The 125,383-nt window shown below is 41.4% G+C and overlaps 2 protein-coding genes and 1 long non-coding RNA gene across 4 annotated transcripts; 1 reads left to right on the top strand and 2 right to left on the bottom strand.

Annotated features, from left to right (window-relative positions):
• Positions 1-22,979: 22,979 nt before the first annotated feature.
• SERPINB6 (serpin family B member 6) lies at positions 22,980-52,776 on the bottom strand. Of its 2 annotated transcripts, XM_090269896.1 has the most exons (7): positions 52,522-52,776; positions 39,820-39,994; positions 37,389-37,538; positions 27,431-27,548; positions 24,687-24,829; positions 23,618-23,773; positions 22,980-23,393 (listed from the first exon to the last, which is right to left on the bottom strand). In XM_090269896.1, the coding sequence occupies exons 2-7, from the start codon at positions 39,982-39,984 to the stop codon at positions 22,989-22,991; spliced, it is 1,137 nt and encodes a 378-aa protein (XP_090126022.1). In that variant the 5' UTR covers positions 39,985-39,994; positions 52,522-52,776; the 3' UTR covers positions 22,980-22,988. The 2 variants fall into 2 exon arrangements, with proteins under 2 accessions (XP_090126022.1, XP_090126023.1); XM_090269897.1 differs by lacking the exons at positions 37,389-37,538; positions 52,522-52,776.
• Positions 51,933-122,508, top strand: LOC150015542 (uncharacterized). The gene is made up of 2 exons (XM_090268301.1): positions 51,933-52,608; positions 121,998-122,508. The coding sequence occupies exons 1-2, from the start codon at positions 51,933-51,935 to the stop codon at positions 122,045-122,047; spliced, it is 726 nt and encodes a 241-aa protein (XP_090124427.1). The 3' UTR covers positions 122,048-122,508.
• LOC150015543 (uncharacterized) lies at positions 96,818-103,119 on the bottom strand. Its single transcript, XR_016510010.1, has 3 exons — positions 102,991-103,119; positions 97,466-97,532; positions 96,818-97,393 (listed from the first exon to the last, which is right to left on the bottom strand). It is a non-coding gene; the product is annotated as an uncharacterized LOC150015543 (long non-coding RNA).
• Positions 122,509-125,383: the final 2,875 nt, after the last annotated feature.

The following is a 125,383-nucleotide window of genomic DNA, read 5'->3' as shown; positions in this document are numbered from 1 at the left end:
GCAATGAGTAAGTGCAATAACTATCAATAATTACCTTAAATGTGGATGGATTAAATGCTCCAATCAAAATACATAGTATAACATTAGGGGAAAAAAATGGATGTGAAGAATCAACACCATTAAAATGTCCATACCATCCAAAGCAATTTATAGATTCAATGCAATTCTTAAGAAAATACCAATGGCATATTTTGCACACCTAGAACAAATAGTTCAAACATTTATATGGAACCAAAAAAGACCCCGAATATCCTTAGCAATCTTGAGAAAGAGGAACAAAGTAGGAGGAATCACAATACCTGATATCAAACTACACTACAAGTCCATTGTAATCAAAACAGTCTGGTACTTGCATAAGAAGAGACACATATATCAGTGAAATAGAATAGACAGACCAGAATAAACCCAGGTCTCTATGGTCAATTAATATTTGACAAAGGGGGAAGAGGCATAAAATGGAGTAAAAATAGCCTACTCAACAAAAGTTGTTGGGAGAACTGGACAGGGACATGCCAAAACAAAAAACAAACAAACAAACAAAAAAAAACTAGACCCCAACTTACACCACACACCGGAATAAACTCAAGATGAATAAAAGACTTAAACGCAAGCCATGCCACCATAAAAGTCCTAGAGGAAAACATAGGCAGGAAAATTTTAGATATCCCATGCAGCAATGTTTTCACCGATGTATCTCCTAGGGCAAGAGACATAGAGGAAAAAATAAAGAAATTGGACTATATCAAACTGAAAAGTTTCTGCTCAGTGAAAGGAAACATCAGCAAGATGAAAAGGGAACCAACCATATGGGGAAATATATTTGCCAATGATACCTCAGACAAGGGTTTAATCTCCAAAATATACAAAGAACTTATATGACTCAACACCAAGAAGACAGACAACCCAATTAAAAAATGGGCAAAGAACCTGAAAAGACAATTCTCCAAGAACATACAGAGGGCCCATAGGCATATGAAAGGATGCTCAAAATCACTAGCCATCAGAGAGATGCATATAAAAACCACAATGAGTTACCACCTCACACCAGTCAGAATGGTCATCATCAACAAATCAACAAACAACAAGTGTTGGCAAGGATGTGGAGAAAAGGGAACCCTACTACACTGTTGGGAATGCAGACTGGTGCAGCCACTGTGGAAAACAGTATGGAATTTCCTCAAAAAACTAAAAATGGAACTGCCTTTTGATCCAGTGATTCCATTGCTAGGATTATACCAGAAGAATACTGAAACACCAATTCAAAAAAACCTATGCATCCCTATGTTTATAGCAGCGCTATTTATAATAGCTAAATGCTGGAAACACCCTAACTGGCCATCAGTGGATGAATGGATCAAAAAATTGTGGTATATTTATAAGGCTGTCCACCTCCAATGTCCCAGCTCAGTTGGAAACTCCCTGTCCAGCAGAAGTTTCAGGATCGTGGCTGAGAGAACAAATTTATCCAGGACACTGTATTTTGTCTGGAGGGATGGAAGGTGGCAAATCTCTCTAGTGGAGAAGTGCACTGAACTTCCATCTCCCATGCCTTTTATTTAGGAGGGGATTCAGGAGATACAAGGTCAATACTTATGAATCATCAATAAGCTTGTAGATGCTTGGGTTACAGTTGACATTGATTACAGATATCAATATAGAGAACACAGTGACCTGTCTGTGTCAGGATCTATTAAACATCTTGACGCCACACTGGCCTTAGGTGCAAGGATTTGTACATTTTTATTTACAGATTGTTTATAGTTAACTAAGAGATAAGAAAACAAAATCAAGCTCCAAGACATAATATGCATTATTTAAGTTCAATTCCCATGGGAACCCTCTGAGTGGCCTTCGGTCCTGTCTGCCCCTTAGCCTTCCAGTTTTCCATTGAGTCTTAGAGGCCTCTCATGGGGGCCTGACTCACAGCTTGGGCCATAATTCCTGAAACCACAAGGAGCAGTCCCCTACATCTCCCCCTTTTTTGTTTTCTAAGACACTTATAGTAGAAAGTCATATGAAGCTTGCTACTTGCTTTTCTCAAATACAATAATGGGAAAACAGTTTGCAGACACATTGGAGGACACAAAGTATAACCATGACCAATAAGCATTTAGCTGTCCCTATTATCCATATATGTAAATTTAGTCCTTAGAACCAATTTTTGGGATTAAGCTATTGAAGATTATTACTTAGGGTTTGAAACACCTTTTGTTCAGAAAGCTGCTTAATGTCCATTAGCTCTTGATGTAGTTTAAATTGTAGCCAATCAATTTGGCCTTTCAGGTTGCTGGAAAAGGCATCTCATAGATGATGTTGTTTGTCAGTCCAAGAATTCTGACTAGAGCTCCATTTTGATGGGGTGATACATCGTCTTGATAACCCAGGATTGCAGGTAAGCTGTTGTCAGGTGATTGGGGCATTTTGTCTTTTTCCAAGCCACAGCATAGCTAATTCCACGGCTAAGAGTCAGGCCAGGATTTCCTGATCAATACAGGTCTGTAACAGGATGTCATAGGGACCAGTCTATTGTTTAGCCAGCAGCTGTTCAGGGCCTCAAGTCTTCCAGGTCTTCAGTAAGACTTGGTCCCCTCATTGGAGTGGGTGTAGGGGCTCATTAGGCAGATAGATAAACCTGAAATGACCAACTTTTGCAAAATGGTTAATTTACATAATAACTTATAAACCAGACTTTGAGTCTGTAAGACTGTGGAGACACCCAGTCACAGGGCCTTTGCTAGAATGATAACATTTTTGATGATGTTACTAACCTAGGACTTCCTGCGTGTAAAGCAGAGACAAGCCCACTCTGTAAAGTATCAGGGAAGAATTAAGGGATTAAGCAGTAGGAGCTATTCACTGGGAGGGATTTGGGAGTGTAGAGTACCCCTCATTTCTGCTTTGAGGCTAGAGAAAGAGAAACAGTTTTATTTTTGGTGATTACTGCATTCCTTTAATGTGCTTAAAAGTGGGCAGTTTTCATTATCCAGTGCCCTTGAAACTTTCACAGAGACTAGAGAAGGCAGGGGAGATAGCAAGCTTGCCATGGCTTGTTCCTGGGACTGCAGCTTCTAGGGTAAAACTTACAATGTCTTAAAGACTTATATGCTTACTTTCCCTTCTTATTTCTTTTTCACTTCCATTTCACTTTTTGAGTTACCCACTTCAATGTCCTTTTTTCCCATGCCATGCACAATCTCTTTCCTTTATTCCTTCTTACCCTTCTCCTTCACAATTATTCACCTTAATTCCTTCTTTTTCCTTCACTTTATTTTTTCCTTTCTTCCCACTACACAATCCTTCTTCAGCTATCACAGACCATCTACAACTTACTGGGACTTTCTGCAACATACATACTCCTTTTGACCCAACATTCCAAAAGAAACATAATAAATTCTTTAAAACGCAAGCCTAATTATGTTGCTAAATTAGATTCTTTGGGGAGGACTCCATACTTCCCCTTTTTTGTTTTTTAAGAAGATTTTTAAAGGTATGGTGGGCTATGTTGCAGCTACAGAGGTGAGACTGAACACTCTGAGACAGTGAATACAGCAAACAAGAGGGGTTTTATTGCCGGCAGCCAGGCCGAGACCAGTGTCTCAAAAATAGGCACCGACCCCGAATGGGGTTTAGGGCAGGGTTTATACAGGGGGCTAGAGGCTTTGTCTCTTCTTCAGAGGGAAGAAGCCTTTGGGAGCAGGGGGCCAGGATAGTGCTACAGGAGCGTTGTAAAAGGAACAAAAGTTTGCAGGGCCATAAAGTTACCTCTGGTTGCAACAGATGCAGCTCTTCAGTCAGGGTCGAATTCTTTGTAAAGCAATTATCTTCAAAAGGCTAAATATCCTGTAAAATATAACTTTACAAGGGTTATAAACAAGTCATAACCAAATAGAAGGAGGTAGGGGCCATGGGAAGGAGCTGAGCTGGGGTCTCCCAGCTTGTAAATCACTGAGCAGCTGTAACATTCCGCCCTCTAGTCCCTAGATAAGACCTTTCAGCAGCCCTTTGCAACTTCTTACAGAGAATAGCTGAAACTTCTTACAGAGAATAGCTGAAGCCCCTATAGTTCATTATTAGTTTTTATTTGCTGCAATCAGCCTAAGAAATTGAATGCCTCGAATGTGCCTGAATATGCTTGGCTGATTTTTTCCCATAAGAGCAGAGGCATGCAACACTCTAGAGTAAATATTTATTGATATATATATATGGAGGTATTTAAATGAGTGACATCTGTTTGCTAAATTACTTGGGGGACCAATCCTGGAGGGTTGGTCCCATTGCTGGGTGGTACCTCACCCAGTGCCTGGAAGTCTGTGCATTCCCGGACAATTTGCTTAGCTTGAGAATGGGGAATGCCAAATTTTTGGCAAAGTGCTTGAAAATATTGGTGGTAGACTTCCGGCCAAGTTGAAGGCTTAGTCTGACATGCTCGGTCTCCCTCTACAACTAAGAAGGAATACAACTACCTCAAAACAAAAAATAACTAGAAATTCCAGAAAATAAAACTACGTGGAAGTCCAACGTATGAAGTTATAAACCAGCGGTGCTCGTCTGGACGGGCAGGAGGGGCGAGATCAGAATTGGGATGGAAGGGTCGAGCTGAGCTGTCCGCGGTAGCCTTGGGAATAGTGGTGGGACTGCGAGAAATGCCAGGGGAGCAATCCCGGCTGTAGTCAAAACCAGGAAGCTTGTGATTTCAACGCTGGGGAAGGCAGATCTCCCATTGCCTTGAATGGTGAGGCTGTGGGGAAGGAGCCTCCTGATCTCTTGGTGGAGAGTAACAGCAGGAATCCATCTTGGACCCCCGCCCCCACGCACAGCACCGAAGAGCGGCGATAAAGGTTGCTGATTGCCACTGGCCGCCGATCGCTGCTGGTCGCCAGGCAGTGACGAGTGCATGGGGTTCTGCCTCCTATAGCCTGCCCAGAAAGAAAGCTAAACACAAATCTGTTAGAATGAAGCAGACAACGATTGAAATCCCGGTGACACAGCTCACCAAGAAGCAGGTGAGAGACCTGACGGAGGAACAAATAAAAAACCTTTCGGAGACCCAGTTCAGAGCTATAGTCATAAGGTGACTTACAGAATTAACAAAAGATTCGGAACAAGACAGGGAAGGAACAAAAGCTACTCATACTGAAACGAACGAAAACACATACGAGACAAGTGGTGAGGAAATAAAATCCAGAGATCAAATCAATGAACCAGAACACAGGAAAGGAACGAACAGTCAACCAGTGCAGAAAGAGGAAACAAAAAGTAAGTAAAGTGATGAGAAGATCAGAAACCTCTGGGACAGCTATACGCGACTGAACATTCGGGTAATAGGATTGCCAGAGGACGAAGAAGAACTAGAAATTGAAAAATTATGTGAAAAAATAATGAAGCAGAACTTCCCAGACTTGGGGAAGGAAATAGACTTACAGGTTCAGGAAGCACATAGAGTTCCAAAACAATTGGACCCAGGGAGAACCACTCCAAGACACATTATAATCAAATTGTCAAAAATTAAAGATAAAGAGAGAATCTTAAAAACCGCAAGAGAAGAAAAGAAGCATGTGCAAAGGGGTCCCAATTAGACTATCAGCGGATTTCTCAAAAGAGATCCTACAGGCAAGAAGGGACTGGCAAGAAATATTCAAAATAATGAAAATCAAAAAACTACAGGCACGGATACTCTATCCAGCGAAACTGTCATTTAGATTAGAAGGGCAGAGAAAGTGCTTCCAGGACAAAGTAAAACTGAAAGAGTTCATTAGATCTAAACCACTATTATATGAGATGTTAAAGGGACTGATTTAGATGAAGGAGGATCAAAACTATGAACATTAAAATGAAAACTGTATCAAAACAACGAACAACAGAAGCTAGAAAATTGAAACAAAGGCAAACTAAGTAGGCAACAAGAGTGGAAAAAGAACTATAGGTATGGGGAACATATTGGGGCGAGGTTAGCAGGGAGGGGGAAGTGGGTAAGAGAGGGAGGAATTAAGAAGCATAGTAGGAGGGAATGGAGTAGACAGGAAGAGGTTGGGAAGAACTATATGCACAACCAATGGACATGGACTAAAAGTGGGGGACAACTGGAAGGAGGGGAGTCACTGGGTGGAGGGGAGCAGAGGGAAAAGAAATTGGGACAACTGTAATAGCATAATCAATAAAACATTTAAAAAATAAATAAAAATAAAAATTAATTTCTCAAAAAAATATATATATATTGGTGGTAAAATTGATGAGAGGCAACAGCCTTTTGGAAGGTAGTTAATACACCAACTAAGGCAGCAGCACATTTGTCTTTTGCCATAGGGCCTGGAAGGCCTGAATGAGAGCAAATATGGATGACAAATGTGGGATGTGTTTTTTTGTCAATTAACTTTGCAAGGTTGGAAATAGACTAATTGGGAGTCTATAGACTCCTCAAGTAGAACTTGATCTGTGTGGGGTATAGTATACACTGTATAACCAGAATTACAGACTAGATTCAGAAGTACATTTGGCCATTGTTGGAGGGCCATAATGGCCCCAGAGAGTTCAACTCCTTGAGTGAATGAGTGATTGTGGGTCACACAATCTTTTCAACTCAGTTTTTTTCTTTATGTGATGGCTGCTTTTTCATTTTTTTTCTGATTTATTTATAAAGATAGTTTTTGCCCCAGATATTGGGGTAGGACTAATTTTGTTTTTAGTATGTAGATTTAATTGAGGAATATTCTGTAAAATTTTATTTGAAGGAAAATTGATTTTTGAGTTTTCCTATATAATCAGCTATTGCACATTGAAAATCCAGGGATTGACTAAAATGCTGTTGTAAAGACACTTGAGTTAAGGGTAAGTGAATAACCTCTAGGTCATAGCTAAATAATTACTGAGCTCTATCTCGCTCTTTGATTATTAGCTGGCAAAGGGCAGAGACATAAGTAGTTAGTTTTTTGAGATTAATAGGAAAGAAATAACCATTCAATCACAGTGAGCTGTGACTGTAGCTGTTCAAGAAGTCCCATAGGGGAGCATAACATAGGGAAGCAAAAAAGTCTGATTGGGTAAGAAGGATTAATTTTTTCTATTTGTCTAGTTTTAATATGCTGGTTTACAATATTTATTTTCTTTAGACCTTGAGCAGATAAAGTATGAGATGAATTTAAATCTGGGTCTCCCTTAAGGGTGTTGAAAAGATGAATAAACTAATGGGTAGTTATACTGAGGCTAGGCCTTAGCCAATTGATAACACCTAACAATTGTTGGAGATTATTGAGAGTTAAAGGCTTCAGAAAGTTAATTTGGAGCACTTGAGGTTGCCAAGGCTCCTATTGTTGTACTTCCTTAGGAGCTACTTGTAAGCCTGTCTGTGCTATAGATTACTATAAATGAGCAAAGGTATTAGCCAATTGTTTTTAGGTTTAGAATTTAGTTATTACTTTAAAGACTTATAGGATTAGATGTTTTGTAATATTTGTAATTTTGTAATACAACATTCTAAAATAATTATTAGAATTATAAATAATCAGAACTTTGTAGACTTCTGGAGATTTTTGTAAAATTTTCTTTTTTTTCAAAGTATATTTTATTGATTATGTTGTTACAGTAGTTCCAATTTGTTTCCCCTTTGCTCCCCTCTGTCCAGTACCACCGTTCCCTCCAACAATCCCACCCCCCCTTAGTTCATATCCATGGGCCGTGCATATAAGTTCTTTGGCTTCAATCTTTCCTATAGTATTCTTAACTTCCCCTGTCTATTTTCTACCAAACTGATAATGCTTCTTAATCCCTGCACCATATCCCCATTTCTCCCCCTCCCCCCTCCCAGTTGATAACCCTCCAAATGATTCCCATACCTATGATTCTGTTCCTATTCTGATTTGCTTAGTTGAATTTTGTTTTTATTTTTTAGATTCAGTTGTTGATACTTGTGGGTTTGTTGTCATTTTAGTGTTCATAGTTTTGATCTTCTTTTTCTTAAGTAAGTCCCTTTGACATTTCATATAATAATGGCTTGGTGATGATGAACTCCTTTACCTTCACCTTGTCTGGGAAGCACTTCATCTGTCTTTCCATTCTAAATGATAGCCTTGCTGGACAGAGTAATCCTGGTTGCAGGTTGCCTTTCATTACATTGACTACTCCTTGCGAGTCCCTTCCTGCCTACAAAGTATCCTCTGAGAAATCAGCTGATAGTCCTATAAGCATCTCCCTGTAAGCAACTCTCCGCCTCTCTCTTGCTGCTCCCAGGACTCTCACTTTATCTTTCACCTTTGGCATCTCAATTATGATGCATCCTGATGTGGTCCCCTCCGGGTCCAGCTTGCCCGGGACCCTCTGTGCTTCCCAGACCTGTATGTCCATCTCCTTTGCAAAATTTGGGTAATTTTCCTCATTATTTTCAATTCTTTCTTCCTCATTCTGCACTGGTTGACTGTTTTTTTCTTCCTTAGGTTCCAAATCATTGATTTGAACCCCGGTTTCCTTCCCTTCACCATTGGTTTTGTGTGGATTTTCCTTTGTTTCACTTAACATAGCTTTCACTTTTTCCTTTATGCGTTTGCCGTACTCAAGCATATCTGTCAAGCTTGTGAGCATCTTTATCACCAGTGTTTTGAATTCTGCATCTGTTAGGTTGTCTATCTCCTCATCTGTTAGGTTGACTATCTCCTCGTGGCTTAGTTCTCTCACTGGAACCTTGACCCATTTCCCCTTTTGGGCCATACTTCTCTGTCTCCTCATTCTGACAGGCTCCTTTGTTTGTTTGCCTCCGAGTCCCATGTAGAGCTGTCGCTCCTGTTACATTGTAAGGGGTGGAGCCTTAGGAATTCGTCAGTGCAGGGTGAACTGTTTCACCATGTTGTGGCGCTGTATGTGAGGGAGGGGTGCGAGAGGGAACAATGCTGCCTACCCAGCACTCACCCCTTTTCCAGGCACCTCTCCCACTTCCTCACCAGATTGGCGCCCCTCTAGCTGCTTCCCTGGCCATTGTTCCAAGAGTGGGTTGGTCTGCGGATGTTCTAGGACCGTGGGGGCCCTTTAAACAAGCAGACTCTGCTGAGACCAGCAGTTTCTGCCTCCACCCCAACCCCCACTGGTCTGCACAGTCAGAAGCATTGAGGCTTGATTTTCCCCATTGCTGGAACTGTGGGCTGCAAGGTCTGGTGAGGAACTGGGAGCGCTCCCCAGGTGTACCTTCTGACTTTTTAAAACATGTGACTGTGCTTTCTGTCAGCCTGCCGCTGCGGCCGCCACCACACCACGTCCTCTCCGCCATGGCTCCGCCCCTCCTACCTGTCTGGATGAGTATTTCTTCTTTATATCTTTGTTTGCTGGACTTCTATGTAGTTTGGTTTTTTGGAACTTCTGGTTGTTTCTAGTTTTGAGGTAGTTGTAGTCCTTCTTAGTTGTGGAGGGAGACGCACTGTGTCTGTCTATGCCTCCATCTTGTCTGGAAGTCAAAAAATTTTCTTATTTGACAAAGCTTTTCAAGTATTTCAAAATGTATTAAGCCTAATTGGTCTAGAGTTTTATTCTTTTTGGTAAGAAGAAAATAATAAATCCTTGAGATATTTCAAGGGCCCTTTGAAATAACTCAAGGCTATAAGGAAGTTTTCTAAATTTTAAATTTTGGTAATTTTGTCAACTAAGGAATATATTTATTAAATGGTATTTTACTTTTTACTTAAAGTGATAATAAAAGGTATATGACATTAATATAAGCTGACAAAAATTCCATTTTTAGCATTGAAAGACATGAATTTTTATACATTAGTTTAAAATTTGAGTAATATACCACAATATATAATTATTTTACTAAACAGAACCTTAGTTTTTAGGCAATTACAGGAAAAAAATTTTTACAGTCTTTCTGTCAAGGTTTTGGTCAGGCAAGAAGAGTAGGCAGACCTGTGTCAGCCGGTGGAAGTGACGAGAGTCATTGTGGCTTTCCAGGATCCCAGGGGGGAAAGGGTCAGCGGAGCTGATTATTTGGCAGCACTCCACATATTTCTCTCTCCCTCTCTCTCTCCTATTTTTATCGCGGCTGCGGTGCCTTTTAAGCCTGAGTTGTTTTCCTTACTTTCCCTTTGTTTTTCTGAGACTGCAGTGCTTTGAGCCACGGTAGTATGCAGTAAATTAATCAGATGCCTTTCCTTAATCTGGTATCCAGTTCCTTTTTTAGTTGCTGCAGCAATCAAAAGTAAAGCTCCTGTTCCTTAGATAACCCTGTTCCCATTCTTTCATAGGTTGTGGGTCCCTTTTTATTGGTTCAGTTTCTCCCTACTCCTCTGCCTTTCGTTTAAAATGAACTGGTAACTTTTCCTGATTCTAAACTAGGGATTAATTGGTATAGTGGGTTGGAGTGTGCTGCTTGTGAGGAGGGCTTCCAAGGCCGTCACCCCTTTGTCATCCTTACCTCTCTTCCATTCCTTGGTTTCTCTCCAAAGTCATCTAAAACAACTGGAAGTGCTCAGAGTTCTGAGTGACCAATTCTAATTTTGCATGGCCTGAGACGAGCCAAGAATTATATTACTCTGAATGGAATTCCCCGAGTCCCCTACACATCCTGGGGATTGACCCCAGACACCTCTGCTAGGTCCCAACTCATGTAGTGACACCAGAGAATTCAGACCAGAGGGAGGAAGTGCCTCTTATCTTCAGAGCTTGGTCATCATCGGAGCCCTCATATAAATCCTATTCCTGGCTTAAAGCTTCTCTCACTCCCATAAAATCCTATTTGGGGGGAGATGCCACAGGGGTTGGGCAGTGAGTGCTTGTGACTGTGTTCCTGATGTTGAACAGACTTTGACTTGCAGCTGGCAGGAATCTAGTGCTCTAACCCAGTCTGTGACCAACTTATCCTTCACAGGAGACTTTCAGCGGCAAGCACCCTATTAACTATTAAGTGCTTGACCCATGCCTACAAAATTGTAGCAATTTACAGAACAAGAGAAGCCAAAATGGTCCTTTAGTGAGTGAGAGGAGACAAAGGCAAAACCAAAACCCCTGCCAAAAAGCATGGTGGAAAAAAGAAAGATCCTCCCTCCCCTGTCTTAACCACACTGGCAGCCTTTACCAGAAAGAGCCTGGGTGCTGTTATTCCTTTCCTTGGGCTGAGGCGCACCGAAATTCCCATCCATTTCAGTGTGGTTGTCCATGATCATGGCTCATGCCCCATAACTGGCTCAGGCGTTACTTCTCTTAAGTGCCCCGCATTCAGGCACCAGATAAGGCTGTCCTCCTCCAATACCCTGGCTCAGTTGGAAACTCCCTGTCCAGCAGAAGTTTCAAGATTATGGCTGAGAGAACAAATTTATCCAGGACACTATTTTGTGTGGAGGGATGGAAGGTGGCAAATCTCTCTAGGGGAGAAGTGTGCCAAACTTCCATCTCCCGTGCCTTTTATTTAGGAGGGGATTTGGGAGATACAAGGTCAAGACTTATGAATCATCAATAAGCTTGTAGATGCTTGAGTTACAATTGACAGTTACTGATTACAGATATCAATATAGAGAACACAGTGACCTGTCTGTGTCAGGGTCTATTAAACATCTTGATGCCACACTGGCATTAGGTGCAAGGCTTCATACATTTTAAGCTACAGATTGTTTATAGCTGAGAGATAAGAAAAGCAGAGCAAGCTCTAAAGCATAATGTGCATTCTTTAAATCCAATTCCCATGGGAACCCTCTGAGTGGCCTTTGGTCCTGTCTCCCTCTTTGCTTCCAGTTTTCCGTTGAGTGTTAGAGGCCTCCTGCAGGGGCCTGGCTCACAGCTTGGGCTACAATTCCTGAAATCACAAGGAGCAGTCCCCTACACATTTACAAAATAGAATACTACCATTTGATCTCACCTAATACAAACAAATGAGCAAAATAGAACCAAAGTCATGGAAATAAGGAACAGACTGACAGTGGCCAGAGGGTAGGGAGGAGGGGGAGAAGGAGGAAAAGAAGAGGAAGGGTTTAATCAAGTAACTAGTATAAATGACCCATGGACAGGGACAACAGAGTGGGGACTGACTGTTGGAGAAAGGATGGGATGGGTGGGGCAGAGGAGAGCCACAGGGAGAAAATGGGACAACTGTAATAGAATAGCAATACATTAATAAGAAAATTTTTTATTCCTTAAGATGAAAAATAATCAGTTGTATATATACACCACTTTGTGTTCATCCATTCATCTACTGATGGACACTAAATTGCTTCTACCTTTTTGTCTATTGTAAATAATGTTGCTATTAACATGAGTGTTCAGGTATCTGAGTCACCGATTTTAATTATTTTGGGTAAATACACAAGGGTGTAATTGCTGAATAATTCAATCCTTCTATATTTAATTTTTTAGCAACTGACATACTGTAACAGATTCATTTTTATAAACATGTGGATCATCATCTGATCTTTCTGTGGACTGCCTAGTGCCTTGCTTTGTGGTTTTGAAACTGCACTCCATTAATCCTTAGGAAGGGTCTTCTGAGTCTAGCAAGACAAAATGGAAGGAAAGCAGAGCTGAGTGAGTTACACTGAGAAGCTAGGGACAACTATTTCAACTAGAACTTCTCCATTGTCCAGTCTTTTATTTAGGTTTCCTCCTAAAATATTTCATGTAGGAGTATCTGACATTTTTTTTTAAAGTTTGATGACCTGTATCTAAATATAAAATAACACCTCAACAAGTGCATGAGGTGGAGATGCCTCACACATCCTAGGATCGGTTGGAAACTGCTCTGTCCAGCAGACTCTTCATGACCATGGCAGAACAAACTCTTACCTAGGACACTTTATTATGTCTGATGAAATAACTTTTACCCAGGACACTTTATTCTGTCTGGAGAAAGGAAGGTCTCTGCTCTCTCTAGTGGAGAACAGCAGCTAGACCCTCATCCCTCATGCTTTTTATTGAGGATGTGCATGAGAGATACAGGATCAACATTCATAAATCATCAATAGCTTTAAGGTACTTAGGTTACAATTGACAATAACTGATTACAAATTCTAGTACAGTGGGTACAATGAAGAGTCTGTGCCAGGGTCTATTAAATATCTTGACCCCACACTGGCACTAGGTACAAGGTTTCAAATACTCCTTGCTAGAGATTGTTTATATTTAATTATAAGATAAAGAAAGCAGAGCAAGTTCTAAAGCATATTAATATTCTTTAAATCCAGCCCCCATGGAAACCCTCTGAATGGTTTTCGGGTATATCTCCCATGCAGCCTTATGTTGATACTTAAAGACAAACACAGCCAGAGTGCCGGCAGCAGGTCATGCTCAGGCCAGGGCTACAATTCCCTAAACCACAAGGAGTGGTTCCCCACAAGTGAAAATTCTTTGAAGTTTCAAACAACATGCTAAAATGTCAATCAAGAAAGTACAATGATTGCATGGTGTGCACAACAGTACTCTACACATAATAGTTCATGTTAAGTATTGAATATTAATGTTCCTCAACTGACTTCAAATCACAGTGTCTTAGAGTCTTCAGCTGTGCAGCTTGGACCCAAGGGCTGTAGCTGCTGGAAGGAGGCATGTTGGCCATGGGCAAGCCTCTAACAGAGCTGGGTCCCTGAATGTCTCCTCTTTTTTCTTCTCTGCATATTTGGAATAACATTGAAATGATTTATGCTTTGAATGCCACATATAGTTATCCACTGCCAGGCATTTGAACCCAGGTTCCACCTAGCTGCAAAGCTTGCTCTGCTCACCCAACTTAAACAATCTCGGTGAATGAATGACAACATGGCTTCAGTACATTCACAGTGTAGTTGGGCCTTCACTGATGGTTCCATTCTCCTTTCCTCACATTATGCAATAAAGCTTCAGAAACAATAATATGAAGTAATGTACTTTATTGACAATAAAGCTGCTGAAGTGCATCCAGGCCAGGCATCTTACCCTGAGCTCTGGTCACCACCTGCTTGACCTCTGTTGACCACCTGTAGGAGTTTAAACAGGACCATCCAGATCAAAACTGTGTTTGAAGGCTAAGTAGTTTCAAAGAAGAATGAACTGATGTAAGAACGTGGGGGGGGGGGGAATAAGATGAGGGAAATTTGAGACAGAAAAAAACATGTGCTGATATTTATAATGACTAAAATAAAAGAACATCCACAACAAAAGATTAGCAAACTGAATTCAACAATAGATTAAAAGGATCATTCTCCACAATCAAGTGAAATTTATTCCAGGAATTAAGTATCTGCAAATCAGTCAACATTATACAACACATTCATGAATAAAAAATAAAAATCACATAATAATCTCAGATGCAGAAAAAGCACTTGACAAAATTCAACATCCATTCATGATAAAAAATGTTCAACAAAGTAATTATGAAGGGAACTTACCTCAACATAATAAAGACCATATATGACAAGCCCACATCTAACATCATACTCGATTTTGGAACTAATAGCTTTTTTCCTAATATCAAGAACATGGCAAGGACATCCACTCTCAACCCTTTTCTTCAAAATAGTACAGGAAGCCCTAGCCAAACTGAAAAGAAATAAAAATTGTCTTATTTTCAGAAAACCCTAAAGACTTCTCCAAAAACTGTTAGAACTAATTAACAAATTCAGCAGTTACAAGATCAATATAAAAAAATCTGTTGCATTTCTACATATTAATTACAAATGATCATAAAGAAAAACTAAGAAGACAACCTCATTAACAATTGCATCGAAAAGAATAAAATACCTAGGGATAAATTTAACCAAGGTGAAAGACCTGTACACTGAAAACTATTAAGACATTGGTGAAAAAATGAATAATATACATAAGTGAAAATACAAGGGGGGGGGCCCCAAAACACCAAAATTATCTTGGCTTGAGGGTGAGTCACTTGTAGTATGGCATTCCCCACTAGATGAGTGTTCTAGGAACCCATCTATATCAATGTACCAGCTGGCATCATTGTGAGAGGCTTCATTCAGCTTCAGTGAATTTTTTTTGAAGACTCTTTCAACATGTTTGCCTATTTCATGATGGGTGATTTACAAGCACTGAGTGTTCAGCAGTTTTTGACCATATATGGTATGGCCCCCATGCCCCATCCTCCTTATTCACCCAATCTTGCCATGAGTGACTTTTTTTGCATTTCCCTAGATGAAAAAATTCCTCAAAGGGAAATGTTTTGCTGACGTGAAGAAGTGAAACAAAAAAATTGGAAGCACTAAAAAACATCAAAATCAGAGTTCATAAACTATTCTTGGCAGTGGGAAAAAAATCTCAATAGGTGTATTGCATCAAATGGAGAGTACTCTGAAGTTTAAACATGTAAGAATAAAAACAATTTTAAAAATAAACACAGGTTTTGGGGGATACCCCCTCATATATATGAATGGATTAGAGAATTAATATTGTTAAAATATCCATACTACCTAAAGCAATCTAGATTTAATGCTAATCCTATGAAAATCCCACTGTCATTTTTTACAGAAATAGAACAAACAATCCTAAAATTTGTATGGAACCACAAAAGACCACAAATAGTCAAAGCAATATTCAGAAAAAAACAGAGCTATCTGATTTCAGACTCTATCACAAAGCTATAATAATCAAAACAGTAAGATACTTGGCATTAAAACACATATAGATCAGTGAATAAGAATAGAGAGCCCACAAATAAACCCATGTATACATGGTTAATTTATTTACAACAAAGGCACCAAAAACATATAATGGGGAAAGGACAGCCTCTTCATTAAATAGTATTCAGAAACTCGACAGCCACATGGAAAAGAATGAATCTGTATTATTATTTTACACCATATGCAAAAATGACTCTAAATCGATTAAAGACTTAAATAGTATAAGATCTGAAGCAATAAAACTCCTGGAAGAAAACAAAGGTGGTAAGCTCCTTGACATCAGTCTTGGCAATGATTTTTTGGATTTCACACCGAACGCAAATGCAACAAAAGCAAAAGTAAACAAGTGCAAATGCATCAAACTAAAAAGTTTCCACACAGCAAAATGAAAAAGCAAACAAAGGAATGAGAAAATATCTACTAATCCTATATCTGATAAGTGTTAATGTTCTAAATAAAAACTCATAAAACTCAATAACAAAAAACCCAATTAAAAAATGGGCACAGGATATGAATAGACATTTTTCTAACAAAGAAATACAAATGGACAACGGGTACATGGAAAGATGCTGAAACCTCCTACCATCCAGGAAATGCAAATCAAAATCACAATGAGCACTGGCTGGTGTGGTTCAGTGGATTGCGCTCTGGCCTGTGAACCAGAAGTTTGCCCTTTTGATTTCCGGTCAGGGCATATGCAAGGATTACCAGCCAGGTCCCCCAGTTGTGGGCATGTGAGAGGTGCAAGGCAACCATTTTCTCTCACACACCGATGTTTCTTTCCCTTTCTTTCTCTCTCCCATCCCCTCTCTCTAAAAATAAATAAAATCTTTTTTAAAAAGTCACAATAAGGTATTACCTCATACCTCTTAGAATGGCTATTATTTAAAAAAGTAAGAAAACACTTATTAGTGTTGGTGAGGATGTAAAGAAAGGGGAAACCTGCACTATCGGTAGGATTGTAAATTGGTGCAGTCATTATGGAAAACAGTATGGAGATTCTTCAATAAGTTAAAAATAGAAAAAACATATGATCCAGCAATTTCACTTCTGGGTATTTATTTGAAGAAAATGAAATTACTATCTTGAAAAGATATCTGACTCCCATGTTCACTGTAGCATTATTTACAATAGCCAAGACATGGGAGTAACATAAGTGCCCATTGTAGGGGCACCAGATATTCCCTGTGAAATGTAGCAAAGACCTGCTAAAAAGCCTTAAAAGGGAGAAATATTACAGCCACTCAGTGATTTACAAGCTAAAAGACCCCAGCTCAGCTCCTTCCCGTGGTAGCCCTATCTCCTTCCATTTGCTTGTGACTTGTTTATAACTCTTGTAAAGTTATGTCTTACAGAATGTCCAGCCTTTGTGCAAAATTAATTGGTTTACAAAGAATTCGATCTAACTAAGAGCCTGCAGCTGCAGGCTAAAGACAACCTTATAGCCTTGTGAATTTCTATTCCTGTTACTGCCAAGACATTCCTTCAGTGCTGCCCAGCCCCCGCTTCCCAGGGCTGCTTCCTGCCAAAAGAGAAACAAAGAAGCAAACCCCCTATATAAGCCCTGCCCTAAAACCCATTCAAGGATGGAGCTTTGTTAGAGACCTGCTCAGGGTCTCTGCCCAACCGCCAGCAATTAAAATCTTTGCTTGCTTTGTACACTGCTTCAGAGTGTTCAATCTCGTCTATGTAGCCGCAACACCACATGGATTAATGGATAAAGAGGATGTGATACACACACACACACACACACACACACACACATTCATATATATTCTCATGTATATATAATATGTAATGGAATATTATTCAGCCATAAAAAATGAAATCCTGCCATTTGCAACAGCATGGATAGATTTTGAGAGTATTATGCTAAGTGAATTAAGTTAGACAAAGGCCAATGACCTCACTTCTATGTGGAATCTAAAAAAAACAAACACAACAAAAACCAAATACATAGAAACAGAACAGATAGGTTAGAATGGTTGGATGACTGAAATGGGTGAAGAAGGTCAAACTTCCAGTTACAGTATAAGATAAATAATTCCTGGGGATATAATGTACAGACTGATGGCTATATATTTTTTAAAAATAGAAAAGAACAGAACCTACCCAATATATTTAAAAATAAAAGAAAGCCTTTATTTCCTGTAGTTTTAAAATAATATTTCTGATTATACCAGAATACATGTTGATCGTGAAAAAATTTTTAAATATTACATTTATCAAAATAATTAAGCAAAACCACTCCAATATTGGAAACTTCTTTAAACTTATTAGTGTTTAAATTTCTTTCACCTCTTCTATAAACTGGGGACCAATGAGATTTTGGATCACTGCTCAAGATGCTCCCTGAGCTAGATCCTGAGTCCTGTCCACTGTGAAATAAGCCTTTAGAAATGCGGTAAAACCCCAACTAGGAAGAGAGCCCAGCTGGGCTCAGACTCAGGAGGCCTCTGGACACGCATTGCCTACCAGCTACTGGTCCCATCCCCACCTAGCAGGGACATGCAGAGGCAATTCCTAGGATCCTGACTCCATGCTACCCATCAATTGGTCTATAAGAGCATGAGCTTGTGCTCAAGCTCCCTGCACCCCACCCTCTTCCTCCAGGGCTCTGCTGATCGATCACTGCCCTTGGCCTCCCCACATCCAGACACCAGCCTGCCTCTGTGGCCACCACCTTATTGCCCTTCCTCTGGGTGCCACAACAGAATCAAAGATTGGGCTCACAGCATCTCCCCCTGACACTCACCTGCTGGTGAGGTTCCTAAGAGCTGCTGCACCCACCCCTAGATCCATACACAAGGCCCCCCTTCTGTTCTGGGTCCAATTTCTGAGACCCAACTTTCAGATGGGAAGACAACAGAGAAATGAGACGTCCTGTTAGATACAGGTAGGTACCTTTCCTGCTGTCTTGTGCTGCTTTGATGACAGGTCTTACCAGTGGGAGGTGCGGTTTCTACTCAGCCCCTTATACATGTCTCTAGGGTGGGGCACGGCCCCTCTGAAAGAAGATGATATTCAGACTCATGAGTACTGACCTTAGACCCTGGATATACCCCTTTGCTAGCTTTGATAAGTTTAAGTTATGTATTTAACCTTCCTGGGCCTCAGATCCCTCCTGGGTTTATTCATTGCTGAAGATTAAAGAAAATTATCTATATAAAACACCTAATACAATGCAGGTGATCAGGAAACATTTGTGAATGGTAGAGACCAACTTTTTCCCTGAATTAAATCCCGGGAGGATTTTATTTTGTAGACCCTTACAAGAAATACTGCACAACACAACCAACATGTATTCTTATGCAATTTCATAAAAGATGTGGAAGCATTATTCAGGAGACTATGCCTTTCACTAAAACCACATATTGAGTGATAACTTTTCAAAGGCACTGTAACAGACAGTGAAAGTGAAATAGCTCAGTGAGACCCAAAGAGCATCTTAGAGACTTCTGTTCAAGATGCCGGCATAGGTAAGCATGGTACTTGCCTCCTCCTCCAACCACATCAAAATTACAACTACAGAACCACCACCATTCAGAAACTACCTGAAACCTAGCTGAACAGAAAGTCTACAACTAAGGATATAAAGAAGAAACCACATAAAGACTGGTAGAAGGGGCAGAGATTTGGAATGGGTTGGTCTCACACCCAGGTGTGGGGGATATGGTTGCAGGGATATCTCAGTTGCAGAGGTCCCCCCTCACCAGGTTCCCCAGCTCAGGGTTCTAATGCCAAGAAAATAAGTCCCCATAACTTCTGGCTGTAAAACCAGCAGGGACTGAGGCTGAGGAAAACAGAGGGCTGCTGGAGTTCCAGTCAGTTCATGGGCTTACTTGGACTCACTTCCTCTGAGCTCCATCACAGGGGCAGCAGCTTGAAAAGCACAAGAGACATAGGGGGAAGAGCTGCATTTTTTGACATCAAAGCAAGAGCTGGAGGGGCAGCTTTCTCCCAGACAGAAGTGCTGGCAGAGGCCATTGTTTCTTTAATAAGCCCTCCCCACACAGAGCAGAGCCAGCAGGCGAGGACCATATGAGACTCCATCAACCTGGCTCACACTGTTTGCCCCACCCTGGTGATTCCCAGAGGCCCTGCCCCACCCAACTTTCAGACCCACACAAACTGTTTCATGTGGCTTTTCCATATGAATAGCATATTTTGGCCCATGTTTCAGATTTTCTTACATTCTCTCAAACAAGCAGCATCTGACCTCAGTGAGCCCCATGCCTCTCACTAAGTGGCCTTAGGCCTGACACTAGCAGCAGCCAGCCTTGGTTCAGAGCTTGACTTCACCTGGGCACCTCTAAGCCCAGCACAAGTAGCAGCCATATTAGCTACAAAGCTGCTAGTGCTGGTTGGCCCCAGGCAAAACACAGGTGGTGGCTGACCTCAGCCTTCACCTTCTGGCAGGCCCCAGAGTCAGCAAACCTGGTGGGTAGCTTCATATCTTTTCGAAGCACCACTACCCAATCACCTCCACAAGCAACACACTCAAGGGATGGACTCAGCAGGCATTAGCACCTCACTGAAGTTAAGTCTTGTTTTGTGGAGTGGGCCCCTGAACTGCTGACCCTCCACTGGGGTCAGAGGTCAGCAGGCAGTGTACACAGCCAGTTCTTGAAGCTGATCAGTCTGGGTAAATCTCTCCCATTGACGTGCCAATAACAAGGCTCAACTACAAGAGTGTATAGCCCAGAAGGGGGGTGCACCTTGAGTGTCCAGCTTAAGTAACTGAGGAGGCTGTGCCACTGGACCCTACAGAACACTTACTACATTAGGCCACTCTACCAAGCCTGGGAGATGTAGCATTTCTACCTAATCCATAAAAACAAACACAGGGAGGCTGCCAAAATGAGGAGACAAAGAAACATGGCCCAAATGAAAAAAACAGAATAAAACTCCAGAAGAAAAACTAAACAAAATAGAGACAAGCAATCCACTAGATGCAGAGCTCAAAACACTGGTTATAAGGATGCTCAAGGAACTTAGTGAGGACCTCAACAGTATACAAAAAACTTAGTCAGAAGCAAAGGATATACTAATTGAAATGAAAAATAATTTACACAGAATCAACAGTAGAGGGGATGAAGTTGAGAATCAAATTAGTGATTTGACATGTAAAGAAGTAAAAACCCAATCAGAACAGAAAAAAAAAAAAAGAAAAGAAAGAAAGAAAAATAAGGATAGTATAAGGAGCCTCTGGGACAACTTCAGGCATACCAACATTGCATCATGGGGGTGCCAGAGGGAGAAGAGAGAGAGCAAGAAATTGAAAGCCTATTTGAAAAAAATGACAGAAAATATCCCTAACTTGGTGAAGGAAAAAGACATACAAGTCCAAGAAGCACAGAGAGTCTCAAACAAGATGAACCCAGAGAGGCCCACATCAGGACACATCAAAATTAAAATAGCAAAGGTTAAAGATAAAATCATAAAAGCAATAAGAAAAAAGCAGTTAGTTTCCTACCTGGGAGCTCCCATAAATGTGTCAGTTGTTTTCTCAAAAAGAAACTTTGCAAGCCAGAAGGGATTGTCAAGAAATATTCAAAGTGACAAAAAGCAAGTACCTACAACCAAGATTACTCTACCCAGCAAAGCCATCATTTAGACTCGAAAGACAAATGAAGACCTTCCCACACAACAAAAAGCTAAAGGAGTTCATCACCACCAAACCAGTATTATATAAAACGTTGAAGGGTCTTCTTTAAGAATATTAAAAATATGAACAATAAAATAGCAATAAATGTGTACTATCAACAATTGAATCTAAAAAACAAAATAAGTGAAGAAGCAGAACAGGAATAGCTCATAGATACAGAGAAAATTTTTGACAGTTGCCAGATTGGTGTGGGGGGGGGGATGGGCAAAAGGTGAAGAGGATTGTAGTACAAATTAGTTGTTATAGAATAGTCATGGGGATGTAAAGTACAGTATAGGTAATACACTTAATAGTCTAATGACAATGTATGGTGTCAGATGGGTGAGAGATATATCAGGATGATCACTTATTAAGTTACACAATGTCTAATCACTGGGGTGTACACCTGAACTAATATGATAATGTACATCAACTGTAATTAAAAATAAAAAGTCATTAAAAAAAAGAGCCCCTTAGAGCAGAATGCACGTTATTTATTCTATATACATTATAACTTTTCACAGAGAAGTTCTTAACTGGCATTCATTTTCACAGCTTCCTCCTGATATGCCTGAAGGTTCTCATCCAAGGAAAGGGAAGAAAGACACCTTGAGACCTGAAGGGTTACAGACTTATGCACTACATGTGGCAAATCCACTTAGTGCTGAGCAGAGGGTGGTGACAAAACCAGCCACCCCTCATAACACTTTCCTCTTCTCATCACACTCACAGTACCAGTGTTTCCTCAGTCCCAGTCACTCCCCACAGCTAAGTTGCGCACTTGGCTACAACTGGGAAAGGGCACCAGTGACAGAATGGAAATATCCATCACAGCAGTTTAGTTACAGAAACAATCCAGGCTCTGGGTGACTGTAAATAGGTCAGCGGTCCTTGCAGCTGTCCCCAAGAACACAACACAGCTCTGCCACTTAAAATTCACGTAATTTAGTTCTTGTATCACTGAGCAGTGATCACATTTCCAGCAAGTAACACAAGTGGTTGCAGAAACCTTAGCTGCCTCTTTTTTTCTAATACTTGCAGTAAAATAGAAAACCATCTGGTGTATACTCATGAAGTTGTCTTAAATTACGTTATTGTGAACAGACCTCTCTCTGGCTCCTGGTAGCAATTACATTTTCAGGGAAAGGGATGACTGTGCATTTGCACAGGTATGTGACCACAGATCACAAATGCAAGCTACGATAAAAGCAAGAAGACACGTGGGAAATGGGACTGATTTCTCACTGCTCTCCCTGCTCCTGTGCTGGTTTCTGGAAAGCTTACAACAAGTTTTAGAATAGAGCTCCCTGCTGCTGAGGGTCTCTGAGACCTTCTTCCCACAGTTCCTCATAGTCCCTGTTTCACACTATTATCACTAATAGTGCCAATGTGTAGAAGAGAGAGGAGGACCACTGATCCCTTGACCCTGGAGAAAAGCAGCACAGCCCTCTGCTCCAGGTGAAGGCCCGAGGCCTTGCATGGGTGTGAGGATGGAGGGGACCCCTTCACAGCAGGGTACATTATTTGCTGTGCAGCCAGTGCTGCCTTGCCAATGTGACCACAGACCCTCCTGAATGGCAATTTCAGACCCTAGAAAACATTGACAAGTGAACACATAAATACACAGAGTTCTAAATATGGAACTTCAAAATTAAGCCTTTTATTTCTGAATTGTCACCAAAGGTCACTTTGGGTTCAGGCACATTGTAAAGTGTCAGAGGAAAAGTGCGTCAGTAGGAGACAGAAGTAGGGCTACAGTGCTCACCATTTCCTTAAGGGGAGGAGAATCGGCCACAGAACAGAATACTGTTGGTTTTGCTGTGCTGAATAAAGAAAAGGAAGGGGTGGTCAGCACAGAACCTGGGAGTGATTCTTGCACATCGAAGCATCATGATAGCGGCAGTGGCAGCTGCAGCCTCCGTGCCTTCCTCATTGACTTCCACAAAGGACCTGTGCATGACCTTGGACAGAAACAGGTCTCTCGCGGATGACATTCCCGAAAAGTCTGCTCTGGCCTGCTCAAAGGCATCAGTCATGCCCAGAGAGCGAAGCACATCCTCCATGTCGTAATTCTCCTCCAGTTTAAATCTAGGCAGGAACACTTCCACCTCCTCTTCATCCATCATATCTGGCCTGGTCCATTCTACAAATTTCTCATAGGTAAGGTTTTTTTCCACCTGGAAGAGGAGGATTGAAGATTTTATGATCTAGAACAGGGCTGCCCAGTAGAACCTGTGCTATGGTATGAATGCTCTATGCTGTGTGGTATGAGATTGCGGTAATGGGAATTTATGCTACTTAAGAAATATTCACTGGAAAATGAGAAGAACTTCTAAGCAGAAATGCAAGTGTGACTGACTCCCTTGCCATCACAGCACAATTATTTCTTAGCACTTATTACCGTTTCCAGGTCTATGTTTTCATCAGGAAGCATGATGATCATATTCAGCTCTTTGCCAACATAAGGCAGCACTAGAATTTTGGTGAATATTTCTCCTATGTAGGTCATATTAAATGTAGATTTCTTAAACATCATTTGCACAGGCTTCTTCTCATTCTACAAAAAAAAAAAAAAAGGATAAATATTAAGTTGAAACAAGACCCAGTTTATACATTGAATGAATCAACAAAGCTGGCTATTCAGGTCCCCTAAAAATACTTCCTTGGCTTCCACAACACATCAGCCCCATCTTTTGCTGGCATGAATTCACTGCCTCAACCTCTGGACACTGGGGTACAGAGGGCTCATTCCTTATACTGCCTTTCCCTTGATGATGTCATTCAGTCCTGTGACTTTAAGTAGCATTCCCAAATTTATATTTCTAGCTGGGACCTTTCCCCAGTACTCAAAACTCATACTGCCTACTTGACACCTGCATTTGGACATAAAAGAAAACTCTAATGTCACATGTCACACTGGGCTCCTCATAGTCCCTTCCAAATCTACAATTTTCCCCATTTCAGTTGATGCTGACGCCATTCATCCCATTGTCAAAATTCCTGCAGTATTTCTGGCTATTGTCATTCACAACTCACATCTGAATCACTGGCAAATCTTCTTGGCTCTGAGTTTAAAATGTAACAAAAATCTGACTTGTTCTTTCTACCTCCACTGCTATCAGCCTAGGCCTGATCACTAGGATGACTGCCTAAGTGACTCCTTCAGTGTCATCCCCCCTTGTGATTTCCTCACCCAGTGGCCAGAGGAATCTGATAAATCACAGAATAAATCAGACCACATCACTCTTTCACTAAATACCTTTCTGTGACTCCTCCTCCACTCCAAGGGAGTGAAAACGGAAGTACTAAAAGCAACCTGTAATTGTGAACCTGAAAGCCACAGAAGTCCCTTGAGGTGCTTCAGGTAAACCAGGCCCAGCAAACTCACTCCTCCCCAAGACCTGAGAGCACATGCCTTTGAACACAGGGACTGTTTCCCAGAATCTCCGTTGTTATTGCAAAATATTCACCTTGCTGACTTTAAATGGTCTTTCCTTGGTGTGCTCTTTCTTAAACTGACTAACCCAGTTTCCCTTGAAGTAGATGGCATTCACGAGAACCAGACGCGTAACTGGATTAACTGAATTTGGAGACAGCAACTCTGTAATTTTACCTGAAAAGAATTAAAGAACCAATTAGCTAAGAGTGTTCTGATACATGCTTCGGGAATAATATTCAGATTGGGCCATCGCCTTGCATAGACAAGAATTCAGATAAAAAAGATTAGTCCCCCAAATATAACCATGTAAAGGGATACTTTAAAAATACCATCACTTAAATAAAAAATGTAAAATTAAGTAAGTAATATGTGCAGGATGAATTCATCACAAGTGAGATAGCAATGCCTGGCGCCTAAGAAAGGTTCAAGTTTGTAGCAAGTGTAAAGAACAGTTTAAAGGAAGAATCACAGGTGGGTGAGGGGATCATTAAGCTACTGCATGGGACTCTGCAGGGCATAAGCCACACCATATAGGAAGACAGCCTGAGACCTATATCCAAATGTTTCTTTACACTATTTGTGAAAAGAAAGACTAGATTAACATTAACAATAAAAATCAAAGTGTAGATTGTTCTGGAAGAAGTGTACCAGATATTTAGAGACATCACAGATATTTTGATAAGAACAAGAAAATGCTAGAAAAAATAATCATACATTGGCAATACCCAGAAGTGGATTTTAAAAGTTTACAGTTTTTAAAAATTTTTGAGACTTCCGGCCAAGATGGAGGCTTAGACGGACACGCTAGGTCTCCCTCTACAACTAGAGAGGAATACAACTACTTCAAAACAAAGGATAACTAGAAATTCCAGAAAATAAAATTACACGGAAGCCCAACATATGAAGTTATAAACCAGCGGTGCCATTTGGGCAGGTAAGAGTTAAAGAGGGCAGTGCTGTTTGCGGTCGCACCTGAGAGGGGGGGGGGGGGGCGGCGGCAAAAAATCCCGGCGGCAGTCAAGCCCCTGGCAGTGGGCGACCCCAGCACTGGGGAAAGCAGCCACCGCATTGCCTTGAACAGTGAGGCCCAGGGGGGCGGGAGGACGGATCCCGGTCTCCTAGCTGAATAACTGTGTGAATCCATCTTGGACCCCCACCCCCAAAGAAAGCACCACAGGGCTGCGAAATAGGTCGCAGACAGGCGCCGGTCGCTGATTTGTGACGCGTACGCAGGCACTGCCCCCTACAGCCAGCCCAAGAAAACAAAACGCATCTGTCAAAATGAGGCAGACAACTATAGAAATCCCGGTGACACAACTCACCAGGCAACAGATAGAGAACCTGACAGATGAACAGATAAGAAACCTGTCAGAGGCTCAGTTCTGGGCCATTGTTATCAGGTGGCTTACAGAATTCACAAAAGAGCAGGAAAAAGATAAGAAAGAAGCGAAAAACATTCATAACGAAAGGAACAAAACCACATACGAGACAGATGGTGAGGAAAAAAAATCTAGAGTTCATTTCAACAAACTGGAATATGGAGAAGGAACAAGCAGTCAACCAATGCAGCGAGAGGAAATGGGAAGCAACAATGAGAGGATCAGAAACCTCTGGGACAGCTATAAAAGGCCCAACATAAGAATCATTGGTTTGCCAGAGAGTGAGGAAGATGAACTAGAACTTGAAAAATTGAGTGAAAATATAATAAAGGAGAACTTCCCAGACTTGGGGAAGGGAATAGACTTGCAGGTCCAGGAAGCAAGGAGAGTTCCCAAGAGACTGGACCCAGGGAGAACCACTCCAAGACACATTATAATCAAAATGTCAAAAATTAAAGATAAAGAGAGAATCTTAAAAGCAGCAAGAGAGAAGAAAAGAATTATGTACAAAGGGGTCCCAATTAGACTATCAGCTGACTTCTCAATGGAGACCCTACAAGCAAGAAGGGACTGGCAAGAAATATTCAAAGTAATGAAAATTCAAAACCTACAACCACGAATACTCTATCCAGCGAAATTGTCATTCAGAATAGAAGGACAGAGAAAGTGTTTCCAGGACAAAATAAAACTGAAAGAGTTCATTAGATCCAAACCACTGTTATATGAGATGTTAAAGGGACTGGTTTAAAAAACAGAAGCTAGGGAGATGAAACAAAGGCAAACTAAACAGGCAACGAGAGTGGAAAAGGAACTGTGGGTACGGGAAGCATATTGGGGGGAGGTCAACAGGGAGGGGGAGTGGGGAGAGGGAGGGAGATGATATAGGAATTGGGGATCATGGTAGGAGGGAATGGAATAGACGGAGAGAGGTTGGGAGGAACTGTATGCACAACTAATGGACATAATCTAAAAGGGGGGGACAACTGGAGGGAGGGGGGCCACCGGGTGGAGGGGAGCAGAGGGAAGGGAAATTGGCACAAATGTAATATTTTAATCAATAAAACACATTAAATCTGAAAAAAAATTTTTTTATTTATGAATTTTAGAGAGAAAAGAAGTGGGGAAGAGGGGGGGAGAGAGAGAGAGAGAGAGAGAGAGAGAGAGAGAGAGAGAGAGAGAGAGAGACATCGATTTGTTCTTCCACTCATTTATTCGTTGATTCTTGTACGTGCCCTGACTGGGATCAAACTCAAAACGTAGGTGTCTCAGGACAATGCTCTAATCAGCCAGGGCAATTTACAGTTATTTTGAGAAAAAAAGATTATTTATTTACATTTGATGTTGTGAAGAAATGAACATTAAGATTGATTAAAATAGAACAACAGTATATTTTTACCTTCTGTTTTCTTTTCTACCCAGGAGTTTATGTGTTTCCTGGCCTCCTCTGTAGCTTTGGAGAAGTCGACCTCTTCCAGTTCTGCTTGGTAGAATTTGTGGCAGGAATCTTTGAAGGACTGGGAGAAACAGCAACATAATTGCATGGCCACAAAAACAAGCAACACTACCCGCTTACATCTTCATTGTGACAAATAGATAATTTTATGATTTACATGTAATATGAAGAATAAAAATAAGGGGGAATGAATAAATAATTGAATAATGTGAAAGATAAATGAGGAGTTACCCCGAAATCCAGTTTCTCAATTTTCTGCTGCATTTGATTTTAGTTTACAAATTAAGTACAATAGTGATCTGAATATCAAATAAATATCATAAACTGCTAGATCCTTAAGGGAGCAGCTGTGCATCAATGAGGTAAACACAAAGACACTAGATGCAATAACTACAGACTGTCACTCCCAACAAGCCACTGCATTTGCTAAGTGACATCCTACCAACAGCAAGAGCCATAGCTCCCACTACATTTGAGAACCAGGGCCTATTGTCTCCTACAATGCAGAGAAAATGTGTAACTCTTCACCACCACTTCCACCACAACTTTCTGTGATGAGAGAAATGTTCTAACTCTAAGCCACATGTGACTACTGAGCACTTGAAATATGGCTACTCTGCCTGCTACGTAACTAAACAGTTAACTTTATTTCACTTTAATTAACTATACCAAGATTTAAATAGCTACATGTGTCTACTGGCTACCACTTTGGATAGATCATTCTAGAGTATGAGAAACTCCCTTCAAAAGTTTAAACTATATTTTGTTAATATAGTCTATGAAATGATAATATTAATGAACACCTACCTTATGCCATATAAAAACAGACAATCTGATTGAAAACAAATGGACTGAAACAACAAATTTTTTGGCAGTGCACTCTGGAATGGTTTTCCAAGCTTTCTTTTGAACAGTTTGCAAGTACTTAATTCCACTTTTCAGTATTATTTTTATATTACAGGATTTCACATTTCTTCTTCAGAGTAGCAGAAGAGAAGCAATATAGCACAATAACTATGAACCCAAGTCCTGTGACTTAATAGCTGTGGGGCCTTAAAAAATTCACTTAAGATTCTCTAAATTTCTTTGTTCTCCCCTGTAAATGAGGATACAGCAGTACCTAAACCTCAGAGGGTTACATTGAGGAAGAGATGAATTATCATTAGTACTGTTTTACGTAACATTTGAATTCTTTGGATGTTGTACACAATGTACTAAATGCTATTATATCATTTTATTTAATATTTACATAATTCAGGCTTTGCCAATTTTACTCCTGTTTGGTTTTGGTTTTTCATTTTTCAATTATAGTTGACATTCAATATTACATTAGTTTCAAGTATCCAACATAGTGTTATACCATTAAGGTCCACTCATGCAGTCACAAATGGCAAGGTTTCATTCTTTTTATGGCTGAGTAATATTCCATAGTATATATATGCACCACTTCTCTACCCATTCGTCTATTGATGGACACTTAGGTTGCTTCCATAGCTTGGCTATTGTAAATAATGCTCAATGAACATAAGGGTACATATATCTTTTCAAATTAAAGTTCTAAATTTCTTCAGATAAATACATAGAAGTAGAATTGCTGGGTCATATGGTAGTTCTATTCTTAATCTTTGAGTAACCTCCATATTCTTTTTCCATAGTGGCTGTACCAATTTACAATCCACCAACAGTGTGTGAAGGTTCCCTTTTCTACATATCCTCACCAGCACTTGTTGTTTGTGGATGTACTGATGACAGCAATTCTGACAGGCGTGAGGTGATATCTCACAGTGGTGTTAATTTGCATTTCTCTGATGATTACTGATGTTAAGTACCTTTTCATATGTCTATTTAGGCCCTCTGCCCATTTCTAATTAGACTCTTTTTTGCTTTGTTTTGGGTTTTCTTATTTTTGGTGTTCAATTGTATGAGTTCTTTATATATTATGGATATTAACCCCTAATCAGATCTATCACTGATGAATATCTTCTCCCATTCAGCAAGTTGTCTTTTTGTTTTGTTGATTGTTTCCTTCACTGTGCAGAAGCTTTTTAGTTTGATATAGTCCCATTTGTTTATTTTTTCTTTTGTTTCCCTTGCTCTAGGAGACATATCCAAAAAAATATTGCTAAGAGTGATGTCAAAGAGTTCACTACCTATGTTTTCTTCTAGGACTGTTTGGGCTTCAGGTCTTACATTTGAGTCATTAATCAATTTTGAGTTTATTTTTACATGTCCTATAAGAAAGTGATCTAGTTTCACTTTTTGCATGTATCTGTCTAGCTTTCCTAACTCCATTTATTGAAGAAACTTTAAAAAAAAATTTTGTTTATTTATTTATTTTTAGACAGAGGGGAAATGTGAAAGCGATGGAGACAAAGATCACTGTGTGGTTGCCTCTTACTTACACCCCCAACTGGGGACCTGACATGCAACCTAGTCATGTGCCCTGACTGGGAATCAAACCAGTGACACTTGGCTTGTAGGCCGACGCTCTCAATCCACTGAGCCACAGCAGCCAGGGCTTGAAGAAACTGTTTTTACCCCATTACATACTCTTGTCTCCTTTGTCATAGATTAATTTGCCATATAGGTAAGAGTTCATTTCTGAGCTATTCTATTCCTCTGATCTATGTGTTTGTTTTTATGCCAGTACCATGTTGTTTTGATTACTATAGCCTTGTAGCATGATTTGATATCAGGTAGTGAGCATGAACCCTCCAACTTTGTTCTTCAAGACTGCTTTGGCTATTCAGGATTTATTATGGTTCCATATACATTTTAGGATTGTTTGACCTAGTTCTGCAAAAAATGCTCCTGGTATTTTCATTGGGATTGCATTGAATCTATAAATTGCTTTGGGTAGTGTGGACATTTAACAATATTAATTATTCCTATCCATGAGAATGCAAATCTTTACTTGTGTCTTCTTCAATTTTTTTTATCAATGTCTTACAGTTATCAAATAACAAATCTTTCACCTCCTTGGTTATATTTATTCCTAGGTATTTTGTTCTTTTTGATGCATTTGTAAATGAATTGTTTCTTAATTTCTCTTTCCAATCACTGGTTATTAGTGTACAGAAATACAATAGATTTTTGTATATTGATTTTATATTTTGTAACTTTATTGAATTATTAGTTCTAACAGATTTTTTGGTGGAGTCTGTGGTTTCCTATATAAAATATCACCTGCAAATAGTGGCAATTTTACTTCTTCCTTTACTGGTTGGATGTCTTTTATTTCTTTTTCTTGACTAACTGCTCTGACTAGGACTTTAGGTCATTGTGTTTTCGTTTTCGTTGTCTCATGGTATACATACTATAATTTCTTCCTTGATATTGTTCTTTTTTATAAATTCTTTTTTTAAAAATATGTTTTATTGATTATACTGTTACAGTTGTCCCAATTGCCCTTCCCTCTGCTCCCCTCCACCTGGTGACCCCCTTCCCTCCAGTTGTCCCCCACTTTTAGTCCATGTCCATTGGTTGTGCATATAGTTCTTCTCAGCCTCTTCCTGTCTACTCCATTCCCTCCTACCATGCTCCTTAATTCCTGTACCATCTCCCTCCCTTTTCCCCCTTCCCCCTCCCTGCTGACCTCCCCCCAGTATGTCCCCCATACCTATAGTCCTTTTTCCACTCTCGTTGACTATTTAGTTTGCCTTTGTTTCAATTCCCTAGCTTTTGTTATTGGTTCTTGTGCTGCAGTTTTCATTTTAGTGTTCATTGTTTTGATCCTCCTTTTTCTAAACCAGTCCCTTTAACATCTCATATAATAGTGGTTTGGATCTAATGAACTCTTTCAGTTTTATTTTGTCCTGGAAGCACTTTCTCTGCCCTTCTAATCTAAATGACAGTTTCGCTGGCTAGAGTATTCGTAGTTGTAGGTTTTGAATTTTCATTACTTTGAATATTTCTTGCCAGTCCCTTCTTGCTTGCAGGGTCTCCCTTGAGAAATCAGCTGATAGTCTAATTGGGACCCCTTTGTACATGAGTCTTTTCTTCTCTCTTGCTGCTTTTAAGATTCTCTCTTTATCTTTAACTTTTGACATTTTGATTATAATGTGTCTTGGAGTGGTTCTCCTTGGGTCCAGTTTTTCTGGAACTCTCTGTGCTTCCTGGACCTGTAAGTCTATTTCCTTCCCCAAGTTTGGGAAATTCTGCTTTATTATATTTTCACTTAATTTTTCAATTTCTAGTTCTTCTTCGCCCTCTGGCAATCCTATTATTCTTATATGCGGTCTCTTATAGCTGTCCCAGAGATTTCTGATCCCCTTCTCATTTTCCTTGCTTCCTGTTTCCTCTCTCCGCACTGGATGACTGTTTGTTCCTTCTCTATGTTCCGGTTTGTTGATTTGAACTCTGGATTTTATTTCCTCACCATCTGTCTTGTATGTGGTTTTGTTCCTTTCAGTATGAGTGTTTTTCAATCCTTTCTTGTCTTTCTCCAAATCTTTTGTTAATTCTGTAAGCCACCTGATAACAATGGCCCTGAACTGAGCCTCTGACAAGTTTCTTATTTGTTCATCTGTCAGATTCTTCATCTGTTGCCTGGTGAGCTGCGCCACCGGGATTTCTATAGTTGTCTGCCTCATTTTGACAGATGCGTTTTGCTTTCTTGAGCCGGCTATAGGGGGCAGAGCCTGTGTACTCGTCACAACCCAGTGACCGGTGGCAATCCGCAACCTATTTCGCGGTGCTGTAGTGCTTTGTGGTCACTACCCAGCAACCAGCGGCAGTCCAGCAACCTTTTTCGCCACGCTGTGGCGCTTTGTCGTAACTGCCCAGCAACTGGTGGCAATCTGCAACCTATTTCGTGGCGCTGTGGTGTTCTGTGTGGTGGCGGGGGTCCAAGATGGATTCCTGCCATTACTCTCTGCTGAGAGACTTGGGTCTGTCCTCCTGCCCTCTGGGCCTCACCGTCCAGGCAATGTGGTGGCTGCTTTTCCCAGTGTTGGGGTAGGGAGCTGCTGCAGCTCGAATGCAGCCAGGACTGCTCTCCCTGCCACTGTCCCTGGTGCCACCTCAAACAGCACCGCTCACCTTCGCTCCTCTTACCTGCCCAACGAGCGCTGCTGGTTTATAACTTCATATGTTGGGCTTCTGTGTAGTTTTATTTTCTGGAATTTCTTGTTATCTTTTGTTTTGAGGTTTGTATTCCTCTCTAGTTGTAGAGGGAGACTGAGCGTGTCCGTCTAAGTCTCCATCTTGGCAGGAAGTCTGATATTGTTCTTAACCTATTGTTTAGCAGCATGTTATTTGTCCTCCACATGTTTAATTCTTATACTTGATTTCTGATTTCATACCATTATGATCAGAGAAAATGCTTGATATGTTTTCAATCTTCTTAAATTTACTGATTTAAAAAAAATATATTTATTTTTAGAGACAGAGGAAGGGAGGGAGAAGGAGAGGGAGAGAAACACCAATGTGTGGTTGCCTCTCATATGCACCCCCTCCAGGGACCTGAATTCCAAAACCCAGGCATGTGCCCTCACTGGGAATCAAACCAGCAACCCTTTGGTTCGCAGGACAATGCTTAATCCACTGAGCCACACCTGCTGGGCCTGAGATTTTTTGTGTGTGTGTGTGGTCTAACATGTATTATATCCTAAAAAATGTTCCAAGAGCACTTGTAAAGAATGTGTATTCTTTTACATTTACCTGAAATGTTCTACAGATATCTACTAAGTTCATCAGGTCTTATGTGTCATTTATGGCTATTGTTTCCTTATTGATTTTCTGTCTGGCTGAACTATCCCTTGATGTCAATGAGGTGTTAGAGTCCCCCACTATGACTATATTATTGTCTATCTCTCCCTTCAGGTATGTCAATATTTGACTTACATATTTAGGTGCTCCTATTTTGGGTGCATAAATGTTTAAAAGAGTTTTAACATCTTGTTGAATTGATCCCTTTATCACTATGAAATCCCCTTCTTTGTTTCTTATTACAGTCTTTGTTTTAAAGTATATTTTGTCTAATACAAGTACTGATACCCATCTTTTACTTTCATTTTTATCTGCATGAAATTTTTTTTTCAATCCACGTACTTTCAATCTGTATGTAGCTTTCAGTATGAGCCAGATCTCTTATAGGCAATACATGTACAAGTCTTTTTTTTTTTTTATATCCATTAAGGCACACTGTGTCTCTTAATTGGTGTGTTCAGTCTATTTACATTTAAAGTAACCATTCATAGGCAGCATATAGTTATTGATTTTATTGTTTTCTGATCATTTTTGTAGTTCTCAGTTCCTTTCTTATTCTCTTGGTCTCTTTTCTTCAACGCTGATGACTTTCTATAGTGTGTTTAGATTCCTTTCTCTTTATTGCTTGTATATCTCTTATAGATTTTTGGTTTGTGGTTATGATGTGCTTCATATATATCATGCTGTTGAGAGCAGTCTATTTTAATTGATGGTTGCTTATATTCTAATACATTCTAAAATCACTACAATTTTTACTCAAGCCTTCTACATTTATATTTCTATCATTATTTTTACTTCTTTTGGTTGTGTGTTTGTGTGTATTCCTTAATTTGTTGTTGTAATTACACATGATCCTGGGACCCTTTGTGATTATTGGAAGTTGTTTATCTTTATATCTAAGGCTTAAAAAAGATGGTAATAAACTACCAAATCTCTAATACTGATAAAAATAAATAGAGCAAATTGGAAAAAAAAAATATCACACTGTGGTGTGGTGAGAGCTTTTGGGGCAACAATTTCACAATATTCTCTAATAATCACTCCAAAACTTCACTCCCTTTCTTCCTTTTACAAGTCCATGCTGTAGTACCACACATATGGTTCAGATTGGGTACAACCTAGATGTCCATCAATGGAAGAATGGTTACAGTCCACCCATACTTTAAAATATCAGATAACATACCTCCACACAAGGAAGGCCATATATGACAAACCCACAGCCAACATCATACTCAATGGGCAGAATCTAAAAGTATTATATTTCCATTAAAACCAGGAACAAAAGAGGGGTATCCGCTTTCATCACTCTTATTCAACATAGCAGTGGAAGTCTTAGCCACAGCAATCAGACAAGAAGAAAAAATAAATGGCAGCCGAATTGGAAAGGAGGAAGTAAAACTGTCATTACTCATAGATGACATGACATTGTATATAGAAAACCCTAAAGACTCCACCAAAAAGCTACTAGATTTAATAAATGAATTTGGCAAAGTAGCAGGATGTAAAATTATTATTCAGAAATCTGTGGCATTTCTATACACCAATAACAAACTATAAGAAAGAGAAACTAAGAAAACAATTCAATTTACTATTGCAACAACAAAAATAAGGTACCTAGGAATAAATTTAACCAAGGAGGTAAAAGATTTGTACTTGGAAAACTATAGGACTTTAAAGAAAGAAACTGAGGAAGATAACAAATAAGTGGAAGCATATACCGTGTTCATGGATTAAAAGAATGAACAACATTAAAAAATCCATACTATCTAATGCTATCTATAGATTCAACACAATTCCTATTAAAATACCAATGGCATATTTCACAGATATAGAACAATATTCCAAAAATTTATATGGAACTAAATAAGACCCCAAAATGCCTCAGCAATCTTGAGAAAAAAGAAAAAACTAAGAGGTATCACAATACCTAATATGAAACTACACTACAAGGCGTAATCAAAACAGTTTGGTGCTGGCATAAGAATAGATCAATGGAACAGAACAGAGAGTCCAGAATCAACCATGCCTATATAATCAATTAATATTTGACAAAGGAAGCAAGAGCATAAAATGGACTACAAACAGTCTCTTCAATAAATGGTGTTGGGAAAATTGGACAGATTCATGAAAAAAATGAAACTAGACCACCAACTTACACCATACACCAGAATACATTTAAAATACATAAAAGATTAAATATAAGTCAGGAAACCATAAAAATCCTAGAAGAAAAGATAGGCAGTAAAATCTCAAGACAGCTGTCATAGCAGTATTTTTGCCAATATGTTTCCTAGGGTAAGGGAAACAAAGGGAATAATAAACAAATGGAACTATTTAATACATCGAACTAAAAAGCTTCTGCACAGCGAAAGAAACCAGGAACAAAATAAAAAGGGAACCCACTGTATGTGAGAACATATTCACCAATGACACATTTGAAATGAGGTTAATTTCCAAAATATATAAAGAACTTAACACAGCTCAATACCAGGAAGACAAAAACCCAATTTAAACATGGGCAAAGGAGCTGAATAGACACTTCTCCAAAGAGAACTGGCTTTTGACCCAGAGATCCTACTTCTGAGAATATATCTTAAGAATCCCAAAACACCAATTCAAAAGCATATAGGTACCTCTATGTTTATAGCAGCATTATTTATAATAGCCAAGATCTGGAAATAGCCCAAATGCCCATCAGTAGATGAGTAGAAAAAGCTGTGGTACACTTACACAATGGAACACTATGCAAACATAAAAAGGAAATCTTACTTTTTACTACAGAATGGATAGAATTGGAGATTTTTATGCTAAGTGAAATAAACCAGTCAGAGAAAGACAAGTACTATATGATCTCACTTACATGTGCAATCTAATGCACAAAATAAACTTACAAATAAAATAAAAACAGAGGCATGGATACATGGAACAGACTTACAGCTGTCATGGGGAGGAGGGACTGGACGAAAGAAGATGAAGGGATTAGCCAAAGAACATACATGAATAACCCAGACAGACAACAGTGTGGTGATGGCCAGAGAGAAGGGGCTTTGGAGGTTGGGAGGAGATGGACAAAAGGAGTAAAAATGCGGACATCTGCATTAGTGTCAACAATTTTAAAAAAAGGAAAAAGAAAAAGAATACCAGATAACAAAAAAAATTTAAACAGGTAGCTCAGCTGGTTGGAATGTATGCCAAAAGGCTGCCAGTTTGATTCCTGGTTAGGGCACATTTCTGGGTTGCCAGTTAGATCCCAGGTCAGGGCACATACGGGAGGCAACTGATGGATGCTTCTCTCTCACATCATTGTTTCTCTCTCTCTTTCTCCCTTTCTCTCTCTCTAACATCAGTGAAAATATCCTCCTGTGAGGATTAAAAAAAAAATACTAAGAAAAAAATAACAACAAAAGAATACTGAATAATATGTAAAGAGTAACGTAAATCCATGTACACTAAGATGCAAAGAGTTAAAGTCACAGTGTTAGTTGAAACAAATTACAAAAGAATATGTATGGTATAATGACATTATGTAGGGAAAAACCCCACAAAACACATTTCTATATTTATGAAGGAGATACACTTCAAATCTATAAAAGCTCTTATAAAAGGGAGGAGAGCAACGGGGTATGGAAAAGAAGTTTTGAGGGCTCTAACTTTATGTCTGCTTTTTTGTATTTTTAAGTAAGAAGTCGATATTCACATATCACATGAGTCGTTTTTGAAAAATGGAAAGCATTATAAATAAAGAAAGCCAATATACTTAGACAAATAAGAACTTTTTAAAAATTCTGAGTTGGAATAAACTATCAAAGTATTTACATGTGTAAAAAGTTTAACATCTCACACTGCACAAAAAATTACCAGTTAGTAAAAAATAATTAAAAATATCCATTTTGATAATTTCCTTGTTTTCGCCAAGTCATCTTGAATTGTATTGTGCTGTATAGTAAGTTTTTTTAAAAAATAATAATTCACTTAAGCTTCATAAATATTTAAACAGTATCTGTTATAAGGATTATTTTACAGAGGGTAAAACTGAGTCAAAGGAAACGTGTGAAGTTAGTAGATCTGAGCTCATGTAAATCTGTGCAAATTTGTAGATTTGTAGCCCACAAGCTTTCTGTTGTACCACGTGACCCCCCTCCTCCCACCACCTTGTGGTCTTTAATTTTCTAAAAACAGCAATTTAACTTACTGAATTGAAAACATAAGACTTTTCTCCAAAAAGCCTGTTGGCAGTTCTAAGCAAGTACTGCGTGCCAGTCCTGTTAACTTCAGTGAGAAGTGATTGGAAACCCTGGTGGACATCTTCACCTCCGCCTCCACTTTTACTTAAAGAAAGTGCCTAAAATAAAAGACAGAATAAAAATAAAAATGTACAACTTCACTATGCTTGGACTTCAGGAAATTGGATACAACACAACTCTGCCTAAGAATTGTACAGATCCTCATTATAGCTTATAAGAAAATTCATTCAACTAAAGACAAAAAGTAACTTGAAAGCCACTCTATCCCAATAATACTTCCGGCATGGAGTCAGAGCACTATCTGCATTGGCAGAAGAAATGTCCCTCGCAGACCCAGGTTCTGGGTGCTCAATACTTGTAGTCTGCCTGAAAATAAGGCTGTCAACCTGGCCTTCCAGTCTATGTGAAGACACACCACTCCTGAGACCAAAAGGTGCAGCCTCTCCCCTGGTCCTGAGTTCAGACTGGACCTGTGATTGCTCTAACTGCAGAACGCATAAGTGACACACTGAGCACTCAATGGCTTGCCGGCCCCACATTTACTCTCCTGTACCCCAGCCACCATGGGGTAAGGAAGTTCAAGCTGTCTTAGAGGGGGCTTGTGGAAAACCCTAGAAAGCAACACCACATGGGGAGAGCTACTTGCAGAATGGCGGCCTCAGCCAACACTCAGCAACAAGACCCCAGACATTTCACAGAGGCCTTTCTTGGATCAAGTGATCACAGCTGGCACCATGGGGTCAAGCCACGAGAACTGAAAAAACAAAACAAAACAAAACAAAACAAAACAAAAAAGAAACGCCCTGGCTGGTGTGGCTCAATGGATTGAGCACCGGCCTGCAAACCACAGGGTCGCAGGTTCAATTCCCAGTCAGGACACATGCCTGGATTGTGGGCCAGATCTCCGGTTGTGGGCGTGCGAGAGGCAACCACACATTGATGTCTCTCTCCCTCTCTTCCTCCCTCCTTTCTCTTCTCTAAATAAATAAATAAATAAATAAACAAACAAACAAACAAATAAATAAATCAACCATTGTCATTTCCAACCACTAGGTTTTGGGTGGTTTGTTTGCCGCCATAGAAGATCCATGCAACAATCTAGACATGGAGTTGTGCCATAACACAAATCTAAAGCATAGAGTGAGTGCACTCACTTCAAACCCAGGCAGCTGACCAAAGCTGAATGAAAGGGAGTGAGGAGACTGTGAACAGAGCTTGGAAGGACAGTGAAGAAATCTGGAGAAAAGGAGATCATGCATATATTAGCAGAAGAACTGGACAGACTGTCACCTTCAATGATGGGAAAGGTTGGACATTTGCCAATGAATCATGAATCTGGTTAAGGAGATATCCACAAAAAATGTGGTTTATTTTAGCTGCCTGGGATAAAGTATGGGAACATAAGCATGAGCTAAAGAAAAAAACTGTTTCATTTTCAAATGAAATTTAACGGAAATATTTCCAACCTAGGACTTGCTGGGTAGAAAATAAAAATGTTCCTAATATTTCTTATTCCCAGCCACTCCAGCAGGCAAATGATTCTAAAAGTAAGAAGTGACCTCAGGGCAAATAGTCAAACCCAAGGCACAGGCCCCAAGGGCAAGATAAAGATCCACTTTGTTAAAACCTTAGAAAAATTCAGGAAGCTCCTCAGACTCTCTTGCTAGGCAGAATCCTTCTGTGCATCTTAAGGACATTGTCCCCCAGCACAGAGTCCTGCCTCAAACAGGTATTGGGCTTGTGCTTTTGAACAATGAAGCAGATTTAAGTTGACATATAGAAATCCCACAACTGTTTAGAACACCTGTTGACACCTTTTCTTGGACTTCCAGCCTCCAGAACTGTGAGGAAATAAATTTGTTATTTAGGCCACTTAGTGTGTGCTACTTTGTTATGGCAGCTCTAGAGGTCTGAGACACCTCCCCCCACAGTATTTGAAGGGCATGTCCACTGCAGTTATCCCTCCCTGTGTCACCACTGCATATTGGGGGGTGAGGGAGTAATAATTTGTCTGTAGTTCACAAGGCTCTGCACCCAGGAACCACACTGAGGAGTCCAATAGTCCTGTTCCTCCTGAATTTCAGGCCTCAGTATGGCCCCAGGATGAAATTAGACTGACGGCTTTGGAGTGGTTAAATGAATCTTACCTATGGGAGAGTTGTGAACCATTAGGAGCCAGAGGGCAGACCATGGCACAGATAAGGTGTGCTACCCCAGGTCACTAGCACAGGGCTAACATGTCTTTCCCTGGCAACATTTTACCCACACCACTGCAATGCTACCAGAGAGTAAGTCCTTTGGGATTTGAAAGGTGCAGGCACAGTTAACTGGCAAATTAATAGTGTTTACTGTTGTCCAGGAATGGCTTCAGGCACGTACCTGGACCATCTGGGCAGCGGTGCTTCCCTTTGCTCCCAGGAGGACCATGGCCAGGGCAGAGGAGATGCTCATGGGAGAGAAAAACAAGTTTTTCGAGTTGTCTTCACCCAGCTTTTTCAAAAGGTTTAAGGCAAAAGTGCCATTTGCCTCTGACAGAGTATCCATGATGGTGAGTCTGAAACAATGGACTTAAAATCAGCATCACATAAATACAGGCTTACATGGTGACTGAAATTCACTATGTTAATAGTTACCACTAACACTTGGGGTCTATCAGCAAATAGGTACACATCCAAAACTCTATTTCTTTGCAGTGAACCTCAAGATTTTTTAAAAATATAAGTTAAAAAGTTCTGTTTATAATATGATCCTGGTTTGTGGGGGAGAAAGCAGGAGGACTTATATCTATACACTGTGAGCCCAGAGAAAGTATAGAAAGATACACACTCAACAACTTACCCTCCTTACTTCCTGGGGGGAAAATTGGTAGAGGAGTTATTGGCTTTTGGTTCTGTTTCTGTATTGTTTGGTGCATTGTATGTGCTTATAAGCATTACTTTATAATTTATAAATCATTCATAATGATAAATTTAATCACAAAGTAACATAAGAAAAGATGGTTGAATGTTTTTATAATGTAGGGAGAAGACTCCATTTTAGGGAACCCTGAAATCTTAAGATAAAAGAGATGTAAGCCATTGGAAAAGAAATGACAATAGCTTTAGATTAAGGGCGTGGAAGAAGCCAAAGCAGGGCCAGATCTGGGGTAGGCAGTCAGCAAGGAAGTGTCTGCTCCTGTGCATTAGCTGTGGGCACCAGACTGGCAAGTTTGTGTGTAAAGAGCAAGTTCAGACTCCTGAGTCAAGATAGCAGAGGCTCCTGGGATTCACTGGCTCCTGGCTATTTTGGATAATCTTGGAAATAGGCACCTGGAAATTAATCCTAAATTCCAGTAGAGAATACATAGAATAATGACCAGACTTCTGTCAGAGAAGGCCCACAGCTATTAACAGCCTAACTGTTCTGTCTCTCTCGCTCTATCACTGCTGTCATTTTCACTTAGAACATCTCAAAATTTTTCTTGTCACAAGTTAAGAAGAAGACAGGCTAGTATTTCCTATCTGAGCAGTGAGTGGGAACCTAAAGAACAAGAGGAAAGCAAAACCAGCAGTTTTGGAGTATGAAGGGAGAGGGCAGGAGATATCTAACTGAAAGACCTGTGGAGACTGCAGGGCTAACCCATTCTTCCCCAACATGCCTTTACATTTGTAACTGTGATCACCGGATAACATAATGGCCCCCAAACTGTGAAGGGGACCAAGGTTTTGCCACCTGGAAGCTGCCTTTTGGGTTATCAATTTTAAGCTGGTTAGTAAGAAACAAGACTCAGAAAGAACCTTTGACTTTCTCCCTTTTCTACATAAGATGCAAAAGGAAAGGCCTGCTTCAGGAAGGAAACTGAGGATGCTCACCTTAGCCTAATTTGAATTCAGTGTGATATATTGGAAGGCACCAAGCAGGTGCCTGACAGCTAGATTATCCTGTGTCCCCTTGAGGCAAAACTGCCTGCCAGTGTGTCTGGCTCTTCCTCAATTATCTGTAAATGGCCCATTTTCACTTCTGAAATCTAAGAACCCATCCCCCGACTTCTCTTTTGTCCAAAATAACTTATATTCTAAATTTTGCCTCATTGTCTTTGGAATTTTCACACTTATGTGAATTCGCCATGCACTTGTATTAATTTTTTTTTCTCCTGTTAACCTGTCACTGTTGACTTAATTATTAGCCCAGTTAGAAGAACTTAGAAGGTTGGAGAAAAAGTATTCTTTTTTAAGCCCTCACAGTGACTAAGGTATCTTCATTCAAATCCCTAGAACCTGTGATTGTTAACTTATAATGGCAAAAGAGAAGGCAGATGTGATTAAATTAAGGATATTGAGGGAGATTATTACTGAGATGGGGAAGATCATTCAAGTGGTCCCTGAGTGTAATCACATGAATCCTTACAAGAGGGAGGCAGAGAGAAATTTGACTGAAGAAGAAAGCAGAGTGAGGACTGAAGCAAGATGCTACCCTGCTGGCATGGAGAGAAGGGAGACAACCAAGGAGTGCAAGGAATGCAGCTCTAGAAGCTGAAAATTCAAGGAGAGATTCTCCTCTTCAGCTTCTAGAGGGAGCTAGTGTAAGGCGCAAGGAAACTGATGACTCCCAAACCAGTAGAAAATAATTAGCAGCAAAGGGCAAATGTAATTAAAGGGTCTCTGAGCCAGAGTTAACAGTATTAGCATATTTAAAAATCAGAAAAGGAGCATTCCGCAGCTCAGCACAAATGCTTCTGAGGACAAAGGATATCTGAGATCAAAGAGGGGGAGATAGACATCTCGAAAACTCCAGGAAATGGGAAAATGTAGCTAGACAGCCCAGCAAACAAGATAGAGAAATTTCTTTTCTTTTTTTTTTTAAATTTTTTAATATGTTTTATTGATTATACTGTTACAGTTGTCCCAATTTCCATTCCCTCTGCTCCCCTCCACCCAGTGGTACCCCTCCCTCCAGCTGTCCCCCCCTTTTAGTCCATGTCCATTGGTTGTGCATATAGTTCTTCTCAACCTCTTCCTGTCTACTCCATTCCCTCCTACTATGCTTCTTAATTCCTATGCCGTCTCCCTCCCTTACCCATTTTCCCTTCCCTGCTGACCTCCCCCCTATATGTTCCCCATACCTATAGTTCTTTTTCCACTCTCATTGCCTACTTAGTTTGTCTTTGTTTCAATTCCCTAGCTTCTGTTGTTGGTTCTTGTGCTGCAGTTTTCATTTTAATGTTCATAGTTTTGATCCTCCTTTTTCTAAATCAGTCCCTTTAACATCTCATATAATAGTGGGTTGGATCTAATGAACTCTTTCAGTTTTATTTTGTCCTGGAAGCACTTTCTCTGCCCTTCTATTCTGAATGACAATCCCGCTGGATAGAGTATTCGTGGCTTTAGGTTTTGGATTTTCATTACTTTGAATATTTCTTGCCAGTCCCATCTTGCCTGCAGGGTCTCCCTTGAGAAGTCAGCTGATAGTCTAATTGGGACCCCTTTGTACATAATTCTTTTCTTCTCTCTTGCTGCTTTTAAGATTCTCTCTTTATCTTTAATTTTTGACAATTTGATCATAATGTGTCTTGGAGTGGTTCTCCCTGGGTCCAGTTTTTCTGGAACTCTCTGTGCTTCCTGGCCCTGTAAGTCTATTTCCTTCCCCAAATTCGGGAAATTCTGCTTTATTATATTTTCACTTAATTTTTCAATTTCTAGTTCTTCTTCTTCGTCCTCTGGCAATCCTATAATCCGTATGTTCGATCTCTTATAGCTGTCCCAGAGATTTCTGATCCTCTCCTCACTTTCCTTACTTTTTGTTTCCTCTTTATGCTCTGGTTGACCGTTTGTTCCTTCCCCGTGTTCCGGTTTGTGGATTTGATCTCTGGATTTTATTTCCTCACCACTTGTCTCGTATATGTTTTCGTTCTTTTCAGTATGAGTGGCTTTCAATCTTTTCTCGTCTTGTTCTAAATCTTTTGTTAATTCTGTAAGCCACCTAATGACTACAGCTCTGAATTGAGTCTCTGAAAGGTTTCTTATTTGTTCATCTGTCAGGTTCTTCGTCTGCTGCCTGGTGAGCTGCGCCACCGGGATTTCTATAGTTGTCTGCCTCATTTTGACAGATTTGTGTTTTGCTTTGCTTCTTGGGCCGGCTATAGGGGGCGGAGCCCGTGTATCATCACAACCCGGCGACTGGCAGCGATCCACAACCTTTTTCGCGGCGCTGTGGATTCCTGCCGTTATTCTCCACTGGGAGACCAGGATCCATCCTCCTACCTTCTGGGCCTCACCATCCGAGGCACTGCAGTGGCTGCTTTTCCCAGCGTTGGGGTCGCGAACTGCTGCGGCTCGACTGCAGCCAGGATTGCTCTCCCTGCCCTGTCCCTGGTGCTACTGCAAACAGCACCGCCCACTTTCACTCTTCCTACCTGTCCGACGGGCGCTGCTGGTTTATAACTTCGTACGTTGGGATTCCGAGTAGTTTTATTTTCTGGAATTTCTAGTTATCTTTTGTTTTGAGGTAGTTGTATTCCTTTCTAGTTGTAGAGGGAGACCGAGCGTGTCAGTCTAAGCCTCCATCTTGGCCAGAAGTCAAGATGGAGAAATTTCAAAGAGCTGCAGACAGAACTATAACCAGATCCCCCTCAGTTAATTATCACCCTCAGTTAATTTAGCTTATTGAGTTAGATTGTAACTCGGAGTATCCAGCATGGAAAAACAGAGAAGGAGAAGGGGGTGGGAGGCTTTACTCGTGTTAGGATAAAAGCAGCCAGTTCCGTTTTTTCGGCACGCACCTTGATTTGGCTTTTAGGCTGCGCCCAGAGCTGCAGGTCTGTGAATTAACAACTGCTTCAGTTACTGCTCAAGTCCTGTGTTTCAGTGTTTTATTGTGAGCATTTCTCACACTAGGCCCTCCCTGTCAACACCTCAATTTCACTCAGTGAAACCTATTTCAAACTTCTGGCCTCCAGGTCTATGAGAGAATAAACAAATTAAAAATTACATTAACGATAAAACAACTGGATATTCCTCTTATGAAAAAGGTCCTTAAACAAAAAATACTTCCTATATTTCCATAACATGACAAAGATTACCTCCCTCAGCAGCCAGCATCATCACTGATAAAATATTAGGTAGTTTTGTTTCTCAAAACAGATACATGATACAGACATCTGTTATCTGATATTTGTGAAACTTTGTTTTAATAGTTCTGGCCAAGGCAAAAATAACTCATGAAGCATAATTAGAAGAAAATTTATTGGCAATAAAACAAAATAAGCATATTTAGCAAAATATGTGATGGTCTACTTGAAAAACAGCTAAAACCAATGAAATACTCTTAAAATTGATAAAAGAATGCAGTAAAATGGGCTCCAAAAAGTTTACTAAAAAAAAAAAGATTGCAATAGAAATATGTACCAAGGATAATAGTAGATTAAGAAAGAAAACAAAAGAAAAACAGCCCTGATTGGTGTGGCTCAGTTGGTTGCATCATCTCACAAAGCAAAGGGTCAGCAGTTCAATTCCCAGTCAGAACACATGCCTGGGTTGCAGGCTTGGTCCCCCAGCAGAAGCACGTGAAAGAGGCAGCCAATCAATGCTTCTCTACCTCTCTTTCCTCCTCTCTTCCCCTCCTGTCTAAAAATAAACTTTTTTTTTAAAAAAGGAAAACAATGGCTAATAATTATACTCAAAAGTTTTAACCTCAGAAAAAATAAATATACTTTTATGAGTATATACTATGTCCTATGTTAGCACTTTTCCTAAAAGATCCTTACAACCCTGCAAGGCAAGTTGAGAATATCTGCATTGGACAAAGAAATCTTAGTTCTTAGTTCTTAAAGTGTCTTGTCCCTGCAATCACAGGACTACGAGTTGCAGAGAGAGGGTTGGAAACCAGGTGTGTGTGACTCTATAGAGTTCATTCTCTTAATCATGATGCCACACAGCCTTCTAAAATAAAAATTTTTCTAAAAAAGAAGTGGAGAGCAAATTAAAGATACCTTTTTAAAACATCCATAATTTCCAGCACTATCAAAGTAAGACAGTCATTCCCTCTTATACTGTGAAATAATGCTGTGAATTGGTACACCGTTTCCCAAGTACAATTTAAGATTATGTAAAAAATAAAAGCAAAGAAAGAAAATGCCATGAACACATTCATACCATCTGAACCAAAAATTCCACCACTAGAAAATTCACTGAAGGTAAAACTCAGGTACTGATAAAAATACTGTTAACATAGGCAGCTAGGAGTTAACAAAAGAGAGCTAGATTGCCTGGGCCTGACTGAGTCTAGAAGGTACACTTCATTAGGCTTAAGTCTGGAAGTTACAGCTTCAGACACTGACAGGGGATAGCCAAATCCCCACCAAGAGGATGAACACCTCTACTTCCCCTGTGTAGGTAAGAAGGACTCGCTTTGGAAACTACCTGTGCAAGGCTTGTGGGGGAGAGGGCGGAATTACCAACGTGGGGAGGTGGGATAAAACAGCAGGGAAAGTCCTTTGCTTAAGGACATGCTCAGTAGAAACCAAGCTACCACAGTGGAATTTTGGGGCATGTGCAGTGGGAGCCAAAATGGCGACATAAAGGGGCGGAGTCTAGCCTGGGAATACCTGGGAAAAGGATGGGATTAGATGAGAACATGAAACCCCACAGAATACAGGAGAGGAGATTGGCTGGGAAAAGGGCTCAGCACAAGCTTAGGAAAACCCAAGATGTAGGCTGGATCATTTGAAAGCAAACCTGCTTGCTCCAGAAAACCAAGAAAACTGAAGAATTAGCAGGAATCTCGTATCAGTTGCTCCTAGAGCCTGGTCCACCCTCTACATCCAATAAGGCATATTATTTCTCTTCACCCCCAATAAATATTGCCACTATGCTTAAACTTCTCCCACACATTTTCACTGGCAATACTAAGCACAAAAACAACTATTAAGTATTTCATAAGCCACAGATCAAAAAAAAAAACATCTGTAAATGCCCTGAAACAGAGAACCAATTAGATTTTGTAACATTTAAGGTAAGATATTAGTGGAAATATTAATTTTAATATTATACTGCTGTCAAAGAAATACATAAAATTTTAAAAATATATAAAACTAATTTCAAAATATGTAAACTAAATTAGGAAGAAATGTACATGTAACTATATACACAAAAAATAGAAGGAAACAGTATACACCAAATGTGTCTGGGTTATGAATAAATTTTCATGGTTTTATATTCTTCATTTTTCACACTGTCTACAATATTCCTAATTCTTTTTAGAAAGTTCGTTGATTTTGATTTTTATGAAATCACTAAACTTGCACCTAGTTTAAAAATCAGTGCCAAAAGAGATATTACAATTGAAAACAGGTTCTCTTACTCAAGGCCCTGCTCGTCCCCCATCTGTGGTTTTCTTTATCCCTCATAATACATTTCCTTTCTTTCACTTAACACTGATTTTCCTTATGTTAATATTGCCTCTCCCCAGCCCTTTTCTCTAGTTTGCTATGTACATATGGCAACTTTTCCCCAAATGTTCTACATGCCAGTCAAGCCTTTTCAGTAATTTCTTCAGATGCTCAGATACAGGAATAACCTGCCAGATCCATTTTTCCTCTCCCACAGTCTCTCACCCTGCTGGTGAAGGAAGGGGTTTTCATTTCAAAGAGGAATTTTCATAGGAAATGGCATTTCCTACTAAAATGTTTAGTTAATGGTCAATTGTCAGTCTGTTGAAAATATTGTTTTCTCAAAGAAAGCATACTGCTTCCATAACAAAGAAATTATTTTTTCTTAAAAATTTAAGCATTGATACATATATTAATAGATCAGACTTTTTAACGCTGTAAAACACCTTTTAAAGCAAACTTACAAATTTCAACCAACCTTAGTAACACTTAAACTTCTATAAACCTAATAAATCAAGACTTACAAATCTAGTAAACTAGAATCACCTAAGACCTTAAAAGATGTTTTAAAATACACAAAAAAGTACAATTATTACAAAACTTATTTCTACACTTGTACTTACTTTCTCGTCGGCAGCCGTCCGTCTCGAGAGACGATGGTGTAGCTTCTTAAGAGTCCATCTGCACCGCCGAGAATGGCTGTGCAGTCCAACTCGGGAGTGACACGGTATCTGTCTCCTCCCGTGTTGAATCGACATCATGCGATGACGCTGAAGCTACAGAGCCTGGGCAGGGTGATATGGAGGGTCTGCTGTTGCCCATGCAGCAGACCCCCCCTCTCTTCGCAGCTGAAGGGTCCAAGGGAAAGACGGAGTCAATACAGCTTGGCTTCAGGTGCGCCGCAGGAGTTGCCGGTGTTGACTACAACGTCAAACCGCCTTAGGGACTCCGGCTCCGGATTTTCTGTCGGGGTTTACTCCCTTAGCCTTTCCCCTGAAGAGGTATGCCGCAAGGCAGCGGAGGTTTTTTGGAGTCAGAGTTTTCCTTCTCTGATGTGCCCTGACTGGAGGATCGAACCAGCGACACTTAGCTCGCAGGCTGACGCTCAATCCACTGAGCCAAACCAGCCAGGGCCCTCCAAGTTGTATAACTTGGGTTATATAATTTGGATATAACACTTTCAGTTTAATTTTTTGGCCTTTCAGATCTTTGTATAACTACTGTGCTTGTTGGCCTAGTACACTGAAATAACCAAACTGTTTGCACAGCAATCATGGATGGATCATCACACAGCATTTCCTGAAACATTAGTGAAATTCTTTTGTGCCTTTTAAAGCGCATGTTGTTTGCCACATATGAATTCATTAATAGACTCATGGCTTTTTACAAATAACATATTTAAATTAGCTGATGTTTGTTTTCTCCTTGGTTCTCAAGTGTCATAAACTGGGATTGTTACAGAGTGGGGATCCCCCCAAATTCCCAGAGCCTACAGGTTGGGGGATGGGGAGAAGGAAAACTGCTTTTAAGATGCCTTTGCATAACTATGACTGGTAATTAGTGTCTTAGTTATGTAAATGGTTTGGTTCTTCTAAGGCCCCAAGGGGATGGAAGGGGTTTTGACTATGGAATAGTGAGGTAAGAGCATACAAAACCTGCACAAGGTTCTGTGAATGGTCAGAACTGGTTACCAGGCCCACTGCATCAGAGGACGCAGTCAGGGGTTTAAAAATAAGGCAGCAACCATGTTAGAGAGAAGCAGAGAAGATCCACATGGTTTGGAGAGAGAGTAGGGAGTACCACACGGTTTACTAGGAGGGCATAAGGGGAACTCCATGCAGCTTTAAAAGAGCAAAGAGAGAATCATGCGCCATCCAGTGCAACACGGCTTATATTTTCCTGGACTGTTATACAGAGGCTGATGACATCATATCCCAGATCCTGAAGGAGAGAGCTGACAGATAAGGAATGGGGAATTTCTGGACATGTTTTTGGCTTCTTGCCTTTTGGGGAGCAAGGGAAGTGCTGCGACCCGTGGGAGAACAGGGCTCTGAGCTGAAGTGCTCACTGTCCTCCCCAGGTTGGAATACTGTAAATAAAGACCTGTTTTCCTCAACACTCATTGTTGGCTTTTACACCAAGGTGCCACATGAAAGAACCCCCTTTCTCTGTATCAGGATGATGGGGTTATCTTTAAATTGGTTAGTTTTTCTTGAGATGTAGTGATCTTAAGCATTTTGCATTACAGCAACAACAAGGCCTTACCAGTCCAAAGACACAGATATCAGCCCTTTTCCAGGGTTTTTTTTTTTTTAAATAGAGGAGTTGTAAAGTACAAGATCTGCATCCTCAAGGAACTTAGGAGTTTTGATGCTTTTCTTGGGCCACATCCAGTCACACAGCTGAGAGAGGTTTCCCTTCAAGTACCTAATATATCATGCTATTGAGAAGGACCAAAGTTTTGCCGTGCAAAATATGCCTTTTAGGATATTGATTTTTAAGTTGGTTATTAAGAAACAAATGACTCAGAGACCCTTTGAACCTCCCCCCTTTACATGCCTGTAGGGATCAGGTATAAAAACCTACTTAAAGGAAAGAAGCATCAACTAGCATCAAAATATAAACTAAAAGTGGCAGGGAATAAATCCAGCAAAGCCTGATTGTTGTACTCCCCTCCGTGCCCTATCGTTTCTGGGTGACCCAGCAAGAATTTGTATTTGTTTACCACATATTGTTCTTTCTCACCTACCTTTAAATTGCCTGCTTTCCCTTTGAAGTCCTAGACCCCTGCCTTCCTCTCCTTTACCCAGAATGGGATGTAGATCTCAACTCCCATCTTACATAAAGAACCTTTAAAAAACAGTATTTATTCACTAGCATAAAAACTAAGTATTAAGGTTTTCTTTAATAAATTTATATATATACATGTGCATGTGTGTATGTATAACAAGTCTAACAAATCTTAGCACCATTTTTTCCCTGTAGTACCACTAGTAACTTTGAATAGTTAATGTTCGTAATTGATTTTATCCAATTAATCAAATCTTAATTTTTTTAAAGGTGTCACTAATTGTGTCTCATGCCTTCTTGGATTAACGAGGCCTTAATCTCCCACAAAATTTAATTATTTAAAGATTGGTTTAATGGAAACTTGGGCTCCTGCTTTGTCCCTACCTTTGTTTTCTGTGTGTGTGTGTGTGTGTTTAACTTCTCTGAGCAGCAGTTATATAATATGTTAACAGAGGATGATTCCTTCTACTTTACAGGTTTACTATGAACATTATATAAACTATTGCCTTGCATACAGTGGGTGGTCAATAAATGGTGGGTAAATTATCATTATATTCTTTCTTCTGATATCTGGGCCTAATCTCAGGTCCAGCAAACTTGGAACTGTAAGGTGTATGATCTTCCCCAAATAATGCAATATATGCTTGGTGTGATATAGGGTGTTCTTAATATAAATCAGTGATTTTCAATATTTCTCCTCTCATGGCACACCTAAACTTCTAAAAAAATAGGTAGAATTTTGATTACTATAGGGAAAAAAAAACATAATTACCTACACTTTTTGCCCCAAGGTGACATTTTTTAAATCACATGCCTATATTTGCATATAAGGATTTCTGGTACCAAGAATTAACCAATCAGACACAACCTCATTATGAGATGTAACCAATAAGATGCAACTCTATTATATGACCTATATATTTATAGTTCAAGACGGGACATCACACGGGAGGGATATTGGTGTGTTGGCTGTTGTCATTTTTTAAATTTGACAATCTGAGGGAAGAGGTCAATGCCCCCTGCCTAAATATGAGGGGGGATCCCAAAAAACCGGAATTTATAAAAAATTGTGTATTTATTCCTACATGGTTTAAACTTCAATCACCTTCAAAGTACTCACCATTTGATGCAATATACCTATCAGGGCATTTTTTCCACTGCTCAAAATAGTTTTTGAACTTGTCGATTTTGATGCTTTTTAGTGCTGCTGTTTTTTTGTTTCACCTCTTCCACTTGGGCAAAAATGTTTTCCTTTGAGGACTTTTTTCATGGGGAGGGGCAGGGAACAACAACAAAAAGTCACTGGGGGCCAGATCAGGTGAATAGGAAGGGTGGGGCACAGGTGCCTTGCTGTTTTGGTCAAAAACTGCTGACACTCAGCATCGTGTGGGCACCCATGAAAACATGGGCAAACATCAAGTTTTCAAAAAAACTTACTGAATCCAAACATAGCCTCTCACAGCAATGCCAGCTGGTACATGAATACAGGTAGATTCCTAGAACACTCACCTAGCATGGCAAGCCTGTACTAGAGGGGCCTGCTCTCCAGAAGATAATTCCAGTTTTTTGGAGGTCCCCCCTCAGTCAGATATTACATGTTTTAAAAATTCTTGTGGCACACCCATTTGAAAGTCACTAGTATAAACAGACAACAATGGTATTTCCATTCACTCTAACTGCACTCTACTGGCTGGAGTTAACTCTAATATGCTAAATTGTAATAAAATGACTTGGGCTGGAAGTGGCCTCATATAATTTTAAATACTTAGTATACTGGCCCCAAGTAAGACGAAAATTGCACGTTTTCTCTGTGTTGGCATAAAATGAAGGATGTAATTACCCATTAGTCATGAAATATTGCAACACAACCCGTATTACCGATAACACCAGTCATTCATGTCATCACGGTGCACATTAGCCTCAGCAATGCAACACTGCAGGACTTTAATCCAAAGAGTACCTATCACATCATCATCTGACCATAACTATTCTAAACCACACAGCAGAGGAGGAAACAGGCTTGACTCATATCTCTGTCACAGCTACAACTGGAGCCATAAAGTCCCAGCACTGACTCAGCTCACCCCCCCGTGTCTGAATATTCCTGGCAGTATTTGAATTTAATTTGCTAGACTTCTCATTTCCAAAGCTGAGCTTGGGATGGAGTGGGAGGAGGGGAAAGAAAGTAGCTCACATACCAATTACTTCTAGTGCCACAAACTCCATGAATAATTAAGTTTCCCTAGGTCCACTTAGCACTTAAGACACCAAATCAAGTAATATTTTGCCTGCAGTAAGTTTAATAGAAAAAAAAAAAAAAACATAAGTAAGATCTGGAATGGTCCTCACTTTTATCTATGCAGGCTTGAGTGACCTCGACAGTGCAGAATCTGCCAAATTCCTGAGCACAGTCCACACCCAGTGGACAAGATCAGGGCTTAGGAGCCGGAAGCCGGGACCCCCGCATTTGCAATGGAGCCCTCGACTTCTCCCCCTCCCCCAGCCACGCCCACTCAACATTCCGTTTTCCCCACCAATTCCCAACGACCGGCACCCGCGGCCTCTGGGCCGCGGGGGTGGGCGAGGTCACCTGTGGTCGAGGGGTAGGCAGGGTATTTGTGGCCCCTGGTTGGGCGGGCGTCACCTGTGGCCCAGGGGCCCGGCGCAGCAGCCAGGGACGCTCTGCGCCGCCCCCATGTCCCCCGGCTGCGCGAGGCTGAGCTTGTTGGTCCGTAAGATATTCGGCGTCACGGGCTGGCGGCCGCCAAGCACAAAACACCAAGCGGTGTCACCCTACGCTGCTGCCGTTGGCCTCGTAAAGGGAACCCGAGCCGGAAGCCTCCCCTCCAACTCCTGGCCCAAGGACAGCCCTGCGAGGCCCAGCAGCCCCTCCCTGCCTCCCAGTGGATCCCACATCAGAACCGTACCCGGAGTGTCGGCGTCGCAGCGGGAGCGAGAGAAGCAGCAGCAGCGGCAGCAGCAGGGACTAGAGCCGCCTCAGGCCTCTAATACCGGTAGGGCCGGAGGCGGGCGGAGGCGGGTCAGTTAGCCAGGGCACCACCCAGTACCCGAGGCCAAGACTGCCCTGCCCTGTCAAGGTGGGGAGGAGGGTGGTGCAGGGATGTAACCCGGTGTGCACCAGGTGCCCTTCAACCTCACGCAACCCAGGAGCCGGGCGGATGCGCAGGTTCCGGACATTATCCCGCTGGGGGCGGGACCGCGTGTCCTTTCTGGTCCTGGTTGCAGTCATCTTGCTCGCCGAGCCACCAGAGTCGAATCAAAGGCCTGCCTCCCCTGAGGCGACGATGCGTGGCCCCACCAGCCTATTAGGGTGGCTTTGTAGAAACTGTAAATTATGTCCTCAGTGACCAGAAAAGTGGCAGCTCCCGGTACATAAACTTAAGTTTTGGCAGTGCAGATTACAGATTTAAAATGAACAAAGCCTACACGATCTTCTTATGTATTCAGACTTCACTCTTCCGGCCCTTGTGAATTAAGACTCCAGGGAACTAAAAAATAATGCAGATACTATGAAATCCTGTTTTGCCCTTAAGTTTCATATCTATGGGACTCCTATAGGTTGAAATTAAATTTGGTTTTCTCCTTAAGCTGTTGTGTCAATTTAATTATTATATCAGCCAAAGACTAACCAAAGGCAGTCATGTTACAGAGAGTCTGTCCCGGGATTTCCCACAGCCCCTGGTTTTGGGGATATGGAAGGGAGACAGTGCAGCTTTTTAAGGTACTTTGTATATCTATGCTGGTAACTAGTTTCTTCGTTTTGCAAGTGGCTATGGTTGCTCCTAGGCACCAAGGAGATGGGAGGGGCTTTGACCATAGAATGCTGATGAAAAAACTTATTGGGCCTGCACAAGATTCTGTGAGTAGCCAGCACTGGTCTGCATCACAGGCTGCAGTCAGGGGTTTAAAATAAGGTGGCAGTCATTAAGAGAGGGCCACACAGTTTGAAAGGAGATTGAGTGCAGAGCCATGCTGTCTGAAAGAAGGAAAGGATCCAGGCAGAACAAAGGGCTGCAGCCATTTGGCACGCTGGGCCACGCCGTTTGAAAAGACTGTAGAGGCACTGCACCAGCCCTCGTGGTGAATTAATATCTGCATGTTTATTAAGTTGTCCTATCTAAGAATATGCTGAATATTTACTCAATTTTTTTCTTTATCAGGAGTGTTTTAAAGTTTTCGTTATAGCCCTGGCATGTATGGCTCAGTTAGTTGGGTGTCATCCCTGCAAACAAAGGCTGTGGGTTCAATTCTCAGTCAGGGCACATGCTTGGGTTGCCATACCTGGTCGGGGCACATATAAGAGGCAAATGTGTTGCCTTCTATGGACACCCTGACTGGGGGGTTGAACTCTCAACCAAGGTATGTGCCCTGACCAGGAATCAAACCCAGAACCTTTTGGTGTTCAGGATGATGTACCAATCAACTAAGACACACCGGCCAGGGCTCTCCTTCTATTTCTCCTTCCCTTCCCTTCTCTCTATAAATAAATAATTTAAAAATTTTTTTAATAAATACAAAGTTTTCTTTATATAAGATTTGTACATTTTGTGTTTACTTTATTCCTAGTTATTTTCTTTGTTGATATTACAGGTAAAGATTTTTCTCCCATTATATTTTCTAACTTTTGTTTATAAGTGAAAAAAATTAACTTTTTATATATTACTTTATAGCTTGTGCCTTGCTGAATTTTCTATTTGTTTTAGGTTTTTGTTCCTTGCTTCTTTTGAGTCTAGCAATATTATATCACTGCGAATTCAAATAGATGAAATTCTTCCTCCTATTTCCACGCCTTTGTTCTCTCTTGTCTGATTACATTGGTTAACAGCTCCAACAGAGGAAATTGCTTAACCAGTTGTGTTGTTAATACTTCCAAAGTAAAAAGGTGAGCACAAGAAGCCAGCATGGCTTCACAAAAGAACAAGCCATTCTCAACCTCATTTGCTTTTTCAAAATAGGTTTACTTAGCAGGGAAACATAGTCAAGCATCTATAGTCCAGTCTTCTTTACCGTCCTGCTTGGATTTAAATTAATTTGAACTGGTTCCAAATTATATAGGTTAGTAATTCTAAGCACAGCATTCTCCAAAAGAGTTATCTTAGCATGAGGTTGTTGAATGCATGTTTTTTACATTTTCATAATATCCTACAAGGATTATAATGAAACAGAGAATCAAAATCAAAAGAATCAGGTATTTTAAAACAAGCGATATGAGTACACAACTAAAGAGCTAAATACACTGATCACAGTTCACGTGACAGAGCCCTGGGTTTTCGTTGTCGATAACCAAACACAAAACACCAGTTTGATGTGGCATCACTGGAAATTCTTCCAGGACTGTTCCCCTCTCCTTTGAGCCACTGATTTACAGAGGGGAGGAGGTTGCTAGAATCTCTTTCTCTTTTTTTTAATTGAATTTGATGTGGTGACATTGATAATAAACTTATATAGATTTCAGATATGCTCTTCTACAATACATCATCTGTATATTGCATTATGTGTTTACCACCCTAAGTTAAGTCTCCCATCACCATTTATCCCTCCATGACCCTCTTCTACCTCCCTCCACCCATCCCCTTTCCCTCTGGCAATCAACATACTGTTGTCTGTATCCATAGGTCTTTTTTTCTTTGGTTAATCCCTTCACTCTTCTCACTCAGCCCCCAACACTCTCCCCTCTGACAACTGTCAGTCTGTTTTCTGTATCCATGAGTCTATGTCCACTTTGTTAATTAATTTTATTCATTAGATTCCACATATAAGTGAAATTATATGTTACTTGTCTCTTTCTGACTGCCTTCTTTCTCCTAGCATAATACTCTCCAGGTCCATTTATGCTGTCACAAAAGGTAAGATTTCCTTCCTCTTTATAGCCAAGTAGTATTCCACTGTATAACTGAAGCTTAGCTTTTACATCCAGTCATCTACTGATATGCACCTGAGCTGCTTTCAAATCTTAGCTGTAGTAAATAACGCCACAGTGAACATAAGGGTGCACATATGCTTTTGAAGTAGTGTTTTTGGTTTCTTTGGATATCTTCCCAGAAGTGGACTTGCTGGGTCATAAGGAAGTTCCACTTTTTAATTTTTGAGGTAATTCCATACTGCTTTCCACAGTGGCTGCACCAGTCTGCATTCCCATCAGTAGTACATGAGGGTTCCCTTTTATCCACATCCTTGCCAACACTTGTTTGTGGATTTATTGATGATAGCCATTCCCGCAGGTATGAGGTGATATCTCATTAAGGTTTTAATTTGCATTTCTCTGATGATTAGTGATGTTGAGCATCTTTTCATATGTCTGTTGGTCATCTGTATGTCCTCCTTGGATCTATGCAGGTTCTTTGACCATTTTTTAATTGGATTATTTGTTTTTTGGTGTTGAGTTTTAAAAGGTTCTTATAAATTTTAGATATTAAGCTCTTAACAGATGTATTGGTGAATATGTTCTTTCATTCATTGGGTTTTCTTTTCATTTTGTTGATAGTTTCCGTTGCATTGGAAAAAATTTTTAGTTTGATGTAGCTCCATTTATTTAATTTTTTCTTTTGTTTCCCTTCCCCGAAGAACTATATCAGAAAAAATATTGCTATAAGAAATGCCCCAGATTTTTCTGCCTGTGTTCTCTTCTAGGATTTTTATGGTCTTTAATCCATTTTGAGCTTATTCTTGTGTATGGTGAAAGAAAATGTTCTAGATTTACTTCTTTGCACATATCTGTCCAATTTTCACAACACCATTTAATAAATAGGCTATTATCCTTTGTCAAATACTAATTGACTATAAAGGCATGGGTTTATTTCTGGACTCTATTCTCTTCCATTGATCTAAAGGACTATTTTTATACCAGTTCCATGCTGTTTTTATTACTGTATCCTTGTTTGACCTCAGGTAGGACGATTCTTCCAACTTTGTTCTTTCTCAAAACTGCTGTGGCTATTCTGGATCTCGTGTAGTTCCTATACATTTTTGGAATACTTGTTCTTGTTCTGTGAAATAAGTCATTGGTATCTATATAGGAATTGCATTCAAACTATAGATTGCTTTAGGTAGTATGGACATTTTAATGATGTTATTTCTTCCCATCTGTGAGCATGGTATATACTTCCACTTATTTGTATCTTTTTCATTTTCCTAGTTCATTCAGTGTTTTATACTTTTTCGAGTACAGTTCTTTTACATTCTTGGTTAAGTTTATTCCTGGTTATTTTATATATATGTGTGTGTGTGTGTGTGTGTGTATGTGTGTGTGTGTGTGTGTATGTTTTTGAAACAATTGTGAATGAAATTTTCTTAGTTTCTTTTTCTGATAGTTCATCATGTATATAAAAATGCAACTGATTTCTGGATATTTATTTTGTATCCTGCTGATTACTGAATTCATTTATCAGTTCTAGTAGTTTTGGTAGAATCTTTAGGGTTCTTTATTTACAGTATCATGTTATCTGCAAGTAATGACATTTTTACTTATTCCTTTCCAATCTGAATGCCTCTTGTTCCTTAATCTTGTCTGATTTCTGTGGCTAGGACTTCTAGTACTATTTTGAATAACAATGGTGAAAGCAGACATCACTGTCTTATTCCTGATCTTAAGGAAAATGCTTTATCTTTTACCCATTGAGTATGATGTTGGCTGTAGGTTTTTCAGACGTGGCCTTTATTACATTGAGGTATTTCCCCTCTACTCACACTTCGCTGATAATTTTTATCACAAATGGGGCTGGATTTTATCAAATGCTTTTTCTACATCTGCTGACATGATCATGTGGTTCACCCTTCATTTTGATTATGTGGTATATCACGTATATTGATTTGCAGATATTGTACCAACCTTGCAGCCCTGGAATAAATCAAACTTGATCATGGTGTATGACTTTTTTCCCTTAAAAACAATTTTATTTTATTTTTTGGGGGGTGGGGCTCATTTATATTAGTTCCTTGACTAAACCCTTCCCCTTCTTCCCCCTCTTCTCCACCACCCCCTTGCTCTCCTCTGGTCACTGTCAGTTTGTTCCTTGTTTCCATGCCTCTGGTTCTGTTTTGCTTGTTTGTCTGTTTGTTTGTTTGTCTGTTTTGTTCATTAGGTACCTGTATTATGTGAAATCATATGGTATTTTTCTTTCATCACCTGGCTTATTTCACTAAGCATAATACTCTCCAGTTCCATTCATGATGTCTCAGAAGATAGGAGTTCTTTCTTTCTGCTGATAGTATTCTATTGTGTAAAGGTACCGCAGTTTTTTGATCTACTCATCCACCGATCGGCACTTAGGCTGATTCCAGCACTTGGCTATTGTAAATAGCACTGCTGTGAACATAGGGGTGCATAGGTTTTTTGATCTTTTTAATGTATTGCTGGATCTGATTTACTAAAACTTTTTAAAAGATTTTAGCTTTTTTGTTTATCAGGGATGTTGGCCTATAATTTTTTCTTTGTAGTGTCTTTATTTGGTTTTGGAATTGGGATATGCTGGCTTCATAAAATGAGCTTGGGGAGAGTTCCTCTCTCTTGCATTTTTTGGAATAATTTGAGAAGGATAAGTGTTAGTTCTTTTTTGAATGTTTGCTAAAATTCACTTATGAAGCCATCTGGTCCAGGATTTTTATTCCTTGGGAGTTTTTTGATTACTGCTTCAATTTCACTAGTTGTAAATCTGTCTATTCAGAATCTCTGATTCTTCCTGATTAAGTTTTGGAAGAACTATATGTTTTTAGTAATTTATTCATTTCTTCCAGATTGTCCAATTTATTGGCATATAGCTATTTGTAATATTTTCTTATAATTCTTTGTATTTCTTTGTTGTCAGTTGTTACTTCTCTTTCACTTCTAAATTTATTTATTTAGATCCCCTCTCTTTTTTTCTTTATGAGTCTGGTTGAAGGTTTGTCAATCTTGTTTATCTTTTCAAAGAACCACCTCTTGGTTTCATTGATATTTTAAATTATTTTTTGTTTGTTTTAGACTCTATTTTGTTTATTTCTGCTCTCACCTTTATTATTCCTTCTACTCACTTTGGGGTTTGTTTATTGTTCTTTATCAAATTTCTTTAAGTAAATTTAGATTGTTTATTTGAGATTTTTCTTCTTTTTTGATGTAGGCCTGTGATGCTATGAATTTCCCTCTTAGGAATGATTTCCCTGTGTCCCATAGATTTTGGGTTGTTGTGTCCTCATTATCATTTGTTTCATGGTATCTTTTGATTTCTACTTTGATCTTATTGTTAACCTATGGATTGTTTAGTAATATGTTATTTAACTTCCATGTGTTTAGGTGTATTCAGTTTTTATCTTGTTACTGATTTCTAGTTTCATACTATTATGATCAGAGAATATTCTTGATGATTTCAATCTTCTTAAGTATATTGAGACTCGTTTTGTGTTCTAACATGTGGTCTCTTTTAGAAAAAGTTTCATATGCACTTGAAAAGAATGTATATTCTGCTGCTTTGGTATAAAATGCTCTGAAGAGATCAATTAGATCCATCTGATCTACTGTATCATTTTAGGCCAAAGTTTCCTTGTTAATTTTCTACTAGAAGATCTATCCTTTGATGTCAATGTGGTGTTAAAATCCCCTATTATGACAGTATTACTGTCAATCTCTCCCTTTGTGCCCATCTAGACTTGCTTTACATATTTAGGTGCTCCTATGTTGGGTGCATAAATGTTTACAATGGTTATATTCTCTTATTAGGTTGCTTTATTATTATGTTGTGTCCTTACTATAGCATTTTATATAACCAGTCAGATCTAAGTATTGCTAGTCCGCCTTTTTTTTCTTTTTTTCATTTCCATTTGCATGAAAAATCTTTTCATCCCTTTACCTTTAGACTGTGCATATCTTTAGTTCTGAGGTGGATCTCTTGTAGACAGCATAGGTTATGGATCTTGCTTTCTTATTTATTCACCTACCCTATGTCTTTTGATTGGAGCATTTAAGCTATTTACATTTAAAGTGATTATTAAGGAGACTTCTGGCCAAGATGGAGGTGTAAATACATGCGCTGCTTCTCACAACTAAGAAGAAATTTACAACCACTTCAAAACTAAAAAAACCCAGGAAACCAAAAAAATTAAAACTACAGGGAAGTCCAGCAAGAAATAAAGAATAAATAACCAACCGGAAAGGTAGGAGGGGTGGAGCCGGGAAAGAGAGAAAGAAGAAAAGAGGAAAAGAGCAGGGACTGCGGGGGTGGTGCTTGGTGGCAACATGGCTAGAAGTGGCATGGCTCATGGGAGAGAGGCGGGGGGATGTAGCTAGCAGCAGCTGTGAGGAAAAACAGTCATACCATTTAAACCTGAGAAATGATCTCAGCCCCAAACTAGACCACACAGCTTGCAGTTCCAGAGCCTGGGAAAATAGAGCCACATTGCTTCTGATTGTGAAAGCAAGTGGGGGCTGGGGCGGAGGAAGACTCTGCTAGTCTCAAAAAGGAGGCAGCTTACTTAGTACAGGAAGGGGCAGAAGTGCCTGGAAAAGTGGTGACAACCAGCACTTATCCCTTTCAGACCCCTCCCCCACATACAGTGCCAAAATGCAGTGAACGGGTCACCAGCACTAATGAATACCTAGGGTTCTGCCCCATATAATGTAAGAGGTGCAACAGCCCTCGCCCAAATCACAGAGGCAAACACAGAAAGATGAGGAGACAAAGAAGTACGACCCAGAAGCAAGGGCAGGTCAAGGTCCCAGTGACAACTAAGCAATGAGCAGATAGCACATGTAACGGATGAGGAGATAGAGAGCTTAACAGATGCACAGTTTAAGACATTGTGATTAGGATGCTCACAGACTTGAAAGCAAAGATTAAACAGGATGGGGAAAGAATGAAGGCTATCCTGACCGAAATGAAGGAAAATCCATATGAAGGAAAGGAACCCAGAGTTGAAATAAAAAATTGGAACATAATGAAGACACAGTCAACCAGTACAGAAGGAGGAAATTAGAATTTTTTAAAAATGGGGAGAGGCTTAGAAACCTCTGGGACATCTATAAATGTGCCAACATCCAAATCATAGGGTTGCCAGAAGGTGAAGAGGGAGAGCAAGAAATTGAAAAATTACGTGAAAAAATAATGAATGAAAACTTCCCTAATTTGGGGAAGGAAATGGACATACAGGTCTAGGAAGCACAGAGCCCCAAACAAACTAGATCCAGGGAGGACCACACCAAGATACATCGTAATCAAAATGCTAAAGGTTAAGGATAAAGAAAGAATCTGAAAAACAGCAAGAGAGAAGAGAAGAATTATCTACAAAGGGGTACCTATAAGGCTGTCAGCTGATTTCTCAAAAGAAACTTTGCAGGCAAGAAGGGACTGGCAGGAAAGATTCAAAGTGATGAAAAGCAAGGCCCTACAACTAAGATTCAAGGTCCCTTTAAGATGCAAAAGTAGGGGGGGAGGGGGGTGCTGGGTGGAGGGGAGCAAGGGGGAGAAAATTGGAACTGTTGTAACAATATAATCAATAAAAACCATTAAAAAAAAAAGATGCAAAAGTAGGACATGGTGATAGTAGTCAGTGATTCTGTATGATTGTATGTATATACCCTCTTCTAAAGTTATTCACTTATGGAATGTAGATGTTCCAGAAGTTGTGAAGTATTGGTGTTTCATATATATATTTGATGCTTTCAAAATTAAATAATGGCAGTGTTTTGGGTTCATTTACACAAATTGAGTAGAGACAAAATATTTTTTAAGTTTTTATTTTATTTTTTTCCTATTACAGTCGTCTCATTCCCCCCGCCCCCCATTGCTCTCCCTGCCCCGCCCACCTCCCCACACTCCCACAGTCAGTCTCCACCCTGTTATCCATGTTTATGGGTCATTTATACTAGTTCCTTGACTAGACCTTTTGCCTTCTTTTCCCACTTTTCCTCCTTCCCCCTCCCCTCTGGTCACTGTATGTTCCTTGCTTACATGCCTCTGGTTCTATTTTGCATTAGTTTGTTTTATTAGGTAAGATCATATTGTAGTTGACTTTCGCTGCCTGGCTTATTTCACTAAACATAATACTCCCAAGTCAGAGAAGGAAAACTCTGATTCCAAAAAACCTCCGCTGCCTTGCGGCATACCTCTTCAGGGGAAAGGCTAAGGGAGTAAACCCCGACAGAAAATCCGGAGCCGGAGTCCCTAAGGCGGTTTGACATTGTAGTCAACACCGGCAACTCCTGCGGCGCACCTGAAGCCAAGCTGTATTGACTCCGTCTTTCCCTTGGACCCTTCAGCTGCGAAGAGAGGGGGGGTCTGCTGCATGGGCAACAGCAGACCCTCCATATCACCCTGCCCAGGCTCTGTAGCTTCAGCTTCACTGGAGAGGACACTCCAGCGTCATCTCAAGATGTCGATTCAACACGGGAGGAGACAGATACCGTGTCACTCCCGAGTCGGACTGCACAGCCATTCTCGGCGGTGCAGATAGACTCTTAAGAAGCTACACCATCGTCTCTCGAGACGGACGGCTGCCAACGAATACTCCCGAGTTCCATCCATGTCAACGACAACTAAGATTACTCTATCCAGCAAAGCTACCATTCAGAATGGAGGGGCAGAGTAAGTGCTTCCCAGACAAAGTAAAGCTGAAGGAGTTCATCACCACCAAGCCATTATTATATGAAATGTTAAAGGGGCTTATTTAAGAAAAAGAAGATCAAAACTATGAACATTAAAATGAAAACAGTATCACAACTATCAACAACAGAAGCTCGGGAATGGAAACAAAGGTAAACTAAGCAGACAACTAGAGTGGGAACAGAATCATAGGTATGGGGAGCATGTGGGGGGAGGTCAGCTGGGAGGGGGAAGCAGGAGAGGGAGGGAAATGGTACAGGAATTAAGAAGTATAGTAGGAGGGTGGGGAATAGACAGGGAGATGTTGAGAAGAGCTTTATGCACAACCCATGGACATGGACTAAGGGGTGGGGACTGCTGGAGCGAGGGGTGGGTTGGTGGGTGGAGGGGAGCAAAGGGAAAAGAAATTGGGACAACTGTAACAGCATAATCAATAAAACATACAAAAAAAATAAGTGGAACAACTAGTTGATGTTTCTCTCTCTCAAATTAATAAAAAATAAATAAAACCACAGGAAAAATAAAGTGATTATTAATAGGCATGTATTTATTGCCATTTTATTCTTTTAACTATTTTCTTCTGAGTTATTTTCCTCTTTCTTTTCTTTCACTTCTTCATGCAGGCCCTTTAACAGTTCTTGTAATACCGGTTTGGTGGTGACAAACTCTTTAGCTATTTCTTGTCTAGGAACCTCTTTATTTCTTTCTATTTTAAATGATAGCCTTGTCTGGTAAAGTAGTTTTGATTGTAAGTCCTTGCTTTTCATCACTTTGAAATATTTCATGCCAATCCTTTCTGGCTTGAAATGTTTCTGTGGAGAAATCAATGGACAGTCTTGTGGGAACTCCCTTGTAGGTAACTGTCTTTCTCTTATGGCTTTCTCTTATGTCTTTAACCTTTGCCCTTTTAATTATGATGTGTCTTGGTGTGGGCCTCTTTGGGTCCATCTTGTTTGGAACTCTCCGAGCTTCCTAGATTTGTGTGTCTTTTTCCTTTACCAGGTTAGGGAAGTTCTGTTGATTGTTTCTTCAAATAGGTTCTTAATCCATTGATTGCTTTCTTCTCTTTCTGGTACCTCTACGATGTGGATATCACTACATTTCATGTTGTCCCAAAGTTCCCGTAAAGTATCCTAATTCTTTTAAATTCTTTTTTCACTTAGCTGCTCTAATTGGGTGTTTTTTCTTTACCTTGTCTTCCAAAGTGCTGATATGATCCTGTTTCATCCAACCTACTGTTTATTTTTTCAATGTAATCTTGATTTCATATATTGTATTCTTCATTTTTGACTGGTTGTTTATGTTTTCCATGCCCTTTTTCATGCTGTTGTGGTTCTCACTAAGTTCTTTGAGCCTCCTTATAACCATTACTTTGAACATCGTATCTGATAAATTGCCTGCCTCCATTATCTAGCTCTTTTCCTGGAGAGTTTTCCTGTTCTTTCATTTGAGGCACATTTTTTTATCTCCTCATTTAGTCTGCCTCTTTGTGTGTGTTTCTAAGTATTAGATTTATCTGTTATGACTCCAAGTCTTCATGGAGTTGCCTTATACAGGTGTCCTGTGGAACCTAGTGGCACGGTCTCCTTGATCACCTGAGCTGAGTACTCTAAAAATGTCCCTTGTGTGTATTATCTGGGTCCTCCTATTGTAATTGAGTCTTGGTTGGATTGGCCTGTTTGTGTGTGGGATCCACCCTCAGGGTGACTGATTGTGAAGCTCAGCCCCAACCATGGCATGTGAGCTGCTGTGCCAGTGCTGAGCAAATGAAGGAGAATTTGCCTCAGATGGTTTGGTGCATGTTGAGATCTCCCTTTGGATATGCCATTTGTGAAGTTTATTGGATCCTTCTCTGATGTTGTTTGAATCTGGCCACTAGGTATGTTGGTTCTGTTCCTGGCCTTCAGCAACCTGTTCGGAGCTACAAGTGATCCAGTTTGTGGCTGCCTCTACTGGGCCTCGGTGCATGCCGGAAGCACCAAGATGCACACCAAGGTCTGCTTTTTCCAGAACTGGGCCTGGGGCAGGTCACCAAAAGTCCCAAAACACCCAAAGATCCACCTCTGTTTTCCTTCACTTGCTGGATGCCTATTTGGCTCAGTCACTGAAGAGCCTCTAGCAGAATAGGAGGTTGGACTAGTTGGTCTCCCTTTTGGGGAAGATGCCAGTAAGGCTCCAGTTTCAGGGAAGGTGGTGTGTGGTACTCACCCCAGAGCAACAGGACTTAGTCTGTCCTCAATTTTGCCCCAACCTCAGCAGGGTGGAGCCACTAGGGGTCAGGTGGTTGGGCCTCCAGAGCCCATAGGTTGTGTCTGCTGGAAGCTGGGAGGGTGCTTCTGTCAGATCTCCCATGAAGGGGAAGCTCCAGTTAGGTTCACGTGAGTCGGGGGAATGGCCACAACCCTAAAGCCAGACCACTTAGTCACTGACACTTCCTGAGTCTGCCCAGACTTGTACACTGTGGCCAAGGCTAATGACTTTTCAACAGGGCCTAAGCTTTGTAGGTTGGAGCAAGAGGGAGTTTAGAGGGTGAGGCAGTTGCTTTCCCCAAGACTGATGCTGCTCAAAGGGGAGTGCTCCCCCCAAGAAAGATAGTGTCTGCAATATGGAAGAATGACTCAGAACAACGACCCTGGTGGCTGTAACCTCAGCTCCCTCCCCTGAGCCACAAACCCCAGACTCTCCTCAGGGAACTCTCTTCTGCTCCACCCTCCCTTCACCAAAGCCCAGGGTGAGTGGCTGCAAACTAAATTTTGTGCTTTGGCTTCTTAGGAGCAAACCTGTGTCTCTAGGTGTCCTTTCCTAATGGACAGAAATCCCACTGCTTTTCACAGCTGGATGTTATGTGGGCACCTCTCCCCAGCTCTGGTGGTCTGGGCTGGATAGCCCAGTTTGGGCTTTAAACCCCACACTTCTCGGGGGAACCTGTCACATCTAAAATATGTCTCTGGAACCTCAGCTGCCATCCATGGGAGCAGGGCCACACCTTTTCCGGTATTTGATTTTCCTACCAGTATCAATGTGACTTCTTCTGTAAATTCTTTTGTTATAAGACTCTTCAGCTAGTCCTTAATTATTCAAAATTATTTTTCTTTAATTTAGTTGTTCCAGTTTGGTCCTGTGAGGGGGTGAGTGTAGTTTCCACCTACTCCACTACCATCTTGAAAATCCTAAAAAATTTTAATAAACAACCATAGCAAACCAGTCTTTAGAAATGAAAGGCTAAAAAGATCTAAAGGTTATCTGTCATGGACCTCCGACCAGCAGGGACCACGGTGTTGTGGATGAAATGAATAAATGCACATAGACTACAAGAATCCTGTGGAGAAGAGGGGACATAACTGGCCACTTTCTAGAGGAGAAAGTGCACTTTGCCCCTCCCTGAACAGGCCTGTATTAATTATTTAAATGGGTTACACCCAAGAAAGTTATGAATCATTGTGCCAATAATTTCCTTATATGATTACTTTTATATAACAAAGAATGTTACACATGCATAGGTGATAAGAATTACTTGTCTAGCCACATCCTGTTCTTGAAAATAAGCCCAGAATAGGCCCTAAGAAACTGCTTCAAGGTTACATGCTGAATATCTGTTGTTCTCAGCCCAGGATGAGGGGGTCCTTTAGCAGAAAGCAAGCTTTTAAGCTATTATAGAAAGGCAGGCCTGGTTCCCCACGGGAAAACCAGTGTGTGGAGTGGGTCCTGTGTACCGCCATGCTCCCAGTGGTTTTCCAAATCTGAGGCTGACCTACAATTGCCACTACCAAGCACCCCAGCTTCCTACAGTTATCATTTTATGATGACTCAGAGCTCTTCTGTGTTCTTTTCCCTTTTTTTCCTTGCATTTATTGAGGAGACATTGGTTAATAAAAAACCAGTTTCAAGTGTACATTTCTGTGATGCATGATCTATATGTTATTACATTGTGTACCCACCATCAAAAGTCAAATCATCTTTTGTCACCATATATTTGGCTCCCTTTACCCTTTACTACACCCACACCCCCTTCCCTTTGGTAACCAATATACTGTTGTCTGTGACTGTGAATTTCAGTTTTATTTCCCACATATGAGTGAATTCATATGGTTCTTAGCTTTTTTTTAACTGATCAGTTTTGCTTAGCATAATATTCTCAAGGTCATCCATGTTGTAGCAAATGGCAGTACAGCATTTTTCCTTATGGCTAAGTAGTATTCCATAGTATATATGCACCACATTTTCTTTAATCTTCAATTTAAGGACACTTTGGTTGTCTCTATGTGTTGGCCACCATAAATATTACTGCAATGAATATTGGGATGCAAATATCTTTGCAAATAAATGTTTTTGAATTTTTTTGATACCTAAAGGAGGAATTGCTGGGTCATATGGTAATATGGTAATTCTGCCTTTTCTGTAAATCCTCACCTGAGGATATCTTCATTGATTCTAAAGAAAGAGGGAGGAAGAGAAACATCAGTGTGAGGGAGAAGCATCAATTGCTTATGCACCCCAATCAGGTATCAAACCTGCAACCTATGTATGTGATCTGACTGGAGATTGAACTTGCCACATTTTGGTGTATGGGACAGTGCTCCAACTGAGACACTGGCCAAGGAGGTAACTCTATTCTTAATTTTTTAAGGAGCCTCCATTACTGTTTTCCATAGTGGCTGTTCCAGGTTATATTCCCACCAGCAGTGAATGAGGGTTCCTTTTTCTTCACAAATTTTCCATCACTTATTACCTGTCTTGTTGATAATAGCCATTCTAACAAGTATGAGGTAGTATCTAACTGTAGTTTTTATTTGCTTTTCCCTAACAGCTAGTGAAGTTTAACATCTATTCATATATCTGTTGGCCATTTGTATGTCTTCTTGAGAGAAGTGTCTGTTCAGGTCCTCTACCCATTTTTTTAATTGGATTGTTTGTTTTCTTGGTATTTAGTTGTATGAGTTCTTTATGTATTTTGGATATTAACCCCTTGTCAAAGTTTTGTTTGCAAAATTCTCCAGTTGTCTGCCTTTTTTTTTTTTTTTTTTTTTTAGTTTGCAATTTCTTTTGCTATTCAGAAAGTTTTTAGTTTGATATAATCCAGTTCATTTATTTTTGCCTTGATTTCCCTTGCCTTTGATGCCAAATTTATAAAATGTACTATATGATCAAAGTTCGTAAGTCTAGTACCTATGTTTTCTTTTATGTAATTTATTGGTTCAGGTCTTATATTTAGGTCTTTGATCCATTTTGAATTAATTCTTATGCATGTAGACAAACTATAATGTAGTTTCATTCTTTGGCATGTGGCTTTCTAGTTTTCCCAGCACCTTATTGAAGAGGCTTTCTTTTCTCAATTGTGTGTTTTTGGCTCCTTTGACACAAATTATTTGCCCATATACATGTGGTTTTTATTTCTGGGCTTTAAATTCTGTTCCATTGGTCTGTGTGTCTGTTTTTCTGCCAATACTATGATCTTTTGATTATCATAGCTCTGTAGTAGAAAGTCAGGTAGTGTAATACCTCCAGCTTTGTCCAGGATCTCTCTGGCTATTCAGGGTCTTTTGTGGTTTCATAAAAATCTTTTGATTATTTTCTGTTCTATTTCTTTTAAAAATGACATTAGAATTTTGATGGTGATTTTACTATCAGCATATTGCTTTGGGTAATATGGCCATTTTAACTCTTGATTATTCCAATTTATGAACACAGAATATCTTTCCATTTTATTGTCTTTTAAAATCTCTTTTAATAATGTTTTGTAGTTTTCAGTATCTTCTGTGTTTTTTGTCTTCTTTTCCTCATTCCTATTTTTCAGTCATTAAATATACTTTTGGTACCAATTCTCTGATCAATTGTGCCATTCTCTCTAGAACCAAGGGCACAGAGAGAGGGTAGAAAGGCAAACAAGATGAATTTTTAAAAATGCTTCATCTCATCTGCACTCAGTTTTCCTCAAGGCTTTTCAGTGTTTGGACCTTCACTAACAGAATGTCCCAACATAGTTGTCTGAGAAGCTGAGTTTGGGGGCCTCTAAGCTATTGCAATCCCAGGTGATGACTGGAGGAAAAGAGGGTAGAGCCACAGTCAGAAAACAGTAAAAAGTGGAAGGCAAGAGTACCACAGTCCATTTGAAGAAGGCCATACACACAGTTGTTTCTCAGTAGTGCTTGGTGATTCATTGAAGTGTAATGTTTAGAAAATTTACTTCAAAAATAGCAATAATGTCACCCTAGTTGGTGTGGCCCAGTTAGTTGGAGCATCATCCCACAGACCAAAATGTTGTGGGTTTGATTGCTGTTCAGGGCACATACCCAGGTTGTGGGTTCAACCCCCAGTCAGGGCACATACAAGAAGACAACTAATCAATGTTTCTCTCTCTCACCCTCTCTCTCTCCCTCCTTCCCCCATCCTTTCACTCTAAAAGCAATGCAAAAAATGTCCGCAAGTAAGGGAAAAAATAGCAATAATGTCTTCAAAAATATCTGACTCCATAGACTGTCTTTTTCCCCTTTGGATCCCAGTTTAATTGATTTATGCTACTGATCCTGTGTAAAAACATTACTCTCACTCAGCAATAACATGGCATTTTCTTTTCCCAAACTTCCCTGAATGGGGGATTGTTTTCATGTTCAGATTCAAAGAACTTTGGAAAATAATAAAACAGAACAACTTTAAGACAGAGATTGAGCTGCCATCCCAGAACTACCTTGCACATGTTAGTCCTCAAACTTTGGAAGTATTTAAATGGGATAAAATAACCTTAGAACTAAGCCTAAATCAGCATTGTATCCCAAGCAAATGTTTGTTTTGACTAACAAGCTGAAAATTAAAGACTTTCTTTATAGTATCACTATGTTAGCTTATTGACATCTGTAAAATTTTCCTCCATTTATGTCATTTTTCTCCTTCCTTTTTTCATAAATGCCCCTTGCCTTCACCCCATTATTAGAATGATATTTGGATTTCTTCCTGAATTGGTGCTTTCCAAAAAGCTATCCTTTTGGATCTCAAATGCTTATTGCCTCTCACTTTGACTTTTTATTTTCTGGTTAACAGGGCTTCATTATTCATGTAAAAGAAAAAAAGTAAATAGAGCCTTTTAGGTGTTTGTAAAGCCATCTGAGTTTACAATTAGTAAATTAGAAATAAAGATTAACTAAGGATCTTAATAATTAGTACTGAACACTGCTCATTTTACTTATAAATTTGGTATTTTTACAGGTAAATATATTTTTTTTGCTCTTTTACTTTTCAAAATAATCTCTCTTTTAAATGTTTGAAATAATAAATTGACAAAAACACATTTAAAAAGCATGCTGACAACCCATATCAGCTCAGTTAACACAAGCTGGTTTTGACACTAGAGCCAAGCACACAGTAGCTCATCCATGGCCAAATCAAAGAACAGGAACTAAAACATGACCTTGAATAAGTATATTCTGTTCTGCTGACATTTCAGCTCTAATACAAAAGGAGAATATTTTACTGTGATATGTATGTTATTGTGAGGTTGGCTCATGGTTCTTGAGTTCAGCAAAGAAAGAATTCAGAGCCATGAACTCCAGCACAAAAGGAAGTTTATTTGGCATGCAAAGTGAAAGTACACTCAAAGATAATATTCAAGCAGGCTCAGACAGCTTCCCTGGTCTTTTAGAGGAAAACATGGATCAGTTGCTTCTCACAAGCCCCCAACCCAGGACCTGGCCCCCAACCCAGGCATGTGCCCTGACCAGGAATTGAACTGGCAACGTTTCAGTTCACAGGCCGGCAATCAATCCACTGAGCCACACTAGCCAGAGCTGCCCTGGCCATTTAGAAATAAAGTCATGAAAGCAGAAGAAGTAAGCCAGCTGGGCTGCATGGAGTCAGGAAATAAGTTACAGAGGCAAAAGAAGGGTTCTTGAAGATAGATTCAAAGGGTTAGCCTAAAAGGAGCTACCACTGCCCAATGCTCTCCTGGTTGCAAGTCTTGTGGGAAAACTTAGAGCTTAGGAGAAAGAAAGCAAAGATACATGCCTAAAGAGAAAAGGCGTGAGGTGGTCTCTAGAGAGAGAGCATGCACTGAGCCCACTGCTTAAGAGTTTTTAATCTCTTTTATAAAGGCAGGAATTTGGGGGGATGTCTCAGGGAAGGATTTCAGTAGAATATTTATCTGCTTCCCAGGTGTGTTTTAATATGCTGATTTATCAAAATGAGCATAGAGAGTTAGGGTCATGGTCTCTACGAATCAATTGGCACTAGGGTAGGGGGGGCATTGGTTATTGCAACTGGTCCTGATGCAGCCATGGCATCACTTTGTTTTTGCTCCTTTTGGGGGCCTAGAGTTGAAACACGACTGAGTTCTAGATGTTATCCCTAGTTTGACCAAAACTCTACCTCTGTGGTCAGCAGACCAGAGGCTTTGTTCCTAACTTTATTTGATGCTGATGAGAACCTCATTGTTCTGAGGACTTAACCCTTAAAGGAGTCATCATGCAAGAGAAGGAAGCAGGTGAGTCAAAGTGCTGAATGAGGCCACTTTGAATCAGCTGTCTAAATTTCTATCTTACCTGCCAAGGAATTTTCCTTGCCTCTTACTATCCTGCCTGATACAGAGTATGTAATACTATCCTTCTCCATGTATATTTTTTAGTATTATGTGGATTCATTGGCTCATAAAACTTCAAGAGCAGCTCTTCCTTATGTTGTTACAAAACAGACAGGGTTCATCCACCTGGCAGTAGCAGAGCCAAACTTTAGGCATTAAGAATTTCAGTGGAGAAATATTGGCTATTTTACTGATGAAAGACACCATTTAGGAGAATGGGAAGCTAATGCTCAAAAGCCTAAACTCCCTGATGACATGTAGTTTACAGATTCACTGGGGAACACAATTTTCATTGAGTTAGATCCGACACTAACTTGACATATGAATCAAAAAAATGACCCCAGTTTTTCTTTACCATGTCAATTTTTTAAGGTACAGGATACTCTCCCTTTGTCCCAAAAATCATACAAAATGTACATACAAAGGAAAATAAAGAAAAAACTACCTGAATATACTGTTTATATTTAGAGTTATTTTATTCATATAAAGGCTAGATATTGTTACTATAAGTCAAATAGTGTACAAGTAGTAAAGTTCTGCTGCCAAACATACATATTAAGTTATTTTCTCTTTTCAAATGACAGGCTAGGGAATGCCAAAATGAGATACTTGAAACAATCTCCTTCAGTTGGCAAAGCTTTAACAAATTGCTTCATGAGACCCAGTGTTTTTATGCAAAGGTGGGAATATAATGTTCTTTCTGTCAACAAGTGGCTCATGTAGAATGTTTGGATCACCAGGTTTGAGGTCAGATCTTGGAGGCCAATTCAATTCCACCCAATGCTTCTCACGAGCTCTGCTGTCTCACATACACAGAAAACAGAGATACTTGGTGTATCCAGGTTGCTGACCAAGAAGGGAGCAGACCATTTTAAGGTCAACACTGGTGATCCAGTTGTGCTTGTGATATTGCAACAGATCAATGACTCTCTTTATGTCTTCATATTCTTCATGAAAACAAACTGAATGGCCAGTTGGGAGTGCACCAAATAAATTGCCATTTTGGAGTAGGACATACTTCAAGCTCCGCTTTGAGCTATCGATGAACAGTCGCCATTCAGTTGCATTCTAGATTAGAATTCCCAATTCCTCCATTAAACCATCTATGTTATGGCAATACACAAAGCCACCGTCACTTCGAAAGTAGTGGAGAAATGCACTTTCTCTTGATCAAAAGTAGGATGCCTTTGCTCCTTTTTCAAGCAAGTTTTTCTCATGCAGTCTTGATGCTAGGAGTTCTGAAACCTTTTGGATAGTCCCAAATTTTATGCCAAATCCTTCAACTCATGCTGATCAAATCCCTTAGAAACTAAGTCATCTTCAATTTAAAAATCTTCATCGTTGCTTTCACTTAGTTCTTCACCATACTCCTGTTTTTCGAAAAGGGGTAGTTCAATGAAAAGTAACACTGGGATTTCAGCTTAATGAGGCACTGGGTGTATAGCTGATGGCAGACTAGGATACTCTATTTTACATTAATTTTTCTTGTTATATCCTGACGTTTTCACTATACAAAAGTAACAGTCACTTGAATGATCTCTGGGCTCTCGCCAAATGGGAATTTATCACGTTTTCCCTTCGTCCACATCCGTAAACTCTTGACACACCGCTTGCACACCTTGTGAGGGCCTCAAGACTTATTTTGATCACCTAGTTTTACTTTAAAATATGCAAAATAGGCTTGCCTGACAAATGTGCTGATGTTTGTCCTTTGACTGGGAATGATGAAACTGCCACAGCTTAAACAAAACAAATCAGGGTTGTTTAGGCACTTACGATGAGAAATGGCAGAGACAGACATGATCTGAAGGAAAGGAAATAAGTACATATGCAAATAAAAAAATAAATTCTGCTAACTCCTTGTATACAGAAAACATCTCGGACTACACTTCAGAATACAATTCACTATATACAGTGGCACACAACCTCTCACCACACTGTCTCATGTGTAACTGAATAGCCTAGACAAGTATGAACCTGTCGCTGGTCTTCAAGGTTGTCCCCCACCCCTCCCCAATCAAGGGAGGTTTGCTCTCAGCCAATAGGAGAGCACTAGTGCTTCCCTGGATCCAGGCTCAATCCAGCCTAGAGTGGTTGCATTAAGATAAGCTGTAGAGAAAAAACTTGACGTGATAGAAGAAAACTAACTGCAGTTTTGAAATCAGCATGCATATTTAAGTCTAAAACAGCTGAAAAATTGAACTCAACAGGAATTATATTAAAAATTGTTCCCCTGTGTTATATAGGGAAAAATCATAAAACACTGTAGGTTAGGGGATTTGGGATTCTGCTGGGAGCTGACTGTTTGAACATGAAGTAATGGTAATTACCTCAGCTCTTGAGGACAGTTCTGAGGTCTGTTCAGTTGTCCCTCTATCTCATTCAATGGGAAAGTATCCAGGAGGGATCATTCCACCTGAGGGCTCAGGAATTGGAACATAATTTAGGTCAAGGTGTTATCATTAGGTTGCCAGAGGTCCAGACCTTGTGATCATGCATCTGGTCTGGTCTACTATTTGCTGCTGCTTTAGGGGTTGATGACTCTCCAGGGAAAAGGCTAGGTCTCCGAGGGGTAGTGGGAGAGAGAGAATGAATGAATGATTTTTAGAGCTAGGATTTAAAGATAAATTTAATCAAAGTCTTAATGGGACAGGATAGTGAGGAGCTAGGAAAACTCCTTGGCAAGTGGAATAAGAAAACTGAGACTACTAGCTGAACACAATGGCTGAGCAATTTACAGTCAGGTGCAGATGGTCACTAAGGTGGAAGACCTGAGTGTCTAGCAGGGGGCAAAACTAGGAAAATGCAAACCTTTACCCCAGGGTAACCTCTGCTCCCCTGGACTTTTATCTCTGGAGATAACATCTAGGTCTCTATTGTATTTCAATTCTGGACCCAGAAAAGCAGCAAAACCAGGTGGGCCATGCCAGGACCAACTGCAAAGACAAAACACCCCTTGCCCTGCTACTGACAAATTAGCGAAGATCGTGACTCTAAAAGGACACACCTGAAGAACTGATGAATCTTCTACTAAAATCCTCCCAAGACCTTCCCTAAGATTCCACCAACAAGAAAGAAAGAAAAGCCTCAAGACAAAGGACCCAGTGCCTACCTGCTCTCCCTCTAACGAGCAATCTATGCATTTCCTTTCCTTCCCCTCTGCCACTTATTTCTTCACAGCCATGTGTCTCTTAAACTATAAGGCAATGGACATCTGGCAGCTTATTCCAGGCTAATCCTATGAACCTGTTCCCCAAACCCCCTTTTCTCTGACTTCCCAGAGAACTAACAGCAGGCCAGTCAAGGCTCTCCTGTTGCTTCCTCTATGCTAAGCCCTTTCTTATTTCATTCTCCCAGCTTTAATAATGTATCCTGATAATCACCTGGACTTGTGTTGTGAAATCTTTTCTATATGAAGACAAGAATCCTCTCACTACAGCCAGCCCTAGGCAGACCCACTCAGGGCCAGGCCCCTGTCTGGTAACATTAAGAACCCTCAGTTTTGACTTCTGGCCAAGATGGAGGCGTAGACAGACATGCTTCATCTCCCTCCACAACTAAGAAGGAATATAACTACCTCAAAACTAGAAACAACCAGAAGTTCCAGAAAATCCAAGGCCATGGAAGTCCAGCAAACAAGGATATAAAGAAGAAGCACTCATCCAGAAAGTTAGGAGGGGCGAAACCCAGATGGAGAGGAAATGGTTTGGTGGTGGCAGCAGTGGCAATAGCAGCAGGCTGGCAAAAAGTGCAGTTACACATTTTAAAAAGTTAGGAGGGACACCTGGGGAGTGTTCCCAGCTCCTCACCAGAGCAGCTCACTGTCCCAGCTCCAGGGAAAATCAAGCCTCATTGCTTTTGACTCTGCAAACCAGTGGGGGTTGAGACGGAGGCAGAAACTGCAGGTCTCAGCAGAGTCTGCTTGTTTAAAGGGCCCCCACAGACCTAGAACGTCCGCAGACCCACCCACCCTGGGAACAATGGCTAGAGCAGCAGCTAGAGGGGCGCCAGTCCAGTACAGAAGTGGGAGAAGTGCTTGGAAAAGAGGCGAGTGCTGGGCAAGTGCTATTGTTCCTTCTCAGACCCCTCCCCCGCATACATCGCCACAACGTGGTGAAACAGGTCGCCCGTTACTGACCAATACCTAAGGCTCCGCCCCTTAAACATAGTAGGAGCGACAGCTCTCCCTGGGACATGGAAGCAAACAAACACAGGAGACTTCCAGCCAAGATGGAGGCCTAGACTGACACACCCTGTCTCCCTCCACAACTAAGAAGGAATAAAACTACTGCAAAACCAGCAATAACCAGAAGTTCCAGAAAATAAATGGAAGTCCAACGTATGAAGTTATAAAGAAGTGGTGCTCACCCGAACAGGTAGGAGGGGCGAAGCTGGGGAGGAGAAGTCAAGCTGTGCTGTCCGCGGCAGCAGCAGTGATGACGGCAGGACGGCGGTAAGCACAGACACCCGTATTTAAGGGGAGGCAAGAAGCTCCTGGGGAGCACCCCCAGCTGCAGACCAAACCTGTCAGCTTGCGATTCCAAAGTCGGGGAAGGTAGACCCTCATTGCCTTGGACTGTGAGGCCCGGTGGGGGTGGGACAGAGGAGGAGGCTCCTGGTCTCTCAGCGGAGATTGAATGGCAGGAATTCGTCGTGGACCCCCACCCCCGCAGAAAATGCCCCGTTGTGACAAGTGCACAGGGCTCCCCCCCACCCCATAGCGTAAGAAGTGTGACAGCCCTGCCCCGGAAGCAAAGGTAAACACAAAACGGTCAGGATGGCACAGATCATGATAGAGATTCCAGTGACGCAGCTGACCAGACATCAAATTTCTAATCTAATGAAGCAGCAGATAGAAAACCTTTCTGAGGCACAGTTCAGAGTTTTGCTTATAAAAGTGCTTACAGACCTAACAGCAGATCTTAAGACAGGGAAGGAATGAAGGCTAGTCCTGCTGAAATGAACAAAAACACATATAAAACTAGTGGTGAGGGCAAGAAAACCAGGGATCAAATCAACAAATCGGAACATAGGGAAGGAACAAACAGTTAACCAGTGCAGAAAGAGGAAACGAGAAGTGAGGAAAATGAGGAGAGGCTCAGAAGCTTATCGGACAGCTATAAGCGGGCCAACATCCGAATCACAGGGTTGCCAGAAGGTGAAGAAGAAGAACTAGAAATTGAAAATTTATGTGAAAAAATAATGAAGCAGAACTTCCCTAACTTGGGGAAGGAAATAGACTTACAGGTCCAGGAAGCACAGAGAGTTCCAAAACAACTGGACCTAGGGAGGACCACACCAAGACACATTATAATCAAAATGTCAAAAATTAAGGATAAAGAGAGAATCTTAAAAGGAGCAAGAGAGAAGAGAATTACATACAAAGGTGTCCCAATAAGACTGTCAGCTGATTTCTCAAAGGAGACTCTGCAGGCAAGATGGGACTGGCAAGAATTATTCAAACTAATGCAAAGCAAAAACCTGCAACCACAAATACTCTATCCAGCGAAGCTGTTATTCAGAATAGAAGGGCAGAGAAAGTGCTTCCAAGACAGAGTAAAACTCAAAGAATTCATCAGATCCAAACCACTATTATATGAGATGTTAAAGGGACTTATTTAGGAGAAAGGATCAAAACTATGAACATTAAAATGAAAGCTGTATCACAACCAACAACAGAAGCTCGGGAACCGAAACAAAGGCAAACTAAGTAGGCAACGAGAGTGTGAAAAGCATTATAGGTATGCAGAACATTATAGGGGGAGGTCAGCAGGGAGGGGGAAGGGAGGAAAGGGAGGGAGATGGTACAGGAATTAGGAAGCATAGTAGGAGGGAGTGGAGTAGATAGGAAGATGTTGAGAGGAACTATATGCACAACCAATGGGCATGGACTAAGGGGGCGTGGACAACTGGAGCGAGAGATGTCACTGGGTGGAGGGGAACAAAGGGAAAAGAAATTGGGACAACTGTAACAGCATAATCAATAAAGCATATTTTTTTAAAAAAAAGAACCCTCGGTTTTATTGTCAGTGCTAGAGATGGCTTGGAATTCGTTTAGCCGTATTTTAAAAAAAATCAGATCACAGTGAATGAGCCAAGGAAAAGTTGTGTCTAAATAATCAACCGGGACTTTGAATGAGGAAAAAAAATAATTACCATACTGTTTAAACCATCCATAAATCCATAATTAGGTCAAATGTTTAGCTAACCCAATCTAATTAAATGAACATTTATCACACATTTATATTATAAAACGCTGATTCGTCTGGAGCTAGAACCCCTGCCCTCCAATGGAGGATAAAAAATAAGTTCCCAGGCAACTACCTACATTTATTCGTTTTTTCTTACAGAAATGTGGAGGCAGAAAAAAATTATTTTTATCCTACCTCTCTAAATTCTAACTGGATTGATAATCAAATTAATATAAGACAGAATAATACATTTGGAGGTTTCATAGAAATAGGAGAACGGCCCTGGCTGGTGTGGTTCAGCTGGTTGAGCACTGGCCTGTGAACCAAAGAGTCGCCAGTTCAATTCCCAGTCTTGGCACGTGCCTGGGTTGCAGGCCAGGTCCCCAGTTGGGGCACATGAGAGACAACCACACATTGATGTTTCTCTCCCTCTCTTTCTCCCTCCCTTCCCCTCTCTCTAAGAATAAATAAATAAAATCTTTCTAAAAAGGAAGAAAAGTGGTGTCAAATCGGTAATATAACTTTCTACCTTAGGAAACTAGAGAAGAGAATATCAATAAACTAAAAGAGAAATAAAATATCAAAGATTACAGAAAAAAAAGAAAAGTAAGAAGAGACCTGAGGGCATAATGGGCAATTGAGGCTTATATGCCATTCTGGCCAAACAATGCTATCAAGCAAAGGGGAGCTTCTTCATGTGCCACCTTGGTGTAAGACCCAACAATTAGTGTCAAGAAAAACAGATGATTATTTACAATACTCCAACCTAGGGTGGAGGTGGAGGGCTGGGAGCACTTCATCTCAGAGCCCTGCTTTCTCCTGAGACCCAGAACTTCCCTTGTTCCCCAACCCCAAATCCAATAGTTCTCCATTGCTTATCTGTCAGCTCTCTTGTTCAGGATCTTGGGTACGAAGTCATCAGACTCCATATAATAGTCCAGAAAAGCATATGCTGTGTTACACTGGATCATGGTGAAGTCCAGGAAAGGCACAAGTCCTAAGAGAGTCCTCTCCACATGTCCCAAGTTCCAAGAGTCCAGAGAGAGTCCAGTCTACAAGGTGGAGTCCTTGGTGGCTTTGGAGCCAGCTGGAGTGGACACAAACAAAGCAGCAGCATGCCTACTTTCTTACTAGCCTAGACCACATGGCTAAATCATCCCTATAAACTGCATAGCTGCTTGCTGCTTCTTCCTTCTCACTGTGAACCAGCTTCGCTACAAACTGCATAGCTGCTACATCATGGCTCTCTCTTACACACCAGACCTGATGGTGGGCTGGTGGAATCCCTCTGCAGTCTTTCAAACCACGTGGCCCAGCACCACCCTAAGGCTGGCACATTTCATTCTGCCTTGCTCCTTTCCTTATGGCTGGTTTTCTCCTTCTGGTTCTCTTCTTCAGGAAAGGCTCCCCTATCTCTTTGTCATTGATATGGAAAGTATCTTAAACAGTATCATCAGCCCCTGTTACAAGGATGGAAAGGCAAGGGTCTTGATCCAAGGGAAAGCAGGCAATCCACAGGTAGATGAGAAAAAACAAACATGTGGTAAACAAATTATTGCTAGGCTGAGGCGGATGTGCCTCGCACACCCTAGGCTCAGTTGGAAGCTGCTCTGTCCAGCAGAGTCTACATGACCATGGCGGAACAAACTCTTACCTAGGACACTTTATTATGTCTGATGAAATAACTTTTACCCAGGACACTTCATTACGTCTGGGGGAAGGAAGGTGACTGCCTATCTCGTGGAAAACAACAATTAGACCTTCTTCCCTCATGCCTTTTATTGAAGAGGATACATATGAGAGATACAAGGTCAAGATTCATGAATCATCAATAGCTTGAAGGCGTTAGGATTACAGTCGACAGTAACAGATTACATGTACTACTACAGAGGGTACAGTGACCAGTCTGTGTCAGGGTCTATCAAACATCTGGCATTAGGTGCAAAGTTTCATACATTACTTGCTAGAGATTGTTTATGTTACATTAATGATAAAGAAAGCAGAGCAAGTTCTAAAGCATAAGAAGCAATTTTTAAATTTAATTCCCACGGAAACCCTCTGAGTGGCTTTCGGTTATGTTTCACAAGCAACCTTATGTTGAGACTTAAAGACAAGCACAGCCAGAATGCCGGCAGCCGTCATGCTCAGGCCGGGGCTACAATTCCCTAAATCATGAGGAGCGATTCCCTACACCTCCACACCCACCTTTTTTTTTTTTTTTTTTTTTTTTTTGTGATGCCTATAGTAGATAGGCCTACGAAGCTTGCTACTTGCTTTTTTAAAATATGATTATAGGTAAAAAACTTGCAGATACATTGAAGGACATAGAGTATAGTAATGATTAATAAACATCCAGGAGAAACAAGATGGCAGAGGAGTAAGTGGAAGCTACACTAACTTCCTCCCAGAACTAGTCTGGATTTACAAATTAATTTTGGAGAAATCATCTGGAATAACCAACTGAACACTAGCTGGAGAGAAGTCTTATAACCACGGAGAGACAGAAAAGGCCGCTACATCACAACGTGACGGGTAGGGAGTGCGGAGACGCGGAAGGGCTGGCTGGGCTCACACGGGTGGCAGCTGAAGGGACTGAGAAACAGCTCAGCAGCTGGGGGTTCCCCCTGAGAAGGGCAGGGTCTAAACCCCCAGCTGGGCTTCCCAGCGTACAGCAACAGAGTGGAAAGTAAAATAGTATCCAGCTGTGAAAAGTGAAAAGCCACAGGGTTTCTTGCTAGCAGGAAACAGCTGGAGAAAAAGAGCTCTTAAGAGGATCACATATGAAAATATTTTGTCACCACTTACCCTGGGCTCAAGCAGAGGGAAGGCAAAGAGGACTGGAGATGCTTGGGCAGAGTTTGGTGTGGTGGATTTGAGGGGAGAACTGGGAAAGTGGCCGACCAGGTCCCAGTGATGACTCATCCCCACACTGCAGGCAGACCATTCCCCTCCAAGTGGCGTCAGCCTGAGGGGAAGCAAAAGCCCTGCCTGCAGGAATTAAGCTGCCACACCCACGGTCCTTAAGCCTGACGGCTAATCACAGATTGAATAGATTAAAAACTAAAGAAGACAGACAAAGGCAGTAGATCCCTGGAAGTCTCCAACAGGCTGCCTAGGCCCAGACTGGTACAGGATCTGACGCCACGAGGGGCAGATGCAGGAAGTACAGACCATTCTAAGAAGCACCAACAAACAATAGGAGTCACAAAAGTGGGGAGACAGAGAAACAACCCCCCCATTGAAAGGAATGGTAGAATCCCCAGAAAGAGTGCTAAATGAAATAGAGGGGAGCAAACTATCAGGTATAGAATTCAAAACATGGATTATGGAGAAGCTCAATGAGCTCAGCGGAAACTACAAAGAACTCCAGAAAAAATACAAGGAACTTACTGAGAATTACACCAGCATGAAAAAGGACATGGAAGCTATCAATAAGAGTCAGGAGGAAATGAAGAATATGATCTCTGAATTGAAGAACACAGTAGAAGGAATTAAAAGCAGGCTAGAGGGCAGAAGATCGGATCAGCGAGCTGGAGGACAACCTAGACAAAAACTCCCAGACAGTGCAACAAAATGAAAAAAGACTGAACAAGACTGAAGAGGTTCTAAGACAGCTGCGGGATAACATGAAACATAATAATATCTGTATCATAGGAATTCCAGAAGGAAAAGAAGAAGAGCAAAGGATAGAAAACCTCTTTGAAAAACTAATGACAGAAAACTTCCCTAATATAAGGAGAGAAAGAGTCACGCAAGTCCAGGAAGTAGAGAGGGTCCCAAAGAGGATGAACCCCAACAGGCCCACTTCAAGACACATCATAATTAAAATGGCAGCCTTCAAAGACAAAGAGAGAATCCTAAAAGCAGCAAGAGAGAAACAGCTAATAACATACAAGGGAGCTCCAATAAGGCTATCATCAGATTTCTCAGCAGAAACACTACAAGCCAGAAGGGAATGGCAAAAAATATTCCAAGCAATGAAAAACAAAGGCCTACAACCAAGAATACTCTACCCAGCAAGGCTCTCATTCAAAATCGAAGGTGAAATAAGGAGTTTCCAAGACAAAAGAAGGCTAAAAGAATACATCTCCACCAAACCAGCATTGCAAGAGATGCTAAGGTGTCTGCTTTAAGAAGATGAAGAAACAGAGAGAGACAGAGAGGAACACGAGTACAAAGGGGGAAAATGACAATGAATAAATACTGAAAGAAAGAAGGAACTTCTACCATTTGCAGCAACACGGTTGGAACTAGAGAGAATTATGTTTAGCGAAATAAGCCAGGCAACGAAAGAAAAATACCTTATGCTATCACCTATTACAGGAAACTAAAGAACAACACAAACAAATGACCAAAATTGAACCAGAGGTATGTAAACAAGGAATAAACTAACAGTTACAAAGGGGGAGATAGGAGGGAGAGAAGGAGGTAAGAAGGGGAAGAGTCTAGTCAAAGAACATGTATAAATGACCCATGGACATGGACAACTGGGTGGGGACTGAATGTGGGAGAAGGGGGGGCAGGGTGCAGGGAAGCAAGAGGGGGAAAAAAGTGGGACAACTGTAGTGGAAAAACAAACAAAAAAAATTTTTAGTGGGGGAAAACGTGAAAATATAAAGAATACAAATGCAAGTTCAGTGAATATTAGAAGGACAAGGATTTTCCTTCACACTGTATATTTTTCTCCCTATCTGATCCCTCCAGAGTTTGGTATTCTAGAGAAGTAAGTAATGACATAGGTTTCTTTGCATAAAACTAATAAGACCACTTGTTAAGAGAGGTTTTGTTTTTTTTTAACTAAGACTTTGACTGGAATGTCATGCCTGAAGGAGACATGCTTGGGCTTTGGTTGTTACCAAAAAGCCCTGAGGAACTGGGATTGACTTTCAAAGGTAATAAAAGTCCACGAGATAAAAGACCTGGTACCTTGGATGGATGCGCGGTCCATGGCAGTATTTCCAGGGAAGGAATCAAGGTTGTTTTCCTGAAAGATGGCTAGATGGGACCTTAAGGCACAATGGAAAACCAGAAGGACTTGGAAAAGACAGGTGTTTACAGGCAAGGCTGAATGCCAGGTATGTGGTTCTGCTTCTGTGCCTTGAAGGGCAGACTGAAGGTCACCCTAAATGTTCCTTGCGTAAGTTCCAGCATAGTGGAACTAAAGATCATAAGTGATCATTTTCTGCTCTTGTTGTGTTTATGCAAATGAACAGGATAAATTAAAAATGGACTTAATGCAGTCCCTTTAATGACTAGGAGGGTAATCTTAGGGAGAAAAATCGCGATTCAAGGAAAATCACAATGCTCAGTGGTGGACTATAAAGTAGTGCAGCTAGCCATCTTTAAGGTTTCTTTTCATTTAAAATTTGTTTTTATTTGAAAATTAAGCTATGTCTGTGGCATTATCAAGGATGTTTAATTTACAGGCAAGAAGAATGTCAAGTGCCTTGCAACTGGATGTCTTTCCGATAAGACAGTCCTACAGATTTAGAGACTTGTATGTGGGTTATGTTACATAAATTAACATGTATTTTCTGTTTTCAAAGGGCATAAGCCTATGATCTCATTTCCTGGGTGACTGTGTACGTATAGGCCTTACTTAATCCTGTCTGCATTGCTGTCTCCTGAGACTCAATGGTTTGGCTGAACTAAGTGGCTGGGTTGGTGAAGAATGGGGTGGTCTGTGGGCTTCACTTTAAAACTGGTTTCTCTTTTCTGTCCTAAAGGCTTGGACAGAAAGAGCCCAGAGGCCTGAGAGGGGGGCAAACCTAAAATATTTCCCTCAGTCCAAACTAAGTATTATGGGCAAAAGGGTTTCGGACAGGTGAGATGTATCTGGCACACCTTCCCCCAAAGAAGCCCTTCTTTTCCCTAATGTGGGACATTGAAAAATTAATACCTGTCTTTTGTCATCTAGTGGTTACGGGTTGAATGATGTCCTTTAACTATGTTGCGAAATCTGTTGCCTCCAGAATACAACAAGGATGTCAGCCTGTTAAATCAAGCATGCCGTTGTCTGGGGACAGCCAACCAACCTGCAGTCTTCACAATCCTTCCCCATGTGGGAAGGCCACCCTCCCCTCCACACCCCCACTCTTATTAGGGATTTCTGAACCCAAGGGTAGGTAGGACGACGACCATGTCCAGCTTGAAGCAGCTAGAGGACTTGAGACCTTTGCCCATTGTCCTTTATAAGACTATAAAGGGTCTTAAGTCTGAGAGAAAGGGATTGTTATTTCTTATTGTTAAAATAATTAATTAATTATTTTTTTAAAAAATGAAGAAGAATATATGAAAGGGTGAGGCAGGACAGCTTGTATGTATGACCCATGGGCATGGACTTGGAGTGGGAGATTGTTGGGGGAGGGGTGTGCTGGGTGCAGGGGAGCAAAGGGGAAAAATTGGAACTATTGTAACAATATAATCAATAAAATATACTTAAAAAAAAGAAAAAAGAGGATTCATTATACTATTCTGTACTTTTATCCCTGTTTGGCAATATTCACAATAAAAAGTAAACAAAAATAAGAAAGAAAAAAAAAAACATCCAGCTGCTTCCATTATCCAAATACATAAATTTAGTTTTTGAAACCAATTCTTAGGGTTAAGCTATTGGAGGTTATCACTTAGTGTTTGAAACACTTTTTGTTTAGCAAGCTGTTTAATGTCCATAAATTGCTGATGAAGTTCAAATTGTAGGCAATCAATTTGGCCTTTTAGTCTGGTGGGAAAGGTATTCTATTGATGATGTATTGTCAACCCAAGAATGCTGACTAGAGTTTCATTTTAAGGGTGTAACATATAGTCTTAAGAATCCATGGTTGCAGGCAAGCTGTTGTCAGGTGACTGGGGCATTCTGTCATTCCCCCAGTCACAGTACTGCTGATTTCATGGCTGAGAGTTGGGCTAGGATTTCCTAATTAATATGGATTTGCAGCAGGATGTCATAGGGACCAGCCTATTGTTTAGTTAGCAGCTGTTTAGGGCCTTGAGTCTTCTAGGTCTTCAGTAAGATATGGTCCCCTGTTTGGGGTGGATCTAGGAGCTTGTCAGGCAGATAGAGAAACCTGTAATGAGTAAACTTGTACAAAATGGTTAATTTACATAATAACTTACAATCCAGACTTTGAGTCTGTAAGACTGTGGAGATACCCAGTCGCAGGGCCTTTGTTGGAATGATAGCATTTTTGATGATATTATAAACCTAGGACATTGTGCATGTAAAGCAGAGACAAGCCTATTTCTGTAATTAAGGGGTTAAACAGTGGCAGCTATTCCCTGGGAGGGAGTTGGGAGTGTAGAGTGCCCCCTGTTTTTGCTTTGAAGCTAGAGAAAGAGAAACAATTTTATTTTGGTGATTACTGCATCTAGAGACCTTGCAAGCTTTCACAGAGGCTAGAGCAGGCAGGGGAGATAGCAAGCTTGGCCCAGCTTGTTCTTGGGACTGCAGCTTCTAGGTTTAAAATTTACAGTGTTTTAAAGACTCATATGCTTACTTTTCCTTCTTATTTCTTTTTTACCTCTATTCTTGAGTTACCCACTCGAATGTCCTTTCTTTCCGTGCCATACACAATCTCCTTTCTTTATGCCTTCTTTTTTCCTCGCTTTATTTTTTCTTTCCTTTTCCCTACACAATTCTTTTTCAACTTACACAGTCAATCTATGACTTACTTGGACTTTCTGCAACATACACAATTCTCTTGACTCAACATTCTACAAGAAACACAGTAAGTTTTTTAAAACTTAAGTCTAATTGGGTTGCTAAATTAGTTAGGTTCTTTGGGGAGGACTTCATACTCTCCCTTTTTTGTTTTTTAAGAAATATACTAAATCAATTAGATACTTTTCCTTAATTTGTCATCCAGTTCCTTTTTCCAGTTGCTGTAACAACTGAAAATAAAGCTCTTGTTTTTTAGATAACCCTGACCCCATTCTCTCATGGGAAGTGGGTCCTTTTTTTTTCGGTTTTGATTTTTCCCCCTTTTCTGCCTCTTGTTCAAAATGGACCAGTAATTTTCCTAATTCTAAACTGGGGATTAATTAGTGTGGTGGGTCAAAGTGTGCTGCTTGTGAGGAGGGCTCCCAAGGGGGTCACGCCTTGGTCATCCCAACCTCTCTTACATGTCTCAGTTTCTCTCCCAGTCGTCTAAAACAATTGGAAGGCCTGGGAGTGCTGAATGACCAGTTCTTATTTTGCACATCCCCGGACGAGCCAAAAATTATATTACTGCAAAGGGAATTTTCTGTGAGGCTCCTACACGTCTCAGGGGATGACCCCAGACACCTCTGCCAAGTCCCCCTCACATAGGGCCACCCGAGAATTCAGGCCAGAGGGAGGAAGAGCCTCTTATCTTCGGAGCTTGGTCATCACCAGAGCCCCCATCTAAATCCTATTTCTGGCCTAAAGCTTTTCTCGTTCTGAGAAAATCCTAATTGGTGGGAAACGCCACGGGGTTGGGCAATGAGTGCTTGTGACTGTGTTTCTGACGTTGAATGGACTTTGACTTGTGCTGGCAGGTGCCTAGTGCTCTAAGCTGGTCTGTGTACCAGCTTATCCTGTCACGGGAGACAGCAAGTGGCGAGCGCCCCATCGGCTTTTAACTGCTCGACCCGTGCCTGCAATTTTGTGGCGATTTATTGAACGAGAGAAGCCAACATGGTCCTTTGAATGAGAGGAGAGAAAGGCAAAACCAAAAACCCCTGCCAGAGAGAGTGGCAGAAAGAAATCCTCCTTTCCAGAACTAAACCACACAGGCAGCCTTTTCCAGAAAGAGCCTGGGGGCTGCAGCCCTTACCCTGGGCGAGGCACCAAAATTCTAATCTGTGCAGTGTGGTTGTCTGTGGTCTGGATCTTGGCCCCGCAGCCTTTCCAGGTGTCACTTCTCTTGAGTGCCTGCCCCTTGTCCGGGTGCCAGATGAGGCAGATGTGGCTCACACACCCTAGGCTCGGTTGGAAGCTGCTCTGTGCAGCAGAGTCTTCATGACCACAGCGGAACAAACTCTTACCTAGGACACTATTATGTCTGATGAAATAACTTTTACCCAGGACACTTTATTATGTTTGGGGGAAGGAAAGTGACTGCCTCTCTAGTGGAGAACAGCAATTAGACCTTCTTCCCTCATGCCTTTTATTGAGGAGGATACACATGAGAGATACAAGCTCGAGATTCATGAATCATCAATAAATCCAATTCCCACGGAAACCCTCTGAATGGCTATTGGTTGTGTCTCCTGCACAGCCTTATGTTGAGACTTAAAGACAAGCACAGCCAGAATGCCAGCAGCAGTCATGCTCAGGCCAGGGCTAAAATTCCCTAAACCACGAGGAGCAGTTCCCTACATCTCCCCCCTTCCCCACTTTTTTTTTGTGTGTGTGTGTGATGCCTATAGTAGATAGGCCTACGGAACTTGCTACTTCCTTTTCTCTAATATGATCACAAGTAAATAACTTGTAGGTATATTGAAGGACACAGAGTATGACAATGATTAATAAACATTCGGCTGCTCCCATTATCCAAATACGTAAATTTAGACCTTGAAACCAATTTTTATGGTTAAGCCTTGAAGGTTATTACTTAGGGTTTGAAACACTTTTTGTTCCGCAAGTTGCTTAAAGTCCATAAGCTGTTGATGGAGTTCAAACTGCAATTGATTAATTTGACCTTAAAGATTGGTAGAAAAGGCCCCTCGAAGATGATGTTGATGTCTGCCCAGGAATGCTGGCTGGAATTCCATCTCAGGGGAGTAATGTAGAGTTTTGAAAACCCTAGGTCACAAGGGAGCTGTTGCCTGGTAACCAGGCCACAGTATGGCTGATTCCATGGCTGAGAGTTGGGCCAGGATTTCCTGATCAATGCAAATCTGCTGGATCATCTCTTGAGTGGTGTTGGTGAGCAAGGCTTTCACTGTATGGGCAGTCTGGACAGACTCCACGAGGGCAGTCATAGCGGTGACAGCTGTAGCAAGAACAATAACAGCAGAGATAATACAAGCAACAGAAGTGCCTATAAAGCTTCGGACTCTAATCTCAGCAAGAGCTTGATTAAATGTGGTGATGCCTCTAGGGTCTCGCCATTTCCTGGTGATATTAACTGGCAACCAAATTTCTGATTGCCTTTGTACCATGAAGATGGTTGTTAAATTAAGCTGAGTGACATTGGTCTGAGTGATGCAGCTAGCATAAATAGAGCTAGCAGTAACATGAAGATAATATAAATTAAAAGAATGATTATAATTAAGCTGTGGCACCCCAGGAATAGCAAGAAACAAGTAAGGGTGAGAGATGCACACAGTAATCCATGCCTTATTTAAGATTTTGATACCAAAATAACTTTTTCCTGTCTTAGGATCCTGATTATAAGAGAAGAGTCCTATAATTCTTTCTATAAATGGCAATCCCATTTTTCATATATTTATATGCCATGGGCTACTATGATTTTGAGATGTGATGTGAATAATGGGTGCCCCAGTACCTAGCCCTGACCATGCTAGCTTGGCATGGGTAACATGGGGAAATGCCATAACTAGACTATTGCTGGTATTACCTTCAATTTCCCAGTAGGCTCCCCAATTCTCAGCTTGTAAGGGAGTGCCAGGAATTCTTATAGTGGAGGCTTTTGTGCCTCTGCAGAATGACCAGGTAATAGTCTTCACTGGTTGGTTAATTGGATCACAAAGAGGCAACTCCAGGGGAGTACTGGTTGAGGTTTGATATTCTTTTTGGATCCTGACTGTTTCTATCATGGACATATTAGTTTGTTGCTTTCTCTTATAAACAGCATGGGCATAAAACTTATTCATTAAAGGTAAACATAAGGTGCCAGATAGCATGGAGAAACAAGCAGGTAAATGCTTTGATATATACATAGTATTGGTAGGAACAGGCAACCAATGTTTGTTTACTTCTAAAGGCCCATCAGGTGGGAGCCAGGTGCCTCCTGTCCACTTGGTGTCATTCTTGGACAGGGGAAGCTCAGAGTTCCACCAAGTAAGGAGCTTAAAAACTGGTGGATCAAGTACATGACTCCAATATACATGTTCTGTTTCAGCAGAGAGGCCTAGACCTCCGAGACAAATCAGTATAGCTATAATTGTTAGAGTTCTCATAGAATTAGAGAACACTATAGTTAAAAAAAGCTAGAAAACGAAACCCTGGTTGCTGTGGCTCAGTGGATTGAGCGTCAGCCTGCAAGCCAAGTGTCGCTGGTTCGATTCCCAGTTAGGGCACATTACTAGGTTGCACGTCAGGTCCCCAGGTGGGGGCGCGAGTGAGAGGCAACCACACAGTGATGTTTCTCTCCCTCTCTTTCTCCGTTTCCCTCTCTCTAAAAAACAAACAAACAAACAAACGAAAACTATGAATACAATTATTTAAAAAAAAAAAGCTAGAAAACGGTTTTCAGGGGTGTCCTGAGCTTTAACAATGTCCATTACTTCCTCAGCTCTATTAGGTTTCTTAAATCTACCCAGGTCATGTTCCTAGATTCAGGAGGGTCTGTATTCCCCCAACTTCTCTTGCCAGTCTCCTCTGACCCTGTTGACGCGTTTGGTTTCAAGCTTGATTCCGGGCCTGGTTCCGATTTCGGTGCTCCTTTATCGCCAGCTGAGATAGCCGGTCAGTCAAATCCTTGAGTCGCCTGATGCATTCAGCATGGTTGTTCTCCTGGTGCTGGTCACCTTCCATGGTATGTTTTTACTCTTTTTGCTGGTAGCCACAAAGATCCTGTAGAGGTAGAAACACAGGCCTATCCCCTCCCCCAGGTTAGCAAATCGATCGGGCCTTCCTAGTTCTGTGCTCCTTGAGGGTCCCGATACAACACTAGGGGGTGAGGTTCTCTACCTTCTGGTCCATGACGACAGAAGTGTTTTTCCATAGGAGTAGTAAGAGAGTTATCACAATTTAAAAAATTATAAGTATAGATTGCTAGATTAGTTAGATTCTTCAGGGAAGGCTCCATACTTCCTCTTTTTTGTTTTTTGAGAAGGTTTTTAAAAGTATGGTTGGCCGGTTCAACTATGGTTTGGCCTGTTGGATTATATGGAATTCCTGTTTTATGTTTAATGTCTCATTTTTATTAAAAATTTTGGGTGGAGTGGGCTATATAGCCTGGGCCATTGTCAGTTTTTATTTGTTGTGGCCGTTTCAAGAAATTAAATGCCTCAAGCTAATGTGTTCAAATATGCTTAGCAGATTCTCCTGTAAGAGCAGAGGCATGTAATGCTCCAGAACAAGTATTTATAGATATATGGAGCTATTTAAGCTTTTTAAAAGGTGAATAATGAGTAACATCTGTTTGCTAAATTAATTTGGGGGCCAATCCTCGAGGGTTGGTCCCACTACTGGAAGGTGCTGCATTCAGCTCCTGACAATTTGCGCATTCCCAAATAATTTGCTTAGCTTGAGAGCAAGGAATGCCAAATTCTTTGCGAAGTGCTTGAGAATTTTGGTGGTAAAACTGATCAGAGGCAACTGCCTTTTGGAAGGTAGTTAATACACTGACTAAAGTGTCAGCACGTTCATCGCCTTTTGTCATAGGGCATGGAAGGCCTGAGTGAGAACGAATATGGGTGACAAATATAGGACGTGTTTTCCTATTAATTAGACTTTGTAAGGTTAGGAATAAACTATGTAACTGGGGATTTATAGACTTTTTAAGTAAAGCTTGGTCTATGTGGAGTATAGTATACACTCTATAGCCAGAATCACAAACTAAATTTAGAGGTTTATTTGGCCATTGTTGGAGGGCCATAATGGCTCCAGGGAGTTCAGCTCTCTGGGTGGATGAATGGCTGTGAGTTACACAGTCTTTTCGATTTTGTCCTTCCCTTTATGTAATGGCTGCTTTTTCTGTTTTTCCTGAGCCATCTATAAAAATACTTTTTGCCTCAGATATTGGGGTCAGACTAATTTTATTTTTAATTGGATGAGGTGGATGTGCCTCACACACCCTAGGTTCGGTTGGATGCTCCTCTGTCCAGCAGAGTCTTTGTGACCATGGCGGAACAAACTTTTACCCAGGACATTTTATTATGTCTGATGAAATAACTTTTACCCAGGACATTTCATTATGTCTGGGGGAAGGAAGGTGACTGCTCTCTCTAGTGGAGAACAGCAATTAGACCTTCTTCCCTCATGCCTTTTATTGAGGAGGATACACATGAGAGATATAAGGTCAAGATTCATGAATCATCAATAGTTTGGAGGAGTTAGGATTACAGTAGACAGTACAGAGGGTACAGTGACTAGTCTGTGTCAGGGTCTATCAAACATCTTGCCGCCACACTGGCAGTAGGTACAAGGTTTCATACATTTCTTGCTAGAGATTGTTTATGTTATATTAAAAGATAAGCAGAGCAAGTTCTAAAGCATAATAAGCATTCTTTAAATCCAATTCCCACGGAAACCCTCTGAGTGGCTTTCGGTTATGTTTCACACCCAGCCTTATGTTGAGACTTAAAGACAAGCACAGCCAGAATGCCAGCGGCAGTCATGCTCAGGCTGGGGCTACAATTCCCTAAACCACGAGGAGCAGTTCCCTACACTAGGCCATCCAGAAACAATGGAACACAGGAGAGCCCAACAAACAGGCTTTGCTATATATTTTTTTCTGTCTGCCACACTTATATTCTGATGATACTAGGATAGCTCTCTTCCTTTAAGCAGGTGTTTCTACATCAATTTCTTTAGCCAGGTAAAGGGGAAGGGTCAAATGTTCTTTTTGAGTCTTTTGTTTCTAAAAAATAACCAATTAAAATAATCAATATTCCAAAATGTATATTTTGGGTGGGCAAATTCTGAATCCCCTCAGTTATAAACATTGCAGTGTTTTCTACAAGCAACAGGAAAGTTATTCAAATGACATATGGCAATACCCAGTTAACAGCATTACAATACTTAATATCTTATCATATCCTAATAGTTCTTTCAAAAAACTGATAGAAGCCACTCCCAAAGACTCATTTGAGATACCCATTTTGGTCATGAGTCACTTCTAAATGACAAAGACCAGACTGGCAGCAGAGAATATGTTATAAGGTTGTGAACACATAGTGTTGCTGGAAGATTGATCTCTTCTAAAGGACCAAATGCAACAAACCTTGCCTTTTGCCTGTGATAGTATATCAGAAAGGCCAATTTAAAATAAGACACTGCCCAGAGACAAAATGTAAGAAGCAGAGCTCTGATGAGACTGCAGGCATGGGGTAAATAAAGGACACACACTCCCTTCTTCTGGAAGGTGTGAACAGCTGGGAGGTATACCCAGTCTTCTTGAAGTTTCCTCTGTGAGACAGGATAGTAAGAAGCTAGGAAAATTCCTGGGCAAGTGGAATGGAAAATCTGAGACAAAGAAATTAAACAAGGACAAACAATTTTAGCAATTTACAGCCAACTGGTGAATTACAAGAACTTATTTCCCCTAACCAAGGGCACTTGAGAGTGAAAGGTTTATACCTCTCCTCCCTAACCAAACAATACATAGCCTCCCTGGCCATAAACCACAGGTGTCTGTGGAAGAGAGGAATGCTAATGCAAACAAAGAAATAGCACCAAGAGATAACAAGATAATGGAAACAAAGGGAGCCCCCTGGGGAAGAAGCTGAGGGCCTCCCCATTCAGCTCCCCCTCTCCTTACTTCCTGGAGAAACAGCACCTCTGCACTCCCCCTAGGAATTTCCCCCTTCTAGATTCCCACATCCCCCTATATAAACTTGCTTCTGAAAGTTCAAGATAAGATGGATGTTAGGGTTTTTACCTGCCACCTTCTCAGATTGCTGGCCTCTGGTATTAATGAAAGTGCAATTATAATTCAGTCCTTGTCTGTTTTTTGACTGAGATGACAGGGAGCACAAACCCCAAACTATTGTTTGCGCTCTGGTTTCTTAAGGACAGTTTGAGAAGGACCCTAATCTCTGAGCCTTGCATCATCCCAATTTGTGAGGACAAATCAGCAGTGCTCTCACCATACTATTGTCAGTGGAAATTAGGTTCTTCCACAGTGAGGCAGGGGATAAGAGGGAGGAAATTCTGGAGGTGCCCCAGGACTAGGACAAGGGACATTGATACAGGACAGAGACCCTGTTCTAAGACTGGTTGTCCCCACTTTCTGGAAAAGCACAGAGACATTGTCGATTATGACTGCACCTGACCAGAAGATGCTATATGACCCCTGCTTCATTATAATATCATTATAATAAACTAGCATTGTGGGATTCCCTCCCCAGGTGGGCAATCAAGGAAAACATCATGAGACCATCTGCTGAAGAGCTTAAAAGTAACTACTTATACATGTGCAATAAAAACTCACCAAAACTAGCCAGAAAATATCTAACCTATGAGATTAGAATCTTTCTTGCCATTGAGGGTCAATCTCTGCTCGGAGTTGACCTGCTCCTATGTTCTGTGAAGTGCACTATTGCTTAATTAATCTGCTGTCTCTCTGCTGTAAACTCTATGTGTTTGGTTCAATTCATTGTTCACAATCACCAAAAACCTGATTACCTGTGCCCATCTGTGACAACAGGATCATGGAAAGCATTCCAAAAACCCACGCACAGGAGATGGTGGTATAGCATGGTTTATTCATGTGGAAATAGAAGCTGGCCCCTGGGTTTTTAATGTCTCATCTCCCTCTGTCCTACCATGGAAAATCTGGACAGAAATAGTCAATGTCCAGAGACTCTGGGCCGTATCAAAGTCCAGTCCAGTTCAGCATCCAGCTAGCTTAGCGTATGTTTCTAGCTACAGTTCATTTCAGGTTGCCTCCTGGAGTCTGCATGTGGAGCTGCCCAGCCATGCGCCACGTGGCCGCTAGGGCACTGTGTGAGTGTAGGTCATGAGCAAGAGAGAGAGCTGCTTCCTTTTGAGCACATGCCATCTGCTGTGGGTCCAGTAGCTGTTAGATCCACATGGTTGCATGCTCCCAGGTGAGAAGCTTTCTCTCATTCTCTCACTTGCCCACCCAGTTATGCACTTGCTATTTGTTCATGTGCTCTCTCACCCAGGAGCACATGACCATGTGGATTTAGCTCTATCACGACCTCACTGACAAACAAGAAAAACAAAGGAGAACTCTTAAACAGAAACTGACTTCATCCCAGGAGCAACAGAGAAAAAAAACCAAAAGACAATTAATTGAAAAAAACAAAAGCAGACAACACACAAAAATCCATATACCAAAGCCAGAAGCATGCTCCAACCAAATCCCACAATGGGGAACTGGGATTTTTCACTGAGCCCTGCCTACCACTTACCCAGTTTTGAAGTGGAATCCATCAACCCCTGCCAGAAATACCAGATTACCAGATTATTTGTTACAGAAAAGCCCAGATTGGGTCTGTAGACCACCAGATTACCAAAGGCCATAAACCAGGTGGGCTTTCTGAGCACAAATCCAATCTCCTACTGAAAAGTGAGGTGATGGGGGTTGCCAAGAATCAGAGAAGGAGAGTTCCCAAGTGAAATCACTTGACAGCTGCTAGAGAGTCCCCAAATCCACATCCAAGAGTACCCCAGTCTGGGCAGCCAATAGGGCTCCCTGTCAAATATCCAGAATTACCAGAAAGTCCTGAAGTCTATTCCACCAGAGTCATCAGAACTGAAACCAGAGGGCAACTGAGTCTGGGGCTTGTGCTGCCCGTCAGCTCTCAGCCAAAGGGCAGAGACAAGGACTGGATTATAATTGCACTTTTATTGATACCATAGGCCAGCAATCTGAGAAGGTGATGGGGCACTCAAATGGAAAATTTTAGTTTCAGGTAGCAGCTGATAAGCTTAGTAATTGATGTATGTATTGTTTCAGGAACTGGGGGTATGACCCACCTTGACTCCAGGTAACCATAAGCAGTTCCACCATTGCGCCTCTGGAGGACTGCAAGCAATCAAGACAGTATCTGAGTCACTGTACTCCAGGGTGAGTTGACCACTGCCCAGGACACAAGGACCACCACCCAGGATGTTACAGAAACAGGGGAGTCCAAAAATCCCCAGAGTTTGCGGCTGGGGGATGGGGAGAAGGAAGCAGCTTTTAGAATGCCTCCACATGCCTGAGGCTAGTGACTAGTGTCTTTTTTATGCAAAATGGCTTTAATGCATCCAAAGCCTCAGGTAGATGGGAGGAGTCTTGAACCAGGGGACGGTATGGAAAAAGCACACAGAGCCTACGTAAGGTTCTGTGAATGGTCAGAACTGTTTGCTACACCCACTGCATCAGAGGACATAGTCAGGTATTTAAAAATAAGCCGCAGACATTTTAGCTAGGCTGACTGTGCGGATTTGACTGAGACTGAGGCTGACTATGTGAATTTAACTGGGACTGACGATGCAGTTTTAAGGAAGGGACATACCTTGCTGCTTTGAAAAGGGACAGACTGACCATGTGGATTACAAAAGGACTAACTATACAGTTTACAAGGAGGCTGAGAATCCATGAGGTTCTGGATTAAAAGCTGGTGGACCTGATAACACAGACGAGGTCTCCCCAATCAGAATTGAATGATTGGCAGCTACTGGTAAAGCCGAACTGTGTTTGGGAAGTAGGGAAACGGTTTCTCTATCTTTTCTAAAACTAGCCAGGTTTGGTAGGGGGGAGGCAAGGATATGTGTTTATGGGTGTTTAAAGAAACATAAGACCCTGGCTGGTTTGGCTCAGTGGATTGAGCGTCGGCCTGCGAGCTAAGTGTCGCTGGTTCGATCTTCCAGTCAGGGCACATCAGAGAAGGAAAACTCTGACTCCAAAAAACCTCTGCTGCCTTGCGGCATACCTCTTCAGGGGAAAGGCTAAGGGAGTAAACCCCGGAGCCGGAGTCCCTAAGGCGGTTTGACGTTGTAGTCAACACCGGCAACTCCTGCAGCGCACCTGAAGCCAAGCTGTATTGACTCCGTCTTTCCCTTGGACCCTTCAGCTGCGAAGAGAGGGGGGGTCTGCTGCATGGGCAACAGCAGACCCTCCATATCACCCTGCCCAGGCTCTGTAGCTTCAGCTTCACTGGAGAGGACACTCCAGCGTCATCGCAAGATGTCGATTCAACACGGGAGGAGACAGATACCGTGTCACTCCCGAGTCGAACTGCACAACCATTCTCGGTGGTGCAGATAGACTCTTAAGAAGCTACACCATCGTCTCTCGAGACGGACGGCTGCCGATCGAGAGCCATGTTCAAACAGGAAGCACACAGGGGTAGCAGTGCTGGTGACACCAGACAAGTCAAAAGTGATGGTTCCCTGTGGAGGCATCCAGCAGTAGTACTCTGGGTGCTTGTGGTCCACATATTGAAAGTTCATGAATCATTTACAGTGCTCAAAACACACTTCCAATAAGCCATGTGCAGTGTCTTAAAATCTTGCATATTATTTGTTCTTTATATATTAAAATTATATATTGAATCTTAAAAAATGTGGGCTTTATAGTCTTTTCTATGTCATTTTACAGTAATTATTATTTACCAAGAAGTGGTTGTTTTGGAATGTTATCTCATGGAAAAGCAAAATAATTTTTTATCAATTGCATTATAATAAACTCTGTAACCATGTCATTTTAAGTTTTGTCATTTATAGACAGTAATTGTTTTTACTCTGATGCATTTACTAATATGTTACAGCTTTAGAAAATCCATGAAAAAAACTCTAACTTTAAATTGGAGGTTTCTAAGCAGATCATATGTTTGAACTAGATGAATATTATAGAACTCTAAAAAATAAACAAATTCATAAAAAAAATACTAGCAAATAATCAGGACAAACAAAAGTATTTAGTTTTGGAATTGAGTGAACTAAAAATAATTATTATTCTTATAATTTTGTTCAAAATGTTGCTGATTTTTAAGTCTTTTTGTTTTCCAAATATAAGAAAATCTAAAAGGAGACATTCTGCATTACTAGGGCTCATTAACAAGCTTATAGGGTTTTTTCTAACTAAGATGGAGGTGTAGGGAGATGCTGCATCTCCCTCCACAACTAAGAAGGAATACAACTACCTCAAAACTAAAAACAACCAGAACTACTAGAAAACTGAACTGCATGGAAGTCCAACAAAGATATAAAGAACTATAATAATACTCAGACTTCTGGCCAAGGTGGAGGTGTATACAGACACACTACGTCTCCCTCCACAACTAAGAAGGAATACAACTACATCAAAACTAGAGACAACCAGAAGTTCCAGAAAATCAAGCTGCATGGAAGTCCAACAAACAAAGATATAAAGAAGAAATACTCATCCAGACAGGTAGAAGGGGCAGAGCCAGGGCAGCGGTGGCGGCAGTGGAGGCAGTGGCAGGCCATCAGAATGCCCAGTCACACGTTTTAAAAAGTGGGGAGGGATACCTGGGGAGCGTTCCCAGCTCCTGACCAGACCACGCAGCTCACGATCTCAGCACCAGGGAAAATCAAGCCTCATTGTTTCTGCAAACCAGTGGGAGTTGGGGCAGAGGAAGAAACTGTAGGTCTCTCAACAGAGTCTGCTTGTTTAAAGGGACCCCAGGTTCCTAAAACGTCCGCAGACCCACCCACTCTTGGAATGACAGCCAGGGCAATAGCTAGATGACCCGTCCCGCAGGTCGAGCAACGAGGACCCTAGAGGGGGAGTGAGGATGAGAAAGGGGCAAGAGGCACAAAGAATGGAGACAAGACAGTGCTCTGATCAAGTCTCGTTTATTCTTCGTCACAACAGCATTTTTGTAGCTCAGGAGAAGAGGAAGTTTTCATTAGGGAGGAGCGCAGCCGCAGCTGAGGCGTTATCTAACGGATAAGAGTTAAGATGAAGGACAGCAACTCCCAAGAAGAGAAAGAGGGAAGTTGCCCTTAATTAGGAGCAGACAACTATTATGGGATAATGAGGCCACGCCAAGCATAACTTTAGGATGCCGGTCAGCAAGACTTTAGCCGAAGAACTTTTTAGTTCCCCACAGGTCCCCCTTTTTTATTTTATTTAAGCTGAGAGCCTTGCGGGGACTGCGCCTGTCTTAGGTCGGGAGATCGCCACACGGAGCTAACCTTGCCCTACCCGTCATTGGTTATCTAGGGCAGCTTCCTTTTTTGGCCAGATACCTGTCTTAGGCGGCGGCTGGCAATGCGTGTGGTCTCCGGTTGCCCGTCATTGACTGTCCAGTCCAGCTCACCAAGGCATTAGTTACGTGTATGAGCATCATAGTAAGTTGCAGTCTCAGCCTGTTCCAATTTATGATAATGGACCTGTATTGGCTGCATTTTTATGGCATCTATTTGTTGCTTGATAAAGGCCATCACCTTATTGAAAAGGAAAGGTCCTAAGGATAGAAGCAGGAGTAGCCCTATGAGAGGTCCTAACAGTGGAAGGAGATAGGGAAGGACTCCATTAAGTCCGCTCCACAGGGGATTTTCGAAGAGTTCTTTTCTTCTTCTCACTAGGTCTTCCTGTAGCTTCTTTATTTTGTCTCGGACGATGCCTGATTTGTTGGCGTAGAAGCAGCAACGTTCCTCCCCGACAGCTGCAGGGGGGCCCGAATAATGCAAGGTAGGGATCTCCATTTTGCGGCCCCCCAAGGCCACCTTCTATGTCCGGGCAAAAATGCAGTAGTACCCCGAGCAGCAGGATTACGTTCTTCTTGAACATGTCCTGAAATAGAAAATAAGGAAATTTTCCTCAGGGTAAATCCTTATCCCTGGGTTTAGTTGTGGTTATTTATTGTGTCAGACTTGCTATTTATTTGTTTAACCAGACGTTCCGGTAGCCATCTGGCAGACTTCATTTCTTTAGAGTAGATGCACACTGATCCTCGGCCCCAGATAAGTACTGGGTCTGGGCCATGCCAGGAATTAGTTAGTGGATCTTTCCACAAGACCGAAGCGAATTGCTTTTCAGTTTCGGTTTGCCAAAAGCGAGTGGCTGCAGACTGGCCACTAGCATCTAAATTTAAAAAATTGAGTATAAAGAGGGCATGGGAAAGGATGTTTCTTGGTGACCCCCTCGTGGGATACCATTCCCCCTTTTTTATTTTATTTAAAGTAATTTTAAGAGTTTGATTTGCCCTTTCTACTATTCCTTGCCCTTGTGGATTATAAGGGATACCTGTAATGTGTTGGATGTTGAGACGTTTGCAAAACTGAGAGAAATTAGAGCTAATGTATCCTGGCCCATTATCTGTTTTTAGTTGTTGGGGACATCCTAATACTGCAAAGGTGGCCAGCATATGGCTAATGACATGTTTGGTGGCTTCGCCCGTTTGAAGGGAAGCAAAAATGAATCCACTATAGGTATCTATAGTAACATGTATGTATTTAAGATTGCCAAAGTCAGAAAAATGGGTAACATCCATTTGCCATAGAGCGTTAGGAATTAGCCCTCTAGGATTTACTCCTAGATGAGGGGTTGGTAAATGGATAGCACATGATGGGCAATTCTTTACTATTTGCCTAGCTTGTTCTTTTGTGATGTGATGCATAAGACGTAATGTTTTTGCATTAAGGTGATGTAGTTGATGGCTATTTTGTGCAGCAGCGAGTTTGTCCTGAATGCTGTTATTGGCCACAAATAATTGAGAGACCTGGGGAGTTCGGGTGGCAAGATCAGCTTTTTGGTTCCCTTCAGCTAGGGGACCCGGTAATCCGGAATGAGCACGTAAGTGTCCAATGTAAAATGAATGTAACCTTTGAATGATTAATTTTTGTAATTGTCTAAACAGTTCTCCAGCATTGGAGGTGCTCTTTATTTGGCCAGCCGTCTCTAGTAAGGGTACAGAGTGTGCAATGTAAGCACTATCAGTGTATATGTTAAGCGGACGGTCAGGGAAAGCAGAAAAAACCGCCAGTACTGCTTGCAGCTCTGTTATTTGAGCAGAGGTGCTTTTGGTCATAAATGATACCTCTTTATTTAGATATGTATAAGCTGCTTTGCCAGTGGACGACCCATCAGTGAATACTAACAAGGCACTTGCTATTGGCTGTGATGCCGTGCGTAGGGGAAAAACAAACTCATGCCTGTTAGCGAAATTAAGGAGTTTGTTTGGAGGATAGTGATTATCTAACGTCCCCTTAAAGGAAGCCAGAGAAATGGGCCAAGAATCAGTAGATTGCATGAGCCAATTAATTTGATCAAGGTTATAGGGTTGAATTATTATGTCTGGCTCCTTGCCAAAATAGCATTTACCCTGATCACGGCCTTTTATAATGAGCTCAGCTACAGATTGATAATATGGTTCAATGACCTTTTTAGGAGTGACCGGTAGATGGATCCACATAAGAGGTGCTGTTTGCCAAAATACAGCTGTAGGGGAGAGTGTTGTTTTACATATAATAAATTTTAGAGGTTTGTCATAATTTATAAAAGTAGTAGCCTGGGAATGAATAGCATGTTCAACCTTGTGTATAGCCTGTCTCCCTTCAGGGGAGAGTTCATGGGGGGATGTGGGATTAGCGTCCCCGTGAAGGATATCATATAGTGGCTTAAGTTCCCCTTTGCTGATTTTCAAATAAGGCATTAGCCAATTAATGTCACCTAGAAGTTTTTGGAAGTCATTCAGTGTCTTAAGTTTGTCTAATCTTAATTCTAATTTTTGAGAAGAAACTTGGGACCCCCTTAATTGGAAACCTAGATAATTGTACGGGTCAGTGAGTTGTACCTTGTCAGGAGCTATTTCTAAACCATTGTTTTGCAGAGCAATGCGCATTTCATCATAGCATTTTAAAACTTCAGTTCCTGTCTTGCCTGCAATTAATATATCATCCATATAATGTATTATATACATGTTAGGCCAGCGGTTTCTTATAGATTGTAGAGCTGTGGCTACAAAAGATTGACACAAAGTAGGACTATTTGCCATCCCTTGGGGCAGGACACGCCACTGAAATCTTTTCATGGGTGCCCTAAAATTTGTTTCTGGCAGGCTGAACGCAAAGCGCTTTTGATCTTCCGGATGCAAGGGAATGGTGAAAAAACAGTCTTTTAAATCTATGACTATTTTGAAATAGCCTAATGGTATGGCGACGGGTGAAGGGAGCCCTGGCTGTAGGGCTCCCATGAGCACCATAGTCCGATTCACTGCTCTTAGATCTTGTAGTAATCGCCACTTGCCTGATTTCTTTTTGATAACAAAAATAGGGGTGTTCCATGGAGAGTTACTGGGGACAATATGGCCAGCCTCGAGTTGCTCCTGTACCAACTGTTGTGCGGCTAGCAATTTTTTACTAGTAAGAGGCCATTGATCGACCCATACCGGCTCATCAGAGAGCCAAGTAATTTTTTCAGCATGGGCCACAGGAGTGTCAATGGCCCCTAAGAAAAATGGCCTAAACCTGCTCTGTCATTTTTTGGAAGAGTGTTTATAGGTGCCGTTATACCTGTGCTATTCTTTCCTAGTCCCTGACCTGGTATGTATCCTGCTCTTAACATTTGGGCGGTGACCGTGGTGTTGGGACTTCCTATTATTAGCCCTATTTGAGATAGGAGGTCCCTTCCCCAAAGATTTATAGGTAGACCGGCTATAACATATGGTTGGATGGTACCTTGATTTCCCTCCTGATCTTTCCAAGTTAATAATTTAGAGCTTCTCTCAGGATTCTGACTTTGTCCTATTCCCTTTAAATGAGTCATGGTTGTGTCTAAGGGCCAGGCTTCAGGCCAATCTTCTCTTTTTATAATTGTAACATCTGCCCCAGTGTCTATTAGGCCAGAGAACTCCTTGCCATCTAGCCATAGTAGCATAGTGGGCTTTTGTGCTGAAATAATTTTAGTCCAAAAAACGTCAGGGGACCCAAATCCACGATCACCTCTGTACTGCGAGACGGCAGTATTGGCAGTAGAGAGTAAAGGCAGGAACAGTAATTGTGCAAATCTTTGGCCTGAAGCAATGGTGTTAATATGTTTAGGGGAGGAAACCATGACCTTGATTTCTCCGGCAAAATCATTATCTATGACTCCTGGGAGGACCTGCAGACCGTTCATGGTCGAACTACTGCGGCCTATTATTAAACCAAAGGTATTATCGGGGAGAGGGCCAAATATTCCCGTGGGAAGAGCCTGAACCCCCATTTCTGGGGTTAATACCGTATGGGTGGAGGAACTGAGGTCCAATCCTGCGCTTCCTGCTGTGGCTCTGAGGAGGCTTGAAACGGATTGCTGGTTGACGGAACAAAGCTTACTGCCCCATAGATTTGTTTGGGTTTGAGGGCCTGGGGCTGGCCCCTTTTCCCGTTTCCCTGTATAGGTGGCAAACTGTTGCCCTGGGCATCCATTTTAGATTTGCATTCATTTGCCCAATGATTTCCCCTTTTGCATCTGGGACATAACCCTGGAGCTGGAGTTTTATTATTAGATTCCTTTTTCCCTTTGCAATTTCTTGCAAAATGACCAGTTTCTCCACAACTAAAGCATTTTTTCTTCCCTTGTTGAGCTAGAAACTGCTTAACAGTAAAACCCTGCATTGCTGCAGCCATGGCGAGGCCTTGTTGGTAGGCTGCTCCGATGTCAGAGCACAAGCGTATATATCCGCTTAAATCAGTTTTCTTTTTGTATGGCCTAATAGCTGCCTGGCAGGCAGCATTCGCATTTTCGAAAGCTAATTGTTTAACAAAGTCTGTGCCAGCGTCGGCGCTACCAAAAATCCTACCAGCTGCAGTAATGAGTCTATGGACAAAATCTGCAAAAGGCTCATCTGGTCCTTGTTTAATGTTAGTGAGAGAGGAGCTCATATCACCCTTAGTGGGGAGCTTCCTCCATGCTCTTGTACCTGCTGCTTGAATTTGAGCAAAAAGTCCTGGATCATATTGCATTTGATTGTCACTAATTCCATAGTTGCCTTCTCCAATTAACATATCAAAATTCCACCCATTATTTGCCTGCATATTGCGTCTAGCAGTATCCTTACAGATTTCTACATATTCTGATTTCCATAGGAGATAGTCCCCTCCAGCTAGAGTCGCTCGAGCCAATGTTTGCCAATCACTTGGAGTGAGCCACTGATCTGTGACCGATTCTAAAATGGCCATAGTGTAAGGAGCCGTGGCCCCGTATTGAGCTACTGCAGTTTTTAATTCCTTTATGACTTTGAAATCAAATCCAGTGTGGTGTCGCCAGGCCTGTCCCTGGGCATCTACTGTTTCCGACACTGGAAATGCCTCTATTTCCTCCAAGCCTGGTATTAGTCCTGACTGAAGGGGAAGTTTGGGGGCCGCTCCTCTGACTGGGGGCCTCTGGCTTTGGGGGCCCTCTACAGAGGGTTCAAGTTCTTTTCTTTGCTTTCCTATTTTTAGCCCCTCTAATTGTCTTATTAATTCCTGATGCTCCTTTTCTAATTGTATTTGTTCTTTTAAATATTCAATTTTATTCCTCAGTTCTTCTCGAGGATTAATAACAGGGTATGCAGAAGGGGGAGCGGAGGGTGAGATATAGGGCGGTGGCCTTGTTTTCAGAGGTGGCCGTTCAGGGTTATGGTATTTGGCTGCCTCTTCTGCCGAGCGATCCCAATTAACCTCTCCCTCGTCAAAATGATTTGCAGTATATTCTGATAGGTCTGGATATAACTTCTTTTTTGATTTCACCGACACTTCTTTAGGTGCCGCAGCTCCCCCTTCTGTAATCTGAAACTCTGACGGCTTACACTTCGGACTGTCCTGTTTTTCTTTCGGTTCAACTACTTCGTCCTCACCGTCATTTTCAAGAGATATTAAATTATCCTCCTCTCGGCTGTCATTAATTTTATTTTTTCTACTTTCCTCCTTATGATTTGTCTTTAAGATATTTTGACCCCTTTTTACTACATTAGCTACTACCAGATCACTATGTCTTTGAGATAAGAGTTCATCTATTAGATTCCAATAAGAGAAGGCGGTTACAGGAACCTTCTCCGGACCAAACGTATCATAAAAGTCTTTTAAGGCATCCCCTACTCTTTTCCACCGTTGTGGATCAATGTTCCCTTCAGTGGGAAACCAGGGACATAAGTCTTTGATATAATCAAAATATTTCAGCAACTGTTTTACTTTAACCTTTACTCCTCGTGCCTTTAATGCCTGTCCGAGCTGTTCAACAAAAAGCTCATGTCGGCTCATTTCTTGCCCCATGATCGCCGTTCACTTACCGAGGTGAGGTCAGCGCGGCAGGTTCCCGCGTAGCCTTTTCCTCTTCTCTACTTGGCCGGCTCCTCGAACGACGTCCTTCACTGAGTCCCCCGTTCTCGGGCCCCACGTTGGGCGCCACTTGACCCGTCCCGCAGGTCAAGCAACGAGGACCCTAGAGGGGGAGTGAGGATGAGAAAGGGGCAAGAGGCACAAAGAATGGAGACAAGACAGTGCTCTGATCAAGTCTCGTTTATTCTTCGTCACAACAGCATTTTTGTAGCTCAGGAGAAGAGGAAGTTTTCATTAGGGAGGAGCGCAGCTGCAGCTGAGGCGTTATCTAACGGATAAGAGTTAAGATGAAGGACAGCAACTCCCAAGAAGAGAAAGAGGGAAGTTGCCCTTAATTAGGAGCAGACAACTATTATGGGATAATGAGGCCACGCCAAGCATAACTTTAGGATGCCGGTCAGCAAGACTTTAGCCGAGGAACTTTTTAGTTCCCCACAGCTAGAGAGGTACCAGTCCCATACAAAAGTGAGAGAAGCACCTGGAAAAGGGGCAAGTGCTAAGCAAGTGGAATTATTCCCTCTGTGACCCCCTCCCCCACATACATCACCACAACGTGGTGAAACAGGTCGCCCTGTACTGCCGAATACCTATGGCTCTGCCCCTTAAAACGTAACAGGAGTGACAGCTCCACCTAAGACACAGAGGCAAACAAACACAAGAGCCTGTCAAGATGAGGAGACAGAGAAGTATGGTCCAAAAGGGGTAACAGATCAAGGTTCCAGTGGGAGAACTAAGCGATGAGGAGATAACCAGTCTCACAGATAAGGAGATAGCCAACCTAACAGATGAAGATTTCAAAACACTGGTGGTAAAGATGCTCACAGGCTTGACAGATATGCTTGAGTATGGCAAACACATAAGGGAAGAAGTGAAGGCTATGCTAAGTGAAACAAAGGAAAATCCACACAAAACCAATGGTGAAGGGAAGGAAACTGGGGTTCAATCAATGATTTGGAATGTAAGAAAAAAACGGTTAACCAGTATGGAATGAGGAAACAAGAACTGAAAAAAATGAGGAAAGGCTTAGGAACCCCTGGGATGACTTTAAACATGCTAACATCTGAATCATAGTGTAGGGGCTTCAGATGTTCTTTGTAAAAAGTAGCAAGGACTTGCTAAAAAGCCTTGGGAAGAGGAATGTAGGAAAAGTTTTGTAGCAATTGGTAATTTACAAGACAAGCTAAAAGGACCTCAGCCTCTATCACCTTCCATTTACTTGTGTCTGGTATATAACATTTGTGAAAGATACTTTACAAAATATCTAGCCCTTTGAAGATAAATTGCTTCACAGAGAATTTGTCCCTGGCTGGAAAGCTGTGCTGCCACCAGAGATAACCTTATAGCCTTGCAAATTTCTGTTCCTGTTACTGCCAAGACATTCCTGCAGTCCTGCCCAGCCCCCTCTTCCTAAGGCTGTTTCCCACCAAAGAAGAAACAAAGGGGGTCTCACCAGTATATAACCCAGCATTTAGACTCCATTGTAGGTTGAAGCATGTTGGAGACCAGCTCAGGGTCTACCCGACTGGCCTGGCCGGAAAATAAAATCCTTTGCTTACTTTATACACTGCTTCAGAGTGTTCAGTCTGGCCTATGTAGCCGTAACAATAGGGGTGCCAGAAGGAGAAGAGGAAGAGCAAGAAATTGAAAGCTTATGTGAAAAAGTAATGAAGGAAAACTTCCCAAATTTGGCGAAGGAAATGGACATAGAAGTCGAGGAAGCACAGAGAGTCCCACACAAGCTAGATCCAAGGAGCACCACGCCAAGACATCATAATTAAAATATCATAATGAAAGACAAAGAGAGAATCTTAAAAGCAGCAGGAGAAAAGCAGAGAGTTTACTACAAAGGGCTGCCTATAAGACTATCAGCTGATTTCTCAAAAGGAACTTTGCAGGCAAGAAGCGACTGGCAAGAAGTATTCAATGTGATGAAAAGCAAGGATCTACAACCAACATTACTCTATCCAGAAAAGCTATCATTTAGAATGCAAGGGTAGATAAAATGCTTCCCAGACAAGGTGAAGCTAAAAGAGTTCATTATCACCAAGCCATTATTATATGAAATGTTAAAGGAACTTAAGAAAAAGATCAAAACTGTGAACACTAAAATGACAACAAACTCACAGCAATCAACAACTGAATTTAAAAAATAAAAACAAAATCCAACTAAGCAAACCAGAATAGGAACAAAATCATAGGTATGGGGATCATGTGGAGGTTTATCAGCTGGAAGCGGGGAGGGGGAGAAATGGGGAAATGGTGCAGGAATTAAGAAGCATAATTGGTTGGTACAAAATAGACAGTGGGAAGTTAATAATATAGGAAAGGGTGAAGCCAATGAACTTATATGCACGACCCATGGACATGAACCAAGGGGGGTGGGATTGCTGGGAGAATGGTGTGAAGAGGGGAGCAAAGGGGGGAAAAATTGGGACAACTATAACAGCGTAATCAATAAAATATACTTAAAAAAAAAAAAAAAGTAATACTCATCCATACAGGTAGGAGGTGCAGAGCTGGGGTGGAGAGGATATGGTGTGGTGGCAGCAAGGCAGTGACTGTGCTTCCCACAGTTAGTGACTGTGGCTAACCGGTGGGAAGCACAGTCACACATTGATTGCACACCTAGGGTGCAATCAATCCCTGGCCCAGGCCAGACCACACAGTTCGCAGTTCCAGCACCATGGAAAATAAAGCCTCATTGCTTCTGACTGTGCAAACAAGTGGGGGCTGGGGAGGCAGAAGAAGCTGCCAGTCTCTCAGCAGAGTCCACTTGTTTAGAGGTCCCCCACAGTCCTAGAAGGTCCACAAACCCACCCACTCTGGGAAACAGAACTAGGAGAACAGCTAGAGAGGTGCCAATTCCATATGGGAAGTGGGAGAAGTGTCTAGAAAAGAGGCAAGTGCTGAGAAACCGGCATTGTTCCCTTTCAGACCCCTACCCCACATAAACAGCTCCACAACATGGTGAAACAGGTCACCAGGCACTGATGAATAACTAGGGCTCCGCCCCTTACAACATAACAGGTGTGACAGCTCTACCTAAGACACAGAGGCAAACAGAGGAGCCTGTCAAGACGAGAAGACAGAGAAGTATGGTCCATAAGAGTGAGCAGATCAAGGTTCTAATGGAAGAACTAAGTGATGAGAAGATAGCCAACCTAAGAGGTGCAGAGTTCAAAACACTGCTTATAATGATACAGACTTGACAGACATGATTGAGTATGGCAAATGCATAAGGAAAGAAGCGAAGGCTATGTTAAATGAAGTGAAGGAAAATCCACACAAAACCAATGGTGAAGGGAAGTAAACCTGAGTTCAAATCAATGATTTGGAACCTAAGGAAGAAATAAACAGTCAACCAGTACAGAATGAAGAAACAAGAATTGAAAAAATGAGAAGATGCTTAAGAAACCTGGGACAAATTTAAATTTGCCAACATCTGAATCATAGGGGTGCCAGATGGGGAAGAGGAAGAGCAAGAAATTGAAAACATGTGAAAAACTAATGAAGGAAAACTTCTCAAATTTGGAAAGGAAATAGACATACAAGTCCAGGAAGCACAAAGAGTCCCGAAGAGGATCACACCAAGACACATCATAATGAAAATACCAAAAGTTAAAAATAAAGAGAGAATCTTAAAAGCAGCAAGAGAAAAGAAGAGAGTTACCTACAAAGGGGTTCCTATAAGACTATCAGCTGATTTCTCAAAAGAAACTTTGCAGGCCAGAAGGGACTGGTAAGAAGTATTCAATGTGATGAAAAGCAAGGACCTACAACCAAGACTAATCTATCCAGAGGAGTTATTTTTTATAATGGAAGGGCAGATAAAGTGCTTTTCAGACAAGGTAAAGCTAAAGGAGTTCATCATCACCAAACCATTATTGTATGAAATGTTAAAGACACTAATTTAAGAAAAAGATCAAAACTATGAACATTAAAATGTCAACAAACTCACAATTATCAACAACAGAATCTAAAAAATAAAAACGAAAACAAACTAAGCAAACAACCAGAACAGAAATAGAATCATAGGTATGGGGATCATTTAGAGAGTTATCAGCAGGGAGAGGGAAGGGGGAGAAATGGGGAAATGGTGCAAAGATTAAGTATAATTGATAGGTATAAAATGGTCAGGGGGATGTTAAAAATAGTATAGGAAAGGGCAAAGACAAAGAACTAACACACAACCCATGGACATGAATTAAGGGGGTTGGGGTTGCTGGAGGGAAGGGAGGTACTGAGCAGAGGAGAGCAAAGGGAAAAGAAATTGGGACAATTATATCAGTATAATCAACAAAATATATTTAAAATAAAAACAAGCTTATAGGAAATTATATATTAATAACATTCATTTCACAGTATAGTCTTAGAAGACAAAAATTTCTAAGACTACAACTTACAACCAGGAGATTTTTGTCCATTGGAAAAGACATTAACTAAAGACTCTCTTTCCAAACTGTTAAAATGGACCTTATCAGGTGCCTGACTGCAAAGGAATATCTGCCCCAGTGTCTGATACGTGTTTCTAACTACAGTGGAGATTCAAAACTTCCTGGGGATGAGAAACAACAGGCATCTGTGATAGACAGCTATCCCAAGACATCTACAAGGCCTGTATACCTGCAAATTGATGTTGGACCTTATTTATTTGATTGTCTTTACCTGTGTCAATGTAAAAGCGTTCAAACCTGTAGAGAATTTTTATGAGTTTATTTGAGCCAAACTAATGATAATTGCTGGGAAGCAAAATCTCAGTGGATTGAGAAATGCTCCAGAGAATAGCAGTTTGATCTCTTATTTTTTATGTGACAATCAAAAGAGAAGACATAAGGGTGTTACATAAAATCCATTGGTGGTAGGTTAGGGAGGCAGGAGAATGCAGAGTGGGGAAATCTATGGGACTGGATAAAAAGTAAAATGGAAGGACACATACTTCTTATACATTGGTGGGTGTACCATAGTTAACAGTGAACATTGACAGCACATAGAGATGGTGTGCAGGAGAACAAGATAACAATGAAGGACACCAGGTGGTCTCTGCTTTGGTGGGAGATTGTGCCCTGAGAGATCCTGAAAAAAGGAAATTGACATTCCAAAGGTGTGGTTTCTTATATACAAGAAGACAACAGACTGGCTCAGTTATGGTAAAGAATGACCTCTGTTAGGGAAAGATACCAGCCTAGGACATGACTACCTGCCATGAACTGCTTTTAGCTAGGAAGTTATTTTTTCTGTTGTTTGTTTTTAAGATTTTATTTATTTTTAGAGAGAGAGGAAGGGAGGGAGAAAGAGAGGGAAAGAAACATCAATGTGTGGTTGCCTCTCATGCGCCCTCAACAGGGGACCTGGCCTAGAACCAAGGGATGTGTCCTGACCGGGAATCGAACCAGTGACCCTTTGGTTCACAGGCCAGCACTCAATCTACTTAGCCACACCAGCCAGAGCTAGTTTGGAAGTTTTAATTTCAGACCATCCTTTATGGTTACTTTAGGTCTCTGAGTTTGTAAGGCTTCCATGCAGGCCTCCCCTAGCTTGTCAGGTTTAGTATGTGGCCTCCTTTCTTCCACACCTATCTACTAATATTAATAATAATAATTAAACTTCTTCTTTAGGCTATTTTCAAACCTTGTGTATGCAGCCAAACTACTAATAATTGCTGGAGGTGTATGAGGTAACTTTTGTATTATTGTTACTGAGCAAACCAGAACTTATGCACATGGTGCCTTGGTGCATAACCTAACAATTAGCGTTGAGGGAAACAGGTTTTTATTTACAGGATTCCAACCTTGGAGTAGGGGACTGGGTGCACTCCTGCTTGGACTCTGTTCTCCCACAAAACCCAGCATTTACATTGCCCCCCACCCCAGGCTATAAGCCTAAACCTCCAAAACCAGAAGTCCCCCATGTCCTTATCTGTTCTTAAGCCAGCTGTGCAAACAGTTTTCCATTCCCTCTGGAAAGTACACTCATGGGTTTCAAAGTTGTCATACTCTTGCAGCACCTCTCTCCTTCAGGATCTGGGGTATGTTGTCCTCAGACTCCATGTAGTAGTCCAGAAATACATATGCCATGTTACACTGGATTGTGGTGGAATCCTGGGGAGGCACACGTCCCCAAAGAGTGACTTCTCTGTATGTCCCAAATCCCAAGAGTCCAGATAGAGTTCGGGTCTGGGAGGCAGCAGCTCAGCATCTTGCAAGGCAGAGTCCTTGGTGGCTTCAGAGTCAGCTAGAGTGGGCACAATCAGAGCAGCAACATGCTGTTCTCTCACTCTTGGCTGCTGTTTCCTTCCTACACCCAGTTGCATGGTGGATACCTGACTACAAACTGCATAGCTGCTTTCTCTCTCAGACCTCATGGCTGAATCCCTCCTGACTGCCCCTTCCTCACTACAGTTTGACATGGCTGCTACCTCTCCTTCTCTCTCCCATGGTAGACCAGCTATCTCTTTCTTATTCACCCAGGGTGCATAGCTGAATCCTCGGAGGAGCAGACATAGCTCCTCCCTTACTGCAGGCAGCATGGCAGAATCTCCTTCTCTTTGCAACCATCCTTCTTTAAATTCTGATCTGAAGCTCCCTATATAACCTCATCTCTGGTTTGTCCTACAATGCGCTGCTTTTGCCAGTTCCCCTGTATCTTTTACATTTGTTTGGCTGCCATCTTTAATGAGGTCAAGGGTGACTCAGCTCAGCCTCCCCTGGCTATGTCATGAGTCAGGATACATTTTGAAAGTCACATATGCCTTTTGCCTGGGGTGGTAGCACATTTCCCTTCAGGAAAGGCTCAGGTATCACCTTGCCATTTTTATGAAAAGTATCTTAAGCCATATCATCTGCTTCTCCTCCTCCCAACCATGGGCTGGGGGAATATCTCCTATTTCTGGGTCCCCTTGCTTTGCACCCCATTTCATTACTAATAGTACTCATTGTTTTTTCTTTTGAAATTTAGAAGAAATGTTATTGCAAAAGGAAGGAAAATGATGTGCATATTTTTAGAAGATGTTAAAAGGAGATAGTTTATCCTGAATATGCTTACCCCTGAACTCAATAAGAAGTACTATGTTAATTCAGATACAAGCTGAAATGACTAAAAGCATGGCCCTCTATACTGCTGCTGAGACACAGTGTTAGAAACAAGGTCATAGTGACTCCCAAACCAGTAGCAAAGTCATTGGTAACAAAGGGCAAATGTAATTAAAGGGTCTTAAGGGCAAATGTAATTAAAGGATCTCTGAGAAGGGAGTGGACAGCATTAGCATATTCACAAATCACAATAGGGGCATTTAGATGAACCCGTTAGATTGTACCTCCGGAGTATCCGGTCATGGAGAAACGGGGAAGAAGGAGAGGGGAGGGGAAACTAGTTGAGTTAGGGTGGGAAAGCTAATCGCTCTCACTTTAGAATGGCAATTTTAGGGTGGAGAAAATATTTACTTTAAGATGGCAATTTCAGGGTGGGTAAGCGAAGACTATAAAACCAGGTTCCTTTGTCTATTTGGGGCGCACATTCTCCTGGCTGTGAGGGTGTGCCCGGCTCTGCAGACTCTTGAATAAAGGCCTCGCTTTACTGCTCAAGTCCTGTGTCCCAGTTTTTATTGTGAGTGTTTCTCACAACAGGAAATTTTACTCATGAAACTCTTACTGTCCTCTGGCCTCTGGAGTTTTAGATGGTAATTGTAATTTACAGCATTGTGTTCTAACAGCCTTGGCCCTGATTAAAACTTAAGGTTATGTTACCAAGCAAATGGGAGCTCTCTCATGTGCTGCCTTGGTGTAAGATCCAACAATTAGTGTTGAGGAAAACAGGTCTTTATAGAATTCCAACCTGGGGAGAGCAGTGAGCACTTTAGCTCAGAGCCCTGTTCTCCCACGGGATTCAGGCACTTCCCTTGGTCCCCCAACGTCTATAAGCCAAAAACATGTCCAAAATTTATCCATTCCTTATCTGTCAGCTCTCTCCTTCAGGATCTGGGGTATGATGTCATCAGCCTGCTTATAGTAGTCCAGGAAAGCATGTGCCATGTTGCACTGGATCATGGTGAAGTCCAGGTTTTAACAGAGTCCTTTCCATATGTCAGAGTTCCAAAAGTCCAAAAGTCCAGGTCTGCAAGGCAGGAGTCCTTGGAGGCTTTGGAGTCCGCTGAAGTCGGTATGGTTAAAGCAGCAGCATACCAACTTTCTTACTAGCCCAGGCTGCATGGCCTCCCTTTCCTTCTTTCAGAGCACATGGTTCCATGCCCTTTCAAAACCACATGGTTCTCGCCTGCTTAATGGCTTCTGCTTTATTATTAAATCCCTGACTCAGCCTGTGACCAATTGTGGCACCTGCGAAATCTCGTACAGGCCCCATAAGCTGTTTCGTCATCCTTCTATGGGGAAAACCCCTCCCATATTCTTGGCTCCTTGAAAGAATCAAAGTCATTTGCATATCTAAGACACTAGTTATCCACCATAGATATGCAAAGGCATCTCTCAGGAAAAATAGCTGTGCTCCACTAAGTCCCCTCCCACATCCTCAAACTGCAGGCTTGAGGGAATTTTAGGAACCCAGCTCTGTAACAATTACAGCTTCCAGTTGTACAACTAGTGGAAATCAAATTAATAAGAGCACTTAAGTATTTCCAATGGAAAGTAAGTGGGTGTAGTAAATGGGATTCCATCTCATTATCTGCTTGTGAAAATCAAAAAAGGTGAATGCTTATTGTTAGGGGGCGTCAGTGACATAGCCTGTGAAAGAATTCACAAAGAGAAGGAAGTACAGAGAGTAAAGTTTTTATTTTACTTTCCCAAGAGAGGAAAAGGTGCAGAGATATACACCAGCCCTGAGGGGTGGGGGCTTTGAGCTTTTATTAGGTGATTGGGGTGGTCATAGAGCAGGATGCTTCAGTTGGACTTGTATAGGCTGCAGATTGTTTTGGTGTTATCTTTGGGTGCAGGGTCCTGTCATTGCAGTCTGGCATGTCCTGTTACATAAGTTCCCAGAGCCTCTCAACTTTCAGGGTGCTTCCAGTAAATTTTCTAGTCCTGAGGATAAAGGTTCATAAAACAATTAGGGCCAGTCATGCTTTATGCGGTCCAGCTAGCCATGGCAAGAAGGACCTGAAAAGGGGGCTTTTGTCCTATTAGTTCGCACCCCAGTTTACATGGAATACTGAATTCACCCAGTTCTGGCCTATTGTATCTACCCCAACAAATAACAATATATGGTATATGGAAAGGGGGCATTTTTGTTCAAAAGGGTTAGAAATTTTTTCTATTATACTAAGTGATGTTTATTGTAAGAATACCAAGTTTACATTAAATACTATTGGAATATGCTATAATACTGAAATTATAGGCAAAATAACATTACCTGAGGTTAATAAAACCTATGATCATACTGATACTGAAAATTCAATATATTGGGAAACTAACCTTAATCCTTCCCATAAAGTCATTTCTATGGAAACTAACTAGCCAGAAGAAAAATTAGAGCTTCTGGATAATAAAATAGCAGAGAGTCTTAATTCATCTGGCTAAACATATCATAAGGTACAAGTGGCAGTGGACAAAGGAAGGAAACATTATTATATTAATAAAAAATTTAGATAATACATGTAAAGGGTTGTTCAGTTGGCTGGGATGCTTGTTCCCCTCAGACTCTTTCTTGTCTAGTATTAGACATTTTCTGTTCCTAATGTGTATTACTGTTTTAATACTGTTGCTCTTGTTCTTAGCATGTAAATATTATACTAGATGCAGAAAAACAAAACTTAAAACAAGTAGCAAAAAGACTTAGATGATGATAGCTCAAAAATTAGAAATGATTCAGAATATTTTTCATGTAGGATCTGACTGCCTCTCATTCATCTGCCTTTCTAAAAAAAAATAATAATAATTTGACCTTGAATGCCAAATAAGGTTATGGTCTTGCCCCATCTCTAGTGGTTTACCCTGTTCAGTAAGGCACATGATGACTCTCAGACTTCCTAGAAATGAGCCTTCCTAGTACCATGGCACCTTGTTATCCAACCAAAAGATCGGTCATAGATGCATTTTGTTGAATAGATTTATAATTAAAAGGGAGATGTGTGAACAAAAAAAGGTCACATACTAACCTGCCAAGCTCAGGGGAGGCCTGCATGGTGGCCTTATCAACTCAGACACCTAAAGTAACCACAAAGGATGGTCCGAAATTAAAACTTATTAGCTAAAAGCAATTTATTGCAACAGGTGTCATGTCCTAGGCTAGAATCTTTCCTGATGTAAGTCAGTCTTTACCTTAGAATTCCCTTTTTATTGATTATAGTATTATAATTCACCCAATTTTTCCCCCCCTTAGCCCCCTCCACCAGCTCCCCCCTACACACTCCCTCAGGTAATACCCACACCATTGTTTGTGTCCATGGGTCATGCATATATGTTCTTTGGCTACTCCATTTTCTGTGCTGTACTTTCATCACCATGACCATTCTGTGACCACCAATTTACACTTTTCAATCCCTTCACTCCTTTTGACCATGTCCCCAACACCCTTTTTATCTGGCCATCCTCAAAATGCTCTCTGTATCTATGATTCTGTTTCTGTCCTTCCTGTTTGTTTATTTTTGTTTTTTAGATTCAACTGTTGATAGATATGTATTTGTTGCCATTTTTATTGTTCATAGTTTTTACCTTCTTCTTAAAGACCTTTTAACATTGCATATAATGCTGGTTTGGTGGTGATGAACTCCTTTAGCTTTTTCTTGTCTGAGAGGCTCTTTATCTGTCCCTCATTTCTAAATGATAATTTTGCTGGGTAGAGTAATCTTGGTTGTAGGTCCTTGCTTTTCTCACTTTGAATATTTTTTGCCAATCCCTTCTAGCCTGCAAAGTTTCTTTTGAAAAATCAACTGACAGAGTAATTATTTTTTTGGACCCCTGAAAACACAGATACTGCACCAGAACATCAGAGTAAAGACCACATATCCCCTCATTGTTATTGAGTTAATTCTTGACTGTTAACTACCCTGTATTCACCTATGTAAAAGAAGATGTCTATCATTTTACTTTTTAATCCAATCTCAGAAGTTTCCCTGCTTTGCTTTCTCCATTCTCCCTAATCTACCACCAGCAGATTTTAAGTAATCCACTTACATCCTCTCTTTTGATTGTAATGTAGAAAGCAGGATGCAGAATTGCAATTTTCTGAAGAATTTCCTAAATCATTGAGGTATCGCTTCCCAGCTATTGTTGTTGGTTTGGCTCAAATAAGCTCATAAAAATTCTTACAGGTTTGGGTGTTTCTTATGTTGACCTCATTTATTTCTAGCAAAGACTCCAGACTCTGTTTGAGTTCATTTAACACCACAAACCACTTCTCATACTTGGATTTTGCAAACTCTACCCATGCTATATTATACCCTCAAAGCCCCACTAGGTAGCAGGGCTGGAAAACTCCAAACTTCATTCATTAAACATTTATTGTACTGATTCCTATATCAGGTCACAAAGCAGTTGAGAAGTAAAAGTGAATAAAACAGGGGCCTGCCTTTTTATCATTTCAGATGAATGGGAAAGATTGTCTTAGAGCAGCTCTCATGGAGCACAGACATAGTGTAATGAAAACAGAGGATGAAAAGAGTAATTCTGTGGAGTTCATGATGGATTCACGGTGGTGTCAGTTGAGCCGGGTCTTCTGTGAGCAGTGATTGTTATATGGATAGTGGGGAAAAAAACTCAGCAGAGTAAATGCATGTGCAAAGGCATAGGTGTGAAAGAGCTTGCATGACTATACTTTGAGTGTAAGGTAAAGGGTGTGGACTGGGGCACGGCCCACAGTGAGGTTGAATAGGGTTAAATAGGTAGATTAGGGCTGGACTGGAAAGGGTTCTTATGCCAGTCTAATGAATTTGCATTTTATCAAACAGGCAATGGGGAGCCATTACAGGATTTTTTTTTTTAAACAAATTCTAATCTTTTTTTAAAAATTAATTTAATTGTTTATTTATTTATTTTATTTTTAGAGAGAGGAGAAAGGAGAAAGAGAGGAAGAGAAACATTGCTGTGTTGTTGCCTCTCACTTGTGCCCCCAATTGGGGACCTGACATGCAACCTAGTTGCGTGCCCTGACTAGGACTTGAACCAGCGACACTTGGCTCACAGGCCTATGCTCATTCCACTGAGCCACAGCAGCCAGGGCCCCATTACAGGATTTTAAATAGAGGAGTAACATTAATTCACTCCTTTCTTTTTATCTTCTTTCTTTCTTTCTTTTGTAAAGTAAAAATAATATAAATGGAGCCATTTTAAAATGAAGTCAGAGCTGCCATCCCAGAGGAATCCCTTGCATGTTTTATATCTTAAATCTCTGGAATGTTAAAACAGGGCAAATTAACCTAGAGCAACATTGTGTGCCAAACAACTGTTTGCAAAGATAACAAGAAAACAGATATTATGATTACCAGACTGGTGACTACTAGACTGAAGTTAACAACATTGTTTAGAGCTAGCATCACTATGTTAGCTTATCTGTATCAATAGAAATGCCTTCCTTCTACTGATGTAATTGCTCCCCTTCCCTTTCTCAAAAATACCCCTTGCTGTTATCTTCTAAATGGAACCCTTTAGGTTTCTGCCTGAATCAGTGTGCCTTGAATAGTTACTTTTTTTTTTTCAGGGTTTTCTTATTTTTAGAGAGAAGGGAAGGGAGGGAGAAAGACAGGGAGAGAAACACCAACGTGTGAGAGATACATTGATTGGTTGCCTCTCACACAACCACAACTGGGGACCTGACCTGCGACCCAGGCATGTGCCCTGAATGGGAATCGAACTGGCGACCTTTGGGTTCATGGGCTGGTGCTGAATCAACTGAGCCACACCAGTCAGGGCAATGGTTACTTTTTTGGATATCAGATAAATGCCTATTACCTTTCATTTGGATCTTTTATGTTTAGGTTAATTTTTTTTTTAATATGCTTCATTGATTATGCTGTTACAGTTGTCCCAATTTCTTTTCCCTTTGTTCCTCTCCACCCAGTGACATCCCTCCCTCCAGTTGTCTGCCCCCACTTAGTCCATGCCCATTGGTTGTGCATATAGTTCCTCTCAACATCTTCCTATCTACTCCACTCCCTCCTACTATGCTTCCTAATTCCTGTACCACCTCCCTCCCTTTCCTCCCTTCCCTCTCCCTGCTGACCTCCCCCTATAATGTTCTGCATACCTATAATTCTTTTCACACTCTCGTTGCCTACTTAGTTTGCCTTTGTTTCGGTTCCCGAGCTTCTGTTGTTGGTTGTGATACAGCTTTCATTTTTTTTTTTTTCTAGCAGAATATGGACTCAGTCCATGTTTATTTTTTTTTTTTTTATTTTGGTTTTTCAATTACAGTTGTCCCCTTTTCCCCTAATTTCTCTCCCGCACCCAACCCACCCCCACAGCTTTCATTTTAATGTTCATAGTTTTGATCCTTTCTCCTAAATAAGTCCCTTTAACATCTCATATAATAGTGGTTTGGATGTGATGAACTCCTTGAGTTTTACTTTGTCCTGGAAGCACTTTCTCTGCCCTTCTATTCTGAATAACAGCTTCGCTGGATAGAGTATTTGTGGCTGTAGGTTTTTGCTTTGCATTAGTTTGAATATTTCTTGCCCATCCCTTCTGGCCTGCAGAGTCTCCTTTGAGAAATCAGCTGACAGTCTTATTGGGACACCTTTGTATGTAATTCTCTTCTCTCTTGCTCCTTTTAAGATTCTCTCTTTATCCTTAATCTTTGACATTTTGATTATAATGTGTCTTGGTGTGGTCCTCCCTGGGTCCAGTTGTTTTGGAACTCTGTGCTTCCTGGACCTGTATGTCTATTTCCTTCCCCAAGTTAGGGAAGTTCTGCTTCATTATTTTTTCACATAAATTTTCAATTTCTAGTTCTTCTTCTTCACCTTCTGGCAACCCTGTGATTCGGATGTTGGCCCGCTTATAGCTGTCCGATAAGCTTCTGAGCCTCTCCTCATTTTCCTCACTTCTCGTTTCCTCTTTCTGCACTGGTTAACTGTTTGTTCCTTCCCTATGTTCCGATTTGTTGATTTGATCCCTGGTTTTCTTGCCCTCACCACTAGTTTCATATGTGTTTTTGTTCATTTCAGCAGGGCTAGCCTTCATTCCTTCCCTGTCTTAAGATCTGCTGTTAGGTCCGTAAGCACTTTTATAAGCAAAGCTCTGAACTGTGCCTCAGAAAGGTTTTCTATCTGCTGCTTCATTAGATTAGAAATTTGATGTCTGGTCAGCTGCGTCACTGGAATCTCTATCATGATCTGTGCCATCCTGACCGTTTTGTGTTTACCTTTGCTTCCTGGGCGGGGCTGTCACACTTCTTACGCTATGGGGGGCGGGGGAGAGCCCTGTGCACTTGTCACAACGGGGCATTTTCTGCGTGGTTGGGGGTTCAAGATGAATTCCTGCCATTCAATCTCCGCTGAGAGACCAGGAGCCTCCTCCTCTGTCCCACCCCCACCGGGCCTCACAGTCCAAGGCAATGGGGGTCTGCCTTCCTTGGCCTTGGAATCGCAAGCTGACGGGTCTGGTCTGCAGCCGGGGGTGCTCCCCAGGCGCTTCTCGCCTCCCTTTAAATAAGAGTGTCTGTGCTTACCGCCGTCCTGCCGCCATCACTGTTACTGCCGCGGACAGCACAGCTTGAACTCTCCTCCCTAGCTTTGCCCCTCCTAACTGTCCAGATGAGCACCACTTCTTTATAACTTCATACGTTGGACTTCCATTTATTTTCTGGATTGCTGGTTTTGCGGTAGTTGTATTCCTTCTTAGTTGTGGAAGAAGACGTAGTGTGTCAGTCTAGGCCTCCATCTTGGCTAGAAGTCTCCTGTGCTTGTTTGCTTCCATGTCCCAGGCAGACCTGTCACTCCTACTATGTTTAAGGGGCAGAGCCTTAGATATTGGTCAGTAACAGGTGACCTGTTTCACCACGTTGTGGCGCTGTATGCGGGGGAGGGGTCTGAGAAGGAACAATAGCACTTGCCCAGCACTCGCCCTTTTCCAGGTACTTCTCCCACTTCTGTACTGGACTGGCGCCCCTCTAGCTGCTGCCCTGGCCATTGTTCCCAGAGTGGACGGGTCTGCGGACATTCTAGGACTGTGGGAGCCCTTTAAACAAGCAGACTCTGCTGAGACCTGCAGTTTCTGCCTCTGTCTCAACCCCTCTGGTTTGCACAGTCAGAAGCAATGAGGCTTGATTTTCCCTGGTGCTGGGATAGTGAGCTGCTCTGGTGAGGAACTTGGAATGCTCCCCAGGTGTCCCTCCTGACTTTTTAAAATGTGTAACTGCACTTTCCGCCAGGCTGCTACTCTTGCTACTGCTGCCACCACCACGCTGTTTCCTCTCCGCCCCTCCTGGCTTTCTGGTTGAGTATTCTTTATATCCTTGTTTGCTGGACTTCCATGCACTTTGATTTTCTGGAATTTCTGGTTGTTTCTAGTTTTTGGGTGGTTGTATTCCTTCTTAGTTGTGGAGGGAGACGCAGCATGTGTGTCTATGCCTCCATCTTGGCCGGAAGTCTAGTTTTTCTTTCTTTCTTTCTTTCTTTCTTTCTTTCTTTTTTCTTCCTTCCTTCCCTTCTTCCTTCCTTCCCTTCTTCCTTTCTCTTTTTCTTCCTGCCTCCTTTCTTTCCCTCTGTGTCTTGCTCCTGTCTTTCTTCCTTCCTTCCTGACTCCAACATTAGCCATAGGATAGTTTGGCTAGAGAAGAAGGTAGCAGCAGGGACCTATATAGGGGCATTGTTGATGCTGGTGATGCAGAGAGTTAATTGGGAGGCAGAAATCATAGTAAGAGGTCTGTCCAGGAAAAGTCCAGCCATTGTTAATATAACAAGAATAGTTTGAGTGACATCGTTATAACCTGGCAGCCAAGGACAGTGGACTGGAATGCACATGTATGAACAATGACAACTTCATTGTATGAGTGAGTGCGTGCTGTAGATGCTGTTGTGTGACTTGTATTCAAAATGACTAAGCAAGTAGAACAATGAATCTGCATCAGATTTTGCATTAAACTTAAAAATTGCTCCACAGAAACTATTTGGATGATTCAGAAGGCTGCAGCTATGGGCAACTGGTGACTGGCAGCTTCTTCACAACAATGCACCCACTCATGCATCATGTCTGATGCAGTTTTTTGGTGAAACATCAAATCATCCAGGTCACTCGCCCCCACTACAGCCCAGATTTGATGCCCTGTGACTTCTGGCTTTTCCCAAAACTAAAATCACCTTTGAAAAGGAAGAGATTTTAGACTGTTGATGAGCTTCAGGAAAATACAATGGGACAGCTGATGGAGATTGGGAGAACTATGTGAGATCCCAAGGTGCCTGCTTTAAAGAGGATGAGGTGTTATTGTCCTTTGTACACTGTTTCTTGTATCTTGTATCTTTTTCAATAAATGTCTGTATTTTTCATATGACATGGCTGGATAACCTTTTGGACAGACCTTTTATATAATGACCAAGTAGATTTGGGGGAAATGGGCAAGGAAAAGAATGGAGTTCCAGATGATGTTCAGTATTCTAACTAAGATAATTGGATACCTGATGATATTATTAGCTAAAAGAGAGAATATTAGGGGAGGATCAGGCTTGGGGGTCAAATAAAGAATTGTTTTGAGTCAAAAGGGGTTTATAGCACTTTGATTTGATTGCTGCTCTTGCCCACTGGCACAAGAAGAAACTTGGTATGAATTCCCTCTCCAATGCTCCACTGTCATTTTGCAGTCTCGCTGAATCCAAAGTAAACCTGCCTGAAGCTGGACTTCTGTGATACAGCTGTGAAAGTGTAACCAAGCAAACAGTGGCTCATGTACATGGTACCTTGGTGTATAACCCAACAATTAGTGTTGAGAGAAACAGGTTTTTATTTACAAGATTCCAACCTCAGAGGGTGGGGGGCTAGGAGCATTTCAGCTCGAAGTCCTGTTCCCTGATGAGACCCAACACTTCCCTTGGTCCCCACCAGGCTATGAGGCAAAAACAAGCCCAATAGTGACTTCAGAGCCAGCTGAAGCAGGCACGGTCATAGCAGCAGCGTGCCTGCTTTCTTACTAGCCCAGACCACATGGCTGAATCATCCCTACGAACTGCATAGCTGCTTGCTGTTTCTTACATGGCTGCTACATCAAGGCCCTCTTCTCCCCCTTTTGGCTGCCCACCCTTCTTTTACATCTTGACCCAGAACTTCCTATGTGAGCTCATCTCTGACTCCTCGCACAATGAGCTACATTTACCAGTTTCCATTCTTTTGGCTGCCAGTTTTACTCAGAGCAAGAGTGACTCAGTGATCCTGGGGCCTCCCCCTCCCCTGGCTGTCACAAGTCAGGATACATTTGAAAGTCACATACATACCTTTTGGTCCAGAATGGTAGCACAACTTAATATCTAGCGGCCAGCTTGCCCTTTTGTTATGCTAAATACCCACTTCCCCCACCCCCCAACTCATGGGCTGCAGGAAACATTTCTGTTTTGGGGACCTTTCACTCTGTACCCTGTCTCAAAAGAGAGAGCTAGAGCTGGAGCTAAGCTGGAAAGGAAGATTGTGTTTTAAGGACAAAACAGAATTGAGCATGTTATTTGCTTTTCTGAATAGTGACCATCACAAACAACTTGCAAAATACTAGGAAATTAGGCAGTTTTCTGATTAAAAAATATCTAAACTAAAAAATGATCGTTTTCTCAAGAATAAAATAGCAAAGCAATTCTGCTTATTTCTACCTTGACTATTATTTTGTTATCTAAGGTCATCTCTAATTCAGTGTCTCAAATAAAATCTGCACTTTTCAACCTGACAGGTCAATTTAGCACCTGAAAGCTAGGTGCCCATAAAAAAGGGGGGGGAGGGGTTTGCTGCAGTGAAACATCCAAAATTGTAAGAATTTTTATGAATCTATTTGAGGCAAACTGACACCAACTGCAAAACCTCAATGGATTTAGAAAATGCCCCGAAAAATGCCAGTTTTACACCTTATTTTATACATTACAATCAAAAGAGGAGACCTAGGGAGGTTACATGAAATCCATTGGTGACAGACTAGGGAGGTGGGAGAAAGCAAAGCAGGGAAACTTTTGGTATTGGATAAAAAGTAAAATAATAGACACTTAACACAAGTGAGTACAGGACAGTTAACAGTCAACAATTAACATGATAGCAATAACAATGAGGTGAGTTGTGGTCTGTTCCTGGTGAGGTGCCTGTGCTTTGAGGGGTCTGGAAAAAGAAAATTTGACATTCCAAAGGTAGGCTCAGTTAAGGTAAAGATTGACCTTTGTTAGGGAAAAATACTGGCCTAGAACATGACAACCCACCATGAACTGCTTTTAGTTAGTAAGTTTTAATTTCAGATCACCCTATGTGGTTCTTTAGGTGTGAGTTTGTAAGGCTGCCTCGCAGACCTCGCCTGAGCTTGTCAGTTTTTGCATGTGGCCCCTTTTTGTCCATACAAGCCCCTCCAGACCCTGCTGCACCGGTGCTGGGTGTGCTCTAGGAAACGGGCTGATACTGGGACTTGTGATACAAAGTGGTGACCTTGGAAACCCAGACGCTTCCTGGTTGGTCGAGCTCAGTGCTAAGGGAGTGTGATCCCCTCAAAAATGCACAAAGGGCAAGAGGTTTAATTTGGAGATGTAGTCTTGGGCAACACAGAACAAAAGCAAAAAGGGACATGAGATTCGCATTTTCATTATTCCTCCTTGGAAGGGTGGTCAGAATATTTCACTCTTTTTAAACAAGGCAAGCAGGTTCAGCATTTTCTAGGTGCCCATCCACCCTGAGATACTAAACCTCAGTCTCTTATAAGGAAAGTAACTCTTCACAGAGCCCCAGGGACAGATCAGTAAAGGCAGAAGGAGGGGCTCTATCACAGCCAGGTCATTCCTGCTGCCTTCCTCTTCCCCAACCCAACACCCACTCTCTAATACACACACTTTTTCTCTCTTTCCTAGGAGCAATCACCGCTTCCAAAGTCAATGTAAGAGCTTCACAAGGACTGTGAGAAGTTCTTATCCAATGAGTTATCTAAGCAATACTAAGGGCAAAGTCTTCAGACAATTTACAGTTGACTCTTCGATATCTTGATGTTTGCTCATCAGTTGTAATACACATTATTACATGGACTATCTAGCAGTCATAAAATGCTAACAGTGATGTACAAACTGGTGGTATGATTATTTTGTTTATTCCACAAACTTTTATTGAGCACCTGCTATAGGCCAGAAGCTACACTAAGTTCTGGTGACATGATGATAGAAGACATGGTCCTGTGAAACACAGATACTGTGAAACAGTAGAATAAATATATATTGGCCTCTGCCTCCTGTTCCTAACAAAGGGCTCCTGAAACCCTCATATTTTCCTGGGTGGTAAGAACACTAGGAGCAGCTCTTGTTTTAATATTTGGTCTTTGACTCTGGTTCCTGACACAGGCCTCCTGAAACCCTTGTCATTTCCTGGGTGAGAGCTGTTCCTTTTGTTCTAATGATGCAGCTCTAGGTGGGCTCCTGGATGAAGACTGAAGACTGCTCACCAGACTGACAAAGCCACTGGTAGAAGCCTGGAATTTTCAACCTCACCCCTCTTTGTCCTGAAAAGGAAGAAGGGTTGAAAATGAAGTTAATGATTAACCATGATGCAGACTTCAAAAAAAAAAAAAAAAAAAAAAAACATAAAATGGGATTTGGGGGGCTTTCAGCTTTGCAAATATATCCATACCAGGAGGGTGGTGTGCCCCAATCCACAGGCACAAAAGCTCCTGCACTCGGAACCCTCCCAAACCTCACCCTATCTGTCTCTTCATCAGGTAGTTCATCTGTATCCTTTAATAAGCTGGTAAATGCAAGTCAGGGTTTCCCTGAGTTCTGTGCGCTGCTCTAGCAAATTAATAAGACTCAGGACAGGATGGGGTCATGGAAACCTCCAACTTGTAGCCATATCAGACAGAAGTTGTGGTAACCTGGGGACCTATTACTGGCAATGGGCATCTGAAGAGGTGGCGTGGGCAGTCTTGTGGGATTGAACCCTAAACAGTGGGATCTGACACCCTCTCTAGGTCAGAAGTGTTAGAATTGAGTTAAGTTCTATAATACCTAGCTGGTGTACTGGAGAATCAGTTGCTGTGGGGGAAAACACTCACACATCTGGTGAACAGAAAGGTCAGAAGTGAAGTGTTTTGTATGAGGAGTAAAAGAGAATCACAGGAGAGAAACACAGGAAGAGCAAAGAGCTAGGTTTTTCCCTATTGAGGAGGAAATCTGGATTGATGTTTTTCCTCATACAGATAAGCATATGAATAATGACACTAAGTATAAGGGACAAGGGAAGGAAAATGCATCAATAAGAAGTCTGGCTGGGGAATCATGAAAGTTGTCACAGAATCCACAGCACTTAGCTGAGATCTGAAGAACAAGGATGAGCTAAGCAGGAAAGTGGCTATTCCAAACCAGAGACAGAAAACCTTGCAAACGTATGCACACTTGAGGAAACAAATAACTTACTGTTGCTCTATCATTCAACATGAGGCAGCTTAGACTAGTGTGGAAGAGAGACAGTTCCAGAATGCAACTGCTGCCGGACCCGCAAGCTGGACCAGGGTCTGAACATGTAGGGGCACCAAATAGTCCCTGTAAAAAGTGTCAATATGTAAGTATGTAAGGGCTTTAAATGTTCTTTGTAAGAAGTAGCAAGGACTTGCTAAAAGGCCTTGGAAAATGAAATGTAAGAAGTGTTATAGCAGTTAGTGATTTACAAGCTAAAAGGACCTCAGCCTCTATCACCTTCCATTTACTTGTGTCTGGTTTATAACATTTGTGAAGGTTGTGCTTTGCAGAATGTCTAGCCCTTTGAAAATAAATTGCTTCGCAGGGAGTTCGTCCCTGGCTGAAGAGCTATGCTGCCGTCGAAGATAACCTTTAGCCTTGCGAATTTCTGTTCCTGTTACTGCCAAGACATTCCTGCAGTCCTACCCAGCCCCCTCTTCCTAAGGCTGTTTCCCGCGAAAGAAGAAACAAAGAGACTGCACAAGTATAAAAACCCAGCGTTTAGACTCCATTGTAGGTTGGAGCATGTTAAAGACCAGCTCAGGGTCTGCCCAACTACTGGCCATCATTAAAAATCCTTTGCTTACTTTATACACCGCTTCAGAGTGTTTAATCTCGCCCATGTAGCCGTAACAAACACATTGCTTCCCAACAACCCCACTTGGAGACTGTCTGGTTGTAGTCAATGTTTATTCTGACATAAACCAGCTCCCCTTCTCTGCCTCCTGCTACATGCTGGTTCCTGGGATAGGCCATTGTTCTGACCTGGTCAAGCATGCGCTTTCCCATACTTGGTAGCATTCACATATTAGTACCCATGACTATCCCCTACCCCCCTTAACCTATATAATTCTTTGGCTCCTGACAAGCTGCACAGAAGTCATTTCATCTTGTAGCTGCCTAAGATGTGCTTCGTATGCTAAGTTTCCATATACCAGACTGGAGTGGCCAGCATCTTCTGTCTTCCCCTGCTCTCTGCTTATAGAGGTAGCTTTTCAATCCTGGAACCTTCACTGGGTCTGTGTGTATTAACAACTGCATATCTATGAAGGGCCTTACTTCTGATGCCAATGAATTTCTATTTTATCTTGTCGGCTACAGGGAGTCTCTGAAGAATTCTGAGCTGTGTGGTCACATAAACAGTTACAAATTGGAAAGATTACTCTGCAGCAATGCAGATAAATAGGATGAGAACAAGACAGAAGTACCAGTTTTGCAACATTTCTAATGAAAGACACCATGTGGTGAACCAGTGGGTAGTGAGGCTAGAGGGCATGGAAGGAAGAACTGTTTAAGAAGAATGCAGGACTGGCCCAGGGGGTTGTAAGTAGGAAGAGAGAATCCAGCAAAATTTTCAGATCACTGACTTGGACCATCAGGTGAATGGCTGACAACAAGCAAGAGTGGGCAAAGAGAAAGGCAAATAAATTTGGAGGTAAAAATGAATTTCATTTTTGATTTGATAAAGTTTGGGTTCTGTGAAAGGTTCAGATCTGGCACCAATGTCATTGTGGGGGTCATCAGAATATGGCTATCTCTGAAGTTAGAGGTTGGAGAGGTTTGCCAGGGAGAGCAAGGGACCCCCAGGAATGCCAATACTTAAGTGTGAATGGAAAAAAAAGAGCCAGAAAAAGACAAAGAGAAGCCAGATAGGCCAGAAAAGCATAAAAAGAATTGGGAAGTTCTTAACAAAAAACAAGAGTTTAAAATAAAAACTTGATACAATAATCAAAACAGTATGATATTGGCAGAAAAAGACACACAGACCAATGGAACATAACTGAGAGCCCAGAAAT

This window comes from Furipterus horrens, unplaced genomic scaffold, assembly GCF_987537825.1.
Source record: "Furipterus horrens unplaced genomic scaffold, mFurHor1.1.pri manual_scaffold_3, whole genome shotgun sequence".
In the NCBI taxonomy this organism is placed as follows: domain Eukaryota; kingdom Metazoa; phylum Chordata; class Mammalia; order Chiroptera; family Furipteridae; genus Furipterus; species Furipterus horrens.
This window is presented reverse-complemented; position numbering and strand designations above follow the sequence as displayed.

Excerpts from the sequence above, each read along its gene's own strand:
- SERPINB6 (XM_090269896.1), bottom strand. The coding sequence starts at position 39,984 with ATGGATACTCTGTCAGAGGCAAATGGCACTTTTGCCTTAAACCTTTTG. Across the intron at positions 27,549-37,388 it reads AGTCTTATGTTTTCAATTCA|TCCTTCAAAGATTCCTGCCA; the intron begins GTAAGTTAAATT and ends TGTTTCTCCCAG. Across the intron at positions 23,774-24,686 it reads GACCATTTAAAGTCAGCAAG|AATGAGAAGAAGCCTGTGCA; the intron begins GTGAATATTTTG and ends TTTTTTTTGTAG.
- LOC150015542 (XM_090268301.1), top strand. The coding sequence starts at position 51,933 with ATGGTCCTCACTTTTATCTATGCAGGCTTGAGTGACCTCGACAGTGCA. Across the intron at positions 52,609-121,997 it reads GCCTCAGGCCTCTAATACCG|GAGCAATCACCGCTTCCAAA; the intron begins GTAGGGCCGGAG and ends TCTCTTTCCTAG.